General features: G+C 38.7%; 6 protein-coding genes across 11 annotated transcripts; 3 read left to right on the forward strand and 3 right to left on the reverse strand.

Moving 5' to 3' along the window:
• Positions 1-13,087: 13,087 nt before the first annotated feature.
• On the reverse strand, positions 13,088-38,555 carry LOC131575552 (ATPase family AAA domain-containing protein 2-like). Its single transcript, XM_058831144.1, has 18 exons — positions 37,884-38,555; positions 31,421-31,469; positions 30,988-31,086; positions 29,860-29,935; positions 28,971-29,133; positions 28,649-28,764; positions 27,244-27,418; positions 26,553-26,641; positions 26,064-26,223; positions 24,811-24,901; positions 24,055-24,363; positions 22,177-22,267; positions 20,611-20,794; positions 18,881-19,066; positions 17,653-17,788; positions 17,299-17,417; positions 14,897-15,025; positions 13,088-13,636 (listed from the first exon to the last, which is right to left on the reverse strand). The coding sequence occupies exons 1-18, from the start codon at positions 37,905-37,907 to the stop codon at positions 13,598-13,600; spliced, it is 2,235 nt and encodes a 744-aa protein (XP_058687127.1). The 5' UTR covers positions 37,908-38,555; the 3' UTR covers positions 13,088-13,597.
• A 174-nt stretch (positions 38,556-38,729) lies between these two features.
• Positions 38,730-45,776, reverse strand: SLC7A13 (solute carrier family 7 member 13). Its single transcript, XM_058833386.1, has 4 exons — positions 44,979-45,776; positions 42,409-42,540; positions 40,377-40,741; positions 38,730-39,638 (listed from the first exon to the last, which is right to left on the reverse strand). The coding sequence occupies exons 1-4, from the start codon at positions 45,700-45,702 to the stop codon at positions 39,393-39,395; spliced, it is 1,467 nt and encodes a 488-aa protein (XP_058689369.1). The 5' UTR covers positions 45,703-45,776; the 3' UTR covers positions 38,730-39,392.
• Positions 45,777-47,954: 2,178 nt separating this feature from the next.
• Positions 47,955-66,392, forward strand: LRRCC1 (leucine rich repeat and coiled-coil centrosomal protein 1). 2 transcript variants are annotated; one of them, XM_058833384.1, is made up of 19 exons: positions 47,955-48,251; positions 48,331-48,536; positions 48,900-48,965; positions 49,715-49,882; positions 51,715-51,884; positions 51,977-52,186; positions 52,955-53,157; positions 53,863-54,022; positions 54,379-54,527; positions 55,555-55,759; positions 58,069-58,208; positions 58,970-59,171; positions 60,285-60,470; positions 61,651-61,825; positions 62,540-62,703; positions 63,532-63,740; positions 63,926-64,063; positions 65,398-65,533; positions 66,141-66,392. In XM_058833384.1, the coding sequence occupies exons 1-19, from the start codon at positions 48,202-48,204 to the stop codon at positions 66,270-66,272; spliced, it is 3,069 nt and encodes a 1,022-aa protein (XP_058689367.1). In that variant the 5' UTR covers positions 47,955-48,201; the 3' UTR covers positions 66,273-66,392. The 2 variants fall into 2 exon arrangements, with proteins under 2 accessions (XP_058689367.1, XP_058689368.1); XM_058833385.1 differs by lacking the exon at positions 63,926-64,063.
• A 3,038-nt stretch (positions 66,393-69,430) lies between these two features.
• On the forward strand, positions 69,431-84,194 carry E2F5 (E2F transcription factor 5). 2 transcript variants are annotated; one of them, XM_058831968.1, is made up of 9 exons: positions 69,431-69,887; positions 75,580-75,689; positions 76,382-76,543; positions 77,721-77,764; positions 79,563-79,627; positions 80,544-80,808; positions 81,519-81,719; positions 82,133-82,177; positions 83,463-84,194. In XM_058831968.1, exons 1-9 carry the CDS (start codon positions 69,762-69,764, stop codon positions 83,570-83,572), a joined length of 1,128 nt encoding a protein of 375 aa, XP_058687951.1. In that variant the 5' UTR covers positions 69,431-69,761; the 3' UTR covers positions 83,573-84,194. The 2 variants fall into 2 exon arrangements, 1 of the variants encoding a protein (XP_058687951.1); XR_009276881.1 differs by lacking the exon at positions 83,463-84,194 and having other exon boundaries at positions 69,645-69,887; positions 80,544-80,839.
• On the reverse strand, positions 84,152-89,400 carry RBIS (ribosomal biogenesis factor). The gene is made up of 3 exons (XM_058831969.1): positions 89,258-89,400; positions 85,764-85,880; positions 84,152-84,319 (listed from the first exon to the last, which is right to left on the reverse strand). The coding sequence occupies exons 1-3, from the start codon at positions 89,375-89,377 to the stop codon at positions 84,251-84,253; spliced, it is 306 nt and encodes a 101-aa protein (XP_058687952.1). The 5' UTR covers positions 89,378-89,400; the 3' UTR covers positions 84,152-84,250.
• Positions 89,401-90,109: 709 nt separating this feature from the next.
• Positions 90,110-111,105, forward strand: LOC131576236 (carbonic anhydrase 13-like). 4 transcript variants are annotated; one of them, XM_058832702.1, is made up of 8 exons: positions 90,110-90,298; positions 97,276-97,473; positions 99,186-99,221; positions 101,168-101,286; positions 104,578-104,673; positions 105,830-105,892; positions 106,729-106,884; positions 109,007-111,105. In XM_058832702.1, the coding sequence occupies exons 1-8, from the start codon at positions 90,268-90,270 to the stop codon at positions 109,118-109,120; spliced, it is 813 nt and encodes a 270-aa protein (XP_058688685.1). In that variant the 5' UTR covers positions 90,110-90,267; the 3' UTR covers positions 109,121-111,105. The 4 variants fall into 4 exon arrangements, with proteins under 4 accessions (XP_058688685.1, XP_058688687.1, XP_058688686.1 ...); XM_058832703.1 differs by lacking the exon at positions 99,186-99,221 and having other exon boundaries at positions 90,160-90,298; XM_058832704.1 differs by lacking the exons at positions 97,276-97,473; positions 99,186-99,221.
• Positions 111,106-143,631: the final 32,526 nt, after the last annotated feature.

Raw genomic sequence — 143,631 nt, forward strand, 5'->3', positions numbered from 1 at the left:
TATGGACCAAAACTTCTTTGACTTACAAACATGAAATATGTGGAGTCCAAGAGTCAGTGTCACCAAAAGTGAAATAAGAATCTAACCAAACTCTTGAAAATAAAATCAAATAATCCCTTGCTTATATCATATTCACATTTTCACAGGATTCCACCCCAAACCCTCAGTCTTTTTAACAGGTTGCTGAATCCAGTCTTTTGCTTTGCATAATGATACTGTAGATGAAACCAAGAAACGCATTGCAATTACAGTTATTCTTGTAAAAAAATATTAGAACCACTCAGGTATGAAATAGAGAATTTGAGAGTAGAAAATCTATAATTGCAAAAGAAGTAGATGAGTCGGTGGCTTCTGAGGGCATTCAAAAACCTGAGGACAGAAGGGTCACTGCTGCTCAAACAACCTGGGCTACTCCTCACCCTGGGGGCAGTGGGCAGTTTGGGAGAGGAAGGAGAGCAGCTTCCAGTGCTGTCCTCACCTCCAGCAGGGAGAATGACCTGCATGCTGGGCTGGAAGAACACACCTGCTCAGCAGAGAAGGTACCACAAATGAGTGAGGGGAGACGCACGGACCTGCCTCCACCCCAGAGCTCTGTGACTCCAGCTCATCTCCATGCTCTGCCACTTTATGGCTGTAACATACTGTCCCCTAAAACCTCCCCTTACCATCCTGTCTTCTTTCATGTGATCCCGCCTGGGACCCAGCCTCTGCTCCCCATCCTGAATGGTGCATTTTGTAGTGGTGAAGGACAAGGCCACCAACACCATCACATTGGAGCAGAACTTTCATTTTGTCTCTGTCACTACAGGACAATGGGTTGGCTCTGGGGAGAATGCCTGCTTTGAAGTTGAAATCCTGCTGAGCACCCTGGTCCATGGTCTTTAATGGCCTATGTTGGCCAGCTTACCCTCTTCTTTAAATTTGGATGAATCCTGCTTAAAATGTACTGACATGAGTGATTAATCAAATTTAATGAATCCGTATTTGAAGATGTTTCTGAAGTGGTTTCACAGGGTATGATTAGCTCAATTACTGAAGAGCACAGTGCTAGAAACGCCAAGGTGGTGGGTTTGATCCTGTATGGGCCATTCACTTAAGAGCTGAACTTGACGATCTTTCTGGGTCCCTTCCAACTCAGAATATTTTGTGATCATGTGGCAAATCTGTTTTACTCATGAGTCCTTGTGTTAAGTAAAGAATACCAAATGGTATCCAATGCAAGCCTCAGACTTGGGAATTCACTACCAATAGAGAAAATAAAGGAGGAAAAGCAATTTTAGCAGTAAAATGATAAAAAAAATCAAGGCATGTGTCCATTATTTACCTTGAATTACTGAAACTCTGAATTTTGAACATGGACCACAGCAATGTGGAATTAGACTACAAAATATACCAAAGCTCAAAGTTACCATTTGCATGGGGGAAAAAAGAAAGGCATTACCAATTATACAAATATAGTTATTATTTCCTTCTTTGTCACCACTGGCACTGTGCCACACAGTTTATCAATGAACATGGGTGGAGCTGACATACTAACAGTTTTTGTGCTTGCTTTAAACTCAGGGCTCTGCACTGAGTATGAATTTACCATTCCTCAGGTCCTTTAATGTATGGCCAGGTTTAGAAACTTTTTTCTCTTCCATTTCTTATTTGAAGGAGGCATCCTAGACAGAAGTAAGGTAGGATCACCACAAATCTGCCATCTGTATGGTACAGAAATATTTTTTCTTCTTAGAAATCAGTAATCGGTAGAGAAATGCACAGGACTCCAAATATATTAATTCTACATCCTACTAATTTATCTCTGAAAACACTCAAAGCATTTGTCTCTAGTGCCTTGTATTAGAAATTCTTTGTCTCTCTGAGAATTCTGCTTTTCTTCAGATACTCCTATCAAGAGTCACCAGGTTCTCTAAAATGTTTATGTACGCACAGTTTTACAACAGGAGAAATTGCTTTTGTTTGTTCTGTCTCCTTATTAAGGTCAGAGATTATATAGGAGATTACATATTTGTCCCCGAAGAAAAAGTGATTTATAGCCTTTGCCAGAGAGGTGTAAAAAGCTGGAATTTATTTTCTTTCTTCCTTCCAATCCAAAGTATTAAAGGAAAGCTTTAAAAAGTGATATTGAATGTGCAGACATGAACAATATTTAAGCACTGACAGAAATGTATACTATACTAATAATATATAGTACTATTACTACACTACAGACCTTCTATATGACAGGTTCTGCTTTGCTTTTCATTGGGTTTTTTTTTCTTTTTAAGTGATAGTTATAAGAGCCCGGGATTGCACTTTTAAACACAAATGTCTATGCCTGAAGTAGTTATGAATAGGTTGTTACCTCTTACTTCCTTTAAATTCTATCCCCGTTCCAAAGCCTGTGTTACGGTAGCAGCACTGAGCAGGCACAGGAGCTGGCATGGTCAGTGGGGAGGGAATAACCTGGACTTCTTGCAGATGGGGAAGCAAAAGCCATACAAAGATAACAGAACCCACCTGCACAAACAACCCTTGGAGACCTGAGATGGTTGTAAGTACAGCCCATCAGGGTAGGGACAGAAGCAAAAGCATGGCCACTCTCTCTGGTCAGACATCCCCATGCAGCAGCACCTCAGCTGTGATGTGATGCTCTGTGCCAGCACCAGAGTTGTGGCAGCCTGGATCTCACCCCATGACCTGGCAGCCCAGGATCTCAGCCATGATGCCCAACACAGGCTGTCCCAGGCATTTCAGCTGCTGCATTTGGGTGGGTCTGCCCAGCCAGGGAAGACAGCAGCTCTTGGTAGTTCCTGCCTGCACTGGAAGCAAAGTACGTGAAATGAAGATGCTCACAATAGCAAAAAGGTTAAACCGTCTGCAAGACAACCATGCCCATGGAAGTACAAGAGCCCTGAACACTGCCACACACTAACTGAAACTGCAAAATTGGCTAAAAGTCCATATCAGAGCTTCTACAGAGATTAACCACATCCCATGATTAGTTTGGATACAAAGCCCTTTGATGTCAAATAGAAAGTTCCTCAAGAACTCCAGTGGCTTTTGATCCTGACTGCAGAGAGGAAAAAGCAGTAGGACTCTCTAGATACTGATTCAGCTTTTGTTTAGTATGTTCTAAGAGTATGGCTTCATATGCTGAAATTAATTTAAATCACAGTGTTTACAAAACATCTTCAAGTGGCTTTTTTAAATTGGCTCTGCTACTTTTATTTAGGTTTCACTGAAAAGCAAGGAGGAAAATGTCTGTTTTATTGATAGCACAAAAGAAATCACTCCCATACTCTTGAAGAGGACTGTAGCAGATGTGAAAAACTGATGTAGTAACCTTAGGAAGAACATTTTAATTTTCAGTATTAGAAACAGTGTCCCCAAAAAATCTTTTTCAGACCTAGAAAAAGCTGTCACCAGATATTTCAAAGCCTTGCCTCTAACTTAATAAAGTTCATAAGCTAGATATCTATACATGGAAGAGGAAAGGCTTGTTAATTGGGAACAAAACACATAAAATAACAAAAAGACTAGAGAGATTTTTTATTATTTTACTTCCCTGCAGGAGAGGTGTCAGGGGGATTAAGATACAACAAATTTTGACAGGGTAGTGAATTCTCTTTCCAAATTGCCTGTTTCTCAGTTGCCATATTCCCTCTGGACTTAATAAAGTCAGCTCATATCTTTCCATTCACACTACTGGACTTAGGAGGTGGACTGGCATTAACAGGACAGAAGTGTTCTTTCTGTGGAGGATTTAGATCTATGTATCATGGTCTTTTTATTTAAATTCAGGAGAAAAAAAATAATATTATAAACATTATTTTCAGAACAACAGATACATATCAAGTAGCTGCATGGAATTACCAAGCAATATTCTAGTTCCCAGTGTCCTACCTCCAACACTGGCCAGTGGAAAATGCTTAATAAAAAGATAGATAGACTTTCTCAACCTCTAGCAATCTGTAGCACTAGCACTTACCAAGGTAGAGATATGACTTCTAATAATCTGCAATGCATTTTTCTTTATTTGTCCAGGTTCTGGTTTTGATTCGTGGTAGAATTCCAGCATTCAAAATATTCAGTGGTAAGAAAGAATTCCAGATTAACTACTTATTTTCTTAAAAATGCTTTCAGTTTTGCTTTTGCTGCCAATTTTTAATGTGATATATACTAGTAATTGTCTTGAAAAATCCTCTTTCATCCATGCCATTCACAATTTTACAAACCTCTTTTTGCCTTCACTCAGTTGATTGATCATCAGGCTGATGAATTCTGTATTATTGTATCTATGACTAGTAAAGAATCAGTCTTTGCTTATGTTTGCAGCCCTTTTATCTTTTCTGCTTTTACTAAGTCCTTCTGAAACAGGATTAAAACTGTACAAACTAGTTTTTACTTGCAAAAGGGCATGGTGCTGTGCTCTGTTGTTCTCTGCTCCTTTTTTGATCATTCCTCTGGTATGGTATTTGCTTCCCTACATTACTGCTACTGGTATCAGAGATGGTAATTTCAACAGGACTTGCTTTAGCCCCAAGGTCATTTTCTGAAGCCTACTCGTATCCCATCATTTCCCAACATTTAAAATAAGGATAATTTTTTTTTCCATTTTATTATTCTTCTCATATGTAAAGCAAACTACATTCTGGACTACAGTCTGTGGCCAGTGCACCCAGGCAAGTTGCTGTGCTCTAGTTTGGGTCTGCTTTGGGACTCCCCAGTGTAAGAGTGCCAAGAAAGCAGAGAGGCAGGGGAGAACTCCAAGGGGCTGAGAGCACCATGAGAGTAGCTGGGTCAAAAGGAGAGACTGCAAGAGTAACCAGCAGTTGCTTGAAGAGTGGTTGCAAAGGTGACAAAGCTCACAGGTCCTCAGCACTGGCAAATAATACAAGGGACCACACACTAGCAAATGGGACTGAGGTCAGACATTAGAAAAAATTTTCACTGGGGATATAGTGCATCTTTCAAAAAAACCCTGTGAAATCTGCATACTTGGAAGCTTTTGAGATTTATGCCTAGACATCAACACAGCTGACTTGGTCTAATGTTGGTGATGGTCCCACTCTGAACAGCAGATGGGACTTGATGATTGCCTGAAGCTCTTCTGGCCAACAAGCCTGTGAGTCTGTGAATGAATGACTTCATTTTTACTCTGATTATGATACTTGCTGATCTGTTTCTTTAGTCAACAGTGTAAAAAAGCTATCTGACTACCTTAATGAGTATTCAGCTTAATTAGATGTCTGTGATGTTTTGATACAGGATTTAAAAAGATAAATCCCTGATCTATGGACATAGAGCTTGCATAGGTGCAGTAATTTTATTTTTTTTTTAATTTACACTGATTCATCCCTAAGATTTTACATATTTTAAAAATATTCATCTAACATAATTTTTTTTTCTTTGCATCTTCAAAAAGGAAAAAGTGTTTCTCTAGCACTTAACCACTGGGATTGATGAGGATAGCTCATTCAATGTGATTCCTGCAAGCAGCCAGGCAGCTAAAGGGATCCCGATCCCCTTCATTGGCTGATTCAGTGTGCTACAAGCACATGAGATGCTGAAAACCTTCAGAGAGAGATGAAACAGGAGTAAGTAGGTCTCAAATTCTCAAATACTCAAATATTTTCCCATCAACTCTTTCCCAAGAGTTTATATTGCATTTAATAAGGTCCATGAATTCATGATTTAAAAAGAACTCTTTCCTTTCAGAACTAAAGAAGAGAGAGTAATATATCAGATTTATTTCCAGTAATCAGACTTTGCAATTGGTTTTCTTTTGTCTTACTCACAGTATAAAATTTATTTTTCTGTCTTTTCCTTACTGTTTTTATTCTAACTCCCAATGTGGTAAAAAAATTACTAGAAAAGCATTTCTAGCATAAATTCAAGTGTGAATGCAAACAATCTGAGTTATGGTTTATATTAGAGAAAAACAACTGCTCTAAATATTGGTATGAAGAAATAAAATTTTACAGAAAATAGTGCAAAGTATATGATTGAAAATTATTGCATTTAAGTTTGTGAGACATTTAATATGCAATGAAAAATGTTTCCTAAGTATAAAACTCTTCATATTATGTTAGGGGAAAAATATTATTGTACTAGTGCACAATACAGCACAGTATATTATATTGCCCAGGACAGGTAAATATTTTCCAAGAAAAATAATCACAACATAGGTCGTGTTCCTATTTGCATTGAATAGCATTTCACTGCTAGGACCATAACTCATTGTCAATAATGCATTAAATAAGTTTTGCTTTCTTACTGTCTGAATATTTTCTCCTCCTTTCTTGGTTTCTTTTTCCACACTAATTTCAAAAGTTTTATGAAACCTTGGACTTTAAGTTGCTCTTCAGAAAGAGAAAAAAACAAGTCCTATTAAGGCTTTTGACTGACCACAGTATATTACATTACCTAACTTGATTATGATAACCTTAAAATTAGGTTTGTGGTGTCACCTGAAGTAGTAGAAAATTCAAAATTCATTTAATAAATCAATTTCTTAGACAGTACAACCTTTGTTTAAAATTAGTTGTTTACTACACAGTTCACTTGCCAGATATACATGGAAAAGGCAAATCCAGTGCAGATAGAAACAAGACAAAAAATTACTTACATAAAAATGAAAACAGATTATGCAATTCCTTTGTAACCTTGAATTCACGGACTTCTTTTAGATAAAAGTAAATACCTCAGCAATACAAAGTAAATGGCACTGGCAAAAATAAAAACTTTACTGACCTGTTGCACTTTTATATTTCTGAAAAATGGAGGAAAGCTATCTCAAACTGATTCATCTCAATGACAAATTCTAGCATTTCTCAGGTAATAGGGGCTGAAATGGCCCTGTGGAAGACCAGATGTAAGCACTTGAGCTTGTTTTCTCTCAGACACTCTCACTGTTGCGACAGGAAGTGGTGACTGGAAGAGTCCTGAGATGGAGCAGTGGTATTCTGAGCCAACCTCCTTTTCTGCCTTGAGACCCATGCCCTGTGGGCCTGCAGCAACCTCCCCCCTCCCCCAGTCATCTGCTGTAGGACTCAAAAGGACTGGCTGCATGGGGCAAATGGCATGGAAAATCTGTCTTACATAAGTGGTGTGCACTAGATGAATGGTAAAATGAAATGGATCAGTTCCCCTTGCTCTCTTTTTCTCTCTCTCCTTGTCAACCCCAAATCCAGAGTGCCCTCAGCAGGAGGTTCAATGCAGGATCTAAGAGTTGGTTCTTTTTCCTCTTACCTTTGTGTCTTCCTCCTTTATTTATCTTCTCTCTTGTTTTATCCTGGAAAATGCAGCAATTGTATTCTACCACTTACTCCACACCTGAAGCTTGCTGTGGGAGTTAGGAGCTTATTAAAGTCAGTTGTGAAAGTTGTTATCTTGTTAGCCAACACTTCTGAGACTAAATAGTGGGCTAGCTGGCAGAGTTAAGATGATTAAAAAATAAAGTGTAAGAGTTCAGTGACACCAGCGTGAACTGATGTCTGCTCTCCACAAAAAGGAAACCTCAAGATGTGGCATTAAACCCAGCCCTAAACAAATTCAAGTGAATGATGTTTTTGGAAATTCACGGTGAATTTGGGAATTCAAGGTGAAGTACTGGCCTCCAGGAGCTCCAAGGAGAAAGTTCCCCTGCAGAAATACTTATCAGGGAATATAGCTATGACTATTTTTGGTTTTGACTTACTAAAGGGGAAGGCATGGACTGAGTTGAGGGGAAGGAGATGGGGGTTTGGACTTGTCCCTGCTGCAGTCTGACTACTACAAGCAGCACCATTCTTGCCACCCTCTAGATAACAAATGTGAAACCTCATATCTTACCCTCAGAAGCAAAGGAGAGGATTAACCTTGTCATTACTGACTTGGGGGACCAGGTGATAATTAGCCCTAGTCAGACTCCTCTTTTGCCAGTGTGTGTAAACCGAACAGGAAGTGGCAGCTGACCACTGTCTACCAGAAGTGCAAACACAGGCCCTTTAGCTGCTGCAGTTCCTAATGTGGATGATTTTGACTATCCAGGAACAAGATCACCCTGTTTCTGGCAACTATCGACATGAAATAGGTATTTTTTTATCGTGCTCCTGCAAGAATCAGTCAAGGAACAGTTTACATCAACATGCTAGGAAATAAGAAGGAATTGCAGCATGCCCTACAACTGTTACTATTTTGGAGAAAACACACTCCTGAATTTTTATAATTCATGGAATCATTCCCTATATGATCTGACAAAGAAAAGGGCTGTTTGAGGTTGGACACAAGTCTGTGAGGAAGCTTTGAAACTGCCTATATTTGAATCTTTACTGATAGCTCCTCCAAAAGAGAAGGCAAGAAATGGAAATACTGAGCAGTTTCTCTGCATGTTGACTCCAGGGATAGGATTACCACAGAGGGTAAGGAACTACCCAGGTAGGCATATCTATAGCAGTGTGTTGTTCTATAAAGAATGAAGCTGAAAACATTGACACCCCCCACCACCACCACTATGTCCATATTGATTTATATGCAGCATTTAAAAGATGCACAGAATGCCTCCCTTTCTGGGAGCAAAATGAATGGGAAGTGAATTGACTTCTAACATGGCAAAAATAAATGACAGGAAATCTTGCAGACTGCTTGAAAAGAGACCATATATGTGGGGTGGGTTGCTGCATATCAAAATCTGGATGACCCAGTCTACTCCTCAATAATCAAATTGACTCTCTTACTTGTCTTGCAGTGGAAATTACCCCAGACAAGGACAGTAAGGATAGTCTCCCCTTGCCAACAGAGCCAGGAGATAAGTGGGAGACACTACTGGAGTGTTTCCATAGGAAGCAAGGCACTCTGGAAGAAAAGATTTTTTCAGGGAAGCCCACAGCAGGGGTTGGCCAACAAGCCGAGAGCTCTGTAACTACAACCATTTCAGAGTGCAGTCAATGCCACTTGCACCATCCCTTGCACCATCCACCCCTTAACCTGAGGAACAAGGGAGGGTTTTGGGAAATATGTTAAATTCATTATACTAGTCATTTTAACAAATCTGGAGGTAAAAAATATATTTTAGTAGGAGTGGAGTTGTATCTGGACTAATCCAAGCAGAAGGCCTTAGTTGAGCCACAGGCAATCCTTCTGAAAGCAAGTAAAAAACAGGCAAAAACACTTCTGAGACTAAATAGTGGGCTAGGTGCCAGAATTAAGACAGTTATAAGGCATATGAGTGTCTTTGTTCAGCTGACAAGAATTTATCATGAACATCACTGCTGCTTCTGGGTTGTGACATGCCCTCAACATAATTTTCAGTAGTTTAAGCTTTACACTATCTGCAGTATCTCAGACAGCAGTGAGATGATGTGAAAGCCCATGCCAGCATATGTTGGTGGCCAGTGATACAATTAAGGGGGGGGAATTGCTATTGCTAAACACATTGGAAGAGAAGAGTGACTCTCTTCTTTGCCTCTTGTCAAGTGGGAAGGCCAAAACTGTATAAATTTAACAGACCAGCCACCTCACACAGTGTCTTGGAGAAGTCCTTTCTCCACTTACTCCACTCCCTTAAAAAAATAAGTCCTGTTGGAGGCATCATTACCAGCAATACAAAGTCAAGCCTGGACCCTTTTACAGGATAGCATGGTGACAGTGATGGAGATTAGAACAAAGGCTAGGAACCAGCCTTTGCAAATGTTTCTGGAGAAAAGCAGGTGGAGTATAAAGGCTGAGCCACTGTAAAGGGAGATGCACACCCAGGGCAGATGCCTTAGAACTGAGCTACAAGCATGTATAAGGTTACCACACCAAAGCTTCCTGTTCCACTCTCTTCTCCAAAATACCTTCTCTGCAGACACAGGGAGTGGATGATGCAAAACTAGTGCATTCACCTTTTTTACCAGAGGCAGTGCCCTGTATGGCAGACGTATCAGCTCCCTTAGCAGCAGACTTCCATCTGCTTTACAGCAATGAAGGGCGATGCACCTGCAATGGACACTTAAGGGACTGAAAGGACATGAAATTCTGGGAGAAAGGAAAACTCAGATAAAGCTGTTCCTCCAATTCCAACTAAGGCTGCTGACACAGTAAGAGAGGCCATGGGAGAAAAAAAAAAGATTCATTCCCATTTCCTAGCTGTATTGATTGGTGTGTTTTATCACAGACTTTCAGTTCCTCCTGAGACTCCTATGCTGTTGCACAGTCACCTTGTTTTGGGAACACATGCAGGATGCTTGAAAACTCACATTATTTATCCAGAAGAGCAGATTGCTGCAGCTACAGATAGCATGAAGATGTGCAAGAACAGTGGCAGAGTGCTAAATACTGCAGCAGTTACTGAGGGTTTTCAGTGCACAAAGAGACTGAAGAGATGTTATATGCAAGCAGAGTAAGAGGAAAAAAGCTGAAAAGTCTCAAAAAAATACACTAAGGAAAATTTTCCAGGGATCAGTTTTGGTGTCAAAAAGACAACAGCAATAGATTAATTTTAAACTATGTCATTTGGATCAATACAGTGTAAAGGGACAAGTGCTTCTTTTTAACATGTGATAATGTTCTAGGAGATGCATTTTAATAAATTTAATAAGAATGTTTGGGAAACTTAAGAAAAACATCCTCCAAGGATCTTCAAAGAGTTAAAATGTAGGCGGACGTTCTTAAGAGCATTAACATTTATGTGAAATGAAAGTTCAAAAAGACCCTTCAATCTTATATATGATTCAAGCCAATAGAGAAATAAAACCCTGCTATGTTAATGGAGCCATTGGTTTCACTGGGATTGCAGCAAGCCTCATTATAGTCCTACTTTAATTTAAAGTTGGATTTGCAAACTCAAATTAGTACTTTTTATTTGAGGAAGATTTTTTTAAGCTGTATTGAAATTCAGCAGACAAAGATGAATGCTGCTTTCCTGCCCATCTCCCACTTTCTCAATTTTCATGTGCTTCAGGTAATCTCACAGACAGCTATTCACCGATCAGCATCACTGTGCAGATACCTGCAGGTTTATTTCTGCCTGCTCCTCTGCCAGATCACTGATCTCTGTTTTGTGCTGCTAGTATACAGTTCATAATTCAGTATATAATTCACTATATACAGCATATAATTCACCTTACTTCAGCTTGGGTCTGTAGCATAAAAGCCTTCTGGCTCTGAAGGAATTAACCTTTCATATGTCAGTGTGTTAGAGCACCTCAGCTGATGTTATAGCACAAAAAGGAAAATTACATTTCTTCTAATAAATGCACAGGGTATGGGATCAGCCACAGTGATGGTAGTGATTTACCTGGGGCTGCTGGTTCCTGACCCTTTCTGGTGCCAGGAAAACCCCTCTCAGAGGGCTCCACTACCAGCTTGATGCAGATGAATACTGCCTGGCCCTCAAAGTCACTGATAAGGAAGATGCAAGTACCAGTACCCATGAGATTTCAGCTGAAGTGCTCGGAAAGGTATGGGGAGGCCAGTGGAAGATGGCTAAATGGCCCCATTGACCATGCAGACACCTTTACGTGATGCTGAGGTGCCTTTCCAAAAACTCACTCTCATGTCTGCATTACATGATCAGTATTTTTAGAAGAAATACTGTGCATGATCAATGGCTTGATGCACTTCAGGGAGGTTCCAGTTAAAGTTGTGAACCTGATACCAGATGCTACAAGGCATATTGAATAATCTGGACTCAAACAATGAAATATGAAATTTTGTATCACCCATCCAAAACAATAAATGCAAGTTGTGTCTCCAGGACTTAGAAGTCTTCTAGGAATTACTGCTTTGGAACAGGTGCTAGAAGTCTTGGCAAACAAGTGGCTAACTCCTTTGAGTGACACTGTGGCCTAACTTGGAATATAACTTATGTGATTTGAATAAAAATTCCCCTTTTCTTCATACAAGAAATCTGCATTACTTCTTTTGTGTCATTGAATTTCAGATACTAAGTCCAGTTTTAATGTTGTCAGAGAATGCTGACAGAGGTCACTTAAGAGCAAATGAAGAAAGAATCACATTAAATACACTTTAAAACCCCTTAATTTTAGTGAAGATTTTTCTTTGTGACTAGGGAAAGTTTTGAAATATCTTGGTCAGTCTAATAAAATACATATGGTGAATAGAAATTCAATAACAGAAAATAAAGAAAAAGGCAGGATCAATCCAGAAAGTAAAGGGAGACAAATTCAGAGAGGAAATACTTTTAGAAATGCATTTTTAGACATCAGAACACATACTAAGGCTTGTCTATTAGTGGAACAACAAACTTCATCAAGGAGCAAGTATAAGATAAGCAAGATAATGAAAACTCAGAGGAGATACCATTTCTGATAGAAAATTTGTGAAATTCTTTGCTGAGACAAAGCTGAAGACCATAATTCAATGTCCTGAATGTTTTCACATTTGGGTGACTTTTTGATATTATGCATATACTTCCTTCATCAATTCTGCTGGACCAGCCCAACCACTGACTGCAACAAGGATAAACTACAGATAAGGAAAAAACTAAAATGATAAAACTCACATTTTGGCAGATATTGTGTTTTTCTCTCAGCAGCTTCTGAAAGTCAATTAAAAACAATGCCATAATATTTATAATTTTTTTGCTTAGAATGAGCTCAAAAACACAAATTGAAATTATTAGACAATTCAGGGAAAAAAAAATTGGAGCTGTCAAAGCATGCTGCAAAACAGAAAGGTCTAAACATCAACAGAAATGGCTTCAATAGAAATTTCTGTTGGAAAGTATGCCAAAGTCTGCAACTTACTTGTTGCAAAAAGGCACTAAGGAGAAATGGAGAAATAAGTTATTTTCCTGTTTTCTGAATATATTTTTTCCAGTAGTTTTTGTGATTTGATTCCCAGGTGGGAATGATGCCCTGTGTCCTACTCCTGGCCTCTCAGCTTCTCTTCACAAGAAATAAACATGAAGAAGAAAAATATAAGCAGTTCCAGTGTCTCCCAGCGATAAAAAAAATGTTTAGAAGGTTTGAGACAACAGCAGGAATCAGAATCAATACACTTTATAATAATTCCATGCTGTTCTCTTGAAAAGAAAACTCTGTTATCCCAAAACGTGTTCTTTCACCCAGTATACCAAAGGCGATCCAATCAACACAAAGTAGAGGTATTTGATTTATTTGCAGTTCTGTGCAGAAAAGGGTGGTAGGCGGTAAATCCACAAAGCCAGCATACTGACTATCAAAACTTCGCAGACACTAATGCTGATTGGCTCCCAACTACATAGTCTTCCTATTAAATAATATTAAATCTTCTTTTGGTTGAATGATTCTCTTGCTTCATATGCTAATTAGCCCACATTCTCAATCTTCTTGCAAGCTGGTGCCCACTTTTCTTCAGCTGCTGCCTTTCCTTCTTCAGACAGATCCTTTCTTGATCCTTGGGCATGATCTACTACTGGAATTACCTAAATTAATAAGTTTGCCTTGTTTTGTGCCTCTTTATATTGGTCATTTCACCAAGTGTCGCTGGTTCAGCACTCTGTTATGTCTGCTTACAGTTACATTCTTAACTTCTTTCTTCTAATCTATTCTTCAATAGCTGCTACAATTAGTGAGAAATGCTAAATATAACTTATCTATTGCGGAGCCATACACAGACATTAGAGTATGTCAAGTATACTGAAGTATCACAGCCAACTGAGGGCTGCAATTTCTTTCTTCATTTCCTAATAAGAAAAAAAAAAAAAAAAATTAGGAGCCAGTGTGAATACAAGCCTGAGAACCCTGATAGCTTCTTAATCAAAAGAATCAAGAATCGTTACATACATACAAGTGTTAGTAATATTTAGCCAATATATGTGCTGCCACCATCATGTCTTTCCAGCCCCACTAGCTTCAAACACATTCTTAGGCACCCAAAACAGAGAGTAGGCCAGAGAAACTGCAGAGAGCTATCTCAAGGAGCAATGGATCTCTGCCAAAATACTTTCAACAATAAAAAAGAAGACAGCTCCTGAAGAGCCACTACTGAAAGCTGGAACTAAAGCTAAAAGGAGACATAGAAAATGAACAAAAATTCAAGTCCGGTCACAAGAGCCCACAAGCCCTGATATAACATAAACAAATCCTTCCTCATGCTAAAACACATTATTTTGCTAGATGAGAAAAGGGTGCATTTTTCAGGAATGGCCTCCTTGGCTAAAGTGATGAGGCTTCCTCTTTTTTTTTTTTTTAAGGCAGACTTAGAAGCATTAAGAATTTTATGTAATTCATGCACAAACATCTGAAAGACAAATGGATTCAAGGATCTTGAAGCTGAAGACTGCATATCCAATCTATCTAAAATAACTCAATACTGAGAATGCCTGCCTGGGACTATGGGTGCCTGTGGAAGATTTCTGCTGAGTTCTAGCAACTCAGAAATCCTCTCTTAGAGGAAGAGATTAGAGAGTTGTACTCATTAGCATCAAGCCATCATAGACAGAAAGCTCCCCACGTGTCATATTAAAGACGCTTGAGCCATGCCAAGTTATAAAGAAAGTCTAGTGAGCCTACAAAAAAGCTAAAAATTCTTGTAATGTTTCATATTTAATTTCTTTTCAGGAATGGAATTAGTGCTATCCGAGAGTTACCAAGTGTGCCTGCCTGCAAGGGGAGAAAGGAAGTGGCAGATTGAGAAAAGCACTCCCCTTTCACAGCCCCCCATGCTGGAAAAGTTCTGGAGAAGGACTAGTGACAGATAGATTAACTGGTTTGAGAGGCCTCTGTAGGTGCCATTTTCTGCTGAAATTGACAACAATTATGCCAAATTCAACAATGGGTTTGCAATATGAGTAGATGTCTTCTAGCCTGAAATTCAAGTTTTGTAACGCAAGCAACTAAGCAGTAAAGAGTGATAAATAATTGTGAGCACGTACATATACATAACGTACACACACACACATAATACCACATGACAGAAAGTGCTATAAGACAAAAAAATTTACCTCCACTAATTCGGTTTTGTCTGGATTTTCCCGCTGTTGGTAAATGCACATGCTGAGAACGGAATATAGTTTGGCCATGCTCGATACACTGACATTCTCAGTTGCTGTGACGACAGCATCCAACACTTTCTGAAGAAAAAATAGTGGAAACTACCATTCAGACTAGGACATGGTATGTCCCACTTTTGTATATTGTTAAATAAAAGTGACACTTCAGAGAGTTTATTAAATATCTCACAAGATTTAACTGGAGAAAGCAAGTTAATTTCTGACACTTCTGAAAAAAGTGAGGTTTAAAGTTCAGACAATATTTTCTTATTCATCAATCTATGACATCAACAATCATAACTGCCAACCAACTGCCTCCAGAACAGTGGGGAATGACATAATCCATTTCATTATAGAATAGCTGCCACCGAAAAACCACAGTTGTATTTCATTAGAAATGCAATACAGAGCCTTGGAAAATATGTCTTTCTAAGCCAGGCTACAGGTCTTCCAGATACAGCTGTGCCAGCTGGAAACAGAAGCTCCTTAGGTGGTCACCTCCACGCATTAGCTGGATGTGTACTGTGCCAAACACCAGTTAGCTCCTACCTTTCAACTCAGGAGTGGATGAACAAGCAGAAAGACCGCCTGTAGAAAATTACCAGTCTGTCACACAGTCCCTTCTGCTGTGGAGATGTGAATGTGATAATCTGTGGAAACGCAACACTAACGAGCTAGTCGCACCACTGCTGTTCAGTAACTCTGTGTTGTGTGAGGCTGTGAAGATACAGCTTACAAAAGCAGCTACACTGAATGAAAATATTACTGCCTCACAGCTGCTTGCCATTAACTCAGCCCTGCTCAGAGCAGTTAGCACAAGATTGGAGTGTTCCCCTGAACTCCTTCTATCCAAAGTGCAGGTAAGAGGCACAAAGCCCACACAGCGTCCTTTCAGCTGCTGCAAACACAACACGTGGCACATGACAGACATTCATGGTGAACATCCCCAGTGAAACTACTCCTAATTGCTGCCACATAGGTGACTGCATGCTTTTCTATTCTTTCGTTAAGTTCTATGTCTATTACCAAGCAAATAAACGAACAGAAACTTCCACCAATCAAACCAATTTAACAAACCTAAACAAATAATAAAAACAGCCTATCCCATATGAAACCAAGCAGATATATTTTGGAGGCTCATCCAGCTAATTGACTTCAGGAAAGTTCCAAAGTTCTCTGGTGCAAGTGTCAAGTTACAGTGACACTCACATTAAGGAAACAAGTTTTCTAAAAAGACATGTTTCATGACTGTAGCTTTCTCCTCACAGCTGAAATATATATATAAGCTGAAATATCTATAAGGGGTCTACCATGCAATTTCTCCAGCTGGAAATAACTTTGGAGCACATGCTATTAGCACTCTGACTCTAGAAAAACCTATGTGGTTTCTCTCCATATTCAGGCAGATGTGAACAACAAAACCCCTTAAAATTTTCTTCCTTATGACACCAGCCTTAGAAAGCTAGTTTCACTTCTACAAGTTATGTCACAGCTTAAAATTATGATAGAAATGGTGTGGACTAGCCCTTTCATCAGAGAGGATTCCACTCTGGTCATATTCTCCCCATACAGAGGAAACATGCAAATAATACTCCCTTTCTCAGACAGATAAACAGTAGCCGCTTCTTCTTTGACCAAACTCCAGGACTTCAGCTGGCAATTTCCTGAATTTTTGTCCAAGCAATATTCCTTGAAAGTCAGGTCCTTCTTTTATACTCTCTCCAGTTCAGGCAAAGGAACCTCTTTTACCTCCTGCAGCTAGGGGTACCCACTTTTAACCCTTTCCCCAGGCATAGCCTAGGATAACAACAACTCTCCTACAGGGAAGTAGGGGACCTCATAACACTGTAACTGTGTGAATGTAAAATTCTAACAGTGAGTTTTGAAAGAATTTTGGAAAAGCAGGGATCAGTATTTTACGTATGATGTGCTTTAAGTCAACCTGTTAATTTCAGATTTAAAGCCGTAACTGCTAAAAATCAAAGTCCTTTTCTGGTTCCTAATAAATGAAAACATTGAAACAGAAAAACGAAATAATCCTGCCCCAATCCAGCATAAAAAATGCATTAATAACTAACAGTGCTAGAAGATTGTCATTGTTCTATTTTAAAAATTAGCAATCCCCTTACATTAAAAAATTAGGAAGAGAACCCCATCTTCTAAAATACAGAAAGATCAGTAGTTTACACCAGCTGCAGAAACAACTGTCATAGTCCCTTACAGGCTGAATTATTTCACAAGCTATGTATCTCTCTCATAAACTGTTTGAATTTGCATTGGTTAACAACTGACTTAATTTACCATCATAAAGAAAATGTTCTACTTTATTATAACAAAATTTAAATTAGACTTACTCTGAGCTCAGAGTAATCCACAAACACTCCTCGTTTTTTAATTTTGATTGCTTTCTTGTCCCATACTTTTGGTTGCCCATCCACCTCAGAACATCTTCCAGGATGGTGTATCTGTGAATCTGGAATGACACAAATTTAAGTCAGGATTTCTCTTAATGTGGAATAGAGTATTCATGAAGTAGCCCATACCTGAAATAAGGTACCTCTCTGCAATAACAGAGAAAAATTTTATTCAATTCATGATACTCAAATGCAACTTCATGAAAAATGAATGACAGAGAATTATCACTGAAGCAAATACTGTATTAGTTCTTAACTTACAGTAACAAAGTTTTAGATGTAGAATATCCTTACTTGCATTGTTTTTTGATGCAGGAGGTTCAGCAGCTTGATTCATAATCAAGTTCTCATAAAACCCTTTTCTTTCAGCACAGGTAGGCCGAGGGATTTTGAAAACTTCTTCACGATTAGTATTAAACAATGTTTTTATCTAGACCATGAGAAGAAAAGAGACTTCAGATATAAGGCCACTTTTTTTTTTTTATTTTCTATTCCAAACAAGTGCATTTTCAAATTATGCTGAATATTCATCTAGATAAAACAAGCTATTAAAAATTAACTTATTGGCCATAAAAGGCTAGATTTTCGTAGCACTGCAGACTAAAATACGTTCTCCAATCTACCTTCTAGAGCTTAAGATCCATGAAAAAAAGTACGATAAAAGAATCAGAGAGGGGCAACATTCACCACACCAAATACTGCTTATTGTACATTTACCTAGCTTAATGTCCTTTAGTTTGATTATTTATGACAACAATAGAGGGAAGAGGCAGGGCTTAGCAGACAAGAGCCAACTTTTTGGTAATGTGGGTTGTTTTTGTTATTTTTTTTTATTTTAGAAGTCACTTGCTAATTTTATAAAAAACTTCCGTTACTTAGACAAAATAATCAGAGAGGCACATGAATATTTTAAACACCTTCCTTTAATGAACACTCTCAGACTCTAGAAAGCACAGCATGTGTTCTTCATTAATTTTGTTAAAAAATACAACTAAAAATTGATTTCCAAGTTGCTTCAAAAGAAGTTAGTCCTTAGCTTTTTAATTTGTCAAGTTTCCACCTAGATGAAGAAAAAAATTGACTTTTTGTGAAATAATTTAAAACAAAAATTACATTCAATCACTAACAGTGTGGCCACAGTACTTTTTCAGTAAAAATATTTTCAGAAAATCTTTTCCAAGCTATTTTTCAAGCACTGTGTATCCTTCACTAAGTATACACCAAGCCATGTTGAAGCTACTGAACTGGTTGTCTGAAGTGTATCTATATATCTGTCTTGCAAGCCTAAGTGTGTGAGAAGGGAGAAAAAGTTGGGTCAAAGTCAATCTCTTAACTCAGAAAACACTTCACACAAATGCTTTCAGCATTGTTTTGTCAAAGCAAATTTTAAGAGACAGGATTCTGATGCCTGAGTAATATTAGCATAAATTTCTTAAGAGCAGCACAGTACTCCGATGTTTCAAAGAGTTATAAATTAACAAGAAACTGAGTAAAGAAGAAAGAAAAGTATTGCCAGAAATACCTCTTCAGGGAGATCTTCATGTGGCACATCGGATGTTGCAAGGAGCAAAACTGGAGCAAAGTATGGAATGTTATTCAGCAGTCCTATAAAAGCAATTTTCAGTGTAGGTCCAAGAGCCTCCCACCACGATGGGATTTGTGGGATATAAATGATACTTGGTGCTGTTCTTTGAGCTTCTCGTATCAACTGGTAAAATGAAAGCTTGGGTAAGAAAACTACATCATGTAGAATAGGCCACTAAGTACATATCAGTCAGACTATCTTGGGAAATAAGAGTACAAAAAGCCAAGACATAAAGATAAGCCAGTAAATGAACCATACCCTAACAATAAGGTAACATTTTCACTTTGACACAGATGTAGACATTGCTATACAAGCAGAAACAGAACCGAATTGGATTCCAAAACTACTTAGGGGTAACGTAACTCCTAAAGAGCCTCAAAACTCAGATGATGTGATGACATGCCTGAAAAATCAAGACTAACCCCTCAGCAAGATGTGTTAGCCTGGAGAAATCGCTACACAACTGTGACTGCACTATTTCCAGTTCAGTGTGGGCCCATACCAATGTTAGACTGGAGCACAAACTGAACAAATACCTATGTGGAAAGATGAGGGCTAACACAGTAAAAGAAGCCTTGGTCACAAATCATAATTTCAAACACATTTTACAAGAGGTGACCAGTCCTTAGCTTGCCTGAAGAGCTGAATCGCTCAGAACCTGTCATTCCTCTCATTATCAAAGTGTCCATCAGAGCAGATGATGTGCTTTGGAAGACCACAAACCACTGCCTACAGATGGCATTTCAATCACAGAAGAGGACGTGAATCTACTGCATGAGGGAAGTGGCAACAGTCCTTTCACATGGCAAATTTCTCCATGCACCATTTCAGAGTACAATATGCAGGGAATTCCTGTCACAAGACAGGAAACCTGTGGTATATTAATGCAGTAGACAGGGTATTTATACAGCCATAGGTGCAAACATGACATATCAAAATAAGAATTGTTCCTCCTGCTTGGCAAATAAGTATCCAGTCACATGATGTGTCTTTTACAGCTCTAAAATGCTGCTAATAAAGATCAAAATATTTTAATACAGAAATACCAAGTAATGAAATTTATTTTCTGCCTAAAGGTAGAAATTCAAAACAGCAGTAATCTGCTTATATTTGCTTTGCTAGTTAAGGAACACACATCAGTTTACACAATTAAGCATTCCATGCATTGCAGCACTTCCATTGCATTTCACTGGAGCAGAACAGACTGTATATGTATATTCAAAAAACTTATTTTCACAAAAACTTTGTCTGCCCTACAAATATATTAAAAAAGAGAGTTTAAAAAGTACATGACACCATCAGGCTGATGCAAAGCCAGCTACTGGGAGCACAGAGATTTAAGAAGCAACAAAAACAACTTTCTGGATCCCATCAAGACCAGCAGAATTACTTGCCACAAAGAGGGGCTTATTAGCAGCACTTCCCATCTTCCCAACTGCTAGCAACATCCTCCCTCTTTTGTTTCAAATAGAAATGAAACATGGCTATGTACAAATGTCCTTATTCAGTATCATTCCATCTACAAGAAAAATTAATTTTCAGACAAAACACATAACAGCAAATTCAAACCCGGCCAACTCCATTTACAATGAGTTTTGCTTATTTCACTAGTTTATATACCGTTCAAGAATCCTACAAGATCAACTGAAAAAAAAAAAAAAAGATACCTGTGAACATGTTTCTTCCTGTGATGTGGTGCTAACAAACAAGGTTGGTAGATCTAGTGTATAAGCTGGAAACTTTTCCAGGGCATGTAATACAGCAGGTGCCAAGTCAAAAGCCTGCCCACATCCTGACTCTTCAACTAATAAGAACCGTGGTCTGAAAGATGTTGGCTGGTAAGAAGGATTTCTACAACAATAAGAAGAATACCAGTTTAAAAAAGAGTGATGAAGAGACACACAGATGTTAAATATTTTTCCCATACTTTTTTTCTTTTTGTAAATATGCTCCATGTTCTACCAAATAATAAGCTGGCTGGTGGTTCTGTGATCAAGACCACTCTATTTATCAGTCTATTTTCTCAGAAATTGGTATCACTACTCTGCTAACAAATCCTGCCAGTCCCCAGCATGTCTGCTATTCCTTTGGCTGGGTTATGTAACAGCTCTCAGATCCCACAGGGCAAATGTTGAGGCAAATACACACAAAACAGCTGGTCAGTAACCTGATACAGAGCAAAATAACAACTCTCATGGCACAAACCGGTCTGGGTCTCTTCACTGTCCATACACAACCATTTTCAGCTTGTCTTGGCTTTAAGTGATATCTCTACACTTGTCAAATTCAGCTAAAATTTGACCACAGTTCCTGGAGATGGTGGGAAGAAAGGGGCAAAACTATGTTTCTAGGGAAAAAAAAGTAATGTGGGTACTGAAACACATTAGTAGTATCTGAAGAAGAACACGACTGGATTGCTTAAATTACAGCACTACACTAAATATGTATAAGATTTGTATTTATTTTATTCAGTCATTCTGGGGGTTTCATCTTTGACTTGTGTATTAATTTCCTAGTCAGCTTGCTTTACACAAATGAAATACATTTGTGAAGAGGTTTGTGCATTTTCCCATCACATTACTATTGTACCTTTACTTGCTTAAGTCAAAGATCCTGGAGACCTAACCAAGCTCAGCAAGTCATATTTTCTAGACAGCACAGCCATAGAAAGGGAGAAGAATATAATGACAATAATCTATTTTTAAAACTATTGGACTACATGATTTCCACAATAAAAATGTCAAAAGATAACAAAAAAAAAAGTAGAGTAAATGTAAAAAATGCAAACATTTAAATTTTCCTCACAGGGATTTAACAGGCCACTTCTTGATTTTGTTTCTGATACATAATTTCCTTCTGGTTCAACTGTCTTGGAAGGTAGAAGGATAAAAGATGGCTACATAAATCCATGTAAAAACTCCAGAGGGTTTTTAAGTTAAAAGGACAGAATGAGCATTTTTTTGGGTCTTGAGTCTTTGAAGGAATGCTATGGATTAAACCAACATATTTTAATAATCTCTGAACCAGTCTGACTTAGAAAAGAAGGCTGGGCTGATCAGTTTGATGAGCTAGGGCAGTGCAGTCAGAACAGTTAGATCTAGTACCCATTTGGATCTTTGTGCAGGTATTGATCACCCCCACATGTACCCATCTAGCAGCCCTCACATATTTACATAACATTTTACAGATGCAGCCATCTCAAAAATATCACCATAAGGAGGACAAACATGTACCTGCTAAAAGTGCGGAATCCTGCCCTTTTGCTGTGAGGCTTCTTTTCAGAGATTGATGGCAAGTCATCATCACTGTCAATCCCATCATCCCCTAAAATAGGATTTAAAGACAAGAGAAATTTGTTATCTTTACTGAATAGTTCATATCTCTCTCTTGCTTTAATACACTTTGAAATTACTGCTGGAAACCATTTCTCTTGCATTTTGTTATTTGAATGCTATTATCTGAAGAGTACACCCTACCGCAGATCTAAGGAGATTGCACACGTCCATACAAAGCTGCTCTATGTCCTATGATTTCCATCAGGTATTAACTCTCTATTGAAAAACACCTGGGAGGCTTTTTCCTTAGAATAAAAATGGTCAGGAACAACTTCTGTAGTTCCTAGATACCAGAAAAACCCTTCTCCCCTCATTTAAGAATTTATTTACTATATTAATAATAATTACAGACTACATCAGTGGACAAAGGAGGGGTTACAGACATAATTTATCTGGACTTGCGTAAAGTTTTTGACATGGTCCCCCAAGTACCCTTCTCTTTAATCTGGAGACACATGGATCTGATGAATGGACTGTTAGATGGATAAGAAAGTGGCTAACTGCTCAGAGTTCCAGTTGACATCAATGACAGGTGATTTCCTTCAGTGGTCCTTAATGGGACTAGTGTTATTTAGTATCTTCATTAATGACATAGATGAAGGAATTGAGTGTAACCTCAGAAAATTTGCTGATGACACCAAGCTGAGCAGTCCAGTTGACACACCTGAAGGATGGGATGACGTCCAGAGGGTGAGCTGGACAAGCTCAAGAATTGAGACAATGGGAATCTCACGAGGTTCAACAGGTCCAAGTGCAAGGTGCTGCATCTGGGTCAGGGCAACCCCCAGTATCAACTCAAGATGGGGATGGACAGATGAAGAGCAGCCCTGCCAAGAATGACTTAGGGGTGCTGGTGGCTGAGAGGCTGAACATGACCCAGCAATGTGCTCTTGTATCCCAGAAAGACAAATGTGACCATGGCTCCACCCAAAGCAGCATGGGCAGCAGGGCCAGGGAGGGGATTCTTCCCCTCTGCTTTGCTCTGCTCTGCTCTTCTGAGACCCCACCTGCAGCACTGCATCAGCTGTGGGGCCCCAGCACAGAAAGGACATTGACCTGTTGGAGCAAGTCCATAGGAGGATCACCAAGATGATGAGAGGGGTGGAACACCTCTCCTATAAGGAAAGGCTGGGAAAATTTGGTTTGTTTAGCCTGGAAAAGATGAGGCTTCAGGGTGACCTACTTAAGGTTTTCCAGTATTTGAAGAAAACCTACAGGAAATATGGGGAGTGACTCCTTACAAGAGCATGCAGTGGGAGGACAAGGGGAAATGGGTTCAAACTGAGAGAGAGAAAGCTTAGACTGGATATTAGGAAAAAAGTCTTTACTGTGAGAGTGGTGAGACACGGAAACAGGTCGCCCAGAGAAGCTGGAGATGTCCAGTTCTTGGAAGTGCTCAAAGCCAGGCTGGATGAAGCTCTGAGCAATCTGTCTAGTGGAAGATGCTCCTATCAAAGACAGTGGGTTTGGAACTAGATCACCTTTATGGTCCCTTCCAATGCAAATCATTCCATGAATCTAGAGTTTGGAAAGAAATGCCTCATATGTGAAACCTTAGATCTATCTCTGAAATGGTTAATGGGATGTGAGCTACTGTCAGTAACAGGGGGGTCCAGTAGAGAACCCATAGTTCTCCACTGCATGTTGTGCCACTTTGCACATGAAAAGTATAAAATTGCACTGTCATTATGGCTGAGAAGTTTGTATATGTTGGTTGCACAAATCAGAAGTTTCTGCTTTGGCAGGATTTTAAACAATTAGATGCTATTGTAATACCTTGGTTTGTTTTCAGTGCAAGTTTTGCATGGGGAAATGCTCTCTGCAAGGCTAGTAAAATTCTTTCCAGGGTATTTTCCAATAGTGGCTTTGAAATAGGTGGTAGTGCTCTCCCAGGTGAAACCCCAGATCTCTGTGATGCTGGAACAATCTTCTGCATGGCCGTGGCAAAATCCTTTGCTGTTACTTTAATTGATCTGGCATCTATCTTCAGTCTTTTATCGCTCTTATGTATCTGTGGATAGCGGCGGCGCAAAGCACAGAGCCCAGCTTCAACACATAAGGCTTTAATATCAGCTCCACAGAATCCTGACAAACAAAACAAAAACCAAAGGTTACATCAACATATATATGTGTTATATAGGTTAAAAGCTGTCTGGATGGCCGGGCCAAGAGTGTTAGTAAATGATGCTGCATCCAGTTGGCAGAGGGAGCACTAGTGGGGTTCCCCAAAGCTCAGTACTGAGTCGAGTCCTTTTTAACATCTTTATCAATGACATGGATGAGGAGATTGAGTACACCCTCAGTAAGATTGTGGACAACACTACGTTGGGTGGGAGTGTTGATCTGCTGAGAGCAGGAAGGCTCTGCAGGGGGATCTGGACAGGCTGGATCAATGGGTATGAGGTTCAACAAAGCTCAACAAAGGTGCTGGCTCCTTCACTTCAGTCACAGACCCATGCAGCGCTGCAGACTGGGGGCAGAGTTGTTGAACACTGCCAAGGAGAAAAGGACCCAAACTATTTTCAAACTCACCAACACATTTCTCAGCCAGGTCTTCAAGTAAGTTGTCTGATGGCTTCAGGGTCCAGTCTCGTGTGTGAATTTTTAAAATTTCTAATCTTGCCTAGAAACATGGTTGCATTTTAGTTGCCTGAAGTTTTTTCTTAAGAAAACAACCACAACACAGAACCCCCAAACCTTTCACACTAGTTCAGATATTTTTCTTGTCTGCTTAACTTCTAAGTAGTTTAGTAGTCAGTTATTAATACATTCACTGCTTCTTCAAGCAGGAAATTTAATCATTCTTAAATTCTGACATCAAACTTTTGGGAGGGATGCAGTGAAATAAAAGGCAGGTGTTATCTTCCATAAAAAGTAAGTTTTAAGAGCATGACCTAATGCTTTTGAAGAACAAATTGTAGTAAAAGCCTCATCTGCAAATGAACATTTTGCATCAAAGAAAATTCTCTCATATTTAGCAAAATTTACAGTGACGGTTTCAGTAGTTCATCAAATTTGCTTTTCTGCCAGTTCATTCAAAGAAAACAGTCCTAGTCCATTTAAAAATGCTATAGTTGCTACCAAGAATAAAAACTATGACTCAAACTACTGTCACTCACCCAGAAAATGTCAAACATCACCCATTTTCATCTCTGATCCTAGCAGGAATTTCAGTGAAATATCTCCTGGTATATAGATTAATTATGGCACACTTCTAGAATTCTTCCATATCAGGAAATTGTATATTAGATCTGTTTCATGGCACCTTGTCTCTTATTTCTGAGAGCAGATAAGTACTGGATACAAGTGTTTGTGATAAATGCACTGTTTCATGCACTTTTACTAGACTTCAATCCAATAAGCCTTTTATCTTTGCTCCAAAAAGTGCCAGGAAATATCAGTGATAGCCAGAGAAAAAACACAAAAGCAGGGTTACAGTTTTGCATACTATCTCTCTCCCAACTGTCCTGCTATAAAACAAATTTCTTCATTTCTTAGCTGCCATTTCATCAGCTTGCCATTGAACTTGAAGTGCTGCACCTGTGCAGTGTACTTCATATCTTTGCCCAAGAGAGAATCAACTACTTGTTGACATCATCTTATTCCTAAATATATTCAGTATCAGGTTTGCTCTTCTCAGTACAATGGAATGTCTCCAGATATCCCTCTTGTGTCCAAGCTGTACACTACAGATGGAGACTTGCACTGCTCTGTGATGCTGCCTTGTTACAGGGGTTTGTTATAGAGATGGGCTTTGCCACATAAGGTTGATTGGAAGTTCTGACCTCTTTGTTTGGCAAGCTGAAGCGGAATTCTCTTTCAAAGCGTCCAGGTCTCCGTAAAGCAGGATCTATAGAATCCAGTCTGTTGGTGGCTCCTATTACCACAACCTCTCCTCGGCTGGCTAAGCCATCCATCAGTGTCAGAAGTGTCCCCACAACAGAGCTAACAGAAAAATATAATTTTCATTCACTGGTTTAGCAAATTTTCTTCTCCACTGATCCTTCAAAAAGGACAAGTTTTTATTGACAAGATACTGATCAACGAAATAATTATTTTAAGAAACAACAAAATACAGAAAAGGTAACAGACCTTGAACTGATATCAAGCTTAATGAATTGTTTCCAATTACTGTTTGAAAATAATCTGAAATTCACTAGCACTGAATTACCAGTTTTCAGGTTAAATGAAGGTGTCGCATCAAGATAAATAGGTTGCGGTCTTCTCTTCACAAAGATCAAACACCTGCTAAGTAGATACAAAACATGTCCTACCTATGAACCTGGTCTTGTTTGTTGGACCGTACAGGAGCAAGGGCATCAATCTCATCAAAGAAAATAATTGAAGGTCGCATCTGGTAGGCCTACAGAGAAAACACAGGAACACTGACATCAGGAAAACAGTACTACTTGAAAGAGAAAATGTATGAAAGACATTATGGTTGGAAAGGCATTTGAACTAGATTTTTCAGACTAGCATCAGTGATCTCTGCTCATTAACCTAATGTGAAACAGCAGCCTGTCAACAGAAAACAGCAGCCTGTCAACCCACTGACACTGGGTGACTGGAAACAAATCATACCAGTAGTTTTTACTGCTATTTGGCAACCATGAAAACAGACAGGACTCAAAGTTTCTGGAAGCAACCTTCCATTGCTAATTTGAATGAACATGTTTTTACCCTGCATCTGTTTCCCTCTCACCTAAAGCTACCATCTCCTGCTTCTTGAGACCTTTTTTGTGACTGAGCTGTGTGTGTGGTAGAGGGTCTTTTGAGAGTGGTGATTTTCTTGTTTGCTTCCCTGATCATTTCAAGACATCTCAAGAGACTCCATTGAAAAATGGAACACTAATAATCCCATTTCAGTGGAAGGAGGTTACAAAGCAAGAACGAGAGTGAGTTCTTCTTGACCACAAAAAATTAATTTATTGGTCCAACAGAACACATGGCATGTTTCAACCTTACCTGCTCAAATACTAAACGAAGCTGTCGTTCAGATTCTCCTACCCATTTACTCATGCAGTCAGCTGCACTTCTCATAAAAAAGGTTACCTTCCTGTCACCAATGCTACATTCATTAGCAAGTGCACGAGCAACCAGGGTCTTTCCAGTCCCAGGTGGACCATAGAATAAACAGCCTCTACAATTTAAAAGAAAAAAATTTTTAAAAAAATCACATAAGAAAAAGCGTAATGGAAAAGTATCTATTACAACCCCCATCCCTAAAACACACAACTCTGATCTCCTAAGCTGAACACTTCATGGATAACATAGTGACAACTGAAGTGTGAGAAAAGTCAAAAGTGTTCCTACACAATTCTGCAAGGCAGCAAACAAAATTAATAAAGAGAATAATGCAGATGTACAAAATCTTGAGAAAAGATAGTAGCATCCCACATCTGACAAGCCAACAGAGATGGTTACAGTAGAGTAGAGTGGAGCAAAACAATAGCAAACTTCCAATGCAGAATCTGAGACTGGGCTAACTTAGGAATCATCAGTTCATTTCTCAGCGATAAACTGCATATTAATTCCTGTTTTCACAAAAGTCAATATTTTAGAGTAAAGCATTTAATTCTCCCTTAAAAAGCTTTAAGTTACTGGATTTGGTCTCCCTTTGCTGGTGAATAAGGAAGAGGAAGTAGTCTAAAAAGGGGACAGTATTCTGCATTTCTGTATTTCCATCAACTATAAGAGCCAATGCACTGCTGCTTCAAAAATAATTTCAATGAATAAAGAAGCAAAACACAGATTTTCTTTTCAATGTTTGTAATACTTTTAAATTCAGTGGAAGCAATTAATTTAAAGTCCTATTTCAATATACCATGACCAAGGATATATAAAGCTAATGAATTTCTAATAATCTCATCATAACACAGAACTCGCTTAGCTGCGTAAGAAGGGACAGATTCCTATTTTTGCAGGGACAAAAAGCCCTGCAAAGTTCTAGTTGCAAGTCCCATCAATTGTAAAACTAATACCTGAAAATACTTGGGGAAAAAAAAGGGTTGGTGTAAGACAGAACTGGACTTCCACAGAACAAACCACAGTTAACTTGCAGCAGATATTTCCTTCCTGCTCACAAACTAACCAAGTCCACTTGCATGCAGAACTACAAAGAAAAAAATCTCCAACCCCACCTTTTAAAGGCAAGACACTTTTAAAGAATAGTCTTGCCATACAGTAAATCTCTGAACATACATATATGCTGTATTCTATAATTTTTTTTTAATTGCTTTTTATTAGTGCTAAAAAGAGCCATGGACACTGCTGAAAATTTTGAAGCATTGAAACACGTTGATACATCAGTTAAATATTCTCCTGAAAGTATCTGAGTAAAGAACTTACAGTTTTTAATGGCGTCTCTTACCTTGGAGGTTTAAATTTCAGTATCTCAAAGACATCAGGATAAAGCAACGGCAAAATGACCATCTCTTTTAAAGCTGAAATGTGGTCAGACAGACCACCCACACCATGAAATTGTGCCTAAAGATGAAGTCAATAGAACACATATTAAAGAAAGCTGCAACCTCTATAAGGTTCCATCACAAATTAGATGTCAGAACAAAGAAAATGTTAGTGGCAATTTGCAAACTGCTTGAGAGAAAACTGTAAGTCAAGGGAGCTTGTAGATGCAAGCTTTCATAAATACTGCAAATGTCTCAGTGACATGAAGAAGCAAAAATACTTACTGAACCATCTATTTGCATTTGCTCCACACCAGCCAGACATGCTCCAGTTTTCATGGTCTCCTTATGAACTTCATTTAAGTTGCCTTTCCGAGTTGCTTCAGTTTTCATGTGATCATTTGGAACTCCCTTTGTATTATCTTTCTGAGAGTTGGCCGCAGGAGACCTAATTTGAATTAAGGAGAAAGAAAGAGTGCTTTCTAATTTATGATGCAGTTAGATGATTTTTGATTTTCTAATGATAGCAAGTGAATCCTAAAGACCTTATAAATGAGCATAAGCTTCCTAAATAGCTATTCGTTCCAACTGTTTTACATTTAATGGCCATGAGTAAATAAAGAACTTTAAACTGAATTAATTACTTTAACAACTCTTAGCAATTACAAATATGACTATTGCAATTTATAATTTAGAATTTCATTTGGCATTTTTCTTGTTTAAGGATAGTTTTATAAAGAAACATGAACTCTCTTGAGCGATTGAATAAAAAAATCCATTGAAACTTCCATACAGGCTCTCCCTGTAAGTTGACTTCAGTTTTAATAAATTGTACCCTTCAAGATTAAATCTTAATTTGTACACCCTTCAAGTCTAAGATTTTCAGAGGGACATTACGGCTTCCATTCCAGAAAAATGAATTTCAGTTACACAATCTCAGCCACAACCCTCATCATCACCTAATCAGTGATCAAAAATACAGCACTTTTAAATAAAATCTAATGGCTAGTAAAAAGGATGGCCTCCCCTGCAGTGTTTGTTTTCCTTATACACTCAGACTACCACAGTAATAATTTGCAATTATATTAATCTCTAATTACCACCAGTCAAAAAAAACAGCCATAAGAACAACAGCACTCTTATAAAGGAGAATTATCATAAACCATACACCAACCTTTTAGGTTTTTTGCCTGATTTTCTCTTTTTGACAGGTGAAGTACTTTTGGATGTTAGCTTACGCTTCCTTAGATCTGTTGAAAACAAAGAATTTAGAATTTGGTACAAACAAGTTTGAGACAAACCAGTCAAGGGCAGAAAATAGGACAGGTATTATCCATCTCTAAGTTCAGGGAAAGTTTCAAGGAGGGGATGTTGGGTGGTTTAATCAGTGCATAATAAAAGTAAAAAGACACACACCTAATTTTTAAGAAAAAAATGAAAACCACAAGAGTAAGATTATTAATTCTCTTTAATTGCTATTCTGTTAAGGTTATGTAGATTATTTTTAAATGAAAAGCAACAATAAGGATGCCAAATGGAAAGAAAAAAAAAATAGAATGTGCATAGGATACAGGCATTCAACAAAATTTAATGGCCAAATGAAGTAAAAAATAGAAAGAGAAGTTGTTTACATGTATTTTCATTTAAAAAAACCCTACACCAACAACCCCCCCCCACTTCCATGAAAGAAATTAGCTCTCAAGAGAAACTGTATAGTATATAGTATTGTCTAACATACTGTATTTGTTCTGGCTGGGACAGAGTTAATTTTCCCAGAGCAGCCCTCAAGGATGTGCTTTTCATCGGTGGCTGGAAAGGTGTTGATAACACACCAGTGCTTTGGCTATCGCTGAGCAGTGCTGGCACAGCATCAGCGCTGTCTCCCCAACATTCCACTCTCCATCAGTGGGCTGGGAAGAGCCCGGGAGGGGACACAGCTGACTCAAATTAACCAAAGGGGTTTTCCATACCGTATGACATCAGCTTAGAAAAGTTAAGAAAAGTAGGAGGGAGGTGGAACATTTGTTATTTAAAATGCTTGCATTCTGGAGCAATCACTACACATGCTGAAGCCCTGCTTCCTGTGAAGCGGCCAGACATCACTTGCTGATGGGAAGTAGAAAACAAAACCTTTTTTTTTTAATTTTTTTGTGCATAACCTTTTTCTCTTGCTTTAGTAAACTGCATTAACCTACAAGCTATCTTCCGTCTTATTTTCTCTCCCCAGTTCAGCTGAGAAGCAGGAGTGATAGAGCACTTGGTGAGCACAGGTGTCCAGCCAAGGTCAGCCCAGCACACCTACTTTCCAGGGGAGATTCATAGCGCTCAACAGCTTTCCTCTGCCGGAGGGAGCGACGTGGACCATTGACTTCTTTTCTTTCATTTCCTTCTGGTGTAGACACTGCACATCGACACAATGTTAAGTTGTGTAAGTAACGTTGCAAATGTGATGTATTCAAAACACGCTAGATGACATATTCCCACCTGTCCACAACTTCCTGTCTTGTTAGCATTTTGGAAAAACATGGATTTTTTTTTTTTTTTCCTCTGAGTACCTATTCTGAGCTCACTGCAGTACAGCCCTAGAGCTTACAGCTTGTAATGGCAATAGCAACATAAATTCTTTAATAGATAAAAAACAACAAGTCATTCAGCCCATCTCAACTGTTAAAGACAAGGCTTTTGGCTAGAGTGTAGTCAAGAAAATTTAAAGCAGAAATAGCCTACGATGCTACCTGGATCATCAGGATTCTTATTGTTATTTCTTCCCATATTGAGGCTTTCCTAATTAAGAGAAACAAGAAAGATGAGTCAGAAACATGCAAAAACCTGTGGGCATATTTGGTACTTATATATTAACATCATCAAGGCACTCCAAAAATTTTATGATTAAATTAGGCACAGCAGAAGAGAATGGAAGCATCTCTCGAGTACCCAGGATTGATAACAAACATCTCTAAGATAGGATTTAGTACATGTAATAGTTAAACACTTCACCAGATGCAAAAAAGAGTCCATCAATTAATCCCAGGTAAATAATCCAAGAGTGTAGCAGAACCCAGGACAAAGCAACTCCTAGCAGACAACAAAATCATCCTGGCATTTGGGAGAAGATAAACAAAGTACTATGGAAAATTCTGGTTTCATTAAAAAAAAAAAAAAAATACAAAAAACCAAAGAAAACATAAAGGAATTCAAATCTAAACAAAAAAACCCAAAAAAACAAAAAAACAAACTATCAAAGCAGGCTATGAAGATGTTCAAAAATCAAAGCACCTGTCATTTCAAATGGACAGCAGACTAACTTAATAAAGGAAAACTAAGAGGGAATATGGCTTCTGAATATCATTTTAACATGAGTTCCTCAAAACAGAGGACTACTTGAGCTCACAGGTGAGGCTGGCAAAAAAAAAGAACACAGATAAAGCAAGCATCAGTTTTTAGTAATATTTGAAGTGAAAACTCAAGCTCTGAAACAGCTGTTCATAAGTAGAGTCCATTCAAAAGTCATAAGGAAATTCAGAAAGCATAGTTTACAGCATGTATTGCAGAATTTCACTGCTATTTTTGTTTCTTCTGAAGCAGATATTTCCTCCACCCTTAAAGTGTAGATGTGATATGACTGTGAGCTATTAAACTATAATTGAAGAGGAAAAATAAACAGTTCTCTAGACTAAACTGTGCTTTGGAAGAAGTTTGTTGAGCTAAATTAAAAATACAACTCAATAATTCCTCTATGTGAAATACCCTACTAATCTCCCCATCATCCATTATTTTGCAGGACTACTTCTGAAGTACTAAGATACAAAGTTGATACGTATGAGCAAAGATAGACAGGTACAAAAAAACCTCAGTGAAACCAGCACACATAACCAGTATGCCATTTCAATATAGTGTGCACAAAGAATGTCATTGACCTCTAGAAAAGTTTTCCAACACTACTTAAAAATTAGGTCCAAAAGTTTACTTTCTTACAGAGAGATTTAGGAACAAGTAGTTAAGCATTCGCAAACATACACCATTTTCAGGTTGATTTTCCCCTCTTGCTAAACACAATAAAAAAATCTAATTTACCAATTAAAAAAAAAAAGAATTATGAAGATCATATTAAGATAACAGAAAGAAATTATGGAAGTTTGTCATCACACTTAGGTTTTTCTGCATGATAGCATTAAGCCATTTTTTAGTTCACAGCCTTCCTCAGACAACAGACTCACAGAGTGTGTTGGAAGGAAGTGACAAGGACCATCAGCTTCAACTCTTAAGATTTCTTCTTGTAACTTTTACGCTGATTTTCTATGACTATATATGGTAGAAAAAACATCTCATTGCTGTTACACTTCAAACCTTTCAGAAAACATGTCAGTGTGGGCTTCACAAAGAGAATGAAGTTACAGACACACACACACTTCGCTTTGTATCCAACTTTCCACTGTGTCTTAACTTGACCTGGCATTAGAAAATTAACTTTAAGCATGAAAGAAAAGTTAATTAAACATGAAGGTGCTTCTAATATCAAGAAAATGGACTTAGAAGCAACTTTCAATCTTCTGAAAGTCGCAACATATAATGATTGTTTTGGAGCACAAGAACCTGCCCACACATAACAGAGGCTCAGGTGTGATGATCTCTCTGCAATAGGCAATCCAAAAATGAGGACACCAGTAGGCAATTTACACATTAGTTGTGCCCAAATTCTTTCCACATGAAACACCTGCCAAATACACCCTTCTGGACATACTCTGACCTGGAAGTCTTAAACAACCACAAGAACCTGCTGCCAAAAAAACCCCTCACATTCAAGAGCTTGGCTGCAAAGTATAAAGGCCCACATTTTATCTAAGTTAGCACTTTAACATTAATGACAGGACATACCCATGCAGGCAGAGTTAAAGTGAGGGACCCTATGTGCCAACTGTAGTGGAATGTTTGGAGAAAGGTTGTGAGGTTGCTCAGCAACAGCCCCTCTTCAAAGTTCCAAGCTTGGCCATGCCTAGCTCTGGTGGGACTCTGCTATAGAAAGTCCCACTTGCAGCCTAGAACTTCACAATTATAGAATCATGGAATGGTTTGGTCAGTGGGAATCTTTAAAGATCGCTTAATTTCAGACCCACTGCCATGAGCAGGGACACTTTTCACTAGATCAAGTGGCCCATCCAAGCTGGCCTACAATGGAGCATCCAGTTTCTCTGGGCAGCCTGTTCCAGTGCTTCACCACTCTCACACCAAAGACCCATTGCATATGTAGCAGCACATAGGGTATTCTCAGCCTAAACACATTTATCTCTTACTGCCAGGAAAAATATCTTTTTCTGTTGTCAAAAGAAGGACAAAATCCCTAGCCAATTATTATGCACAAAAGCTTGCTAATAGGTCTCATTTAAGTAGCTTTGCAACATGATGAAAAACCCTTTTAAATTTGCCAAACAAAAGAGATTGATTTGTAGTGGTGTAACTACTTTGTCAAGTCTGCAGCTTTAGTGGACCTCAAAATCACCATTCCTTCAGCTTTTATTCCAACCTACATTACAGAATGTATAAAGTGAAACTGGTTTGATAGGATTATTTTCCATAAATAGAAATTAACTCGCATTAATTCTGCTACTCGCTTTTAATTTGTTGTTAATTCAGTTTTGTGTTATCTGTTCCATTACTTTTTCCAAGGAATTATGTGACACTGACAAGTCTATAATTTCCTGGCTCATTTCTTTTATTCTGTTTAAATATTGGCGTGTTAACTTTCCTTTGCACTCCTGAAATTTCCCCCATGTAGCAGGAATTACTGAAAATCAACATTGACAGTCCAACCCCTCAACAGTGCCTTTAAACCTGTAGGATATATTTTATCCAAGCCTGCTAATTTAAAAATGTTTCATTTCCTATTCCAAAGCAAAAATAGAAACAGCCTCAAAGTTCCTGAAGGAGATAACAGCTCTTATCCCTTCAAATCAAGCCAGTAAGAACTGGGAATGCCGAGGACCCTCCGTCACTTGGAGTAAGTCGCAGAGGACAATGACAAGAATAACTTTTAACTGTGATACAAAAGGGAAGGCCACAAGTGAATACCCTTCAACCTGTTAGTTGTTAAAATACAATTGTTTCTGGTTTGGCATATGTGGAATCTGAGATGTAGGAAGCCTTAGCAATACCCACAGTGCATTGTATCAAACATAAGAGCAGAAGTCAGGAGGTTTGAACCGCTCATGGCCTAACAGCTACAGGCAGCTCCTCACACATACCCTCTAGGTAACCCAGAAATTCCAACCTAGTATCATCACATCATAGAACAAAAAAACATGTACAGCTGCTCATTATTAGCTGGTTATCTTTTTATTGGAATCACAGTTAACCCTAGCTATGAAAAAGGAAGTAAAACAAATAATTTCTGGGTTTTTTTTTCTTTCTGGGGTTTGCTATTCTATACAAATTCTGGGGATTGCCTCAAAGCAAATTTTTTTGTAAAACAGTCAACACACATGGAACTAGCATAATGTATAATTGCAAGTAATTTTTAAAGTAAGACTGATAGTAATTTTGTGTTTTACATTGTCTTTTTAAGGAGATAAAGAACAAAAATAAAAGGTAATGCAGGCATACATACAAACATTGTGTTAGAAACCGAGAAAAACAGATAGGGAGATTACATGTCAAAATGGACTAGTCAGTACTAGTATCGAGAAAAGATTATCCACATTCTATCTTTACTTGTTGTAAGGTTGAAGTTCTGAAACATGCAAGTATGTTGCATAAAAGAATTATGAAGCCAAAGATAAAAAAAATAAAAAATTAAATAAATGTCTGATATAGTCCAGTAATAAAACAGTCACACTCCTGTATAGCATTTTCTGAGATATATTCAAGTAAGAAAGTAGCTGAGACCAACTGAAACAAGCCGTAATGTTAAAATATTGAATTGCTCTTGGCCAGAGTAGCTAACATGAGTTATGAATTTGAATTCTATTCCTTTATGCTCACTGCTTGGAGATGTGGAATGAGCCAGAAACAATAAAAAATCTATAAACTTAATAGTGTATTTGCTTCTTTGTGATATAGGATTCTAAAACACTCAGGCAAAAGAAAGTCTGCATTAAGAGAACATCAGTGACTCATATTCAGGGGATGGGCAATACCATATCTGGGATTACTTCTATAATGCTAATTTAGCTCCTCTGTGTGAGTCCCTTTTCAGTGGGAGTCATTTAATGACAGCATTCTTTTTCATAAAATCCAGTCTCTCTCAGATCTTGGAATAAGTCAACATTTGTCATGAAGATGCTAAATATGAGGCAGCCAATCCCTCATTTGCTGTAGAAGAGGAATTTGATATAGTGAATGATGTAGCACTTGCAGAGCAGTTGCTGGATTTAGGAATTTGAGTATTGCCCAGAAGAAAACATATTGCTCTTTTTCTATAAAATTCCATGGCCATATTAGAATAATTTCAATAATAATTTTTCAAACTTGCAATTAATTCTGTTTTGCTCATTTTCTATAACAAATTTTAAATCCTCCCATTTGATTTGTGGAATTTTAAGATCTCACAGTTGTAATTTAACATTTAGTAGACTGCAGGTTTTAAAGGAATTGTAGCTACCCACAGTTAGTCAGAAGCTGAGTTAAAGGATACCAGCTACTCATCTAAACCAAAGTGACTGGGATAATTTGTCCTACTTTCCTTTTTGTAGTATTCTTGGAATTTACTTCCAGGGGATTATAGGCAATCTGAACTTACTAATTACTATGAAAAATCAGCTCCATGGTACCCCATCTTAAGTATCCAAAGTTAGTGAGCATTTTTGGCCATAGATCTGTTGTTTCTACCTAAAAGCTGAGATGAATGGAGATGGAAATCTGTATACAGTGTCTGAATTGCCATACAAGATGTATGTTCACCAATTTCTTGGCTCTTTGCCCTGCTCCTATCCTTTCAGATAAAGAAACATACATACTTGGACTTGAATCTCTATCAATGGTTCTCCATACAGGTATTTGATGCAAATTGAATATCACAAAACAGATTTCTTGTGCAACCTGAACATCAGCTTAATTTAGTTTCAGCTAGCAAAGATGATACCAATGACACAGCTCAAGAGAGTCAAGAGAAATTAGTGGTTGTTTGTGAAGTGCTTAAGTGCTGCCATGAGGAACACCATAGAAAAGTCTGTAAACTATCAACAGTGTCTATCAAGCATTTGAGCAGAGAGAGATAAAAAAAATATAAGCTCACTCACATGTTGAAATGGGGAGAAAATAATAGTGAATTATTTGGCACCATCCATTCATTCCAATAAATGAGGTAAGGGTATATAGAAAGAACAGTTTATGACCTGATAATGCAAGGCTATTGAAAGGTGCCTTTGCAGAGGGGCTTAAGCTTGCATGGACATTTTTAATTCTGACCTATTCTAAATCTTCTCATCTTGTACGTTTATGTGCCATTTCCTAAATTTTTGTTAAAATATAAACTATCTAGTTCACATTCCAGAAAGATACATAAATGAAATTTATTTCATATTACATTTCATTGGGACTTTTGAGTTCCCTGATTGGTTGGAACTGCTAAGCTTCTATGTTTGGAGTTTATATCATTAACAAATACATGCTCCAACTACCCATACATACACTGACATATGGTACCAGTAGGTACCCAACTCATTATGAATTAAATAGATAGCTGATACATTGACAAGAAATTACATGGAAATAACACACACAATTGAGCAATTTCCCTGATGCTTGCTTTTCCTAATCATCTGATCTACAACACGGTATTATTGTTACATAAACTTTTTCCTTATAATTTCCACTTTTTTATATATTAAAATATAGATTTAAATAAATTTCTTGAAAGTTCAGTTGAAAATCTGTGGCACTGCCACACCTGCATTTACAAATCACCAATGGATGATTTGGTCACAGTAAAATCATTTCTTACTTTTACAATTCAGTTCTTAAAATATATCTCCTCTACAATGTTGATGAGACTCATGATTTTTTTAATTGAAATAGCAAGAGAAATGTTTTTCCAATAGCACTATTATGTGAAATTAAAGATTGATTCCTTTCTTGTGTTCACCAGGATGCAGCCTCCAGCTCAGCTGCATACACTTCAGTCCTCACTTGTATGAACTTTTCTTCATACACCATTTTAAAAGGTATAATTTTTTCCTCAAATTTTCTTTCTGTGTGCATAATCACCTTGAGAAAAGCCACTTGCTTCATGTATTTGTTTTCCTTTGGGGGCTCATTCCAGTGCAAAGTCAAATCCTCTTAAACCTTCGGTTGATTCCTGGTTTTATTGATGGCCATCCTAGACTTTAGGCAGCTATGAAGAATTCTTTATCTATCATCCCGATCTCTAAAATGTTTATACATCAGTGAATCGAGCATTGTAGCAAGATTTTTTTCATTCTACTGTGTTATAATGCAATGCCCTATAAGACAGTTTCTCCAATACAACATCCATCAAACCAGAGATCATGGTGTAAGAGTGATGTTCAGCTGGGGACATCTACTGGTTGTGTTGTTGATCTTTCACTGCCGGATTTGGAACATCACTTTATATTTGTAATTCTATCGTAATTATAAAAATAGAAGCATATATTTTTAATCACGTTGATACATGCTGTTTTTATGTACTTTATATTTGTTTTTAAGATTAAATATTCCGTGAACTTTATATGGCCCAATTATCAGAAAAAAAAAAGAATTAATTTATCTTGCTTTCATAAACAAAATAATAATGGATGTCAGGAGGCCTAAAAAAGTTCTTACTTCTCAATAACACCAAAAAAAGCAAGGAATAAAGTAATATTAATGCCAAGATGTAAATTATTTAGTAAAGGAATCTACGTGTCTTTAGCTTTTATTTTTGTTATGAAAGGGATAAATAATTCTTATTGTCTTACTTGATGCACTGTAAGATTTCACCTTGAATTTGTATGTGTTGTTCTAAAATAGCTAAGATGCACCATGTCCAGTTTTCTTGGGATTTAAAAAGATCTCAGTCAACTTTATGATATTCTTCAAAGGCTTTTATTAAAAATAAATTAATGCCAAAAAAGGTAGCAGATGAAAAGAAATATAAAGTCTTTAAAAACAGAAGTTCTAATCAATGAGCTAAACTGCAAACTAAGAATAATCCAGACAATTTAGTTCAAAGTATGAAAATGTATTTTTATAATGATGCCATTAGGTATTTATTCAATTACTGTATAATATTGATAATTACTTTTGCTGTGATTGAGTCTTATTTCTATTATTGCATGACTTTACACAACTTTTAACTGTGTTTTCAGGATCAAGAGACAGCATTTTAAAGATTTTGCAAGTTTATGAGAGATCCTTTGCACCTATTAAATTATTATAAGTATACAATTATGTATTTATACAAACAAAAACAAACATATATACATATTAACTTATTATGCCAATGCTATAGTTTAGTTGATGAGGAGGTGCTAGGTCATAGGTTGGACTTGATGGTCTCTAAGGTCTTTTCCAACCTAGTTCATTCTGTGCTTCTGTGATTCTGTGCCTATACATACATATATGTGCATGTTTGCAATATATGTGTATACATCTATATCTGTATATGCATACATGCACACCTATATATCACACCAACATCTGAATTGTACTGTTACAGTCTCAGTTAAACAAAATCCTCTGCTGGCTCTTATTTGTGCTGAGATTAAATATCTGCCATTATTCACATTTGCCCTCAGCAGATCCATCAGCAGGACAGACCTCTAACAGGAGCTGCAAGTGGCAAGTAATTTTATCAAGAAATGCAAAACGCAATTTAAAATGTATAAAAGGCAGATAAACAATAAGACTTCCAAGCATAAACAGGAAACCATAAACATATTGCAGGTTTGGAGACCAGACTATGGGAGCTAGAACTAGGAAGAAAGACATTGCCACCATCATAAATGGAATTGGTAAAAACACCTGTAAGAGAAAGAAAAAAAGTGGTTTAGGAAATAAATGAATCAACTGTGATTTTATGGCTCATTCATAAGAGTAACAATGTGTTCTTTGCCACAGTAGAGTACCATTTCTCATGCTGTTATAAATTCACCCAGGACAAGAGTCATCTGACTCAAATTGCCTATAAGAGAGGCAATTAATATTATTTTCAAAAATACTTTTTTAGGCTCCTTCTATTGTCAAGGGGCAGAGACAGGCAGTACTGGAAATGAATATGATATTGTGGGTTCCTATGAGTCTCTCAGGGCTGAGTGCCTAGAAGCCTTCACAATAAGCATACATTTCTAATCCAGCTTTATGACTGCTGGAGTAAGAGGAAATTCAACCTATCCTTAAGGCCTGTGATTGTGTCAGGGAAGATGAGAGCAGATCAAAGCTGAATTAACTGTGAATGGCAATGGGTCCTATCTATAGTGTTCTTGTTACTGCTTCACACTGGTATGGCTCCACATTGTTTGCACATATCCCCCATTCTGCAAAGAACCATCTCCTGTTTTCAAGTGCAAGTTCTCTGGGGCAGAGACCAGTTTCTGTTCTTTTTACAGTGAAGCAAAATTCTCAAGACTCTAAGCATTGTGATTATTATTTGTATTTTTGTGACTATCCACTTTTGATTTGCACTTGTTCTGTAACTTTTCCATGCTACCCGTGACTCAAAAAAAAATCTATAAAAATATTTTGTAACTTAGACCCATTTACTTTGTATGGTCGATGTAGATGAGGTTCCCGGTATCGAAGTACAATCAGGCTTGCACAAGTCAATCCAGTCATAAGCCAGGCAGAAAATCCAAAGTAATTTGTTAACATAATAAGGTCAGAGGGGATGATAAAAATGGATGCAATGATGGTTGAAAAAATCATGGCTGGTGCTGGAGTACAGGAGTGGACATTAAGCATGGATATTAAAAGAGGTAAATGTCCTGCCTGACTTCCAGCATAGCTTAATCGACCGAGTGTGAACATGCTGCTGTTGAGGGCACCAAATATTGAGACAGCAACAGAGAGAGGAATGATCCAGGCAATAGAGGGGATCACTCGATCAGCCCAAGTGACTGCCACAGCAACTGCAAGAAAGCAAAGAATTAGTGTAGTTCAAATACCATGTTCTGAATAGGTGACAGACTCAACAGGAGCAAAACTTAAAATACAAGCACCTATTATTTACCAGCAATGCCTACTTTTTCATTGCAGTAGTCAAACACTAATCCAGTCCTAAGGGTTTTTCATTCAGGAGCTAAACACTTCCGGGGAGGATGACAGCAAGGAGTGGTGCCTGCCAGAGCAAGCCAGGGAAACCTGCTGGGGCCAATACTACAGTCATAGACTGCCCAGCAGGAGTGAGCAGCATCTCACATCCTGCATCACAAACACACACACCTGGGAAAGGAAAGAAAATTAACTCCTTGGTCCCTGGCATCACCACGGTGATGACACAATCTGCTGCTACAGGAAACTGCCAACGGGAACACATTTACTTTCAGAGATGGGACAACAAATGTGCTATTAAAGATATTTTGCTTTGGGTGGAAATGGGAAATGTGAAAGTTTGTTTCTAAACAATAGATATTCAGTATTGCTTGGAAATTAGCTATAGCTGATATTATAGTGAGGACAATATTTAGTGGGTCTATAACCAAATGCCATGAGGAACATAGGTCTTACAGTGTCCTGTGCAGCACAGGAAGTTATTAGAGATGGGGAAAACAGTGCCTCCCACCTCAAAAAAAAAAAACCCAAAAAAAAACCCCACACAAAAAAAAAAAAAAACAAAAAAAAAAAAAAACAACAAAAAACACATGTAGTGAAGGAACAAGAACAAGCAATGTTTGAAAAAGTGCTATAATTTTAAGGTTATCTTCTCAGCTGGCATAGATAAACACAGATGCCCCAGTATGCATGAAGCTAGTCATGCCAGCTGGCAGCTGCTATTCATGGATAGTCTGGTATTTACTGCCTTCTTCATTGTAGCATGCAAATGATCCATCTCTCCCAGCAGACAGCCTGACACTGGCTGAGTGATAATATGGGGTTACTGAGTGACAGGTACAATATTCTCATTTATATTAGTGAGCTTTTTTCATAGGAAAAAAATTATTGATTCATCCAAATCAGGTATGGCTTTTTTCAGGCCTGTAGGCAAGGTCTCATTACAGTGGGATTTAAAATGTGCTGCTTGGACAATCGAGAAGAAATACAGTTCCCTTTGGAGCTTTTCATGGCCCGCTTATTGGTACAGGTTCTGAGACAGGCATTACATACACTGGAATTCTGTATAGGCTCTTCTAAGAAATCACAATATTTATCATGAATAATACACACCCCAAATGGCTACATTTTTGTGTACATAGTCCTTTCTATTCTCCTGAACATGATAGATTTGTCCATCTCCTAAAGAATAATAGCTTTAGTCTGAAAGCCATTTAGGGAAAGAAGGAGGAGATAGGATTAAAACTGCTGGAAAACAAAGATAATCTCTATACTTGGGGCCTGACTTTCACCTTATTTTCCAGGTTTTAATACACTTCTGATTTCTTTTTTGACAGTGTAGGGAAAAGCCAACAATTTCAACAATCTGCCTGCATTCATCCAACAAGTAAAATTCAAGAATTTTCTGTTAAAAGAAAATTAACCCAAATTTCTGGACTGTGAAGTTAGGTGAGCAGTAGGCATTGATGTCAGATGAATATGTCAATGGGTCAGTCTTTTTCATTAAAAAATATTAAATACATACCTGAGGAGACAATTTCCTTAGGTGTGAGGACAGTCAGATATGAGATGTTCACTAGTAAATAAAAAACAATTACTGCAGGAACAGCTGTCATCACAGTTAATGGGATATTTCTGCTGGGGTTTTTCATCTCCTCTGAAAAATACAATTTAAAGCAACAAATGAAGCAAGCAGTGTAGCTTCTGCAAGTGTTTTTCAGTGGTGAAGCTGTTCAGAATTTGACAAGACTGATATCAAAGTCCTGCCCCAATCCCTAATCATGGCTGCTAAATTCTCTGCTTATGAAGTCCTACAGTGGTTCTCAAACAGGTAAATATCAAAGATTCCTAAACAATTTCTTTTTATTTAGCTATTTTTTAACTATTTTGGAAGGAGGGCTGGATGAGGGCTGATTGATTAAAAAAATTACAAAAGGAGTGATAATTTCCCTTTTAATTGATTAATTATATACTTGACTTACATTAGAAAAGTAATTTGGCAGGAAATTTTCAAGTAGCCTTACTTGACAATCACTAGCTTAAACATGAAACCCTGAAGTCACATTATTTATTCTTACATCACCTCACAAATCCTGATCTGAAACTTACTGAGCCTATTTGCCTATTACTACTCAAAATCTTTCTCTTTGCTCTTATATCAAGAAATATAGAAGTAACAGAAAAGACTGAAAGTATAGACATAAGAGAAATAATGCAGTGGCTTTAAAAGGGGGCCATTTCCAGATGGATTCTGATGATTATTATCTTTTCCAGGCCAAAGATGGTGGAGAAAAACTGTTTAGTGCTAAGCCTGATAGCTTAGAACTACTCTTACCAAACAAAAAACAAAAAAAACCCCAAAAATTTTGCAGATAAATAACTTGGGCACTAGCACACATTCCTGGGCATGTCATAGTCCCAGCAAAAGATGGAGCAGGTTTCCGGAAGCTTAAACCAAATCACCCTCATCTCAATCAAAAAGGCTCTTTTCCATCTTTTTCACTCCTTCCTCTTGTTCCCTCTCAACTTCCCACTTCCCTCAGCATTTACAATTTCCTGAGTTTTACCAGCAAATAACTGATAATGGGAAAGAAGTGAAAAGTCAAATGTGGAGCTTATTTAAATTCTTTTTAGGAGACAGAAATCTGTTTCCTCCTTCACATTTGACTTCTATCTTCTGCTCAGGACACCAGCCTTGAGCCATGATTCTACTATCAGAGAATTTGGGATTTATTTCAGATGTAAGAAATACACTTAGTAATTCTGAGCTCAGAAGAGGATAATCACCAAAATTGCCAATTTAAATTTATCTTTCCATTCGTTTTGTTGCCTGTTCCAGTCTTGCCAGCCAGCTGGCACCTGGTCCATCAGCCGAAGCTCACAGAAATTAAATTATTGTTGAAGAATAGGAAACTCAGTTCAGTTCAGAATTATTGCATAGGTTACATCTGTCTAAACAGCAGTGCTGCCCAAAAGCGTATGGCCTTTATCAGTACTCCTAACTGACCAGAATAAATCAGTATTTTACCATAAATCTTGTATTTTCTCAGGCTTACAAAGCCAAGTGCTTGCGTTTAAGGAATCCCTAAGGTTTCAAAACCATACTTTCCTGATTTATATGATTTTTTTTTTGTTTAACTTGCAGCCTATTTTTAAAGCTGGAGGACCTGGATTATAAAGACAGCAGACAGGTTTTTAAACATTAACCAAATTTTCACATTATCCTCACCACTGAACTTTGTGGTATGTATTTAACACATTCAGTTTATTTAATATTTTACATGATAGAGGTTAATGGATACAAACGGTTAAAGATATGACAGCAATATCCACTTGCTTACAACGTAATTCCATGAATCTGATGATACTATAAACCTATATTGATTTAACTTGTGATGTGAGTAACTATCATTATGAACATAATCTCTGTAACTTTCATGAAATTCTCATTTATTACTGCCACATGTCAGCAGATACAGAAAAGGGAAGTAAATAGATATTCAAAAACCTTTTGAATGTTAAAATTGAGTTCTGTGAAAAAATGTATACCACATTCCATAGACCTCTCTTTACCTTCTATTAGTCTTTAAAAGTCTATTTTCATATGAAAATATATCCCATAAAATTACTACATTCTAACAAAACTCAAAATTAATTTGTCCATGTTCAAACTAGCTGCACAACCTCAGATGAGGCATAGATATTTAAATATAAATTATCTATGGACACACAGATTGGCATGGATAACTTAATACTTTCCTAAAAATACACTGACATGGACATTGAGAAAGACAAAATGCAAATTTTTAAGGTATGAAAAATTCTGTTTATGCATGAGATTTAAAATTAACTATTATGATTTCTATTGTACTTCCCTGGAAATGTCAGCTTCATTTCGCACAAAAATTTAAAAAATTAAAAAATAGGAATTTTCCCTAGAGAGGAACAACACCTCTTCTACCAGCCCCAACAAACACTCATGTAAAATGTGAAGGACCCTGTGGTCTTGAAGCAAAGACAAGTTCTCCCAAAACAAGCTGAGGAACACAAGAAGGAGAACTGCAGAACCAAATCTGAAGAAGAGGAGCAGAATACCTGCCATGTAGTTGAGGGACCACCAGCCGCCGTACGCGTACAGCCCTTGGAAGAAGGCTTCAGCAACCTGTGAGGCGTTGGGGATCTCTGAGCTGAACATGTCCTCAAACCTGGCTAGAGTCTCCTTTTGCCTGGCAACAAGCAGAACTATGCCACCGACAGCAATCACAGACAAGGCCATCATCTTCAGCAGAGTGAAAACTGCCTGCACCCACGCAGCCATTTTGACGCTGAGACCATTCAAAATCCCCAGGGACCAAAGAACGGCCAAGGCCAAGCATTTCTTCAACAAGTCTGGTGTAGGACAAATGCCATAGAAAGGCTGCGTGGCATATTCAGCGAACAGCAAGGCTCGAGCAGCATTTGATGCTGGCTTGGTAAATGTTGATGTCCAGATAAACACAAATGCAGGTACGGATCCAAGGCCTCTTTTAATATGGCTGTATTCTCCTCCAGAGAAGGGCAGAGCAGCTCCCAGCTCCGCATAGCAGAGAGCACCCATCAGAGAAACAAGCCCAGATGCAGTCCAGATCGTTAGTGCAACACCAACATTGAGTAAGGAATGTTTTAACACCCCTGTGGGAGACACAAAGATCCCTGCTCCAACAATTGATCCTATAATAAAACTTACCCCATCAAAATAACCTATATTTCTTTTGAGTTGCATCTTGGCTTTTTCTTTTCTTTGCACATCTTTGGGGTCATTGTTTTTTCCTTTTCCCATTTTTTCCTGTTTTTTCTCACAGCAGATTTCACTTTGTTGTTAGCAGTCTGTCATAGTCTTACTTGCTAGTGAAATGTTATGGGAAACTTGGCTTAATCATTCAGAAAAGAGAGCATACTTTGGGTTTTGATGCCTCCTATGTGAAGATAATTAACCAAATACTTCAAGAAACACTGGCAAATCATGTACATGTTGGTTTAATATGTACTTCAGAAATTATTAAGGTCTTCAGGTATTTTAAAAGAAAACAGCATTAAAAAAATGCATGACAAGTCCTCATTTCTCAGATGATTTTCAACAGATTTCACTTTGTTTTATGGACATCTTCAGAGACAGCCACAGTTGTAAGTGTGACTTCTACATCAACCCCAGGGAAAGAGGAAGAATATGGCAGCAAGAGGAAAGAAATCAATCTTCTGTATATTATTGACAGTGACAACTGACATTAGGTTAACAGCCTGGCACTATTTTTCCACCATCCATATAGAAAATGGACAGTGATAACCTGTGATCACCAGTATGTTTTGCCAAAATCTCATCAGTCACTGGTATATTGGAGCTTGTTTATACTTCATTCATTAAACACTACCCTAAAAAGAAAATGATCACCTTTATTCACAGTTTTTTCCTGAGCACTCATTGTTAGACCAGTACTCACACACGTCCTAAGATAGCATTAATCTTCAGATACTGCTGTGAGGGAAAGACGCTGTATCATAATTTTCAGTTCTGCACATGGGCTATGGAACAGAAAGAGGAAGGATGAAAGTTCCCACTGCTGATTTTTCTACATATTTATCAATCTGTGGTGTATTTTGTGTTAGGAGCTTCTCTTCAATCAGATGTGGATATATCATAAACCAATGAATTTTGTACAAAAAAAATGCAACTATTCTTTTTAAAAGATGTAGGGAAAATTGGGCAGAAAGAAGAAAACTAACTGAAAAGAAGCCTAGCATGGACCCTAAGGGTTATGTTAGTGCCCAAACTCCTAACTGTGAAGTTCTTACTTTCTGTCAGTCAAGTTGCAGAACCAGTTTCATCCTGCAGGTCAAAGCTCAGCAGTGCAGTGAACAAAACTGATGTCTTTATAGGGGCCAACTTGAAAGAAACAGGCCTGAACAGCAGGATTTTCACACAAATACAAAGTAAATGCATCTGAAAAGTTAGTTTATATAATATGACATCATGTAAAAGAAACCTATGGATAAAACAGGCATGTGCACAGACTGTTTTATTAATTATTTCAATGACTTAAAGTGGGTTTTCCTTCACCGCACAGAAGCTTTGCAGCATGGTCGGTGACAGAATCTACAGCTCCAGAGTAACTTATAACAATAAGAAAATTCTCCCATTTTCTCCAAATCCCTGCAGTACTCACTAAATACTTTCACCTTGCAGAAATTTTGGTTCTACAAGAAGCACACCTCTACTAACTAAAACTTGCAAACATGTTAAATTGCATTGATTAATTTAATGAATTGTAGTATGTATTTACCATGCATTCTTAATAATTAATAATAATTGAAATATTAATTCTCTGGTATTCATGATCAGGAAATTCATAATTACATATGTTTCAAAAGGTTAAAAAACGTAATTTCTTGTTTTATTTCAGTGGTTTTTTTCTGAATCTCCTTGACTGTGAATGCACACATATTTCTTGATATGCAGCGATCTTCCAATTCTCTTTGTATTCTGTCATGTACAGCTGAATTTGGATCACTATCTTAAAAAAAAGCAATGTTACACTAAATAGCATCTTGAAGTACAGATGCAACTTTTTTTACTGATCATCCTAGCGTACGATTTCTAGTACAACAAAGGCATTTACAGAATCTCCCAAACAGCAGATTAATACGATTTTTTTTACTCTTAACAAAGCTGCCTGATCTCAGAAAGCCTCACTGAGATTATCCCTTGGTGGTTGGGCACGGGAACAGGCTCCCCAGGGAAGCGGTCACAGCTCTCTCAGACACATGGTGTGACTCTTGGGGATGGCCATCGATGATCCCTGGGTGTTCCTTCCATCTCAGGATATTCTGGGATTCTGTGAAAGTCTCTAACACCAGGTGAGCTCTAATAAACACCAAAGCACTCCCCCCGCACCCCGCCCCACGTTCCCCCGGGAAGAATTCAAAGCAGTCCGGTCTATAAACCCGGCCCCTTCCTGGGCCCATGGCAGGAGTCGGCAGGAAAGCGGCAAGAAGGAGACGGCAGGAAAGCGGCAGGAAGCGAAAGAAAAGCGGCAGGAGGCGGCAGGAAGCGCAAGGAAAGCGGCAGGAAGCGCAAGGAAAGCGGCAGGGAGCCCAGTGGAGGCACGGGGCCCGTCCCCCGCTGCCGCTTCCCACGGGCGCGCCTGCCCGCGGCGGGAGCGGGGAGCGGCGGGGCCGTGAGGCGGGGCCGTGAGGCCGTTGCGTCCCGGCCTAAGGCGGGGAGCGGTGCCGTGGGGACGAGGGAGGTTTGAACCGAGGTCCGGTCAGACCGGGGCCCGGCGGGATGGCGGGGATCCCCGGCGAGCTCAGCCTCATAGATAAGGGCGTTAAGAGGTGAGTGCGGGCCGGGGTGAGGGGAGGCCGCGGCGCGGGGCCGAGCTGGCCGGCTGACGGTGGGCGCCTCTCTCCGCAGCTTGCGGGATGTATCCCTGAACTCGGACCTGCACACGCTCAACGCCCACTGTAACCTCATCGCCAGGATCCAGGGGCTCGACCACCTCCGGAACCTGCAGCACTTGGATCTGTCATCAAACCAGATCCGTCGCATCGAGGGGCTCAGTTCCTTGGCTAAGCTGCGCACCCTGAGCTTGTCCTGTAACCTGCTGACCAAAGTGGAGGGTCTGCAATGTTTATTTCTGTCCATTTAGCAAGTTAAAAAGGTTTTCTAAGTTTAAAGTCTTAAAGTTTACTTCTGGAATGTTTGCGTATAAGTAAGGTTGTACCAAGTTAGTATGGGTTAGTATGCTAACTGTTGTATAAAGTAAAATTTAAGAGGAGTATATGTAGTCTTTGTAGGCCTTAGCATAGCAAAATACATTAATTTAGAAGGAAAACCAGATTTTTATATTATGATTATAGTTTAAAGTCATAATTCATAGTTATGGTCTTTAAAGGTTCACTTTGCAAGCTTTGAATTTGATGAAAGCAGAGAATTCTTTTGAAAATTCTACTGTTTCTGTTTTTTCCCCACATTTTGTTTAGGACTGGAAAACCTCTTTAATTTAACTATGCTGAACTTGTCATATAATCACATACATGATCTCTCTGGTAAGTGATATTGCCATGTGCTGTGCAATACAAAACATTTGTCTCTAATTTTGAAAAACTTGAAATACAGTCAAGTGTATTTTCAGAAGTTTCTAGCGCTTCAAGTACCAATTCACTGAATAATTCTAATAAAGGTGGAAATTGCCGTTCTTCTCAGCTTTAAAGCTTTTAAAACTAAAGATTGTTCTGAACTGGAATTTACTCTTCTGTGTTTGGTGAAGCCAAGCTTGTTCAGAAAGTAGTATAGTAAACGTTTTAGACTTACCTACAAAATATTCATATCTTTCATTTTTATAGAACAAAAATGCAACTTTATATAAGATAGAATTCCTTTTCTATATCTCTTTGTTGAAATAGTCAGTTGTTGCAATTTCTTGCTACAAAATCAAGAGAAGTTGTAATGGAAAATAAAAAAAGCATTGGTAACAGTTTTGTTAATGACCTTGTGTTATAAAATGAAACTTCAAAGAAAAAGTTTATTTTTACATGCTTTTTAACAGTCAGAGATTAATCTGTTTCTTTAAAGTTAGGTCACATAACTAGTACACTTAAGTGTTGTACTTGTGGTAGAGTAGCATAGGTAATTGACATGTAGACAAGGATATGGAACAAGTGTTGTTCTCTCATTTCTAGTTATGATCTCTTATTTACTGAATATTTTTTAACAATATGTTCTAAACCCCATAGTCTAGGACTGTAGCAGACAACATTACTTTGTGTTTATTTGGTTTTTTCCCTGAAATTTCCAGGATTTCAATCCCTTCATGGAACGAGACATAAGATTAGCCACATTGACCTTCACAGCAACTGTGTAAACAATATTAATCACTTACTTCAGTGCACAAAGGGGCTGCACAGTTTGGCATACCTCACACTGGAAAAAAATGGAAAAGCCAATCCAGTTTGTCACACAGCAGGTATGGATCTGATCTTGCATAGATAATTTGTGATCATTAGATCAGTGATTTCCTTTCAGCTATGAGCTGTTTTCTGAAGCTTGCAAATTCATTCATAATCTGATCAGCCTGTAGAAATCTACATTCTGTCAAAATTAATTAATTTCCCATTAAAAAAAATCCGTTTTTTCCCCCGCAACATATTCTCAAAATTGTAACTTGTATGCTCTGATAAGGCTCAACACTTTCACTAGTGAGTGCAGAAGAGGGCCACCAACATGATTAGAGGGATGGAGCATCTCTTCTGTGAGGAAGGGCTGAGAGAAATGGGATTGTTCAGCCTGTGTCTTTGCTACACCTGAGAGGAGTCTACAAAAGGAGGAGAGATACTCTTTCCAAGGGCATGTAGTGACAGGACTACAGGTCACTACTCCATGATGAGGAGGAATATCTTCAAACTGGAGTAGGTTTAGATTAGATACTAGGAAAAAAATCTCTACTGTGGAGGGTGGTGAGGCACTGGAACAGGTTGCTCAGAGTGGTTGTGGATGTCCCATCCCTGGAAGTGTTCAAGGACAGGTTGGATGGAGCTCTGAGCCACGTGGTGTAGTGGAAGGACAGGAGTATTAATATAAGCTGGATAGGTGGAGAACTCCAATAATGTACTTAAAGATACTGAACTGTGCAGACAGAGAGCAGGCACAGGATGTGGACAGTCTGCTACTGATAAGGACCACGAGAGAAATGTCAGTGACAGCTTTTCCTTCTTTTCCCTCTGCTTTGGTCAGCAGTGACAGACCTTAGGATCCTCTGCAGTAATTAGCATTTTCATCCAAATAGGTGACAGGTGTTTCACTAGGCAGCATGGAGACAAGTTGGAGAATGCATATGGATACATCACTTTTAGTTGTGTTAGAGCTTCTGGTTTGAGGGTCCATTATTCAGGCCATTAAAATGTTACACTCTAAGTTCAAACAAGTTAAATTTTAACATTCTCTATTGGAGCAGGTTTTTTATTTATAAGAGAGTAAAATCTCTTACAGGAAGGTAGAAGAGGAGGACTGATGCTTTTGCAAGAGTTCAAAGATAATTTCATTACAAGGAGTAGGACAGTAGGAATTAAAACAATACAAAATAGTAACCATATCATGAGCATACAGTTGATACGGGTGTAATGTACGTACAGTTCAAAAGAAACATCAGAAGTTATTGAGGAAAGCCAAATAAGGTTTTAAGTAATGTTTTTAAAGGTCCTCATCATGTTTTACAAATACATTCAGGCACTACAGAAACAGGACTACTAACATTATCTGATTAACTTAGAAAATGCCACTAGTTTTCTTCTGCAAGAGTTTATGTACTTCTTCATATCTATGTCTTTGGTGGCAGCTTCAAAACTGCTGTGTTCAGCAGCCCAAATTCTAATAAATTAAAAATGCTAAATTAATTGGTTTACAGTTTCATAACACCTTATTTCATTCACTGACAAAGGATGAAGTTGCCTAAGCCCTTTCAGAACTTGCTTTTCCATTACATTTGTCTGCCCTTCCACTCGGTACAATAGTTTGTATGCAGTAGGCTGCTATTGAGTGGTTGTCTGTGCAATTACAGTGTGCTGATGGTGGCTGGGAAATCTCTGTGTAGATCAGGACTAGGCAGGCAGCTTCCCAGTTGATTTAATTTGTAATGTTGTCTGTTGAAAGCCTTGAGTGGGGAAAGGTGAGACAATTATAGATTACTCACTACTTTTTTTCTTACATTAAAAATGCAGTGAATCATTTAAGATTATGAGGTACCTAAAATACACCCCCTTGGAAAGTTGATTTCAATTTAACTGTGGTCTTTTTCTCGAGGTTATAGAGAAACTGTTCTTCAGTCATTGCCCCAGCTAACAGCTCTAGATGGAAGAAATATTTCTGGTGAATCAGTGGACCTGGCAGAAGAAAACTGTTCAGATTTGCAGTGTTCAGAAGACGTTTTGGACTCTTTGATTTCACCTGGGTGCCCTTCTTCCCAAGATCAGGTTTGTGTGTACTGGTTTTAAAACTGACATGTTCTATTTTTATATTGCATGCAACATATTAATGCTACAGGGGTTGTCTTTTGTTCTGATAGAACAATGTTCCCTTACTGCTGGCAACACCACACATCGACCAGGCGCTGGCTCAGTTTCGGCAGCGTACGAGGATACCAGTGCAAGGTGCTACCAGCTCCTCCACAGAGCTTGTCTCATCTTCTGAACCTGAGAAGACCGAGCTTGATAAAATATATAGTGAGATGAGGATTAAAAAAATAGAAGATCAGATTTTACAGATTCTGCAAAAGGTGATTTTTTTTCTGTGATGGCGCAGCAAGTTTTGTTTGTAAGGTGCACCTTTCTGATAATGAAAAATTTGCTGAAACAAATTTTACTTTTATACCAGCATTTCTACTGGTATGTATGGGCTGACTGTGCTAATGTGTTCTTAATCATTTTGAGAAGCTGGTAATAGAATAAAAACAAGTCTTTAAAACTGAGGGTTGCACTTTGTATAATGAATCATTCCATACAGTATAAAAACCATAGTGAATAAAAATCACAGTCCTGAAACCATCGCTATGCTAACTGAACCAAAGTAAAACATGAAATGCACCAAAGTGCCTGGATTATACCGTTGGTGAAAATTAATTTCACCAATAGGTCAACTTGGTCTGATATGTTTGTCATGTAATACAGTTTGTGTTGTTAAATAACGTAAGTTTGCCAGGTTTGTTTGGTAGGTGATGTTTGCAAGGCTTTTTTGGTTTTTAAGTACTGTGTTTGTTTTACTTTTTTCACCAGCTGCCTAAGGATTTTACGAAGGTTTGGGTATTTCAAAAGGAAACAACTATGTTCTCAAGCATTCTGGGTTTATTTTAGCTTTAAAACAACAAAATATTTCAGCAAGTAGGGAATGGAAAGTAAATGGAAAAGTAAAGAACTGGAAGCAATTGTTTAGTTTTTGTCAAAATTATTTTGTGTGAACTTTTTTTAAAATAGCACATGAATAAGTGTTGGAAATTAGCCAATCAGAAATTGTAAAATTTATATCTAAAACTTTGATTTCTTCTTAGGTATCTGATAATTCAAGACAGGAAGCTGCTCCAAGTGTTCTCAAAGCTAAGAGAGACACAGATCCAACTTCTGAGAGTGAAAATGAGAGTGGAAAAGAGAACAACAGAATGGTCATGAAAGGAAGCAAGATCCCCACTTACCGTAAAACTGCCTTATCTGCAAAAGGTCATGCAAGTCATCTAAAGAAGAAAATAACTGACAGGTATCCCAGTGTTTACTATATGAAGCCAAAATTAATTAAACTGAATATTTCCAGCATTAAGATAGTTTTAATTTGAAACATGTCACTGAAAGTGGTAGGTTGAGTAAATCAGGTCAGTTAATAGTGCTCTGAAAATGAGTGGCTACTGAGGCTTCATTCAGTTGTTTCCCCATATTTGCTGTTTCTTTCTTCAGATGAGAAGGAAATTGAAGATTCCAAAACAACACTTCCAAAATCCTAACAGCTTATATTTCTATTTTTATTTTAAATTGTGGTGACAAAAGAATTCTCCACAGATGGAACTGAAAAAATAAAAGATTCATGGTGTCAGAACAGTGGTCAAGAATATATATCTTTGATGAAGCTGAGGATGCCATCGTGATTTGTTTGATTTATATAGTAAATGTCAGAAGTGATGAGTAGAACACAATACAAATTGGAATATATTTGTTCAGTCACCTGCTGCAGCTCTACAACTACTCTACTCTCATAAAATTATTTCATGTGTATGTGGTCTTGAGATGGTTTTAGGTAGCATCTACTAGTTGTAAGTACCTTTTTAGAGCTGAATATTTGAATTTAGCTGTTACTATGGTCTGATTGCAAATTATTTTCAAATTGGTTTTGAACTCTCTACTATTCAGCTGCTGCACAGAAATGTAATTTCTTTTCATTTAAAAGTTACTGTTTAAACTCTGCTTATAGAGGAGAGAAGAAGAGTTCCTCTAAGTGTCCATGCTCCAGTCAGAAAGACTGTCATTTTAAAGTAGTGGGAAGAAAGACTGAAATACTAACTGGAAGACAGAGCAATATGGAAAAAGTAGAAGAATGTAAATCAAATCCCATAGAGGAATCAACATACCAAGTAGGTTTTGCATCACTTCAAGTTAAATATGAGTATATCTTCATCCAAAGCCAAACATATGTCTCCTGGTCAAACAAATACTGCAGGTGACAGAAATAATTCCATGTAGATATTATCAAAAGTAGTGGAGTTCTTATAGTGTCAACTGGGAGAGGATGTTTGTTTTTTTTTTCAGTTTAATGGGATTTTTTGGCCTGGTTGCTTGCACTTTGTTCCATCATCCATGAATTCCAGAAAGACAAAAAAGTATTGTTCTTGCCAATTTCTTTTCTTGTTCAGTTATAAATACTGTTTGTCATTTTTGGCTACGCTTGAATGTTTCTCAGTAAGTTCATGCTTATCACATTCTTGCTAAGGTACTGATTCAAGAGCTGGATCAGGAGAAAGAAAGGAGGTGGAAAGCAGAGCAAGCAGAGAAGAAATTATTAGAGTATATCAGTGAGCTACAGAAGCATTCAAAAGAAGAAAAGAATATTCAGAGTATGGCTGTTTACACTAGAGACAGGTAGGGAAACAGTGCTGTAGTCTAAGAGTTTGTTTTGGTGGGTTTTTTTAGTTTCCAATAATTCCTTTTGTAGGCTTAAGAAACAAGGACAGCTTTAAACAATATACTTGGAAAATAAGGCATCAAGAAACTGCTAGAATTTGTCTCAGTATTACCTAGTGAAATTCCCTTCTGCAGCTTTCTTCCTGTTCTTGTAGAATAATATCAGTATGCCACTTTCCTCCATTTCTAGACATTACTTTCCAAGCAATCTGTATCATAACTGTACCTTCACTTCAAGCTCTAGTAGCTGTCCCATATCGTAACTTCTGCCTTCTTCTTCTGTCCCAGTCTTCCTTTCCACATATACCTAGAGTGGTCTTTGCTTTTATCTGCACAGCACATTAGAACAAAAATGTTTCTGGCAGGCAAGAGTTGGCCCGTAGGGCAGGACAGGACTAGCACATCTTCAGAGAGATGGTTGTCACCATGCTTGTGTGTTCTGAGCAGCAGCCTTTTTTACAAAAAAATTCATTTTTGGAGATGTCTGCTCCATTTGTCTTTTTCATAACTGCATTGTATTTAACAAAGCCACATCTTCTTTCTTTTAGGAAAAACCAAGCTACATGCTTCCTGAGTTACCATCGATGACTGACTGTGAATATTTCCCCTTTTCCCTATTTGTTTTAGGTTCACTTCCTACCTTTATTTTATACCCATCTACATTTATACCATCTTCTGTTGGACGCTTATTATGTTCCTTGTAAAGCAAAGTAATACTGGAATCATTTCCTAAAGGTTGTATCTATGAGGTTGTCTCCATCTCAGGTTTTTTAAAATGAATTTTCATATAGTAATGCTACACATGACTTAAGTAATAGTTTACGTGTCTTTAGACAGTTTTATGTGGCAATGCTGTAAATAGTAAAACTCAGTGGTAAACAAGATATGTCACTACAACAGCTACTAATGCCTTTTTCTCAATGTATTTGGCATCAAACTTCTAAGTAAAATGTTTGTAATGCAACTTTATTGTGTTTATTCTCAGGTTAAAGGAATTGATATTGAAAGAGAGAGATGCCAAAGCAAGACTGCAAGCAGATGTCCAGCAGTTGAAAGGTGAAACTGAAAGACTTACTAATGAGTTAAATCAGGCAAGAAATAAAGAGGCAGCATACCAGAAGTCCATGCAAGCTTTAGAAGAGACACTATCCAAGATGGAGACACAGAGATTGCAGCAGCGAGCAGTAGAGGTCAGTATTTTTCATGAGTAAATAATGCAATGGCAACAGGGTGGCTATCATAGTCCTGAATACAAAGAAATACTAGATTTTACCAGCACTGAGTCTGAGTTGTCCACAATAAAACCTGGGGCTTTTTTTCTGCATAGTAGTATTTAACAACAGGTATCCATTTTAATTGTCAATTAATGTATTTTATAAATGGTGGTCTTAAGATAAAGGAGAAAAGTCCTATGTATTTAACACTGAGAGTTGATATTTTCTGAAAATACAGAGTGACAAAGACAAGTTTTTAAAGTTGCTAAAATCAATAGACATCTTACTACTGGAGTGGAAATCTAGTGGTTCTGTTTTGCTGATCTAAAGAATTAGATGTTTTTAATTACAACCAGAACAAACCAGTAATTGCTGAGAACGTTATAGTTTGTGTGATGTTTTGTGTGTGTTTGTTTGTTTGGGATTTTTTGGTTTTGTTTTTACAGCTGGAGAAGATAATGATAATTTAGTAGTCAGAGGATCTTTGTTGTGTATACAAATATATAAGATCAAGATGTTGGACCAGATACTGCCACTATTTCTTTCTGAAAAATTAATTGCTGAATTTTAAGTGTCCTCCAATATTTATTTATTTTGTTTGTTTATATTACCATGTTAGTCCATTCCTGTGTCACTGAACTTAGAGAAAATTAATCTGAACACATCCATCCTGAAAAGTCTTTGAACTGATAGTATGGTGCTCTAGGAAGTGTTGTTGTTCAGGTTCCCTGAAAGTAATGAGAATCATAGAGTGTGCTGATAGACAAACTGCAAAGTACCATCCAAAACACCCTCTACTTTAGGCTTCTGTTTGGGCACTTGAGTGGCTCTTTCATTTCTTCCTTACCCTGGAAGTTGTCATGGAATCTAGAAGTGACCTTCTGTTTAGATCAGTTATCTACCTGTCAGTTTGAAAAGTACTAGATTTAGTGATTTGGAGAACAGGAGAGTGGGATTTGTAAATATGTGTGTGGTTTTTTCTGTCCTAAAAGAATGGAAACACCTTATTGATGTATGAGGTTTTTATTTTTCCTTCAATGACTTTGTAGAAATAAGTAATCTCCCATTATTAAGGGACGGTCTTTGTTCTTGTCTTTAAGATCCTGTAGCAAATACTCCTTAATAATTTCAAAGAATAATCATGATGGTCTCAAAACTAAATCCTCTTTCTGAATGTTCAGATTTAATATACCTCTGGCCTATTTTATCAATTCCAAGATTAAGAAATTCTAGAATATTTTATAGGGCTTTCTCACTGTACCTCCTGGCAATTACTTTCAGAGGTAAATTATGGTTACTCCACATAGCCACCAGTTTCTAAGGCCTTCAGGCAGCATTACTAGATGACTTTTTGGAGGGATTCAAGATGAGTAAGTTTACTGTGCATCTACATGCATACCCTATTCCCTTGTTCTTCCTTGGCATTTTTGTCAAAATGTGTTCTTGCTTGACATTTTTAAGTGCTTCAATTTAGGAGAGAATTGCTTCACTTCTTCCACAAAACTAAAGAATACAGTGTGGTATATCTAAAAGTTACTCATTAAACTATTCATGAAAAGGCTTTAACACGTAGAACATAAGAACTCAGCCTTCTGAAGTGTCCTGATTTTGAATTACCATTTAATGAGTAATCAAAACCTTTTTTGTAACATTTTTCATATCTTTTTTCTTCATGTTGAATCAGAAAAGAGTTTTGTATTTAAAAGGATTAAGTCTATAAAATGGAATTATTCAAAAAAGCTTGCATTGAAAAATGCAAGTGGAAAAAGTGGAGTATGCCATCTGGTGTTTATACTGATTCTACATTTTTTGCAAAATCATTATAGAAGCAGCTCTGTTCAGCAACTCTAAACTATACAAATCAGAAAAATTGAGATTTTTTTCAAAAGTGGAGTGGTAAAAAAATGAAGTTAATGTTGAATACATCTAAAAATGTTTGAAACTAATAAAGTATTACAATAAATGAGTTTCTAATTGAGGAAATCGTTCTGCCAGTGCACTTCTTCAACTTCTGCAGGACACCTTGAAGTTCTTTACAAATTAAGTAAATGCCCTTGGTTTTTTATTAAGGTTGCTTTTTGAGTTGTAGGAAGTTAAGACTTTATTTTAAACATCTTGTCTTAAATTTATTCAAGTGTTACAGTATATTAAGAGAAAAACAAAACCAAACAAAAAACCCCAAATAAAAAACTCTTAGAAAACACTTGTTCCTTTGTGTTCTAGTATAAAACATGAAGATTAGATTATAGTTTTAAGAAAATCTTGCTCTTGTCTGAATGACATAGATGAAACAGGTTCAAGAAGCAGAGCTTAAAGCATCAGCAAATGAAAGAGAGGTACAGTTACTTCGAATATCTGTCCGACAGCAGAAGGAGAAGGTAAAACAACTACATGAACTTCTTGTATTAAGAGAGCAAGAGCAAAGGTACGGGGTCAATATTTTCTTTTCACAAGTTAATAGAGATGCTTGTGTTGCCGGCATGTTTTGTTTAAATGTGTTCTTAAGTATGGATGTGTTTTTGTATGGGTTTGGTTTGTTTTGGGTATTTTTGATTAGTGGAAGAGATGGTCTTTGTAAAAATGTAGATGTCTTCCCATGCATTTTCCTGCTCATTTAAGAGTATCTTGTAGATTCCTGACTCATAAGTTCATGTAGGCAACTTCTGGCCTTTCATGTGAAAGATTCTTGTCTTATAATATGGCTGAATTCTTTATTTTAAATACTTGATCTGTAATCCAGGAATAATCAGATAAAAATAAAATTGTATTTGAATTACTGTCTGAGGAGCTGCATATGCTACAGTGACACAAAGTGTTCCAAAAAATCAGTCAGCCTCTGCAGTATCTTGCTTGTTGAGTGGAGGGTGAGTTATGTGCCTGGCTGTTTTCCTCTTTGAAAATTTCCCTTTTTTAGGGAATACTTGAGGGTAAGCACAATTGAATAATTTCTACAAATGTTTGAATTAAAAATTAAATTCCTTAGGGTATTTTTAACAGCAGTCAACAGAATTTTCCTCATGCCAGGACCATTGTCAGAGAAGACTGAAGCCTGGCTGTGAGATGAAGGAATTTATCCTATTTATCACGTAATTCGTTATCCTTGTTCAGTAAGACCAAGTAAATGAATTAAAACAGCATTGTGAGATCCTGCAGTTCATGTCTCAAGTGTATGCTTGGTAATTTCAGGAAAGAACTTGGAACCCGAGTTGCTTTATATGGACCTGAATTTCAAGATGCTTTGTCAAAAGAAGTGGCTAAACAGCAGCAGAGGGATGAACAACATGTTAGAGAATTGCAGGAGAAAATTAACATGTCAAACCAGAAGTATAGAGAGTTAGAAGATGAATTTCGTTTAGCTTTAACCATCGAATCAAAAAGGTTTAAAGAGGTAGGAGAACATTTCATCTCACACTAGGTGGGGTTGCAGTTCTCTTAAACGTGTTGGGCTTGGGTGGATATTCTGGGTGTGTTTTTTTGGTGTTTTGTTAGGTTGTTTTTTTATCCCTATGATCTTTGCTCCAAGGATTCATGCAGAAATACTGGTAGAAGGGTTTGAATGTCAGTGATTAGAATAATGACAGCAAATGCCAAGTTAGCACTCAAAAACACCAGCATTTTTGTTCATATGTAGAACTTAATCAAAAGAAATTTTCAACCTGCTCCCTATCTGATGTTATTAATTTCTTTTAAAATATGTTTGCCTTCAATTAAAATATATTCAATTACAGTAAATTTTTGGTTTGTGTATTGATAAGGTTATTGTTAAATATATATACACAAGTGCATTTAATAATACCATTCCTTATTGTGTAAATTTTCAAAATTGAATTTTGGATATACATTTTGTAACTCAAATTCAAAATTTGCTTGCTAAATTCCTTAGAAAATTTATTTCTGTGGCAAGTATTTGCATTTTTTTATATGCTAAATAAAATATTAAATACTTGCCCTTAAATTTGGTTTTCTTTGCTTTGAGTAAGTTTTAAATAGATGGGAGAAGAGGAGAAAGAAAAGACAGGGGTTTTACCCTTTAGGTCTTTCTGTTGCAAGAAAAAAAGGCTTGAATTAACTTTGTCTTTCATTTGAGATTTTAGTGTCAATTTTAACAATGAGATTAAATCAAGGCCTTGCTTTAAGTTCCCAAGTATGTTTTTTCTGCTCTGCTTCCCATCCACCCATGATGTTTTTTTGCTCTGTGTGTGAGGTTTGTTGTTTTGGTTTTGGTTTTTTGTTTGTTTTATTGGGTTTTTTTGTAAATTTTTTTTATGTTTTGTTGGGTTTGGGGGTTTATTTACAAATATGTAGCTGGGTAGAACCAGTTTTTCAAGTTGAAGTTTCACGAACAAACCAGGAGAAAACTGGTTTCAGATATTCACTAATTCCATATACAGTAGATGAATTTCTGTGTTTTCACGTGAAATTCAGATGTCACCTGTGTTTATATATACACTGTTTTTTCCAAAAGTTAGCATTTTTCAAGTCTTGTATTATAAAATTTTAGGTAAAACAGGGTTTTGAAAAAGCTTCTGCTGATCTAGTTGAACATAAACAAGCCCTCTTTGAGTTGGAACGAAGGGAAAAAGACATGGCAAGTCTGATCCAAGACCTGACAAATTTAGTGGAAGAACAGAAAGCAAAAACTGCAGAATTAACAAAATCAAACGAGGAAGTTACAGCAAATCTAAAGGTACTTGTTTCTAAACATTTCAACTACATAGATTATTTTTTGTAATGTTTCATTTATAAAAGTTAATGATTCTACACAAGCTTGGTTAATTAAAAGACACAGGTTTCCTATTGCACTAAAACCTAGTAGTGCACATCAGCCTTTATTCTTGCATCTTGCACTTCGATTTCTCATAAATACTGCTCCCCGTATAGAAAAATGTAGACTCATTCATGTTTTGCAAAGTGCACTCCTTGCGCTGTGAGCAGTAGTAGTTGGTCAATCAAAACTACATTAATAGCCCTGACCCCTTGTAAATTCAAAGAAATGGAACATGCTTCTGCACTGGTCACTGTATATGAAGTAAAAATGTAATTGAACAAATAATGCAGTGTAGTTATTAGCAGCTCAGTATCTCCTAGTTGTATAACATTAGAAGTATGATTCATTATCTACTAATAGTCAAATTTTAATCTTAAATACTGTGGGCACAGTTGCTTTGTGGCAACATATTCTAGTACTATTCTATTATCCATAAATAATTTTTATAAATCTTAAAGATATAACTTTTGAATGGTTGTGTGATCCAGTTCAGCTTTGTGCTAATAGTTGGGTGCAGCACAACCCCTGCACAGCTGTTTCTAATCTCCCTTCTACATTTTGTTGTTTTTGTTAGGGTGCCCAAACATTTTTTTGTTGTACAGAATAAGATTCTGCCAGTCAGTGATGCTTTTAAGAACAAAATTGAAAAATACCTATATTAAATAGCTGTAATCTATAAAACAAAAAGTAGCTTAGATAATAGAAGATAAATGTATGTCATTGGAAGTGAAAGTACATCCCAACTTCTGTCTTCTTCTGATTCAGTTTCTGATGTCTTTACTTTCTCTTTTGCTTTTCTTGACTTGTGCATTTATAATTCTGAGCAGGTTTTTATGATGACATTGATATTTTAGAGTGGGTATTTAGAAGTCAGCTTTATAGTTTCCTGGGATTGAAGTATGTCTATTTGAAGCAAACATTTGTGTTTCACAACTGGAATGAGATGCAGATAGAACCCTGAATGCAAGCACCATATTTTTCAGTTACCTTAATTTGGTGTATATAAGGATTACTTTCCTAACCCCTTAGTATTGATTTGAAATTTTGACTGTTGTTTTAAATTATCTTTTCTGTCTTTTCCCAATGTTTGTTCACACAGTGTCGAACTGGAGAGCTTGAAACTGTGATTGAGGAGAACAAACAAAAGGCTGTTGAAGTTGAACTTCTAAAAAAAGAAAATGGAAAACTTATTTCCCAGCTTACAGCCCAGGAATCTGTGATTGATGGATTAAAAATGGAAAGAAAAATATGGGGGCAGGAGTTGGCAGAACAGGGTAAAATAGTGGGGTTTTTTCTTTTGCAGAAAAAATTTTGTTGTTCAATATCTTACATTTCAAATAAACACTCCAGTATAGTTTTAATCATGACAGGGTCCTTGGGTGCCTTCCTGATCTTACCCAGTTGTAAAGATGATGTGCAAAAATAAATGTTCTGTGGCACATGGGCTAGTACAGGATCTATAACAGCAATTGTGGGAGACAACTGTGAATACAGTTATCTGTTTCCTGAAAATGTGAAAATACCATAAAGTTGTACAAAGAACTTTTAAACATGAAGCTCAAAAAGCAAGGATCTGTAAATAATGTTATGTAATGCTTCTTGTCTAGCAGGGAAGTCTAATATGGAAATTTCAGTACGTATCTTAAAAGAATGTTAAATGCTGGGAGAAAAAAAAAGTTTGGGCATTTTTCTCTATTCCTGTGACTCAGCACCACCTTGTGGTCTTTCGGGGTCTGTAAGAATTATTGTCAACTATTTTTCAGAGAAGTTTTCAAAAAGGATAAAACACAGACTTTCAGTTCTGCATTTCCTCTTAAGAGTTACCTACCTACAGATTAAATCCCTACAGTGTTTCCAGTGGGGAGAACAGTCAATACTTTGGTTTGTAAAGTTCTCACCTTCACCAGCCCAATCTCCCAACATTCCACATCTTGAAATCATGTATAAAATGAGTTTCTGTTGTAATGTGAATATCTTCTTTTGTCCAGGAGCTCATCTTGCACAAGATCGGGGGAAACTGGAGGCAAAAATTGAAGTTTTAACAAATGAGATTGACACTTTAAAAAAGCAAAAGGAACAGGACAGTGATACCATAAAAATTAAAAACAAAATTGTGGATGATCAGACAGAAACAATTAGGAGATTAAAAGAAGTAAGTGCCATATCTGACAATTTGTGTACTTAACTTTCACTGTAAGTCTTAATTTTAGCTATCACAAAGCCTGTGATAAAAGCTGGGTCTGCACTCACAAATCACAATCAGGCTGTCAGTGGCAATTCATTTCACTGAGAGCAGAAGAGAGCTCTTTATTAAATTGATGCACAGTGATGCTGCTTCGAATCTCTCATTGAACCATATTTATGTACAGATTTTATTCTCTTTGCCTTGCTTCAGTTTAGTCTCGATAATGATTTTGAGAGAGGTGAAACTAGGATAGCATAATTCTTCCTGAGTGTTTAAAAGAAAAGGAAAAACAATTTTTAAGTTTGCTTCACATTTATTTTACAACATAAATATTTTTTCTTTATTTGTTCTTGCAAAACACTATTTTGGCAGCAGAGGTAATATGTTTTGTCCCAGTAATTCCATTTGCCTCATTTAAGGAATTAAAACTTTAGCTAATTAGTCAAAATTCTATAGCATGTTACGTCAGATGCATTACTAATTGATACAGATTGTGAACTCAGTGACTTACATATAAGTTGTTTATTCAAATTTTATGTAGAATAAGAATTTAAAATAACTTTTTTATTATCTTGCTTTCAACTTCAGATTTATGTTTTGATGACTTTTTTTTAATTCAGAATTCTTTTAGAGGAAGATTAAGTAACTGAGTATTACTTTACTAAGTGTTCTTCATACATTCAGAAGAGTAAACTTTAATGTTCTCTGCTTTATTCCATCGTAGACTAAACACATTGTTACACAGGGGTAACAGTAAAGGGAGTTTATGTGTTCTAAAATATTTATCTTCTAAAGGGCTTACTAGAAAAAGATAAGCAAATCAAGAAACACCATGAAGAAAATTGGGAAGCTCAGAAATTGCTTCGAGTACAGTTGGATGAAAAAGCTGCTGAATGTGAAAAACTAATAGAAAAAATAGAAAGGCAAAATGAAAGAAAAGAGGAATTAAAGCAACTGCTAGAAGAAAAAGAAGTAGAACTTGATGACATTAAGAATGCACACAGGTGATACATGCAAATCACAATAATTCTTTGGTATCATTGTATACAACACTGCTTTGTTCTGTAGTCAGAGAGTACTCGCTATTAAAACTCACAGAAATGAGGAAAAATAGAAGCATGAAAAGCTTTTCTGCCTTCCTAAGAAGTGGTATTTACATTCATTGTAAATACGTACATTTTATTTTCAGTGCACTGAAAAAGAGGTGGCAAGGTAAAGGAGAGCTATTAAGCCAGCTGGAGGTGCAGGTTAAACAAATGAAGGAGAACTTTGATTTCAAAGAGAAGAAGCTGATTGAAGAGAGAAATAAAAGCCTTCAAACTCAAAGGTGAACACTTTAATAGTTTATTTTGTGAGTACTCAGTTATTATAGAGTAGCATTATTAATAACTCTGCAAAAATGCTTGATTTAAGTGGTAAAAGAATGTGTAATACCTTTTTAACTACTTGGTGAGCCCAATTACAAACTTGGCCTAGAAGGAATTCTTGCTGTTGAGGTAACTTACTTCATAGAACTGGCATTCAGTTCCAGCATTTGGCATCTGAACTTCTTAACTTCCATTTTCTTTGAAAATAACCTCATACAATTGGCCTTGTCCATCAACCCAACCAGCCCCCATCCCTTCTGTAGAGCCTTCCTGCCCTCCAGCAGATCAATACTCCTGCCCAACTTGGTGTCTGTTAATCACTGTTTCAGTCTGTGGCTGTTTCTGAATTACCTGTCATTCTTTTCCCATTCAAATAGCAAGATTTTTAATTTATTTTCTTGTTCCTCTTTTACTGCCAAGTTATTTGATCAATTAATAGTTAAATATGAGATCATACAGAAACAAATATTCACCCAGAAAATTATTTCATATGCTTATGGAATGATGGAGAAGTTTGTTAGACCAATGCCTGTGATAAGTTTAGATTCTTACTGTCATTTTTACTTTATTCTTTGGCCCCCTTCTCATGTTTCTTCCTTCCTTCCAGCTATTCTTGAGAAAATACCAGCTAGTTAATAAGACTGCATAGAAAGAAAAAAAAACAGAACCACAAAAAAATCAACAACAACAAAGCCAAACAAAACAAACCACCTCAAATAGTCAGTAGTATTGGGGTTTGGAATTGTTAGAAGATCAGTAGTGAAACCGATATTTTTGTTCTTAATAATTCTGGTTTGTTTCAGAATTTTGTTGTAAATCGATTGTATAAATTTGCCTTGTTTTTTGTTCCTACATATTTAAGAATTATCTCCTAAAAGCAGAATTTACTTGGAGTTAAAGAAATGCTTCTTTCCAGTGAAGGAGACACTGTTCTGTTTCTGTGAGAGACAGGCTCACAGGCCATTCACAGGATCACACAGTTCATTCGCTTCTTGGGAACCAAGAGTGTAAGATGTGTGAAAACAGGTGGAGTTCTTATCCATGTTGACAGTAGCAAGCCCTAATCTTTATATCCTTTGCTAGTGATGAAATGACTCTCCTTAGAGAATGCTAAAGGTCCTGACACGGTGCATAAAGCTAGAACTTGTACTTGAGAAAACAGGACATTTCTAATGCCAAGATATAATTGTCTTCATGCCTAAGTTATAAAAAACCTTATCAAAGGCAGAATTTGACAAAGCAAAGCAGTTATTTCCAGGACTATGATTTTTTTTTTCAATCTTTTTTTTTTTAGGATTGCTGTCGAAAAGCTTCATAAAATGGATAATGCTTTCAGAAAACAACTTGAGTCAGTGTTGGCAGCACATCAGGAAGAGCTCTTGCACCTGAAAAATGAAAAGGAAAAACAAATTGAAGCAGCAAATGAAAAAGTAATTTTAATACTCAATTTATATGTTTATTGTATTTGCATTTTTATTCTACAGCTGCTGCAAGAGTGGTGCCTGGGAGTCTCCTGTTTGAATTTCAGGCTGACTCTGGATGGAAACAGTCCTGGTTTAGTACTCAATCTTAGCGCAGCAAGAAAATCTCTAGACTTGTGCATTGTAATGTTCTATATTCAAGCAAAGCTCCATACTATGCGGCTGTTATGAATCAATAGCTAAACATTCCCTTATCTATACAGGCAAGAGTAATGATGACTATGCCAGATAGATCTATTTAACTCATCCATGCCAACCTTAACTGTTACTGCTTCTGTCATCTACTGCATTCTTCCTTAACATGACAACTGGTGCTTTTTTCCATAATAAGTTTTCTGGATTGATACAGTACTTTCTACCACCCAGGAGACTAATACATTTTTTTAAAGAAAAAAATCTGCTACTGCATCCAGTATCAAAAGTAATACATTGCATATTCAAAGATATAAGCATGTAACTCTTGCATTACTTAGCAGTTTTAAAAATTGCCAAGACTATATGGGTTTAGGTGTATTAAGAAAAGCAAGAATCCTACTTCATCTCCGTGCTTTTTCAGGTCTACTCTGTTGAAGAAGAAATGAGGGAGCTTCTGCAAGAAATGGCAAACAATAAAAAAGTCATGGAAAATAAAATAAGACGACTTACACATGCACTGAATGATATTCAACAAGACTTCAAAGATTATTAATATTTATACTAAAAATGTATATTACACAAGCAGTTTCATCCACTACAATGCACTTTTCCTTGTTTTCTAGAGAATTAAGTTTTTGTTGTATATTTTGATAGTTCAGGGAGCAGGAAAATGTTTCTATACTGTTTTCATAATAAATAGTTATTTCTAACCTTTGGCTATTTTTAACTGCTGTCAAAATGGGTCAAAACATGTATAGATGAAAAGCATCATGAAATTTTAGGAATTGGCATGTTTAATAAGGGAAAAGGAAGTTGGAAATGTCTAAGCCAAGAGCCTGAAGCTTTGCTTCAGTGAGGTAAAGATTCTTGTAATGAGAGAACCAAGAATGTTGAATCACAGAAGGGCTTGGTTTGAAGGGGACCTTAAAGATCATGCTGTTCCAACACACCTGCCATGGGCAGGGACACCTTCAACTCTAGACCAGGTTGGTCAGAGCCCCATCCTACCTGGGCTTGAACACTTCCAGAGATGGGGCATTCACAACCTTTTCTGGACAACATGTTCCAGTGCCTCACCACCTCCCTCACAGTAAGGAGTTTTTTTCCTATTGGCTAATCTAAACTTACTGTCTTTCAGTTTAAAATCATACCCCCTTGTCCTGTCACAACATGCCCATGTTTCTTGGACCTGAAAACATGCTTAATCTGCCACTTGGAGAATGTGCAACTACTGAAACTTAGAGTGGCTTTTTTGGCAGCATAGTTTGGTTTTCTCCACAGCAGTAGGCTTCCTACAGGCTTTTGAAATAGAGAAGATAATAACTTAAGAGCTTCTTGTAGAAGCAAAACATAAGCCTTATGTTAATATAATGTTACAGTTATTTCATGGTGGAGGCTTTACCATCTCCACTGTACTCAGGCATTTATTTCATTTGCTTGTTCTCAGAAGCCCCAAAACTGTTCCTGAACTACCCCATCCTCTGAAGCATTTTCATGCTGCTCTAGTAAAGAGAGCCGTGAGCAGTAAAATCACGGGGACCGCTGGGTCACCAGGTGGAGCTATTTCCTCCTTGCCCTTGTGCCTCGCAGTGGCTGAAGCACAGTCCAGTTGCTCCGGTGACCAGAGCAGCCCCTAAGCCGATTCACCATCACTTGTTCAGAACCCAGGCTTCAGCACATTGGCACAGTGTAACTGACGGGCATTTTGGTGCCCAGCAGCCCTGTAAAAGTACTTAGTGCTAGTAAAAAGCCCTGGCCTTTGGGCAACTGTGTGAGGCCTGCTAGGTTTGTTATCAATTTGTTAATTAAAGCTTGTGTGAACCAGAGCTTGATACCAGCTGCTTCTTGATATGAGGTGCAGCTTAAGCGTGGGATGAAAAAGGCCTTGAAAACATGGGCACAAGTTGAAGGCAGAGGCCGTGGCAGCACAAACAACATCCTGATCATCAGTGACTAGTCTTTGACAAAGCACAACCTTGAAATCTGGGAAGACTCTTTGCTTTAAGAATGGAATTAACAGTTGCAAAGCAAAATAAAAAAAAGGCAGCCCAACAACTGAATGAGGCATCTGCAACAGGCTGGGGAAACAGCCCCACTCTGCTTCACACAGGGGGAGGTGTGTAGGGCTGAGAATTATCTAGAGATTGCACGGTCTTATAAAAAGGTAAAATTCCAAATTTGTGGAGGGGACAGAAAGCAGGCACCTGCTTCATCTCTGACTCCCTGCATTGAGTTCCCATACCTGAGCCATGGAAACACCAGGAGTGAGCCATCAGCACTAATGGGGAGATGTCTGTGCTGTGGTACTCTCAGCTAAGGTAGGAGGGAGCTGTTAAGGACTGTTTGCTTGGAATCTGTGCCTTTGGTCCATAACGTGTAAAAATTAATAAATAGTGGTAATAGTGAGCAGGGTGTAAGAACTCCATCAGTTCTCTACAGGCAGAAATATTATTTTTTACTCTTGTGCTCTATATACTCCATCCACAGTATGTGAGGGAGATGTTCACCTGGAAAGTTGTTCAATAGTGTTTTCACTGATATCATTGGTGCAGAAAACTTGCACTACTTCAGAGTCCTTTTCTGTCATGTTTATCAAGTGTTTCCAGGGGCACTTCTTTTTTCTTTGCTTATTGTTTGACCAAGCTACACTTTGGGTGAAGTAATTGAATACCTGGAATGCACCAGGAAGTTACAAGAACTTATTCTTACCTTGATTCAATTTCTTAATATCTCCTCTGAGTTTTAACTCCAAAATCGTTGTTCTGAAACTTATTTTCTGATTTCATCATAGGGAGTTGTTAACATTTTTAACATGAATTCTTTCTAGCCCTTGCTCTTCACTCAGGAATTTCACATTACAGTACTTGGGAACATGCACATCTTAGTAGGGCTTGGAACATTTGTTTTTCTTGCAGATGACTCTGTCTTTGGCATTGTTTATGCTCTTTATGATTACATGGCTTCCTTAAAGCTTTTTAATAAATGTTTACATTATTTTTACCCTCAAAATGGTAAAATAATAAAGACAGGGTGCAGGTGAAAGCTATACTGAATTTACCTTTTCACAAGGATAAATTTCAACACAGCATGATTGAAAGATATAACTTGATAAAATAAATAAATTTAAATGAATAAAAATATAAACAAAATGTGAACACCAACCTTGTCAGATACAAGGCACGCTCTTGTGCATTAATAATAACAATTTAAAATTACTTCCATTATTGGACTTTGTTTTCATTTCCCAGCTAAAGAATCATCTGTTTCAATCAACACTGAGTATGGAATCAAGAAATTCTCGTGTTAGTTGAGAGCAGGAGGACTGTGATTTCAGGTCCAGAGACAGTGTTAGCACGCACATGTTGCCCTGAAGCACACATTGCATGTGCAGGTAGAGCTCCAGTGTGGCACACCAGGGTACCGTGCTCCAGTGCCGCGTGTACCTGAGGGTCTGCTCTTCTTCAAGTGCATCCCCAGAATTCTTATACCCCAGGGACTCTAAACCTTCTCTGCTTTTATTCGATGGTAACTGAAAGAGGTGTACCTGAATTATGGCCAAGGATATTTGGACACCAGTGGAAAAGACTGGGTAAGCATACAAAATTCCGTGTCCCTGGCCAGTTCGAGTGTCCCGTGCCTGGCCTGGGGAGACGCGACAAACATCGTTTACAATTAACCTAAATGTTTTTATATCAAATGCAGACGGTGAAATGAGCAACAAGGAGCTATCGCGGCGGGGATAGGCAGACTCGCGGACATATCTGGCAGACTCCGGGCCTGCGCTACCCGTTCTGGGGGCCCTGAGCGAAAGCCGGGAGCTGCCCGCGCCTGCCAAGCGAAACCCCCGCGTCTCAGGCCGCGGGGCCGGGCCCGTCCCTCGCCGCGGCCGCAGCCCCGCGGGGCGAGCCGGACCGCGCCGGTGTCCAGGCAACGGCGGCGGCGTCACTTCCTGCGGGCCGCCCCTCCCGCCGCCGCCTGGGCCGGGGGCCGCGCTCCCGCTCGGGCCGTTGCGGCGGTCGCGACACGTGGCCCCGCCGGCGGCATGGCCGCGGCGGCCGAGGCGGCGGGCGGCGGCAGCAGCCGCCACGAGAAGAGCCTGGGGCTGCTGACCACCAAGTTCGTGTCGCTGCTGCAGGAGGCCAAGGACGGCGTGCTGGACCTCAAAGCGGTGCGAGGGCGGGGGGGCAGCGCCGAGCCCGGCCGGGCACAGGGCCCGCCGCGCTGCAAACTGGGTGGTGCAGCGCGGGGGCCGGGCAGGGCCGCCCGCTCCCTCCTGCCTTCTTGCCTTCCCTCCTTCCTGCCTTCCCTCCTTCCTGCCTTCCCTCCTTCCTGCCTTCCCTCCCTACCGCCTGGCGCGGCGGGGCCTCTCCCGGCCGCTGACGGGCTGCGGGTGCCCCGTGATGGGTGACAGCCGCCGCGGTCGGCTAAAATACGCGTTTCGGCTCATTATAAAGGGGTTAAGGGGTACCGTGCGTTAGGTGTAACTTGCTGAGAGTGATCTTATTTACTGTGCCCTGTTCTGGGCTTCTCAGAAGAAGAAGAGCTACTGGAGAGGGTCCAGCGGAGGGCTGCAGAGATGGTGCGGAGGCTGGAGCATCTCTTAGGAGAGACTGCGGGAGCTGGCCCTGTTTAGTCTGGAAAACACTGAGAGCAGGTCTAGTCAGTGCATATATATCTTATAGATGCCAGACTCTTTGGTGGTGCCCACTGACAGGACGAGGAGCAGTGGCCATAAAATAAAGCACAATAGTTTCACCTCAACATGAGGAAGAACTTCTCTACGTTAAGGGTGGCAGAGCCCTGGAACAGGCTGCTCCTTCTCTGGAGACATTCAAAACCCACACGGACGAGTTCCTGTGCACCTGCTCCAGGAGACTCCACCTTGGTGGGGGTTGGACTAAATAATTTCCGGAGGTCCCTTCCTGCCCTAATAATTATGTGATTTTTTTTTTTTTTACTGCCCTATGTTGCTCCCTGCACTGACTCAGTGTATGGGCTGCTGTTTAAACCTTTTTCTTGCCCTCCCCCCTCCTTTTAGTAAGAGAAAATTATGCTGAAAACCAGACCATTGCCACCTCATACTTTGTATTATGTGTGAATGAAAGAAGCTGAATTGGCATATGAGCGACAAATCACTGTCACCCAGCTCTGCAGCCAGCCCGCTGCCTCCAAGGCACCAGGATGCTGGGCTGCAGGGGCTGGAGTGTCTCCAGTGATGCTCTGGGACCAGCCCACCTTGGCGAGGTCCTGGTGCCAGGAGGTCCCTGTGTTGCAGGAAGGATCCTTGGGACTGTGTCCTGCCAGTTCCCTGGAGTGTGCTGCCCTCTGGCCCAGGAGCTCGGGCCCTCTGGGCTGTCGGGTGTGCAGTGCATTGAGGCAGAGGTGTGTTAACCTAACTGGGTAAGGTCATCCGTGAACAGCTGAGATGTTCAGCAAAATGCAGCAAGAGACTGGCTTGGTGCTCTGCTTAAGGTCCTTTCTGGAAAAGTGACCTATTTTTTGATTACTCTTAATAGGCCCCAGGAGGTGAATGGTGTTCTTGGAGATTATTTGTGCATCCCTGTTCAGAGTGGATGCACTTTGGTGATGTTACTGTGGCTAATGAAACTTCAGGGTGAATAGGGAAGGACACTAATAGTTTTTATATTCCTCATTCAGTTGTGCTGTGGTCTGGACAAGTTGATGAGCTGCTTAGTGTTAGTTGCCTCTTTATCTAGCAAAACAGAATGAAGATATCCAAATCTTTGGGATTGTTGTACAGCTTCCTTTATTGTCTGTCATGTCCTGAGAGATGTTCCAGGTCAATCTGAGAAGCAAAACATACTCAGTTTGTAAGACATCAGGCCCAAAAGCTTGGCTTAAAGTGCCAAAGAAGATTGACTTCAGCAGTAAAGTTGGGCTGTGTAGTGGGATGGAACAATGCTTCTTGTTCTCTTTAGTGGGTAAGGTGCCTTCTCAGAGGGAATGAAAGGGTTGATAGCCACAGAGAAGTTAAGTGGGCATTGAACCAATCACAGACATTTCTGCTCAAGACTTATCTGAGACTGGTTTCTGAATTACAGATTACAGTTTGTTGAAAGTAAATACTAACTGCAGTGCATAAATTGTTGGTACTTTCATAAGCAGTGAGTCAGAACATACATTTCTGTAACTGGTTTTCTCCTAAATAAGCCATATATCTAAGGAAAAATGAAGACCATTTTGTGTATTCCTGTTATGTCAGTGTGCTCAGAAAACTGAAGAACAGGACAGTCTTGAAATGGAACAGAGCATTCCAAGAAATAATTCATGCAGTGAACACCTTTAAGTGGCTCCCTGCTGGCTAGTATTGACTGTCTCATGTTGTGCTGCTGCTTGGTATTTCTGTAGCAAAACCAGAACTAGAAAGAAAATAATATTTGAAAACAGATGGACTTCCAGCTTTGTGATGTAGCAGTTGAGAAGGAAAATCTGTCCTATGTGATGTTTTCTGGTGATCTTTAATACCTCTATAATTATAGTTCAGCAGGCTGTAAGAGGAAGCTGTGAAAATGTTATAGTGCAAGACATTTCTCTGGTAATATCTCAAAAGTTGTGGAAGGGATAATTTTCTTTACTAGAGATTTGGATTTTGCATTTACTTTAAAATCAAACAGTTATTGTAAAATAATGACATACTTGTCACAGAATAGCCCTGTATAAAGAAATCTAATTATGGAATTAAGTTTGAAACGCTAAGGGATAATATAGAAGGGAAAGAAAACTAAATTTCTATCTGCAGCAGCCCATGAATTACAGGGAAGAGAGAAAAAGAGCAGGATAAGTGAATAAGGGATAAACCACCTGAATGGATGTTGTTCATGGTGTGCAATACTTCTGCCCTAATTTCTTAAGTGGGCTTTGTTACCAGCAGAATACAGTCCCTGCTCTAATGATGGTTAACTAGTGTTTCTGATCATCAGTGCAAAACATGAGATATTCTAAAATCTACTTTTTTTAGAAGTGTACTTTTCAGGGGCATATAACTGCCTTACACTTGCTGTACTCCACAGAAGAAGAAAGAGCCTGTCTATTCGATTTTACAGATTTTATGGGCATGTGTGCCTGCCTGCAGCTGAACCTGTGCTGAACTGTATTTTCTGCATTCCAGGAGCTGCACAATTGGAAGGTACACAGAACCATAGCTCTGTGCTTAGGTACTTTATTCCAGCTCTGAACCTGTCTATGAGACACTCATGAGTGGCTTGAATATGTACTTAATCACAGTATGATGAGATACTAGGAATAACGACACAATTCAGCAGTTTAACATTAGAAAGATTTTATGAAAGAACTCTGAATGTGGAAGCTACGTCCACCCATGTTAGCAGGGCCATCATTGCAGATGTCCCTTCCTAGACACAGGCTGAGAAGTGATGAGTTTTAACAGTGTTTTTGACAACAGATTTGTCTAGGGAAACTCTTTTAATTATTCAAATTATTAGTGAATCGTTTATGTAGAGGACTGAACTTAATTTCTGTTCCATGTTCCTTGCAGAAGGTATCCCACTGATAACTGCTAGAATGTCAGGGAGGAACTTCTCAATTGCTTTTTAAAATATCTGTGAAATTTTAAAAAGATAATTAGATTACAAGGTCAGAAAGCTAGTGAATGTCTGGATTAAACTTCTCAGCTTGGAAACTGGCCCCAGCTTGTGTTGGAACTCTTGTTTTAAGTAGTTGAACTTCATAGCAGTGATTGAATTGTATATAGGGCTAGTCAAGCCAAATACATATGTAACTGTGCTGTTCATTTTCCTATGAAATGAGCCCCTGTCCTGGGGATCTGGAGCTGGTAGTGGTGTATCTGCTGCTGCATGGGAGCTGTGCTTTGGTCATACAAAATGCAATAGCATTTAGAGTGGAACAGTTACTTCAACTTTGAAACATTTGAAATTCAGAATTTCAAATTGAAATTCAAATTGAAATTCAGAATTTCAAAATCAGAAAAAGTGACTTTTTTTTTTTTTTTTTTTTTAAATCTTAAGCTTTGGTTTCACAGCTCCAAATTTATGTACATTGGTATCTTTTGCTACCAGTACAGTTTGAAAATACATTAAGATTAGTAAAGCATTTATATTTTGCAGACAGGCCTTTGGGAAAATCTCAAGAGGTAATGAAATCTGTCTCCAGAGCAGTTTCTTCATTGTTCAAGCCATAAGTGGTAGACTAAGTCCTAGGTCAATATGTGGAGCAGTGGGGAAAAAAGCAGAAAGTTGAATAGCATCTGAGGGTATGCTGTCTGTTCCTTACACTGAATAATGTAAACAGCTTGTAGAATAACTGAAGACTGTGAGATGTATGGGGTGCTGATTCAGCATGGTGCAAATGACATCAACTCTGTCACTTGTTAGATTTTTAAGGTTCTCTAGCAGTCCTTGGAAGCAGTGTGTATGTATGCAGCAAAAATAGCAGATTAAGATAGCAGGTGCATACCTAGTGAAACAAGGGATCAAAGAGCCAGTTTCCTTGGAGAGAACTAAACTGTGCTTTATATGTATTTGCATGCATCTTGTTTTGTTAGTTAAGAAAATATTTTAAAATACTCATACTGAAGACCATACAAAGGATAAATGCTGCTAATGGTGTCAGTGAAAACAGTGTTGACATCACTGTCAAGGAGAAAGAACAGTGTTTAGACTTCATGGGTATAAGGGTATTTTTTTTAATCTCTGTTCTTTCTTTTTGTCCTTTCAGCTTTATTTCAGTAGCAAAAGGTAATGGTACTATTAAGCAAAGAAATTTGGTTTTCTTTCCAGGTTATGGTTGTCTCGAGCTGTACCTTTCTTTCATATAGGCTGCTTACAAAAAGCATATATTTAATAGATTTTGGAACAAACTGAAATAAATCATTATGTTCCTCTAGTAGAAATTTGCCTTTATGCATTAGTTCAAATTCAGAAGTCTTTACCTACCCTTCTCTTTACTTTTCTTCTTTTATTTGTTTAATACATACAATCCCATGTAATCATTATATTTAAGTGTCCCGAGTAACTACAGAGTTAGACTCCTCTCTGCTTTTCCTTCTTTTAGTGAATATTCTTTGAATTTGAGTTCCTTTGAAGGAGGCTTTCATGTGGAGGGCATGACTAGCCCTTTTGCTTATTTTATCTTAACTCTTTGCATCAGTTACACAGAAGTCACCATGGAGAGAAAGAAGTAAGGCACAAAGTGGTTGCCTCTGCCTGACGCTGCTTTGCTCGGAGGGGCGAGGTGTGACAGTCCTCAGACGCACTGCACAGCTGGCTGTGTGTCAGCAGCAACATCGCTGGCAGAGCTGCTGGGGTGCTGGTGCTTAGTGTGACAGATGGAGTGAGCCCTTGTGCCCTGCGAGGGGCATCTGTGCAAGGACAATGCTGGCCTGAAATACTGCAGCTCTCCTGCAGACACTCTGTGCAATTACAGCCCTGTTGTTTCGTATCCTGGCACCACTGAATCCAAACAAAGGCTGTAATAGCTTGAGTGTCAGTGGAAGGAATAATAAACTTAATATGGTCTTGCCTTCAGAGGCTTGCCCCACTTCAGGGTGTCACTGCCTGCCTTCCATACCTTTTCCTGCCCTCCAGAAAGAGCATGGCAAGCTCTTCCATGTAACTGAAAATCCTCCAGATACTGACCAGGGTCTTTGCAACCCCAGTGAGCTCCTCTCTTCAGCCAGGGGACTGCTCCCTGTGCTTTCTAGCACTGCCTGCAGGTGCTGAACTTCAAATTCATGATGGTGTGTGGCTCTTGGAGGGTGGAAACTTCCCCCTTCTAAGTTACATTAGATGGCATTTTTCCAAAGAAGTGGCTTAACTTCTTTCCCTCAGCATGTAAGGTGCTGATACTTGTTCTCTCCACAGGCTGCTGATACGCTTGCTGTGAGGCAGAAGAGAAGGATCTATGATATCACCAACGTTCTGGAGGGGATTGATCTCATTGAGAAGAAGTCAAAAAACAGCATTCAATGGAAGTAAGTTACGTCAGTTCTGCAAATTTTCACATGCTGAAGAGCAACAAAAACTGCCTCTTTCTACTTCTGCCTAGATCTAACACCATAAAATTAATGGCAAAACTAATTGTGCTAATCAATGACCAATATGATGTTGTAGAAGTATAATAAATATAATAAAAATAACAATATAAAATTGCAAACAAGCTGTATTTGTTTTCCGTTTAACTTGCGTCTGTGATACATAAAATCAAGTTTAAAGCAGACAGAAGAGAAACTCAAAAAACTTGTAGTGCTACTTTATATGTAGCACTTGTAGTTGCAAAATTCATCCCGGAATGAATCTGGGAGGGGTGTCAGGACACATTGTCTCCACCTACCTGCCCTCCCACAGTCCCTGCCTATTTTCTCGTAGGTCTCTGAAGGTAAAAGCTCAGAATAAGAATTATAGGGGAAGGACATAGGCCCTGCCAAACAGAAAAAAACTGCATTCCAAAAGAAGATCAATTTTTGTAGAGGGAAATTCTAAATGTGATCTGAAATTAAGCATTTTCATTTTCATGTCAAAACACTACTGGGAGGTTAAATGCTCATTTCTTCATATTGAATATTAGTAGATTTTTCAAACGTTGAAAATAGTCTTAAGAAATTGTCATTCTATGTTTGCATTAGATTTTCACTTGTGATTTCATTAATCCTTATACCTTTTTAAGAGGGGTAGGTGCTGGCTGCAATACAAAAGAAGTCATAGACAGGCTGAGGTACCTGGAAGCTGAAATTGAAGATTTAGAGCTGAAAGAAAAAGAATTGGATCAGCAGAAACTGTGGCTTCAGCAAAGTATCAAGAATGTCATGGATGATTCTACAAACCACCAATATCCTTTTAAACTAATTGTGTGCATTTCGGAACTAGAATTAAATCAACAGTTAAAGTGTAGGTAATGATAAAGCATAATGTTATTCATTTAGCAAGGTAATGCAAGTATTTTTTCAGGTTTTGCTTCAACAAAAGAAGATATAAATCTCATTTACGTGATTTTTTTAACTTCCATGACTGTGATTGGTAACACGAAAATAATTTAGTGCATATATATAGTAACTATTAACTCAATAGTATAATCCTAGAGTCTTACTTGAAATTAATGATGTTGCTTTCCGGAACTTGAATTTTTATTTTGTTACCAGTGCTTTACATGAATCTTTTTCGTTACTTCATTCTTTTGAAAAGATTAAGCTATCACCCAAAGATAAATGGAGTTGAGAAAGTCCTGAAGCACGTTTGGTTTCAAACTGGAAAAAAAATCCTGTATATAATATACCGGAGAGTTCCAGCTGCATTGCTTGTCAGCATGTGTTGTAAAACAGACATCTGAGAATGGGAGCAGGAAAGTGCCCTTCTTATCTATAATACTATTGAAAAGTACTTAAAATTACCGGAGTTTCTGTTCAGAAACTTGTTTCTGTAAAATGAATTTTTTAGCAAAGGAGATTGAAGTTAAATGTTAGGACAAACTTTTGGGAGAGCTAGCACGGGAATTGATCCCCCAGGGAGGTGGTGGAATGTCTGTCACTGGAAGTTTTGCCTAAGAGGAAAGACATCTGTCTGGAATGTCTGAACAGTGGATTGATCCTACCTTGAGGCAGAGGAATGGGATGGCAGATGAATTACAACATTCCCCCTAGCAGTATTTTTGTGTGATTCTGGAAAATGCTGATACATACTTGAATTCTGTATTTTCAAATTAGAAAGGTAAATTGTATTCTTCAAAACAAGATTTTTACATGTTCTTCTTTTTTAAAAGAATCTTCTCATTCAAGCTACTATTCACAACTATTTTTCCTTTTGTATTTTCTTTTCTGATACAGGTATTTTCTTTAAAACACAAAACTTATTATTTGCAACGAGCCATTCTGAAAGTCAAAAATAATGTCTTGATTACACCTCTAACAATAATAACATTATAGTTTAGACTCAGTTTGGACAAACTTCTGAAGGGCAGCAAATACCAGTTTTATACTGTATTAAGAAAAACGTTCCTTGACATAAATTACATTTTCTTATGTCACCCACGAAGATATCTGCAATTGCTTCAATGGTAAGTTGTTGCTAGACTGTATTTCTAAAATGAAGGATTTATTGAAAAATAACTTGCTATCTAACCTGCTTTTTTTCCTGCAAATATTTTGAATTGAGAAGTACTCAGCAGTGATCAATACTAAGTAGAGGTCTTATAATGTTCATGGCTACCAAATTCTGGCATTTTCTAGTTGTAGTCACAGATTGTATAGAATGGAAGCTCAGCTGGAGTCCTGGTTTTGGATGTCTTTTTTGGTATTCATACTTTTCAGCAGCTTGCCACGGGCCAGTAATGGAACCAGAGACAGGACATGTTGGTCCAACCCTCAAAAAACAACAGGAAGATCCAAATTTCATATAATTTTCTGGTGGCAACTGTGGCCAGACAGAGCTTGTGATGCAGTATCAATGTAGCCAGCTGAAGGTCAATGATGGGGCATTGCTACTAAATCTAAAGGATTCCTGTACAGGTGGTTTGAAGAAATTGCCAGGAAATCCTGGCAGAGGTTACTTCCCTTGACATCATCTCTTGGTCCTGGGGGACCCAAGGGAAGATTGTTGTTCAGCCTCCAGCTAGGCTCAAAACCATCTTTTCTTTGCCACAAAGAAGATTTTTTTTTTTTAAATAAAAACACAAGATTAGAAAACTACTGCAGAATTTAACAAAAATGAGTGGTTATTGAAAAGACTTAGTCATTACAAGACATGGAGGCACCTGGCGTGGTGCTCACATAATACTTCACCTAAGTGTTTTTTAGGAGGCAGAGAAAGAATAGTGTTATCCCAGATTAGTCATGGACAAAGAAGAAACTGTGTGCAGGTAGACAAGTGATCTGCAGTATTGTGCCAGTGCTGTGCATGTAACTGTGGTCCCCTGACTTTAACCAATGCATTTTAATGCACATAGTAAGCCAGAGATGAGTGTGACAGCTGTTACATCCCATTTGTATGTGGTGTAGAAGCCATGAGCTCAGATACTTGGAAGTGCTGGCACTGAAGATGAACATTAATACCTCTTCTTCCTTCTGTTAAATCTCTGTAGTACTATTCATCAAAGTCATAAGGTGAGCTAGACCAGAGAGCTAGTTTAGCTGAAGTTATAAGGGGAGTGGCTGGGGAGCTGGGGTTGTTTAGCCTGGAGGAAAGGAGGTTCAAGGGAGACCTTATCACTGTCTACAAGTACCTGAAAGGAGGCTGTAGCAGGTGATGTAGCTGTACCTCTTCTACCAGGCAACCAGTGACAGGACAAGAGGACATGGCCTCAAGCTGCACTGGGTTCAGGTTGGACATCAGGAAAAATTTCTTCAGGAAAGGGTGGTTAAGCATAGGATCGGGCTGCCCAGGAAGGTGGTGGAGTCAATATCTATGGAGGTATTCAAGAAACAACTAGACATGACACTTAGTGCTATGGTCTAGTTGACAAGGTGGTGATCAGTCAAAGGTTGGACTCGATGATCTTTGAGGCCTTTTCCAACTTAAATGATTCTTTGATTCTGTGAAAAAAGGAATTAGTTAAACATTTTCACCTTATGTTATATATACAACTAGAAGACAAATGGGTAAAGAACATGGCGGATCTTGTACTGTTGTGAGAAAAGGTTTTTGCAACTATGATCTAAGTGTTGGAATTCTGTGATTTATACCATGCAGTATACTTGGATCTTAGAGGGACTATACATGTCCTACCACAAGTTAATATATGCTAAATTATGCAGTACTTTAAGTGGCCTTAGAGAATTTCCATAATCTCATTTGAGTGGATACAAGACTTAAGAAAAATGCTCTTAACACTTTCTTAAAAATTGCTGTTTAACCAGGAGATACACTTCTAGCAATTCAAGCACCTTGTGGTACACAGTTAGAAGTACCTAGACCTGAAATGGTATGTACTGCTTTCTTGTTTACCTAAGTGTTCTAGAGCAATAGTGGCAAAGAAGAGCTGTTATAGAGCAGAGGAATTGTCTCTATCCATGTGCAAGAGGAGGGGAGAAAGGATTAGGAATTTTTTCAGTTGAGAAGAGCGAGGCCAGACATTAATAAGTGGGGTTTGTACACTAAGATAGAATAATGGTAACACTGCCTTCTTTTAAAACCAAAATACACAAGTAGGTTTCTTCTCTCTTGCTTTTGCAGCTTTCAAAATAATGCATAGTTGTCATGAATTCTCTTGAGAACTCAGTGACTTTTGTGTGTCAAGTTTCTCTGCTATATTGTTAAAATGGATCTCTTATGAAAAAGCCTTTTAGATTTAGTTTTGATGTAATTTAGATTTAGTCTCACAGTACTAGACTGGATAGAGAAACAGACTGCAGTCTCATTTTAGCCAAAAGGATTAAATTGGCAAGATTAAAGTAGGAGGCCAAATTATTTACTTCTGTCCATCTTTAACTTTTTGTTGTTGTTGTTGTTGTTGCAGTGCTTGGTTTTAAATAGTGTTTACATAGTTGGGAGAGAGCATTGTATGAAGCGTGATAGCCATGTGCTTGTAGAAGGCGGAAATTCACCTGAGAAGCTATTTCACAAGTTATTTTTAGTGAGGCTAAGCACAGTCTAATATCGGTAAAAGCATCCAAGTCTAGAGCCGTGAAGCTGATCAATGGTACTGTCTTTGTCCGTCTGCTGAAATTGGTTCAGGCAATGGTAAGGTTCTCTGCAGGAGCTGTTAGCAGCTGTGATGTTGGATTTTGTTTTTATTTTCTTTTTGTTGAGGACTAAAACAGCTGATCTTAGTCTTCAGCAACTTGTACAGTTCCAGATTCTCAAGGAACAGTAACTTTCATAATACATCATCTTTACAGGGCCAGAACAGACAGAAGAAATACCAGATCAATCTTAAAAGTAGTTCAGGACCTATCCATGTGCTGCTTATAAATAAAGAATCGAGCTCCTCCAAGCCCATGGTGTTTCCAGTTCCTCCACCCGATGACCTTGCACAGCCCTCATCTCAGCCTGCAACTCCAGCGACTCCAATTAAACCGGCTGCAGCTCCTCCAAATCCCCCACAACATGACCCCAACCAAGGACAGGAGTTACTGAAAACAGCAGTTGGGGACACACCATCAGGTGGATCCAGGGGTTTTCCTACCTCTGATGGGTGAGGGAGGAAGGCAGCTGGAGGGAAAAAAGAAACTGTTAAGAAAGGTGGCAGACAAAGGAAAGATCAAGAATTTGCACAGGGTAGCAGCTGTCCATTTAAAAACTACTCCAGGGGCTTAGTAACAGTTCTCAGGTTACAGACACCTCTTCCTCTTGTCTGGTGAAACAGATGCTTCCCTCACATTTTACCATCTTACACTAAACAGGTTTTGGATGTAATCCTGTTAATTATTCTGAGGTGCTTCTCCAGAATGCATTATGGAGCAAAATTGCAAACCTCTTGACGGAGGATATGATTTGAACGTGTCTTTTAATGAGACTGATAATACAGGCACCAGTGCCAGCTATTGTACCACAAGGTTGTTTACCTTCTTCCACATAGTCACAGTAAGACGCTGCCTGAATATCAGGTATTTTTTTCACAGTAATAGTAAATTAATAGGTAATAGGAAAATAATTAAGAAAATGCTGTATTACAGCTGCATTCCTGAGGGGTCCTGATTACCTTCATTTATTAACCTTTAATTAATTGACAGTTAATTAAATTGTGACTGTGGAAGGGGAAGACTCCTCTCACCTGATGCCAGACATTGGCCATGTTCTCCTCAAAAGGGGGCAGGTGCTGTGTGTTCTGTTTCATTGTAACAGACTTGTAACATGCCTTTCTGTCTGTATAGATGGCAGTGTCCAGCGGGACAGCACAGCCCCCACAGCCCCTTACTCCAGCCTTCCGGAGCCAGAGCTCTACCCCAGCCTGTCTGGAGACAGTGCCCAAGCCTCAGCCAGCTCCAGTGACTACCAGAGCTTGCTGCCTCTGGATGTCAACTGTATTCTCAAGCCAAACTCATTTGACATTGCAAAGATGGAGGAGCCTGCAGGTAGGGTTCCTGTTTAAATATTTCACTGGTTCCCTAAGCCCTTCTCTTTGTGACCAAATGACCAATGAGTTACACAGAGATAAAAACAAGTCTCTCTCTATCTTCCAATGAAGCCACTGAGTCAGTTCTGGGGAGCATACCAATTTTGAGCAAATCTTTGCCACCAAATAAGCTTCATGTTGTATATGACTCTTGGGTTTTAAGAGATAAGTGGGAAAAATGTACAGGGGGAGGGAAACTGAGAGATATAAAGATACTTTACACATACATGGCATACTATCTCTGCAGCTCCTACACTGCACAAGCCATAGTGTACTCGGCTTCAGTGTTCTAATGCAAAGAATGTGTTGACTGCTATAAACACATATTAAAAAACCCTGCATACATAAAGCATGTGCTCCCGTCTTTCACAGGAAGTATCAGTGGAGATATTATTGATGAACTCATGTCTTCTGATGGTAAGTATTTAGCATCCTTTCTAATAATCACAAGTAGCAGCATGGTTTTTGTGTATACAGCACTTAGAATGCATCTGCTAAATCTGATGCCAAGAGTCAGTATGAAACTACTTTCCCGTGTTGCCTCCTCTGTCACTCCTGTCTTTGCTCCCCTTTCTATTCCCTGCAACAGTTTTATTTAACAATCAAAATATGAAAACTTTAATCCAACAAGCACTTACATGCATGAATAACCCACCAGTATTTAATTTAGGGACAAAGAAAGAACAAGCTGATGCCTAGTGTGCTGCCTTAAAAAAAAATAAATCTGGTTTAATTCTGTTCTGCCTAAAGCTTTGTGCAGGTGTTTGGAGTACGTATTTCAGAACATAGTTCTGGATGCAGACTGATACATGTCCAGCTGTGGTACACTAACAGAACAAATGTCACCCATTTCTGTTCTTGCACTTCTTTGGCCACAAGAGCGTAGCACTGAAACACAGCTACTATAGAATTCATGTCCTCGCTACCTCTCTGCCACTCTCTCTGAGGTGCCAGACAAGGAGGTGAACTCAACTTGCTTTGTTCCTTTTGCCCTCTGTTCTGTAAGGCCTGTAATATCTGCCCCTCAAGCAGACCACCTCAGGGCTCATCCAGAAAGAGACGTGGTTGTAAGATCCAAGGGGCAAGATGAGATTCTGTGAACATGCCAGTATGTGGTTAACATGGAAACAGCCTCCACTTCTGGAATAGGGGTGGTATGCCCAGCTCATGTACACTGTGTTAAGAGCTCCTACAGTGCAGAGTGAGGGCTGAGGCTTTTCTACTTGCATTTCTCCCACAAAGAGAGTTTTGAGTCCATCCTTGAAATGCAGTGCACAGACAAACTGCTAGCTTCCATTTCCCTTCTGTAAAAATAGAGATAATGCTAAATTCCTTACTTATTTGAAGGCTGATACATGCAATATTGTACCAAGACAAAGGAATATAAATTATGGCCTTCTGGTTAAAGTTTTCAAAAGCTCCTCAGGAACTCCATTGCTGTAGAAGAAATTAAACCTCTATTCCACAACTATGACTCCTCTTCAGTAGACTTAAAATACCAAGGAAAAAATGATAGATAAAACACTTACTGCCTTAGTTTGAATGCAGTACAGGTTTTCACCATGTTTCCCAATGAGCTTGTCAGATTATCAAGACTATTTTAATTATTAAGACTAACCCTGATGACAAACATACTGAATTATGATAGGGCTGATTTTTCCAAAAGTGTTTTAATTTAAACTAAACTATTCCTGCTTTACAGTTTTTCCTCTCTTACGACTCTCTCCTACTCCCGGAGATGACTACAACTTTAACCTGGATGATAATGAAGGAGTCTGTGATCTCTTTGATGTGCAGATACTAAATTATTAGATATTGTGTCAAGCAGACTACTTATCTACCTCTAACTGTAACATTCTAGACTTCTTCATAACCTAAGTATTTGAATAATGAATGTATAACTTCTTAGTTCACTGACTCTGGGAGTATATTTCCTTTTGCTTCCTTTACTTCACAAAACAAATTCAAGAACAAGAAAAAGAGGGCTCTTATGAAAAATTCTGGCACTTTTTCACTCGAGTGTTTTCCTGTCTAAGCCAATTGTTTGGAGCTTTCTTCAGTAAGAAAAGCGAAAATACTTTATAGCCTTTTGATAATTTTTTAAAAAATGATTAGGCTTCTTGCTCACAGTTAACAGCATTTTCTTTGAAGCTTTACTGCCAAGAAGCTTTCAATATTCTTTTTTAACTTTTCAAACAATTTTGAAGCTTTCACTGCCAAGTTGAAAAGTGAAGGGTACCAGTTTGAGTTATGTAAGTTGTTTCAGTGAACCAATTTTGTGAAGTGCCTTCTGTTTTAGCACTTTAAGTTTCTCACACTGACTTCTGACATTCCACTTTCCTAGATGATAGGAAAGGTCTGTTTGTAGTTTGTATTAAAGTGTGCCAATACTTGTATATTAACAAGATTTTTTTAATAAAATTGTGCAAACAAAGACAACGGTATTTATGGTCTTTCATTTCTTGCAACCCCTTTGTTGACCATTTTGCATTACAACTGAGATAATAGGCTTGTGGCAGCATCCACATTTGCTGGTTCCTCTTCCAGATTTGTGGAAACCTGGAAAAAAAAAGGAGTTTCAGTTTAAAGCAGAAAATAATTTCTTTTTACTATGCTTAAAAAAAAAATAAAATACCCAGACTAATAAATACCCATTGTCCAGAAAATTTATCTTTTATATATTTAATTTAGGCTAATTTTGCAGTCATACTTCAATAATTTGGGGGGATTGCAGGATACACTGAAGCTGAGACGCTGAAAATGCTTTGGGCTTTGCGAGTGTCACACCAGTAACGTAACACACACAGCCCAACTGAGACAAGCTCAGCTTTTAGTTCACAACTGCTCTGAACAACATTTTTGCAACTTTGGAGAAAACACTATTCCAGCCTGAGTGATTAAATTCAGCAGTCATGTAGAGCACTGCTAGCACAGGAGCAGTAGTATAGTCTGAATTCTTGGGGAATAAATGACAAGCCAGCAGTGATGAGACCACTGGCTCCAACTGCCTTGAAATCCTGGTTTGGCTTCATCCTGTGCTGGCACCACTGTCACTTATGTTTCGCTTTTCCCTCAGCCTCTCCTTAAGGTATTTGACACTTGTTTAGTTGCTCCCAGCTGTACAGAAACTTGGTCATGTCAGGCACACTGACAACTCATGTCCACCTCTCCAAATTCCATCTTTCCCAAAGAGCCAGGATGGATTCATCTGCATCTCATCCTGAAGCACTGCTCTCTCTCCCTGAAACTGTGCCTAGAGCATCAGTCAGCAGAAAGAGTTTGTATGGAGGAGCTTGTCAGAAATTAAACTTTATGAATTAATTCTTGTGCAAGACTCCAAGTAGGCCTGTATAAAAAAATAGAAAAAGGCAAGAGAAACACTGTTTTGAATCCTAAATGCTGCAGGCAAAACCTCTACTACAGAAATTGATGTTTCACGTGTTGGTCCTGATGAAGTAATATGAAGGCTTAGGAATTGGGAACAAAGAGAGGCAGAACTGTTTGTTTCAAAGCACTGTCAGGTGCTTCAGGTAGGGAACAGCCAGGTTCATCCTCTCTGTGTCTATGTGGACATGAGTTTCAAATCAAGAGGATGGAGCTGGGACTAACTTAAAAAAAAAAATTAGAAATCAGCTAGAACCTAATTTTAAAATATGCTTTTGAAGTGTGCTTCAGCATGGCTGCCCACCATCTTCTGTCTCCACTGTAGTAGTTATATAGAACTAGAACATGGTAACCAGGTTTCAGCAGTATCACACAAATGAAATTCATAAAACTGGGACTCTAAAGCAATTGCATGAATTCACAGAATATTCTGAGGTAGAAGGGACCCACAAGGATCATCAACTCTTAAGGAAATGGCCCTTAGGGGGTTGAACTCAGCACCTTGACGTTACCAGCACCACATTCTGACCAACTGACTGCTTGCAGTCCTGGAGACACGTTATAATGCTTTAAACATACACATTATTTTAATTCTCAGATTTTGACAAAGGGAAATTACCTGCTGAGTCTTCTGAGGTTCTGCTGTGGTACATTTTGATAGCTGTTGGATTTCTTTCTGAACTTCAGCAAATGCTTTATTTATTGTGCTAACCTTTTCAGCATTTTTAATGTTTATCTGGGAGAGAAAAAAACACACACATTGGTATATTTAACAAAAATTCCACTGATGTGAAATTGCCCCGTTTTTTGCAATTGTTATGGATCCATTGTTACATGTTACAATATGTTTCGTCTGTTACTTCATTAGGTTATCTGTGTATTGTGTACTATGTGCTGTGTACTAATAAAATCAAAATTAAAGAGTTAAACTTGCTCTATTGGAATGGGAGCCCATAGTGATCCAGAAAAAACACAGAAAACAAAAGTCAGGCTTCCCAGGCCCTGCTACACCACCTTCAGCTCTCAGCTGGAGTTAAGTCTCAGGAAGGGTTCCTTCCTTCATCTCTGTGGTGGACGGACCCTGGCTGGATACCAGGTGCCCACCAAAGCTGCTCCACCACTGCCTTCCTCAGCTGGACAAGAAATATAATGAAAGGTTCATGGGTACAGATAAAGGGAGAGATCACTCACCAGTTGCCATCATGGGCAGAACAGACATATCTCAGAACAACAACAGAACAATCTCAGCTCTGACACCTGGAACATTTCCTCCTCCCTCCTTCGACACTGACCTTGGTGTCTGCAGGGCAGTTTCTTTGAAAAATTCTCACTCTGTTCTGACTACTGCTGGTGCGTTTCTTAACTACATCATCCCAAAGGCACTGCGAGTGCCTGATGGGCTCTGCCTTTGCCAGCAGCATATCCATTCTGAAGTCAGCTGGCACTGGCACTTTCAGACATGAGGGAAGCTTCTAGCAGCTTTTTAGAGAAGCTATGCCTGTAGCCCCTCAAACCAAATACAATTTGTAAATGATTTTACTATTTTGAATTTCTTCCAGTAGCTTACCTTTCATCATCACACTTTGCATCCTAATTGTTTCATATTACAGGTCTGGCCAACAGCATCTACCAGGTTTTGCCACAGTGTTTAAAAAAATTCTGCAACTGTAGCAGAGTAGAATGTGTATCTCTGGGCACCTCAGCCTCTCTTTTAGCCTAAGTCTGCCTTCGTAAGTTACTTCATCAAAAATCTTGGTTTCAAAGAGGAAGCACTAGAATATGGACATGTGTTGAACTCTGGGGACACCTGTCTGTGGTACAGGAGCAGGATGGATGCAAGAGGGCATAAACTCTCACCGCTGCAGCAAAGTAAGGTTCAGTTGATCTCAGCCCTAGCACCTGCTGCTTCCAAAGTCTGGAATGGGAGCATAGCCAGGTAATTACATTGCAAACATTCTAGAAGCACACATAAAAGTCTTCAAGCACCCCCAAATTTCAGGATACCTACTGCTATTTCAAAGGCTACTCCTGTAATTCACCTCTTAGCAATTTAAACAGGCAGAAGCAAACTGTGAATGGTTACACTTATTCACTTCCATAATTTCAGAGCATGTATACAGTAACAGTAATTCTGAAAGCAGTGGCAATGAGGCTGATAAAACAAGTCTACTCAGATGAACACTAACTGGGACAGTGACTGGAGAAATACAGCCCCAGCTTCCAGCTCTGATCAGAGTGGACGAACTGTTGGAACATGATGTACTAAGACCATGTGTTCAATCAGGGCTTGTCACCATCTTCCAGCTTCACAGGGGTTTTAGAAGGTTACGTTTTAATACGTGATATCCTCAGGTACTCAGGTAGGACTCCTCCACAGAAAGAGGCTCTATAGCTACCACGGGTATCTACATCAAAAGTTGTCTGAACAATTACAAAGGGCTTTTAGCTATTAACGAGTTAATGTATTTTAGCAATTTTTCTTTCTGAGCGTCTTCCTATATTGCTTAATGGTAAGTAAATCACATTAAGCCCAAAGGCTTAATGCTTTAAAGAATACAGCTTCAAACACAGAGAATAAAATTTTACTTCTAATAAGCTACTGAATTTTCATGAATATGATTTTAAACCTGTTTCTCCCTTTATTACAAAGAACTGTCTAGACTACGAGGACATGCGACGCCAGCAACATGAAATGTTTTTTTCTAAAGTTTGTTACATTCCTGTCTGTCCACCAGATTAATTTGTCAAGTGGCTCTGGCTTGCAGGAGAAAATCTGAAACACCCTTTTTATATGAGCCATTTACTTATGTCTGTCCAGCAGACTGCAACTGCATCAAGTGGAAAAAACAAGCCACAATCTGCCTCTATTGTTTTTATGAACAGAGGCTTTTCTATAGGGACAGCTGAACTCTTGCAGAACACACAGCTCAGGCTGGAGGCAGGGTTTGAGAAGATACCATATTCCATATACCATACTCGCTGCTCACAACTGGAAATCTCTTGCTTAGATCACCTCCATGCCTCTTCCCCTGCACTGCTCCCTGCTCCATGACCCCTCTGCCCCTCCTCTGAGCTGTGCTCCTCTAAAGACACAAAAATACCAACATTATTTCTGCGTCTTTGTTTTTCCATTGCTTTAGTATGTTCTATTGCTCACAGAAGCATCTATAGAGCATCACAGCCCATGTAAGGTGCAAAAAAGGGGCAGAGAGGAATTAAGAGCAAAACATCCAGCAGTGCACACTCCTAGGGTCTGTTCACTGTATCTCACTGACAGTTTTACTTGACAGCTGAGGCAAATAAAGCTAATGAATCAGAAAAGGCTCCATCCTTTCTGGTTCTTCCCCACCAAAATGATTCTCTTTGCATTCATTCATTCATAATTAAGTTTGTTCAACTCACCAACCCAGCACATAAAAATGCAAAATGTATTTTTAATGGCTTTTGCCGCTGATTTAGCAAGTTGAGTCACCTAGTGGGCAGAGTTCCTGAGCCAGCATCACGGAGAGCTGTGGGAATATAGCCCAGAGCCTGGCAAAGGGTTCCTTCCTGGGACGAGGAACGTGATGGAAAGGAGCAGGACTTCCCCTTGTTAGTCGTGGTAACTACGCCCGGTTTGGACCAAGGCGTTTTGCTAATCTGTACCCTGAATTACACCCTCAAGCGACGCTGTGAGTGCAGTCCAGTGAACGCCAGCTCGCTGAACTGCTGCTGACGCGCCCCTCAGCATCGCGTTCCCGAGGACAAGGCGAGATATTACCAGATACTTCCGCGACACCCCTCAAGCGCAGCCGGATGCCTTCTGTGGCATATGCCTGCAGATTAGCCAAATTAATTTCTTGTGCTTCTCTTTCTGCAGATGATACATTCACATACAAACCTAATTTTCGGGTGAAAATCGCGCGCTTTGCCGTTTTGTGCCCGGACGCACATTGGCCCTAAAACAGCTCGATTTACTTAGTCCCGAGGCTTGCTCCACCACGCAGCGAGGTCGAAGCGGAGGAAACCCGCCGGGCCGAGGCCTCCCGCGGGCGCCGCAGCAGGGCCGGGGTGCTGCCCGTGGTGGGGCGCTGCCGCAGCCCGGCCAGCGCCTCCTCCCGCCGCGGCACTCACCTGCTTCAGCCCGGAGGTGACGGGCCGCGCCTTGCCCTTGGCCTTGGCCCTGAGGACACCGCTGCGGGCGATGCGGAACACGCTGCCGCCCTTGCCGGCCGCGCCGCGGCTCTTGCCCATGGCGGCGGCTGCGTGACGTCACACGGGGCTGTGACGCGGTGGCCGCCAATGGCCCGCAGCGCTGTCACACGGAGACCGCGGCGCCGCCAGGGGGCGCGCGCCGCCTCGGCTGAGCGCTGTGGAGCTGCGCTGGGGAACGGCCCTGTCCCTGTCCCTGTCCCCGTCCCTGTCCCTGTCCCCGTCCCTGTCCCTGTCCCTGTCCCTGCTTGCCTCTCCCGGCTTTTGCAGCACGGGAAGGCTGAGGGCTCCTTGGCGCGTGCCCGCAGCCAAAATCCGAGTCCGAAGCCCCGCGTTGCCACGAGCACGTGCCCACGGGCAGCTCCCGCCACACACGGTGCTTGGGTAAATTCCCAGTGGGTTGTGGGAGACCCTCCTGCCTCCCGACCCCGCTTGGGAAAATGTGAAGTCTGCCTGAGTCCTATTGCAAAGGGAATTGGGTTTACACCCCTGGGAGAAAAACGGGAGGGGACGCAGCGGAGTGCACATGGCTTAACTTTCGGGAGGGGCGGGGGTGACCCCAGGAATGGACACTGCCCTCTTTCCCTGCCGCACAACTCGTGCTCTGGCGGGACGGGGGCTGGTGAAGCCACCTTCCCTCTATTGGAGCGGGCCCTTGAGAGATGGCACTGCCTGCCCCGGGCCACCCCGACGGTGCTGGGGGGAGGCTGTGGAGAGCCTGTCTGACGAAGGGCTTGAGGCGACAACAGGCACGGACGGGCCGGGCGGCCGGAGCGCTGCAGGTCTCCTTATCAGCGCCCGAGGATCGGGGCGTCGCCGCCCGCCGCCTTCAAATCGGGCACAGCCGCCTCTCCCGCCCCAGCCCGTCCCATCCCGTGCTGTCCCGTCCCATCCCGTGCTGTCCCGTCCCGTGGCGGCAGGAGAGCAGAGCCATGCTGCACTGGGGATACGACGAGCACAACGGTAGGGAACGGCGGCCAGCGGGCTCCCGCGGGCAGCGCTGCCCTTCGCCGGGCTCGGCAGCTCCCGCGCCCTCGGGAGGGCTGGATGAGCTGAAACGCTTTTGCAGCGTGAGAGCGAGCGGGTTTTTGTCTCGGCATTCTGCAAGGCAGGCGGCTGAGAGGTGTCCGTGGGTGCAGGCATCGCCTGCAGGGTCGCGTCGGGCTCCGGGTCGGGTCTGAGCGTTCCCGGTTGGGATTTCGTTCTCTCCTTTAGCTGAACAGTTGTGTGCGCTGATCGAGTACGTGGCTGACAGCTGCACTGATCGGAACTGCTGTACCAGCAGTGCTTTTCTGATTCCAGCTGTGTTCTGCTTCTGCTACACGGTGGGAATTCCTAGTTACTTAACTGGGCTATTTAAATGTATAACTATGCATCTAAGAGGAGATGCCTTTGGATTTCAGTTGTTCCGTGGTTTCCTTCATCTTGTCAGTCTTTGAAGTCCCAAGATGGGCTCATCAGCAAGCTTAAAGACTTTGCTCTGTTTTGCATCTTCAGTCATGCAAACGCTGCTCCAGTGTGCAGACGGTCTCACAAGTCATGCAAGTAGGAATGAAAGTGGTTTTTGTAAATTGTAGGCTCAACTGTGATAAAATGCATGAAATATCTTACATTGTCTGTACACAGAGAAATTAAACGCCGTGACAGTAAAGGAGACAGCTATATATTTGCATATACATTTTATAGGCATTCTTTAATGCCTATAAGAACATGCTTTGTGTATATTATTACTTAGACTTTGGAATACTGTTTGTGCAAGTACTACCTTTCCTTCCTGGCCCTCTTGTTCCTTCTTTTCTGGATGTATGTACTTTTCCTGAAAAACAGGGTGGTGGTGGATCACAGAGATGTTGCAATGATTGGGTGTGTTATCTGCTGTTGTGCAGTCTACCCTACCCCTCCCCTGAAGACGTAAATGGGTCTTGTTTTTCTAAATTTTTTCTCCATACATTTCTATGCTTTGAGCTTCACCTGCACTGTCCAGATAAGAAGCCCACTTTCCCTCCCTTATCCTATCTCTTCTTGTTTGCTATTCTCAACTTCTAGAGAGGGGAGGCCACCAGAATTTCTACTGGGGTGGCCCTGGACCTTGCTTGAGGCCCCATCTCTCCTATATAACTCTTAATTATTGCCTGCCTGGTAACATATCTGAGATAGAGCTTGTCTTTCACCCCTTTCTTGGAGCCCCACAGCAGCTATGGGGTGGATAGTTCCTCATCAGTCCATCCCCTACACCACACCTTTCACAGGAGATTTGAGGAGGGAGGCATGGAAATCAAACACTTCTGTGCTCTTTTTTGGCATCAGTTTTATTTCTCAGCTTTTTCTTTTACTGTATTTATTGTACTTATTTTGCTTCTTTTTATTGTTTGATTGTGTAGTGGGTGAAGGGAATTGCTCTGATTCTTGAAAAATTTTGTTGGCCTTCATGGCCCTGAAAACAGTTTCTTTGAAACTAAGATTACCTTTTACAATTGAGACAGAAATAAAGTGAAATTAATTAAATCTGATGCAGTTATATTGTATGGTTGACTGCCTGAAGAGTTGAAAAGGCATCTGTGTTCACTCTGAGTTCTGCATTTGTTACTTGCAACAGACACATCATCATGTGCTTAAAGTAAACTAGCAAATATTAAAGCATACATGTCTGCATTTACGGAATATCCATGTTTAAGGACACAGGCTCATTGTTAGGTACAGAATTTAAAGTTTTGGGGATTGACCCTGACTGGACACCAGGTGCCCACCAAAGCCACTTGTATCACTCCCCTCCTCAGCTAGACAGGGGAAAGAAAATAGACTGAAAAGCTTAGGGGTTAAGATAAAGACAGGGAGAGAGATCACTCATGAGTTACTTTCACAAACAAAAACCAACTCGGGGAAGTTAGTTTTATTTGTTGCTTATCAAATCAGAGTAAGGTAACAATAAAATAAAATCTTTAAAACACCTTCCCTCCAACTATCCCTTTATCCCAGGCCCAATTTTGCTCCTGATTTTCTCTATTTCCTCTCCTGCAGCATCTGCGGTCCGTTCATCACGTGTTATCTCTGTCTCTCCTTTCTCTTCAGTGGGAGGATTTCTCACACTCTGCCCTTGCTCTAGCCTGGGGTCCCTCCCATGGAGACAGCCCTCCATGAATTTCTCCAGTGTGAGTGCTTCCCACAGGCTGCAGTTTTTCACAGACTGCTCCAGCATGGATTCCCGAAGGGTACCAAGTCCTGCCAGCAAACCTGCTCTAGCTTGGGCTTTCCTTGGGGTCCTGCCAGCAGCCTGTTCCAGTGTAGGCTGTCCATGAGGTCACAGCTTCCTTCAAGAACATCCACCTTCTCCAGTTGTGACCCTCCATGGGCTGCAGGTCGATCTCTGCTTCACTGTGAACCTCCATGCAGGGCACACCTGCCTCACCATGGTCTTCACTATGGTGCAGAGAATCTCTCCTCTGGCTCCTGGAGCATGTCCTCCCCTTCCTCTTGGTGTCTGCAGAGCTGTTTCTCTCACGTATTCTCACTCCTCTCTTTTGGCTGCTGTTACACAGGAACTTTTTCCCTGTCTTAAATCTGTTATCCCAGAGGTGCTAGCACTGTCCCTGGTGGTCCCAGCCTTGTCCAGCAGTGGATCCATCCTGGAGCCAGCTGGCACTGGCCCTACTGGACATGGGGAAAGCTTCAGCAGCTTCTCACAGAAGCCACACCTGCAGCCTCCCTGCTACCAGTCTCTTGTCACACAAACCTAGTGCAGAAGTTCTCAGTTACTTTGATGCACATATTTCTGAAATGCATGAAGGAATTATTTTATTTCTGTGAAAACCCTGGCCTTTGCTTTCTTGCCGCTTTTCTTATGTCACAGTTTTGATGTTGCTTATCTGTAGAGGCATAATACTGAAATCTTGAAAACTTGCTTCAGTGTGGCATCATGCATGCTTTTCACTGCTGCTTAAGGTTCCTGTCAGGACAGGAATGTTCTCACCCCTTGAATCGTTTTTCATTTAAAAGGGAATTGCTTTAGTTAAAAGGCAAATCACAGAATTAGTAAGGTTGGAAGGGACCTCAGTGGGAAATCAATTGCCTTCAGTTTACTATTTGTTTAATGAAATATGTGGTAATTATTTACATGTATTGTTTTTTACTGCAAAAATTTCTCTTGATCTAGTTACTACTGTAATGCTGAGACATTTTATAAATAAAAGGGATATTAATTCATAGAATAATTTACATTGAAAAGGATCTTTAAGATACTTCAGTTGAGCCATAACTCCTTATACATTTTTTCTTTCTGAGAATAACTACATCATTTCAATATCTGCTTTAAAAAAGGTGCTTAATTTTATCCATCATGAATTTTTAATTTATTTTGTTTGAGCTCATCTTACTGTAGCCTAATATGCAATCAAATTACTTGCAAATCTGTGTTTATAAATTTAAGCTCTGTGTGTTTGATAAACTAGGCAATAGATTATTTTAAGAAATTAAGAATGTGATCCTGTCAAGGTTGGATGATATTAAAATAATGAATTTTCTGTATATAATAACAAACTGTGGAAAAAAACCCAAAAACAACCCAAATCCTTTTTCACCTGTACATGCTCCATTTATGCATGCATAGAGACTCACTGGAACCCAACTGTATCCTGTAGTGTCTTGTTTGTCTCAGGTTAACCTGTTGATGAAATTGGTGATCTTTAGCTTCAGCTGGATCAAGATGCAACACTGTGAGGTGCTATAGTGAGTTCTGTTTCCTGCTAAATTCCTAACTGCCTTCATTCTGAGATTTGTTTCATGAAATGGCTGTGTGCAATGCTGGTGAGTGGTATGTGCAGCAATAGTCTGACCTAAAAGTGTCAGGCAATTCATTGCCTGTGATAATGCTGTGTGCAAAATAAAGGCATGAAATCTTCAGAGCAGATGGTTCATTTTTTTGTCATAAATCTCAGTCACAATAGCTTTGATTGTTAAGAGCTACTAGAAAATTGCCTCTAGCAAGAGAACATTTTCCCAACAGCAGGAGAGGATTTCATAAGTTCAAAAATAGGTATATTAATCACTTTCATTCAGTAAAGGAAAAAATGAAGGTAGGTGAATTAATGAGTTATACTCCCTGGATATGTCTTAAAGTGCATATTTAGAAAACTGAAGTGTACATTATTTTAATATGGAAGCATCTAATTCAGATCTGAATTCAGAAGAAATTTTCACCTTGGAAATCCCACTGACTTAAATCTGATCGTATGACATGCATTTGAGCATCTCTTTCAACAATGACTTTTTTTACAACAGTCATATACAGGTTTGCACTGGGCTAGAGTCTGTAGAAATTAATCGAGTCACATTAATTGTCACATTAATTTGCTGGAGTGGCAAATGCATGATAATTGTACTAGATTGCTGGTAGATTACCTAGTAAGGAATACTTCTTGATATAACCTATTGGTACAAAATGAGCTGAAGTTTCTTGATATTTTGTTATATATTTTGGAAGGTCAGATGTCTGGTAGTTTCTTTACCAGTACGTGTTTAGTCACCATAGCAAAACAGTATTTTGGTCATCTGAGCCAAGAACAAATGCCAAACCAGTAGTAATAATGTCTTTTTACAACTGAATATTACTGTTAAACAATTAGACAGTGACAGAATCACAGCCTTGGGTCCTCTTTTTGACAACTTTGTATTATTTCTGAATGCAAGTCATCCATATTATATAAATCAAATAACTATGGTTATTTCTGAGTCAGAGCAATAGGAGACCAAGTAGTTAAGCGCATAAATGTATTTTTGCCTTTTATCAGTTAAGGAGTATTAGAAATATTAAAATTAGGCAATAATTAATTATTAAAATAAGCAATAAGCTTATTCTAAGCATTCCAAATCATGGTAGTGAGGTATAAATTATGGAGTGATGCTCCTTACAAATAAAATCTTGTGTTGCATCCCTAACTACAGGGTAGTAGGATCTAAACACAATTAAAATTATATTCTAAACTGTATGTAATTAGAATATTGAATAGCTTTGTGACTGTTCATGAACTGAGAAGAATTAAGTTTAAACAGTTTTATGTTTGAAACCAGTAGGATTTTTATCTTCTGCCTTAGAATCCATTTCTTTATTGAGTTTAGTTAATGGAGTAATTAATTTTTAACAAATCAAGACTGAAGGCTTTTGTCTTTGTTCTGGGGCTTAAGTCTTAGGTCATTCTTTACAAGCTTTTCCCACTTCTGTTCTTCAGTGCTGCTCAGAGGAGAATCATTCTCTGCCCAGGTGCTGTGCAAGCTGCAGCACCCTGGCACTGTGGGCGCTTCCTCCCTGATTTACTGCAGGGCTGCATGGGTGCTTTTAGCACCTGTGAGTTTCTGAGCTCTGTCCACTTCTATTGAAGTCAAGGAAAAAAAAATATCTCTAACAGCTTCTGATGTTAGGCTATTAACCACTGCATCATATGTTTTCATCCTTTTTTGTTGTCATTTTTATATAAGTGCTAAGCCATCCAGAAAGACCCAAACCAAATTTTTACACTGAGGTCAGTTATCTTCAGTATAGGGAGTTAGTTATGAGGATTTCCGGTGATGCAGATTTTATTGGACCAGGTTCTGATGCTCATATTAAGTTTTTCTTATATCCAGTCTCTCAATTGATTTATTATGCTTCTTACTCATTATAAGCCTGGAGGAAAAACAAGTGCTGTGCTCTTCTTAATACTGAAAGATCCTTTGCCCTGCAGATTTTCACCTTTTACCCTTGTCTTTTTCCTTTCTTCTTTCCCCTTGTTTTCCCCTCCTTTCCATCCTAAACCTTGTTTTCTGTCTTTATAGAATATATTCCTCAGGCAACTTATTGTTCATATTTTTCTTTACCCTCTTATCCAAATATGATTAAACAATGGCACATATATTCTTATTGTAAATTATAGGGAACTCTCTGATGTTTAGTAGGTAACAACAGATAACTCACACATCTTAACAATGAAGATTTTCTTACTACTTTAGGATGTCATTTTCTATTTTCTCATATCCATATTATTGATTTATTAGCTTTTCAGGTGACGTTTGGCTTAGTCTGTTTGGAGAGAGGACGGTTGAGATGACTAGTGTTGATTAGCTTCTTTAGTCCTATAATTTCCACCAAAATCTGGTGAATGGTGCTGCATCTCATCTCTACTCTCATCAGTTGAAGGCAGTAGAAGTCCAAACCTCACGCAGGCATCATCATGAGTGTTCCTCTTTGATTTTTTCAGTGCTACACTAGTGTGTGTGTAGGTGTGCCTGTGTGTATGGACACTTCATGATTAGAGGGTGACAGTCTCTCCTTCTTGTGACAGCTGGTGTGCACAGCTGGTGGGCTGGGAGGAGGTGATCAGAGCTGCATCAGTGTTTAGATTCCAGACACTGCCATCAGGCTCCAGGAGCCACTCAGCATTTTCTGACATCATCAATTGCCTTTTTTTAACATCTCCCCATCCCATTCAGAGTGATCAGTGGAAGATGTGTTCTCAGGTCTTTTGCAGCAACTGACTAAGGCATAAAAAATATTTTAATGCAGGGATTTGCATGGAAAAGAGGTAATCCTTAAAAGACACAATGAGCCATGACATTAGGCAAAAATGGTATGCCAAAAATTTATTGGGACATAGTGCCTGTTGGATACAGGATGCCTGATTTGAATGAGCATTTGTTGTAGGTGTCTTGTGCATAGCTGTGTCATACCTGAGAATAATTAAGTACATGCTGCATGTGGCCTTGTTTAAAGGTGCATGCAAGGTACATGAAGGGGTCCTGAGAAATGCTATTGCAATGTGATGCAGCAAAAGTAGCTGGATATTTTAATCTGTGTTTTTCCTGATGCATCCTTTTTGAATTTAAAAGATGCAGATGATGACAATTCAAGCAGAGTTTTCTTTCATAAGAATGAGGATGCTGTCAGAAATTTAGACTTCTCCAATCCATTGTAGGGCCTGCCCACTGGAAGGAGGTTTTTCCTGTTGCTAATGGAGACCGTCAGTCACCCATCGACATCAAAACTGAGGAAACCAAGTATGATCCCTCCCTCCGTCCTCTAAATCCCAGTTATGATCCAGCTTCTGCTAAAATCATCCTTAACAACGGGCACTCCACCAGTGTGGAGTTTGATGACACCGTCAACAAATCAGGTTTGTTCCTTTACTCTTGCACTGTAACTTCCTCCACCAATTCCTAAATAGAATGCCTGCAGCCTGGGCACATCTCATTGCTGGGTATGAACTCCTTATAAACAGTAAGGCTTTGCTGTTCTGGATGAGAGATTCCTTTTTCCCTCTCTTTCTGCATGATACAGTGTGGGAACATATTTGGACACAAATTCAAGGTTGTGTTTCTCAGAAAGTGCTGGGATTCCCTACTCACAGGAGTGGTTTGATCCACCCCCAACAGCTGGAGAGTGCCAGCCCCTTGTCTGAACAGTGTTGTGTACAATTTTTCAAATGCTGCTGTCTCTCTCTCTCACTGCAGATGAATCCTTTATGTCTCATTACAGGTTCATTCCAACCGATCGCTCAAATCTCTAACCTGAATTTAGCTGCAGGTTTGGTTATATGTTTTTCCCCTTTTGGCAACCTCAGACTCCTTATGTCAAGTAAGAGCCAATATGGAACAAGTGAAATAGATCCCAAGTAATCCCTTTTCTTCTCTGAAAAGTATTATTGCCCCAGTCTTTTCCACGGGTATGTAGCTTCCCTTTTTGCAAACAATAATTCTTATTTAGAAGTTCTCTGGTTTATCATAATCTTTGTAATGTTAGTGCCTTCATCTGTGAAACCTTCTCTTGGATTTTGGGCAAGCCAGCATGCCTCCCCTTGAAGCTGTAGGAGTGCAGAATCTTCAAGCAATAAAATCATTTTGTGGCTGTGTGAGGCTTAGCTGAGGATCCAAGACCATATGATGCTTTCACAAGCATCAAAGCCTGAGCAACACTAATTTTTGATGACCCATTAGTCCTGAGAACTTACTAGTGGCAATAGGGAGAGACATAGATGGAGACACCGTCATGTTTTTGTTTCCTGAACAGTCTTAGTTTTAAACTTTCTGTCAATATTGGATGTTGCATGAAAGCCACCAGCTGACCATCAATGATCGGTCTGACCTTGTGTCAGATGCCATGGAACTTCCCAGAATTAATTCCTGCTTCGAGCCTAGTAGATGCTGGTGAACTAAAGCACATCTCTTAGAAAAATATACACTTGATTTCAAATTTTCCAGCGATGGTGAACCTACCACAACCTTTGGTAAGTTGTTCTAATTGTTAATTACCCTCACAGTTTAAAAGAAAAACAGGTAATGAATGTGAATACACTGAGAACCTCTTCCACTCTCTTAAATCCATCCATGAAGTGACAGGGCCTGAACACAGTGTTTCTCTAGGCTTCCCCTGGTACTAAAGCAACAGTAACGTGATCCTCCTCTTACTGCTTTCCTCAGGCCATATCTCCAAGGATATAGTTCATATCATGGCAAAGCACTGACAGATTTTGATCAGATAATTAATAGATGGAATCCCCAGTGTCCTTCAGTAGACTCCATGTCTTCTGTGCATGGACCAGATTCTTCAGTCTGCAACCATGAACTGAGTAATTCACTATTTTCCGTGATATTTGTCACTGACAAACTTTATCAGTGTTGTTTTTGTTTTCTTTCAGGTCATTGTTCAAAAAATACTGAATTTTCTAGGGCCCAAATTTGGCTTCTGGGGCACCTCTGTGAAGTAAGAACTCCTGCCATGTGTTGGTTTCATGAAAAAAAAATCAAATTAATTGGTACTAAATACATTAGCATCTTCTAATGCACTATTAACTGACTCCCATATGAACTATTTCCTCACTTTGGTCAGCATTGGAACTGGGCTGTCAAGTCTGTAACTGTTTGTGTAAGTTTGTTTATGCTTTTCGGTACCACATTAACTCCATTCTTTGAAATTATTCTATTGATCTTCCAGCATTTTGCAAAATTCGAGATAACTGATATTTGCCTTAAAAACTTTTGACTACCCTCTTCCTTAATTATTGATTAAGGTTATGAATGAAAGGGTTTTACCATCACTGTGTGATGGTAAATAAATAAATAAATCAACAGGCCATTTCCCACATTTTTCAGTATAAGAATTTCATGCTGGTGCATTTCTACATAATACTTTTTTCTCAGCCAGTTTGAACACCGATCCTTACACTTTTCTAGGATCATTTACATCCAAGTTTACAGTCCTTAAAAGAAGGAATATAAAAGTGCCAGTGCCCCATCTCCTCTGTTTGCTAAGTTTATAGGCTGTGTAAATGCATGTTCTTGAGTTGAAGCTTTAAGGAAGTTAAATATTTTTTCCCAGAATAAACAGTCTCAGTTTCTTTTCATAATCCAAGCTACTTGTGTTAGGAAATAGGCAACTTAAAAATTCTTCTTTCATCTTTATTTGGTGTATTTTGTTCCTAAGAAAGTTTAGGTTTTGGACTAAACCTAGAAGAGAGAAAAAAATACTATTGTCATCCCTACTGCTCTTAATTTTAAAAATGTCTGGTTAAATCTCCCCTTATTTCCCCTTAAAATTTCTATAATGAGACAGTAAACTATTCCAGACTGATTCCCAAACACTCAGAGGACATATGGAGCTGGGCGAGTGGAGTGATTTGTTTTGCTGTGAATAAGGAATCTTTCTGAGTGTAATTCATATTCAAAGAGATATTTTGATTCCAAGTCTGACAAGAAAATTACCAGCACTTGCTAAGGCAAAATAATGAAAAGCCCACCCATATGCACGCTATTTTGAACAGAATTAGAACAGAAGAGAATATAAATAAAAAGAATAGAATAGAGTAGACTCTTTCAGTTGGAAGGGACCTGCAGCGATCATCTTGTCCAACTGCCTGAGCAGTTCAGGGCTAGCCAAAAGTTAAAGCATATTGTTAAGGGCATTGTCCAAATGCTTCCTAAACTCTGATAAGCCTGAGGCTTTGGCAACCTCTCTAGGAAGCTTGTCCCAATGTTTGACCACCATCATGGTAAAGAAATGCTTCCTAGAATCCAATTTACATCTTCCCTGGGACAGCTTTAAGCCTTATCCCTGAGTCCTGTCACTGGATACTTGAGAGAAGAGACCAGAAGCTCCCTCTCTGCTTCCCCTCCTCTGAAGTAGAGAGCAGTGAAGACACCCCTCAGCCTCCTTTTCTCCAAACTAGACAAACCCAAAGTACGTAGCTGCTCCTCATAGGGCATGCTTTCCAGCCCTGGCTAATTGTCAGTAATAGTGCAGTTGTACAATGCATATGTAGCATTGGCTTAATTTTATTTATGTTAATATAAGCTCCTTTCCCTCAGACTTCAATCTGATATAACTGGATCTAGTTTCAAATAAAGGAAAGAGCCCTGAAAATTTAAGCTCTGACTATTTTCCCCCAGATTTCAAAGAGGAAAATAAATACTCCTGACACCATATTTTTATGATCCTGTTCCTTATTTATAAAACGTCTATTTTGAGCTTAATTTCTTAGTGATTCTTTTGAATATAATCAAGAGCGGAAACCCTAGAGTGTTGTAAAATAGAAGTATTTTCCCATTTTCTGAGAAATATCCAACATTGACAATAACAGCATATCATATAGTGGTCCATAACCCACTAACCTGCCCCTAAATGCAATTTTCATAGTCATATCCTCAACAGGTGAGGGTTTCTGTAGTACTTCCAAGAAATGGGAAACCGTCTGAGACAACTTATGAGCAGGAGCAGAGGAGTGTCCAAAGACTGAAGTCTGGTGTGAGGTTAGAGGATGCGGGTAGAGTCTCCTGTTCTCTCAGTGAAGTCTTTTCCTCTGCTTGGGTTTCCAGTGCTGACTGGGGGGCCGCTCAGTGGGACCTACAGGCTGCGCCAGATTCACTTCCACTGGGGATCCAATGATGAGGCTGGCTCTGAGCACACGGTGGATGGGATGAAGTATGCAGCAGAGGTAAGGCTTTACATGGAGTCATCTGTACCTATAAGTTTGTGGCTAGTTTTCCATTGCAAGAATGATGTTGCCCTTCCTCTTCCTGCTTTTCATCTTCCCCTCATTTTATCAAAAGACAAGCGGTCTTCCTGAAGTGTTGCATGTTTGGTCCTTTCTCAAAGGAGAACCTCTTTGAAAGCTTTGGAGAGGATTAAAAAAGGACTACAGAAGACAAGAGCTTGATAAGAGCAAGACTTAATGTTCAAGAGTTATTTTAAACTTTTTCTTTCATTGTTTCTTCCCTGGAGAACATTTTCAAAGTCATCTTCAATGACAAACCACAGAATTAGTGGATTTGGGGCCTATATAGTGTAAAGTTTTTGTAAAGACATAGTAGTGTTACATTTTGTGGTGCACTTAACAAAGTGGTGGTTATGACTTTGAGAACCATGCTTTAATATCTGTGGGATGCCTGCTGTCTGTGGGGTGGCTGCTGTCTGTGGGGTACTGCGCTTCAGTGGAGGTGGTGTGTCACAGGGAGAAGTGCACCATCTACTCTGGCATGGAGCATTCACTCCTGCTCTGTCTCCTTTGGATTCGAGTAATCTGCAGGAGAAAGCTCTCAGTATGAGATTCTTCTTTGCAAATGGAGTAACATGGAATATTTTCAGGAGATTGAGATCTTTAAAAACATATGATTCAGACAGTTCAGAGTTCTCTGGGGTTAAAAAAGTAAAAAGTGTAAAAATAAATGGACAAATAAAGGGCATAATACTACAGAAGGAAAATATGTAATGTATGCACTGTGGTGTGATCAAATTTTACTGGAAATGCTATAAGAGATACTGGTCAGGAAAAAAAAATCGGTTTTCTAACACTTATGGGGAAAAGTGACATTTGCAGTGTTTAAAGGCTTATGTTTTCCACAGGAACCAGGTGAGATGGAATATAAAGAATTAATAGAGGTGCTTTAAAACCATTAAGTACCAAACCCAAATTTCTAGCTGAGAAAATAATGTTTCCCATCTAAGAAACCAAATGGAAGGAGAAAATATCTCTGAATTTCTAGCCAGTCTAAAAGCCTTTCTGTTACCTGTTGGTTGGGTAACCCTCCACAAGAAGCTCTCTAGATGTCACTTTGGCTTTGGGATAAGAAACTCAGAATTTAAATCAAGGCTTCTGAATAATGTTCACACAAAAGAAAATACCTCAGAAGGAGACATGAAGATGGTTTCAGTGCTCGCCTTTGAAAGGAAGATGTGCAAGGTTTCAAGAAAAAGCATCAACTGAATTGCAGAAAGAATTAATGTACAGGTAAAGAAGACTGCAAGGTTTGGCTCTTAAGCCTACCAGGAAGCAGAAGGGATCCATGGCTCCATTCTCTGTGACAACATACTGTCTGATCAAGGTCTCTTCACAAGCTGCAGTGACACAGTGGTGGTAAGACAGGATATATTCCTTAGAGAGAAGTCACAAGCCATTGAGAACGGGTCTGTACCCAAAAGTGTTTCACACTCTGTTTGGGGGTTTTGGTTTTGGGAGGGTTACCTTATTGGGTTTTTTTTGGCAAAGCTATGAGGGAGTGGGAATGAGCTTTTAGTAGCTGTGGGAATTTTCCTTTTTGTTCTTTGTTGGGTTGTTTTTGGTGTTTTGTTTTTTTTTTAAATCCACAATAAAATTAATTTCTGACTGAGGGTATCTGTTTCCTTTTTGTGTATGTAAAAATGTTATAGTTTAAAAGTTGTTCAACATAGGTTCTGTGAATTTATAATAGGGAGCAGTGCAGACACTATGAGCCCCAGGATATTAATGCACTTGAGAAAGGTTTAGTGGACTATATTCTCCTCCTCGTTTAACGTATAATACTCTTAGCAACTTTCCTTCAAGGATTTCTAAAGCTGTGAGCCAGCATGCATGTCATCATGGTTGTGCCTGAATTATTATTGACAACAGTGGGATTCCTTACTTGCAAGTAATGTGTCAGCACTTCAGAGCCCAAATGCTTAACAAACATTGATATCAAGTAAGACCAAGGAAGAGTTCTATTTTGTAGATATAGAAAATTGAAAGAGGTTAAGCAGGGAATGATATTTAGAATAAAAATCTTCATACTTCTAGAACCCTATTTCAACCATGCAGCTATGTTGCTTCACACAGAAATCCTTAAAAGCAGGTTTCAGCTTTCCCAAATTATTCTTACTTGTCTTATAGGTGCTGTATTCCAAAAGGAAGCCTTATTTTTCATGGGTTCATCCCAGTTAAGTCATTCAATGAGTTGCTTTTCAGCATTCTTGAAGTTCAACATCTGAAAAGATGGTCACCGATTTTAGAAAAGCCAATCTCGCACCCTACTTCTGAGCACCTTTAACTAAAAACTGTGTAATAAGATTTACTAATCCATTGAGGATTTCTGAAAGTAATTAATGTTTGTGAAGTACTTAAAGTTCTGTTAGAGGATGCTCTCTCCAGTTTGGTAGTCAGACCATTGCTCAAGGCTGGAACAACCTGGCACTTCCTGGGAACCAGGAGCTCCTATCATGAATTGTGGTCAGAAATTAGGAAACCTGATTTAACAGGAGGTACTTAAGTGGCATGGAAATAGACATCACAGGCTTTTCCTCTTCCCTCCTGGCTGGGTAGTGTCTTTAAACTTCTTAAGCAAATATGACAGGACACTTCCAGAATAATGCATGCTGGAAATGCAAGTGTTCAAAATTGAGATAATCAAGCTGCTTGGAAGGGCATCATTACTGGTAGTCATAGAAAATAACATTTGAAAAGTGTCAAAAATGAAATGCTGATGTTCCCCTAAGCTAAACAAGGGAAAAGGGGTCAGTGAAAGTTTAGTGTGTATTTGCCTGTTTTCTAGCTATTTATGTGGATGATTAATGTTGCTGAAAGCTTGATTAAAGAAAAAGAGGAGTAAAATATGAATGACATCCTCATGAATTTCAATCACTTTTTAAAATTAGCTGTACTAAAAATGGATTTAAAACCTCTAGTTATATAACCATTGGATTTTTTTGTCTTAACTTCTCAGTTCAAAATCTGGGGACCCAACAGCAATTGGACAGGCACTGTGGTGCACTGATTTCTGGTAAATTTTTAATAATCTCAGACACTGAGAATGCTTTTGTCATTTGTGTGAACTACATATTTACTGATTTCATGAAATATCTGCATTTAGAACACTGAATGATTCTTCATACAAAAGAATGAAATAAATTTTCAAACCCAGTAAAGTTGTAATATTCATTTGCCACTACTTGAGTTCAGCAAGAGTTGATGCTGTCTGTGTCTCTTGCTTTTCAGCTTCATGTGGTCCATTGGAATGCAGAGAAGTATTCCAGTTTTGTTGAGGCAGCTTCTCAGTCAGATGGACTAGCAGTCATGGCTGTATTTCTGAAGGTAAGATGAGAATGGTTCAGCCCTCATAATAAATCTGCATTATAAGACTAAAGAGATAATGGTGATGGTTGGTGTAATTATTGCTAAAGATATTCTTATTTTAAAACTATTTACTTCTTAGTATTTAGTTGCCCATATAAAAAGCTGTGCTTCCTTTTAGAATAAAAATATCAGCTTAACAGATTTTCAAGACAGTCAAACTCTTCAGTTTGCCTAATCTGCAAGCCCATACAGCATTAGATGTGGAACTTAATTCAGTTGCCTCTGTTTGGATCCCAGTAACTTGTACTTGACTAGCATGTTCCTTTAGGGGGACAGCTTGATTTAAAGGTTTCTGTAATGGTTCTTCTGTAAAGCTTCTGTAAAGCTTCTTTCTCAACTGGCAATTTCTTCTGGAAAATAACAATTATTTTAAAATACAAAAACAGAAACTGGAGAATTTCTTAATAATTATTTTAGACCTTTTTGCCTTCTGTACCTGTTCTAAGATTAAATTCATGCAACAGCTTCACTGACTTCTGTATGAAGAAGATGGGGAATTCATACAGTCTATGGCAAAAGATAGGTCTTTGGTCAATTCTGTGGTTTCTGGCGGCTGACAAAGCTTCCAGAGAACAGCTAGTAGTGGTGCTGGCACAGTCAGAGAGCCATTCCATGCAGTAAAGAACTGCTTCAGCAATTCAGTAATTCTGTCTTTCCAGTTTGCATTACAATGACTCAAGGAAAATGGGATTTCAAGGAAAACTGGATTTCTTAGCACACAAATTCTGTTTGGAATGTTCTTACATAAGAACGATGTTTTCAATGTTATAAGCAGCTTAAATTTTGGATGTTAGTCTGTAACTTCTAATATCCCACATATTAAAACATGAAAGATAAATGGTTTCTATTCCCCTGTAGTGAAAAGTTTGTAATTCTTTTGTAGCTGAAATAATTACAATTAGTATCCAGAATTCGATCAGCAAGGGAGTGAATCTTCTTTATTACCAATATTATTTCTAAGCACCTGCTAGTCACAGGCTTGTACTCAAAAAGTGCATCAGATCTTACAGTCACTTCAGTTTTATAAAGCAGTTTCATTATGCATTTGCTTATCATTAATTTTTGTTGCTTTTCTCTGGAGCTCCAGTGTTTCTTTTTTCTTTGGTGTTAATAGATTGGCGAATGCAACCCTCAGCTGAACAAGATTACTGACCGCTTGGACACCATCAGAATTAAGGTGAACAATTGCTTCTGAAAGAATACTAGCCAATATTGGTGCTGGCTTGTGTCAGGGTTTTTTATTTTTTGAAATCTGGCTGCTACTCCCTGCACCTACATGTTTCCTTATCCCTAGCGATGGATACCTGATTTGAGAGAGTTTATGTGCATTCTGTTTAATTTGAAAACTAGACAAAAAATAATTTTTACACGGTAGAAGATCAGAGGAGAAAGCTCATTCCTCACAGAACCCAGTCTCTGATAAATCTGTTGCTATGGGGCTAGTAGCAGGGGAAAAACATACTTTATGGAACGGTGTAAAAAAGATGAGGGAAAGACTTCCTTCCCTGTTTTGCTGAGATACAGGGTGAGAAATAACCTTTCTGAGAGAAATCAGCCAGACTCAACATAATTTTTCAGACACACATCTCTGACTTGTCAGCCAGTACAGGGGGAACACGAAGTAACTCCTGGGAGGAGTGAGTGGGGAGGGAAGCAAGTGGCAGTAACCTATGGGCTAACTCTGCCAGCGCCACAGAGACCGTGTTGCAAGTCTAACATCTTCTGTCTTCTCCCCACAACTTCCATGTCATGGTCATCTGTAACTTTGGGGAGCCTGTGCTAACATGACACCTCTCATGGTGTCCTGCTGGCATTGAGGAAAGTCACAGCAAAGCTGTTACTGAGGTAAGACCTCATCTGAAGGGCAGTGATGAGGACCTCCTGTTATCACCCAGATGCTGCCAGCCCACCTGCTAGGAGAACAAGCTCTACCTCCTTTGGCATGATTTACCTTGGCCTCTTGCTTTTAAATAATATTGCCCTGGTATTTTATTTTCTTTTATTTATATCTAGGGAAAAAAAGCACTATTCACAAATTTTGATCCCAGCTGTCTGCTTCCCAAGTCCCTGGACTACTGGACGTACTTTGGCTCTCTCACTGTTCCACCTCTTCTTGAGAGCGTCATCTGGATTGTTCTGAGAGAACCCATAAGTGTTTGCTCTGAACAGGTATATTTGAATTTTTCACTGCTATAGAAATGTTGCTTTTGTAAGAATTGGAATTGCAAATGCCACCCAAAATTATGTTTTCTTGCAGACTTTTGCACTGCAGACCTTACAAGATTTTCAAAAGCCAAAATTTGTATATCAAATTTATTCTGATTAGTTGCCTTTCTTGCTGTAACAGCCATTTATTATTCATTTTTTTAAAAGAATCTGCATACTCTAAAAATTAATAAACAAAAATAATCCATAGGGAACTTAAAGGAAAAAAGAGTTCTGGTGATGCTTAGAAATTCTGGAATTCCAGTTGATTTAATTAGTTGTATATCCTGCTCAAACCTCATCTTTGGCATTTTTATCTGGCAGACAAGTAGTAGATTTCTTCTTGCATTCTAAATACATAAAACTTGATGAATTTACTATAATTTTGAAAAAGGAATACTATTGTAGTAAGTTGGTGTTGTGCTAGGCTGTTTTAAAAAAGCCGTGATTCAACATAAAAGAGTTTATTTACATTTCATGTTAGAGTTTCATCCTGTATCTTAACTTGGCAACAGTGACACCCAGCGGGCTGATCCTCTTGGGTGTAAAGTATTTCTGAGTAGAGACCACAAAATCAGCAGAAATGGTGACTTCAGTATTTCCTAAAAATGTTAAGACAGTTCCCTGAGTGTCTTTGTAAGGAAACCTCAAATTTGTTTGTAACTGATTTGAAGTCATTTAATTTGCTAAGTGTGTGTATTTTTCTCGTCTGTATCTCTTCCTCAATCTGGCTTTGTAAGACTCGCTGCAATGTGTATGGATCTAGGATGGAAAATTTGTGTTAAGGTATCAGCTTTCCAAAATCAAGCCATTTTTCAGGTTAAAAGCTTCTTATTTGGGCAAATCTATAATTAATACATTGTAAAATGTGAAGTGCTGTATATAAACAGCCACATGTAACAGGCTCAGAGAACATGGTGTGGGGAAGTGTCAAGTATATAGTGATCCTTAATTAGTCATTTTTTATAAACTTTTGCTACATCTTATGTATTAAAGTAGAAATTGCTATATTCTTATCAATAGAAACATTCACAAAGCAAAAGTGTTTCCAGTAATGTCCACATTGTGATTGATCAGTCAGCACTGTGACAGATATTGTTCTACCACTTAATTTTATTCCTTGAGTTTGTATTTCTTTAGGGCTTTAGAGTTTACTACTGAGTTTTTGTTGCAGTTTTCAGGACCAAAGAAATTAAAAATAACTTTCAAGTGTTTAGAAACTTACAGGACCCTGAATTACAAACATTAGCTTTGGAATGGGGTGAAGCAAGATAGCACTGACCTTTTCTTCTCTTAATGTCATTACAGTGCAGTTGCCATACAGCTAAATGCTCTATTATAATGGAGTGGTTTTTGTGCTGTCCTACCTTTGGTAACCTAGGAGGGAATTAAGGTGATATATAGAAGTAGTAACTATTGGAAATATTAGAAATTAAACAAAAAATTCTAAAACTTAGGTCAGAAATCAGCCTGAGATTTCCCAAGGCTTAGATATGGAGCTGTGATGGGATTTCTGCTGAGATCAGCATATGCTGAATTATTAATAAGTGCTTGTCCTGTGTCTTCACAAGGGAAGAATTTGTAATATCCCATGGTTGGAGTAAGTGCTAGTTGCAGAAGCGTTCTGTAGCACCACACCTGCAATTCCAGGTTAATTGTGAATAAACCCTTTGAAGAAGGAAACATATACAGAATGTTTGTATGATAAGAAACAAAATCTTATATTTTGGTGAAAAGCATTTCAGAATCTCCAAAATATGAAATCCAACTAAAAAAATATAACACACCCCCACCCACCCCCCAGTTTAGATCATGTTATAGAAGACAAAGTGTGAACAAAGGAAACAAGTAATCCTTACACACAGCTTCATGTTGACATGTATTTTGGGATATTTTCTCAGTAGTCATCCTTTTTCATTTACAAGGATAGAAATGGTGAAATTGCCATTCCCCTCATAACTTAATAAAATAGAGGTCTTTTCTTTCAGGTGGAAAAGAGGTGAAAAGTGGCTTTAATATTTACATGCTTTTTCATTAGTATTGATATGAGGGTTTATCTGCTGAACTATGTCTCTTTTGGTTACAGCTGGCCAAATTCCGCAGCCTCCTGAGCACTGCTGAGGATGAGGCTGCCTGCTGCTTGCTGAGAAACTTCCGGCCTCCCCAGCCTCTAAGGGGACGAGAAGTCAGAAGGAATTAAAGGAGTAAATCCAAAGTAGCCTCCCTCTGAAACCAAAGGCTGAATTCATTTTAATAGTTAATATACTTTGTGATTTTATTTTTTTTCTTTTCTTTTCTTTTTTTTAGGGTTTTTTTTTGTGAGTTGTTTTAACAAATAGCTGTTGTTTTATTAGTAGTTTACCATGCAGTCATTTCTCACAGGCAGGTATGTCCGGAGATGTCACAGGTTCATTGATGTTAACAGGTCTGACTGGGTTTGAGTGCATTGGCTTGGAAGCAGTGAGCCATCAGCATTGCCTGCACACAGGTCACTGCTAATCATAAGGGTCAAACGTGGTGAAGGAGTTGCCCAGATTTTGCCACCAAATTACTGAACAGGATCCCTGGTATTATTGACAGTACAGGATATTCTGGGCTTATTCTTCTGATCTCTAACATAATATTTAGCTTCTGTATCCACCTCACAATGCAGTTCTCAAGGAAAAAGTATTTCAAGGATGATGTAATTTCATTGCTGACTTTTGCAATACCATGCTTACTATCCTTCAGAAAGCAGCAATGACTAGCAACATTTAAGTAAAACAGATATTTACATGATCCTGTTATTCTGGCTGCTTCATAGCAGTAATCATCTACTGATTGATTTTTATTTTTTTTTAAAGCAAATAGTAAGGATTTTGTATATTGCAAGATCATGTCAGGTAGAATAGGTATTCCTAAATTTCACAATGTGACAAGATGAAATTGTCCTGAAACCTGAAAACTGCAAGGTGAAAGGGCATAGAGGAAGCTGTTTGTTCCTAAATCCAGTTTGTTGCATTGGCTGAAAAATAAGGGATTATTACACTATACCCATGTAGTGTCAGACTTCGTGACTTAAAATCAAGAGGCAGGGGTAGCTGTTGTTCCAGACTGTTGGACACTGCAGTGTGAACCATGTGCTGCTTGCCTCTCATGTCGCTGTGGAGCACAGTACTACCCAGGTCTAGAATGTCTCAAGGTGCTGGCTGATGTTCTGTTCTCATAGCTGAACTTCAGTGATTACACTTATATTCCAAGACCAAAGAGAATAGTCAGAGAGCCAAAGATATCGGAATCAAGTCAACATCTAATAAAAAGCTGAGCCCTCAATAGCAATATATTGAAATGTCTGGCTTTGAGTTGACTTGAGCCTGCGTTTCTCTCAGGAGCTTTTTTAATCTGAATATAATTGGGGTTTTTACACCAAATATTTTTATTACTGAACATTCCATAGGATGTAGCTTAGGATAGAATTAGATTTACTCTCAGCTAAGCTCTGAGAACTACATATTGAAACCCACTGATACCTGAAAGAGGCAGCTAGAGGTTTTACTGGCAGCAACTAACAGCAATCACTGTAGTGCTTTGGACAAATTCATCTTCCATGACTGCTCTCCTTGAATTCATTTTTAAGTAGGTTTTATATGCTCTGCCTTTTACCTCAATAGGTCATTTGAACTTAGATGAACAAACCTGAGGGAAGTCACAATCAGGATTGACTTTATATGCTGTTTTAGAACAATAAATTAGACACAGAGGTATATTTTATCTTAGTTTAAGATATGTGGACTTTTTTGTTTCCTCCTCCCCAGAATATAGCTATTATATCCTGCAAGGCCTACCAATGCCTTTTGAGTATTTTTTGAAGAAAAGATCACAAACAGACCATTGGAGAAATAAAAGGCATTTAGCGGCACTAAAAAGAAAAATGGGTGTGTTTTCACTCTTTTGAAAACTTAGGATTTGATCTCATATGTTTCCCTGTTATGTGAGTAGCTACAGAATGTGGAAAAAAATGTTTACAAGTTGCAAGAAGGATACAAACGATATGTTTGTCTCAGAAGAGAAAGGAATAAGGCTACTGCTTCATATCGTAAACAGAAGTTTTACATATTTCTTACATATTGTAAACTGTGGAGTTGATTCAACGCTTTTATATTTATAAGGATTTTATCAAAATAAAATATGGATTTTATGAACGTGTCTTGTATTTTCTATTGAAGAGCCTATAGAGAAGGCTGTACTTTTATAATTAATACCTGCAGCTTTCAGTTTGGAAAAATTGTCACCCATCATTTAAAGTCTGTCTTTGGGTAGTGTAGTATTAGGTATGCCTTTATGTTCCAAATAAAATATTTTTTGGCAGTGGTAAGACATGCAATCAATTCTGCAGTTTCTGATGGTGAATTTTTTAACTATTGACTATTTTCATAGTTATGCTAATAAGTGTTAGAAGTCATCGTTCAAATAATTCCCCTTTTGTGGAGACACCATGTTCTGTTAGATTGGCCTAGCTAAAGTGGTGTCCTCTGAAAAAGACTAGAAAAGCTCAGTTGCCTGAAATCCTTTGGAAGCAGCTTCTCAGGTTATCCATCCCCTACAACTGTAAAGTGAGAATTTAGACACAGTCTCAGCTCTGAGCACTTGGTTGCACCCTCAGTCACTAATTTCCTCTGTGCCTGAGCTACACTGACTCTCAGACTGTGTGCTCCCAGAGTCTCATCTCAAGTGTGAGCTCCACGTTGTCCTCTACAGCAACTGAGGCTGAAATATGTCACCACCCCCCCAGCCCCCTGCAGCTGCACGTCCCTTTGATCAACTCTTATCTCTGACACACTTGGAGCCTTTATATTAAGAAGAATGAAATGCTCAGTGACCAAAAAACCATAGAGTCTATTTGCTGGAAATAGTAGCTGTCAAGAATTGTGGACTGTTGGAAGGTTGATCACCCATAAACTTATTCTCAGAATTAAATAAACCAGAGCAGAGCCCTGGGGTCAGCTCTGCTGTTTTTGGCACAGGAGGTTAGCAGTCTGCTCTGCTATGCATATAGCATTTGCCATCATTCTCATGATGTTTTTAATGTTGCACATGTTTAACATCAGCTAGGAATATCCTTTATGTCAAATAAAAAGCCTGAGAAGTAGCAGTCTTCCCTTCTGGAGTACAGTGGGTTGAAGATACACCAGACATGTGTTTGATACCATACACCCATTTGCTATATACCTATGGTTTTTTTCTGGTTTAGAGATTTGTCTTTCAGTTGCTTCCAGACATGAACTAGGACCTAAAGGAATTCTAAGAATTAATTTGAAGGAAAAAAAAAAAAAAAACAAGTAGTCAATTAATAAATCTCAACTTCACAGAAAAAAAGTAGTGGAATATGGCATATGAATAAAATAACATAGATCAACATGTTATAGATTTTCTATAAACTTCATGGAAAAAAAAAAAATCTGGACTTAGATTCTTGTAGCTTTAAATAGGCAAGGGGCAGATTACAAGATAAATCTTCAGATGTTAAAACCTGCAAATAATTGAGAAACTTGGAGCACCTTCAGGTTGTAAGCTCAGCATGAATGTATGAATACCAGAGGAATCTTGCTCAAGAGATGCAGCTTCTTTCTTTTATTATCTATTAATTAGTCTAAAAAAGCATGGTGAAAATCTCCCTTATCACTCTGCTGCTAGATGGACTGCAACTAACTTTTGATCTAGCTGTTAGATTTTTTGTTCCCCCACCCAATCTGATCTTGCTTTCTAGTTATAGATGTGAAATGCAAAGATTTGGTCTGTGATTTAATTTCTTAGATACTGTTATTTCTGTATCTCTTATTTGTGAAGAGATGGACTCAGTGACAGAGGACCTTCTCTGTGTATCTGCTGTTTTTGTTAGACAGGAGAAAGTACTGAAATGCTGAAACAAAAATGTTTCTAAATTAATATTTTATTTCCTATTTCTGTCAACCTGTCCATCATCTATGCCAAGTTTCACTGTGGTGAAATATTTGCCTGTGTAATCTGTGTCTCTCCTCCTGTGCAGCAGAATTTGAGGACAGGGAATGTCTCTGACAGAATACTGGACTGTCATATGAAAACAAAAATCTGTGCCTGTGATTAACAGAACTGTTGTGCTGCACTGTCAGTTCCAGTGTCTGTTTCTATTTTATCAAATTTCACCCACATACTTGGGTAAATAAATTTGAATTATTTGTAGATACTACTGACAGTTTCATTTTTCAGATGAAAATCATTTAAGTTACATGCAACAGGTAGAATAAATATGTCTTTTTCTGAAGATCTGATTTAATTATTTTTTCTGTCTCTGGTTTGTAAATATTTTAATGAAATATCAGCTGTTTAAATGCCAATACTTTGCTTCTAGTTATTTTCCTTTCTACGGTCTTATGAATAACAGACAGAGATGTGGCCTCAAGATTTCTTCTTTTTTAGCAGCACTTTGGTCATTTTGAGGAAAAAAGTGAACCCAGTCATTCTTGGTGTATTTCAGAGAGGTTTGTCTTGATTTCTGTATTTTTGTCCTGTTGAAACTTCAATTTATTTTATAGTTTATGTTTTTATTAATAAACTGGAAAATGGTGTTGATGATTGATATAAAATCTTCCCCTGACAGAAACAGATGAATGATTGACTGAGAATAGGGATATTGGGTTAGAAAAGATGATAAAAGACTAAGCTATATTAAGTAATCTAAAATTCTGAACTGACTGGGAATTACTGAGTGGTCAGATGTGGCAAAGATAAAGAAAAATGCTAAAGATAGAAGAGGCACTCTAGTAGAAAAAGAGGCCTTTGCATATTGCTTTTGCCAATAGATGTCACTGTGAATAAGGCAATGGTCACCTGCCCACTGACATGACATCCTGACTAAGACGCACAGCATCCTGAAGGCTCAGCCTGTGAAAGAAGAGTATGCAATATAACTCACGTATTAAGGATGTGCTGTTGATAGTGATTTACTCCCTTTCTTGAAAGTGAAACAAGATTCTGGAAAAAAAAAAAATACTTTCTGACTTTTATCTAACAAAAGATACTCAGCTTTAAAAGGTCATATTTAGGTGAATATGTGAATTTAAATGCTCCGCTGTTTTCCAATGAGCAATTGCTGTTATATAGTTTCACACATGCCTAAAGCCACATGCCAGGAACAACCACTGTAGGAGCAAGGTGAATTTTTCTGTGTTTTCTTCTGTCTGGAAGTTTCCTCAAGCATAAGAAAAACATATCAAAGTCATTTGTGTGCTGGGAGCCTGGACAGTGCATGGTCAAGTCAGCACTACCAACCAGGCTCTGTAGGTCTGGCACATTCTGGCTTAGCTGATATCCCTGAGCCCATGGAATGCCACTGGGCAAACCATGGGCAGCAGGGCAGATTATGCCAGTACCTTCAATTCTGACTGCAAGCTCTGGGCAAGGACAAATTCACACATACAGTAAATACAGCTGAGCATAGGTAATGATCATTAACCAGTTGTAGGTTTTTTTTTAAAGTGAAGAGTTCTTAGAAAATCTCACCAGATATTTAAACCAGTTTCTGCTTCAGTGTTTTGAATCAGATGAATGGTGGTGCTCATTTCAGCCATGGTGTCACTGTCGCCTCACTCTCTGTGTGAGGTTCCAGAAAGAGCTTGTCTACCTGTCTCTCTCAGTTACGAAATATTTAAATATCACTGTAAGGACTCAAGGCAGGCTCCTTGGTTCACACAAACACGCTGTAAATGTAAATGTAAATGTGTGTTAAAAGAGCTTTGTGGTATTTCAAAAGTCACATCAGTCAGGTGAAGTCCCTGGTGTCTGGAAAAAAGGTTGCAAAAATACCCATTTTTAAAAAGGATAGAAAGGAGCACCCTAGGAACTGTGGTTCACCTCTGTTGTGGGAAGATCATGGAAGAGATCCTCTTAGAAGCTATGCTAAGGCATAAGGAGGACAGGGAGGCAATTTGAGATGCCCAACATGGCTTCACCGAGGGCAAGTCCTGCCTCACTCAACTAGTGGTCTTCTAGGTTGAAGTGACTACATCAGTGGACTAGGGAGGAGCCATGAATGTCATCTACCTGGGCTTCTGTAAGAACTTGGACACAGTCCCCCACAACACCCTTCACTCTAAATTGGACAGGGATTGATGGGATAGGTGGATTGTTCAGTAGATGAAAAATAGTCCACGTATCATGCAGGGGTTATTGGTAAATGGCTCAATATCCTGATGGGCATCAGTGACAAGTGGTGTCCCTCATTTGTCTAAACTGGGACCTGTACTGTTTAGTGTCCTCATCAATGACACAGACAGTGGCATCAAGTGCACCCTCAGTAAGTTTGAAAATGACACCAAGCTGAATGGTGCAGCTGACACAGCTGTAGGATAGGATGCTACCCAGAGAGACCTGAAGAAGCTGGAGAAATGGGCCCGCAGGGATTTCACAAGGCTCAATAAGATCAAGCACAAGGTGCTGTGCCTGTATCAGGGCAGCCCTTGGTATCAACATAAGCTGGGGATGAACAGACCAAGAGCAGCCTGGCCAAGAATGATTTAGGGGTCCTGGTGGATGAGAGGCTGAACATGAGTTGGCAATGTGTATCCACAGCCCAGAAAGCCAATTGTGTCCTGGGCTTTGTGTAATTTATTTGCATACCTGTCATTTTTGCTGCTCTGGATTTCCTCCTTCGTGTCAGCATACACAGGGTGTACACAGCCTACCTCTGGGTTATGGCAATCAGGATGTAATCTAGTAATCTACTCCTGCAGTACAGCCATAGCTGAGTGGGAACTCCCAGGATATCAGAGCTGAACAGCACTTGAGTAAACATGCTGCTTAGGTGTGATATTGCATAAATAATACAGAAGTCTCATGATTGTGCATCACTTTTCCCTAGTGACTGATGCATTGCATCCTGATGCATTCAGAGGTGCTTGTAGCAACATTCACGCTAATTTCCTGCTAAACTGGGTTGAAATAAAAGAAAAAGATTCAACTAAGGACCTTCTCTTGCATCTTGCATCCAGTAATTCATGCAGGAAGAAACCACTGACTGAACGGCTTTATAATGAAATAATTATTTGCAGCCCAACAGAGAAAGCTCATTTAGTCTTCTGGAACTTCTTAGTATTCCTGTTTAGTTGTGCTTTACATGCTGTTATTTATAGGTCTGTAGTGGACTTATTTTCTATTATGGCTTAAGGCTCTTTAAAATCAGTAGCCATCCCAGCCTGGGCAGTGGGGCAGCTCTACAGCCTGCACATCTTCGAGTGCTAAGATGTGCTTCACTTCTTGTACCCAGCACTCTCACTGTGGTAGGCATTGAACATACATGAACTAATGCTTCTTACTGGCACTAAGTGTTACTTTTCTCATTTGACAGCAGAAAAGCTCTCTAACCAAAGAATAAAACACTAACCAAAAGAGAGGCTAGATGGCTAAAAAGAACTGTATTTAGTTGCATATTCTTGTTTGCCGACACTGTTTTCTGAATTTACAGCAAGGCATGAAATCACACTCATCATGTAAGTGCTATCAAGTTACATCAGTGAAGAATTCATGATAAAAAACAGTGTAGCTGGTTCAAAGGCTGCCCATCAAGGCACTTGCAGAGGCAACAGGGATGCCTCAGGCTGAGAAGGGAAGAGCCACCTACTTCTTGAATTAATGCGCTAGCTACCAACACCCCCTGCTTTTCCAGAGGGGAATCAAGCATGTCTGCTGTGCCTTGCACTGAACTTATTATCTGTGCCTCTTGGGTAAATAAAACAAGCCAGGACTCACTTTTTAGTCCAGGAATAAGGGCCATAACATGTCCTGAGTTTGTACAGCTGAACTTCCTGCATATTTTATTTCATGCAGTCTATTGGAAACCATCATCTCACTTGATTTAGTGAATTTAGGCTCTCTTGCAGAGAATTCTAGCTGACATTTGCCAAAACCACACTGGGGAGCTTCCACTTGACCATGGCCAAAAACTTCCTTCACCTGCTGTTAATATGAGCACAACTAACACTTCTGGCATGTGCTTAGGGTGCCACATACAACAGTGGGACACGGGCTTCACCACCACCTCTCTTCTTTCTGAATCTCCCTGGAGTGGCTGTGGGACACCTTAACCTCAGTCTGTCTGGACACTTAGGTCTCCACTACATACGGCATTTCTGCACAACAGCAGTATTTAGATGTCTCATAAATGAGAGAAGCAATCTGGTTTCTATTTTCTGGAATTCTTTACTGAATTTAGCCACTGGAATTCATCCTAAGTTTCATTGCAGGTGCCAAAATGCATCTTCTGGAACCTGTTTGTACGTTTTCTTGTGCCTTTCCTTATTTGCAAAATGGTGCAATTAATGCTTGTTCCATTCACTGTTGTCTTGCATGTGGTGATTCATGTTGTCTTGCAGCAGTAATTTTTGTGACTTTTGTGTCACAGAAGTCAGCACTTACATGAATGCTGTTTAACTACTGTCTTTGTAGGCTATGCAGTGCAACTAGAACCAACCGGTCCTGTGCTCTAAGCCAAGAGCATGAGGGTGAGACCAACGATTAGAAATGGAGTCCCCTCTTCTTTCTCTTTGGGCAAGGGTTTGCAGCCTGAAAAACTGGATATGTAGAGGGAATTGACTACATGCCAGGACAGATCACATATCTGTTTTAGAGAGAGCACTGAAAGGTGTTTTTAGAATGCTGTGTTTTAATGGTAGTCTGGACTGAGCCACGTCTAAGATGGGAGCCTTCTGTAGAAATTCATTTCTGTTCCTGACTTTGCACCACTTTTCTTTGTGGCTTTGCAGGAGTCACATTATGTCAGTATTTTCAAACAGATACTTTACTCCTTGTTTAGCCATTTAAAAAGAGGCTTTTAATTTCCTTGAAGTACTGAATACCTAAAAGATCTCCTTGTTAACCGAAGTTCCAGCCTCATGGATCACTTCTGTTATGGTGTTTAGAGATTTCAAAGCATAACCTTTAGGAACAAGAGCTCAGGAGTAGCTGCTGAGTCTTACTATTAGTCTAACCATCTCACTGGAATAACTACATCCCTGTATGTTTGCAGATATACAAAAGAACATGAGTAAGATCACAATATATGTCACAGCCTTTAATATAATTAAGTTTTAATATATAGTCCTCTATAATTATTATATTGTTCTGTTGAATAATTTATTTGAATTCCAGGTATGTTCCTTTCACAACTGACACAACTTGCTGTAGTTTCACAGAAATGAGACCTCAGAACTATATCTAGAGCTTGGTCTCCTGCACATAAAGGTCTGGTCTTGCAACTGCTTGAGCCAAATATCTGTTCTCCACCTCCCTCTCATCAATCAGATATTCTCGAATGAGTTAAAATGTCAGTTGAGGAAAGAAATATGTCTACAGCAAATGCTTGGAAGCAGAACTAAAGGATCACAGGATAGGACAGCAATGTTCATGCCAGGGGAACCTAGGAGGTGAAGCAGGGTACCGTGAGTGAAATAGGAAACAATTCTGTAGGTCTTGGCAGAGCTTTCCTTTACAACAGTTATCTAAAGCTGTCTGGAGGCTTTCCCTGGAGACTTTCTCTCTCTTGACCCAATAACAAAAGAATTCATGTTACAAACTTTGATGTAGGATATGTAAAAACATGCAAACCACTAGATTGTTTGCTGACAGCCTTGGGAAATCCTGCCTTAACCTTAATCCTACAGGACTTGTTCAAGGGCTAAGAACACTCAGAATAGCTGGACTGTGGCTGTTTCAGGCATTTCTCTTAAATATGTGCATTTTTGCAGACAGAAGACACAATGGATACATGGGACCATAGCTCCAAAATATGTAGCAAAACAACTTGTATGATTCCATGAAGATAATTAAGAATGAAAGGTCTTGAGAGGCTATTAGACCACACTTCACAATGGTGCTGATCAATGCAAGAACACACAGTTTGGAGAGGGACAGAGGGGATGTGCAGATCTGGCCCCCCCTGAGGAGTGCAGGGAAGCCCAATCACACACACAGAAGGAGCTCTTCCTCATGGGGAACCTCCTGATAAGACAGGGGTGGGTCTGTTGCATCAGCTGCTGACAGCTTTTTGCGCCACTACTACCAAATCTGTCCTACCACATTTTTAAAGAGTAAATCTAAACATTTCCTGATGTCACGTTGCAGGGGTGCCAAGGGTTAGTATCTCCTTATCATGAGGAAGCAGTTTGGTTTCAAGGGACAGCCCAGATGACCAGATTGCCTCAGGCCTCAGCTGTCTCCTGGTTAACACCCTCCAGCTGACGGATCGAGCTTACAGCAGGGCAGGAGAGGGTATGCTCTGAGGTACCATTTCTAAAAGTATTGGCAATGCATGTCTTGCACGACAGAATCATTTAGGTTGGAAAAGTCTTCTAATACCATCAAGTCCAACCATTAGGGATTCAGATTACTGCATTTCTCTGGATGCTGAATGTCCCAAATTCAGCTCAGACTTAACTGCATTAGTCATGCCACACTAACTATTGCAGTCTTTTGGCCCCATTCACTTCTTTATCCTGTTCAGCTGCAGTTAATGAGCAGTTTGCTAAAGACTCCAGTGCAATAAGAACAGGCCAGATCACCACCACACATCAAATCTGTGGCCTCAGAAAAGCACGTGCTTGTGCCACAAGGTTTTCTCCAGGTTTTCTGTGAAGAGCTGATGCTTTTGCGACCAGAGGGTCAAAAATGGTGCTTAGGAAGCTGTCTCACCTGGTGCTGACAGCCAGCACTGGTGCCCACAGGGTGGGCCCGGCAGGCTCAGCTGCAGCTGAATTCAGCAGTGTGGGCCCGGCCTGTGTCACCATGGCTGCGTGGCAGAGTTTTGGCAGATACATGCTGCTCCCCTGCCCCACTGTCTCTAGTCTGGGGCTTTTCCCAGCTCAGTCTTAGATTTCCACAATGGTGTGTGTGTGTATGTATATATTTAGGAGAAAATTAAGCAGAAGTTACATGTTGCCCAACACAATGAATATCAGAGACATAATGGATGTCCTTGGAAGTGTTCAAGGGGAGGTTTGGATGGGGCTCTGAGCAACCTGGTCTAGTGGAAGGTGTCCCTGTCCATGGCAGTTTGGAAATAGATGATCTTTAAGATCCCTTCCAACCCAAGCCATTCTAAGATTCTATGATTCTAAGACATTCCAGCTTCTAGATTTTTCAAATGGGAGCAGTAGCTCTCCAAAGGAAAAATGGGAGGTGAAGGCAATAGATTGGTGGTGAGGGAAGTGCTCATTTCAGGCTGCAGTTTTTACAGTGTAATCTCTTGGTTACTTCAGAGCATTGCAAAAGACTTAATGACTTAAATGGTGTTCAGAAGTATTTGATTGCATGGATCATATGTACCTATCCTTAGAATCCACTTTGAAAAAATTTTACTGGTATCTTTTAATCAATGTGAATGATGAGTGATTACATTTTAGGAGCATATAATATTGTATAACACTGTGTTATAATGGTTCCTTAATATAAAAAGTTCTGTAATAATAAGGAATTCTTTTTCCTGCCCCGGTTGGTTTTGAAAGTCTGAGTATGTCATGCATGGATTCAAGATTTCTTGGAGTTCTGGTCTAGAATTTTCTGATTGATAAGACAGAAGTGCCACACATGGCTCTAACTGAGAAAGTCTGCATTGTTGTAATTGAAGTGGAAAACAAACACAAAAAGTGTGAACATTCCGTGTTACAAAGGTAAATGAGACAACACAAACTCACTAGCACCCATCTTTTAAAACACAGCTCTTCTTGATGGGTTTGTGGTTTAAATGAACCAGTGAAACATCCATCTAGAAGCATGGGCAAAGGTGGAAATATTTGCTATGTCAGGATGAAGCAATCGTCTCCACCTACTTAACACAAAGGCATATTTTTTCTAGTCCTCATCACTGCAGCTTTGATAAGGAAAGGGAAGAGAAGGATACATGTTTTTAGTATGTCAGTAATCAACTTCCAGAAAAAACAGTGACAATTGCCAAGCTATCCGGCTTGTTGAAAGCCTCAGCTGTATTCAAATTCTTGTCTGCCTTCCAGTGAATGAGATAAAGCTAAAAACCAAATAACAGGATCAATTTTGCTGGTTCTATTACAAGGGAATGCCACAATTAGTGAGAAATAGAAAAGCCACTCTGCACTTTTAGGGTCTGAGGAAACTGAGAACGTGCTTGTGAATGCTTGCAGATTTATGGTGGTCAGCTGAGTTGCCCTGGCATAGTCAGGACTCTACCTTGGCTAGGCAGAACCGAAGGGATTCCTGAAAACAATTTAGGGGTAAGTACACAGAGATGTGGACAAGCACAGATCACAAAAGACATACATTTTTCTAACTCTGACGCTAACAGTTTACAGTGCATGCCTTTAAAAATGTTGTACATTAAATAGCATTTGAGGAGTGTAACCACTTTGTTACACATGGTGCAATATTTACCCACAACAGTCCTATTTACTGCAAAACACTGATGGTGTGGCCATGAATGTCATAGAGTTTTAAGGAACTTTTGTTTAGTCTAGCATTGCATATTGTATCTTGAGGGTTTTTTTTTGTTAGTTTGTTTTTGGGTTTTGTTTTTTTGTTTTTGTTTTTATTCCTGTGGAATATAAACTTCCAGCTTGGAAATCATAAGGATTTCTTTAAATGCTGTCTCACCTATGAATATGCTTAGCAATTCTGTGGGAATTAAGTAACTCTATGGCAATAGAGTAGTCCTGGGTTACTTGTATAATGTTTCAGCAACATCACAAGGAAAATATAAAATCTTCTTAAAATACAAGGGGGAGATTCTAAAATACAGAAACAGAACATGGAAATTTTCATGTAATAGACATAATCTTAAAATTCTGATTTCAATCACTTTTTGTTACCAATTCCTTTTAATTTTAAATCTGAACTGCCGTATTTTCAACTTAATATCTTTAATTTTTCAACGTCTTTTAAACTACTGATTCAAAGCAAACTATTAAACACTTAATCATGTGCTGCTTAAACACAGCTGAAGTGCACTATCTCTTTACAACTGAAAGCAATTCTAAGGGGACACCCCTTTCTTATCTTGTCTGTATCAAGTGAGATAACTTCATCACTCTGACAAGTGAAAAGGAAGATAGTTCTGGCCGTGTGTTCCTAATGCCTGGATGAAAAATGTATAATCCACCTCCTTAGTTTGTCATGTTGGAATGTTCATAAAATCTAAAAAGCTGCCAAAGATAACATTACATGGAATGAACATGAAGAGTTTGTATGCTGATGACTATTAGCAGGACTTTAAGGCACTAAAAATCTGTTATTTTAGAGATCGTCTTAAATTTTTGTAAAACACACCTTGCTTCATTATCTGAATTTAATGTACTGGACAGCTGCTGGGGCCCTTACTAGATAACTTATTTTCCTCTTTGCTTCATTAATTTCTTCTGGGTTTCCTTCTTATTTGCTGTCCTTGAAAAGCCAGGAGGAATAAAACCAACAAACCACCTTGCAGTGATCAGCATGCTTTCAGCTTTGAGGAGCTCCAGCTACAATTATAGTGGGGCATCGGGTGATCAGGCTCTCTGAAAAGCAGATGATGTAGTATCAAACTCAATGTACTTGTACAGCTGACCTTTTAAACATTTACCAGAGACAAATTTACTTTTATACCTGTACCTTACAGCCCTATTTCATTATTTAAATATGGACTTAGATTATCTAAATTTAGCTTAATAAGCACAGTAAACATAACCCAATTTGCTTTGTGAGGTCAGCTTCACACATGCAGGGATGATATTGCTTTTGCAAAGTTAAATAACTACCAAAGCTATCTACGTATGCTTTTTTCTCACCCCTAGGAATTATATATGTGAACAGACCTTAAAAGCTTGACTTTGGCTTTTCTTTCATTGACTCTGCCTCCGAGGCTTATTTCCTTCCATCCACTGTGAGCCCTGAACCTTGCTCATTAGTTTGAAATGGAAATGAAACTCTCGCAACGTTTATGCTCCAGAGAGGGATCCTCCAGTCGGCCTTGCAAATGCATGAAGTATGGTAAAAACTTTATCAATCAGTGAAGTCCTCCTGACAGCCAAGTTATAGATTTCAAAGATTTTTATACTGTGCAAGCAGTTCTCTCCCTATTCACACCTTTTTACATGAGATTATTTTTAAGTATCTAGAGAAAAAAACTGATAGTTTTTTGTCGTTAAGCCAAAGTCATTGAAGGTTTTAATTCTAGGTATGTATATGAGTGCATTGGTCATAGTAAATCTATATGTCTCTTTGACACTGTTTCAAAATTCAGGTAAAATATATGTGAAATCATCTTCTACTCCAGAGAGTATGACAGTGTTTAAAAAAAGTTCTACTTCACAGAAGTAACAGTTATAGGTATTTGCTGTTTTCTGAATTTAGAGTATGAGCTGCCCCAGGTGTACTCAGGTGTTACCGACATTGCTTATTGGTCATTACCATTAATTCCTTGCTTACAAGCACATAAAAGTGTATTTATTTCCACTGTAGTGACAGGCGCCTGTAATTGTGCATGATGCTTAGAAATATGTATCTGTAGCTGCACTTGCAACATCACACATCCACAGAAAGAAATCTCCTTTGCCATCAAAGTAATTAGACTTTCCAAGGGGGTAAAAAACCCCTAGGCCAGAGTGTTTTCATATGGGCTAACAGTGTAACTTTTGTATATGAATAAACCTCCCACTGTAGAGTAAAAAAAAAAAGGCACAATTGAGTAACTGTGTTTAGAAAGTCTCCTCCTATGTTCCCCTCCCCAAATCAGTGAGTATCCTGGAGGTTTCCTACTGGGAAATTACCTTTTACCATTGACACAAGAACACTTGCCAACAAGTCCTAATTTTAAAGAACACAATTTGGATCTTCTTTGACATTTAAAAGGTGTTAACAACTAGTATGGCAGAATTAACAAACATATCCTAATCTATATAAGTATTCCTGAAAAGCAAATAGTCTTTCTATATAAATCTTTTTACAGGGAAGGAAAAAAGAAATGTCTCATATCCCCCTCTTCAGGCCCTTATTTTACAAACCTGAGGAGTTGTCTTTGTCCTTATCCTTAAATTTCATGTGGAATGAAAGTTCAACACCGATGATCTCTTTTCAACTGGAAGGTTTTCAGCTGACTCACAGAAGACCCACAAATGGAGCTTTTTAACATACTTAGTTTAAGTCTCTATAGAACACAGAAGGTCTCCACTGGCAATAGAGTATAACTTGTGCCAGTGGTCAGGTCCCAGGCAAAATAAATAATTCAAGTTTTCTGCTTCTAATTCTGTACCAGTACTAAATTGATGTCACTTTCCCATGGAATTGTATACATAACAAAGATATGTGATATATAATTCATGTAACTTATTATTGTTTTAATTAAAAGAAATAAATATATTTTAAAAAAAACTGGTATTCTGTTAAAGATTGCTTTTACTATTGCTGCCTTGATAACTGCAGCTCAAGCTTGCCTTTTTTTTTCTCCTTGCAAGGTGCTGTCTTCTTTTAAAAAATGCTACTGGTGCCAACAAAAGCTGTTAAGAAAAGATCTCTGATTTGAATTTCTTCTGAATTTCTAACTTGTGTATGGGCTTTTATATGCTTGCTTGAACAGTAAAGACATTAGCATTTTATAACCAACCTTTATTGATTCCATATGACTTCAGAATGGCACGAGAAACTATGATGAGAGAAAGGGTTATAATAAAGAAGCAGTGTGGTTTTCACAATCAAAAATGTTTACTTTTTGATTCAGTACATATATTAAAACAGATGTGAGTTGGATGTCAAATTAAAATAGAAATCATTCTAATGTTCAAATACTGATCAAAAACCTTTACTCTAAATAACCCAAAGGATAAATATGGTATAAAAATGAAGACTACAGAGAAAACACTGGATGCTCAGCCTTTTTTAAAATCCATGTCAGTGATTTAAGAAATTTATTTGCAGACTTTAGAACACCGATTTTGAAAAATCACTAAAAAATAGCCAATCTCCATAGCTATTAGTGGTGGTAAATAACAATCAGTGTTCAAAAAAATGGTCAATATATTATTAAATACTACATTAAAACAACCAGAAATGGCCTTAATAAGAAAGGAGGTCCAAAACCTACTAAGTTCCACCAACCTCAGATGTTTTGGGAATGATCTCAGGCCATTTTTGTACTGCAGGGAATCTTCAAGGCAATCTTTTAGGGATTGATACCTGTCTGTTTTAAAGCTAAGTTCTGCTAACACATATGGGATTTTGCCTGGCTAAACTCTGTCTCATGCATACTTAAAAGCAGGATTGCATTTTTAGGACTTTATGCTTGACAAGTACTGCAGCATAGCTAAATAGTTGTGGTATTATCTATATTTGTAAACATTTGAACTGAGTGTACAGAGTAATTATTTCTATATAAAATAAGGTTTATCACAGATTATGTAAATCTTGCCTTGTCATCCTGCGTTGCAAAACTGGAACCTGTTGACATTTTCCTGTTTTTCTTACAGGCTATTCTCAGTAATAGGAAACTACTGGTATCTGCCTGTGCAGATGTCCGCAGCTGACGTCAGGAATTTCAGACACCATTGTGCAAGTTGTGTTCTAACCTGTAAAACTTGTTGTAGTGATGATTATGGATGTGACAAATTTTATGTACATCTCAGTCATAGGTGGATTGCAATTTTTTTGTTAATTTTTTGGGGTTGTTCAGAAATTATGTTTTATCAGAATAAAAAATGTTCAAAGGAAAATTAACAAACACAAAATTCTGCTGAAAGACAACTTCACTTGCTTAGTCTCTGTTCCAAGACAGATTACTAAAATTATATCAGCCCTTTTTGAAACAGAATGTGCCTCTTGCAGAACAGAAATTTTGACTTTTGACCAGACCTGATATCAATTATCATTGTTCCTTTGGAATAATGCAGGAGATAAGTTCCTTCACTCCTATGAGAGCCAGAGCACCAAATCATCTGCAGTTGGTCACACTCATGGCAGTGTTAGAGAGACTCTTCAGTTTCTTGTCTGCCATCAGTTATCTGTAGACCGTGTTGGTTACTGTCAATTAGTTACATAAGTAATATCAAAGACCTTCTGCCTGCAGTCAAGAACTATCAGCTGAACCACTGAAAAAGAAAGTGACTAGTTAGATGGGACTAACCCAGAGAGATCTGAAAATGTATTTATAGTTTGTGTGAAGCAGATAGTGCATTACAGCATGATAGAGGGACAATATAATATCAAGAAATTCAGTGGCAAAAAATACAGAAGAGTGGAGCAAGGTAATTTTGAATTTTCTAAGAAAGGAATGAAGCTTTAGGAATAATACCAAAGGAAATTTAAATATTATCTTGTTATACAGATGCAAGGGCAATATAATTTGGAAATATTACCATAGTTTCTTTTGCTTGATCAGATAATCAGTGTCAATTTTATGACTATGAAAAATATTCTTTCTGCATGAGGTGAGCATGGCAGAGATTCAGTAAAATGATCTCTTGGAAGAAGAGCCAAGATTTTGGAACTGTGACCTTTTCACTGTCTCATCAGCCTGGCTATAAAGTAATTCTAGACTCTGGTTTAATGCAGCAGATTGTGTGTGACTGACACAACAACTGGTTTGCTTCTTGAAACCCAACACAACCGGCTTATAATTCCTGCCATTACTGTTTTCTGTTTCTACATCCCTAAGTGTACTTCAGCTTTTAGCTATGATCCTATCACTGTTGTTAAAATATTTAATTGCAAGTATTTCTTAATGAAAGTCTAACCTGCTAGTTCTTACAACTTTAAATAAAACCTGTCAACATTTTTTTTTTTCTTCAGCATGAATGCAGGGAGTAAGGTTAATATTATGAAGGAGCTCTTGACCTCATGCAAAATCCATGAGCCAGGATTCAAAGAAAAACAGTGCAGTCTTTTTGTGAATAGACTTCCCAATTTTTATAATTCTTGAAGTTACAGTGTGGCTACACAATCAGCCTTGCTCCAGATGGCAAAGAAATTAGATTTGACTTTCAAGAAATCCTAGGAAATGCAGCTTAGAAAGGGTGGCTGAAAGCTTGTTGCACAGCTCTTTCCATTAGGGCAACTTATTTCAGATCCCTTATCTTGCTGACCAAATGCATTTCAAGGCTTTTTTTACAACAACTTCATGCTTCATTCCTATAGGAGGAAATACTTGAATTCAGAGAGCACTGAAATATTTTTTTCCAAAATAAGAGGGTTCTGTAAATTGCCATAGGGATGGAAGTAAATTATTTATAAATTTAAGTTAAAACAATATGATTTAAAGCAGTTTATTTTTGTAGCACTTGTGCATTCCTCCACTGTTCTTGTAGTCCAGATGTTGTCATGTTTTTCTACTACATTAGAACTTATGGGACTAAATTGCTGAGACAGCAACCACAAAAAAATGTCCCAGCAGCACAGGGCATAGGAAAGCTGAGAATAATGGATGGTAATACACTTCTTAAAACACAACCCTGTATTCCATCAACCACTGATTACTGCCTACACATTTTAGGCTGCCCCACTATGCAGGGAAAATGTTAGCACCCTTCCAGGAAACCGGGATTAATGAAATGTGATAGCCTTGGCAAAACCTTCGCAGTATAAATAGAAGTGGATCCCTGGCTTTATGGATGAATGTGTGCAAAGTTTTTATGTCTAAATCTCTGAACCTACAAAATATCATAGATTTGTTTAACTTTATGCATAGCAGGACACCTACTGATGTTCTTTCAGAGTATGAAGTTAAAAATGAACATAGGACGAGAATGAATCAAAAATAGTCTTATTTTAAGGATGCTAGTCAGAAAAAAACCCAGAAAACTATTTTGAAAAACAGAATAGAATAGAATAATTGAAAAATATATTTTTTCATTTTGTAAGTTCCAAATACTACATATCTGAAGAGTGTATTGATTTGTAAAAAGAATCCTGCAAATATTCTTACTAAATATTTCACTAGCTCTCATAGTGCCCTTTTTAATTTAATATTTACAGAGAATCAAGATGCTGTTATTTGTAACAGGTCTGGTCAAAATTAAATATTGTGTCAGATAATCTTCCCATATAGCTATTGTAAGTAAACCAGTGGGGAGAAAGTTGCAAAGTCATGAAAGTTCTGGATGAAATAGGAAGGTGATTCCAAGCCACCAGTCAGTGCTTGATCTGAGGAAGCCCTGGACATCCTGGTGCAAAGTATTGCACAGGATGCAGGAGATAAGGATCACCTTAAAAATAAAATAAGTCATAGTAAACATTGGCCTATGGCATAAAGGTGTGAGATAGTAGGGCTCCGATGGTAATGAAAGAGTTGTTGTCTCATATTACCTAACACCTGCTTCATGCACTGGGCTTTGCTAATGTCAGACACACAGCTCAGCTTGTGTGTGCACAGCTGCTTATTGTGGATAGGATCAAACCTGGCTCCTCTACATGAGGAGAAATGTGTCTTCTTAACTGAGGAATTTTATCTGCTTTGGCCTATCGTTTTAGCCTTTTAATACTAACTGAGCATGTATTTTAAGCTGTGAAATACAGTACATCCATCTATATAAAAAGTATAGAACTGCCTGTCTTGTAACTCCCTGTCCCAATGAAAAGTTCAGCCAAAGTCTGAAGCAAGGAAAAAAACTTGTGTCCAAATAATGAAGTATTCATAATCTTGTCTTGTAAGTGGTTACTAGGAGTGTGTAGTCCATATTTTCTAGCAAATAACAATAAAACTTTATAGTTGTCATTGTGCACCTCATATTCAGGGAATATATTAAATTGCAACTAATATATATGTTTAGATAATAAAAGAGATTTGTAGGTGGACATGGAATGATAATAAAGCAAATTTTATGTTTTGCAGTTATACTGACACAACATTAAACAGTATTAGAAATGATGGGGTAGTTTTATGTTTTTGTCTTTTCCTTTAACTCTGTATATTAATATGAAAACAGCATATGTAGTGGCAACAGACTCACAGATTCATAGGTATAACATGCAAAAGAGACAGACAGACTGAAATGTTGGGACGTTTTACTTTCCCTACATTAAGGGAACACCAAGCAGGTTTGTTCATCTTGTTTGTCTTACACGTTTAAAAGAATTCACAGACCCCAGAGTTTTGGACCAGAGGTTGAAAATCATATTTGTGTGTAAGGAGATTACTGAAGATTGTAGATTGTTACTTGAATGATACATTTTCAGGATTTGCTTGCTTCAGCTGGAACAGCTGATGAGTTTGAATGTAGCTTTGCCAGGTTTATATATACATACATACATATATATATATATATATATACATATATATATATATGTCACTGCTATTGAAGAATTAATTTGAGCTGCATCTGTGGAGCTGCATGTATGGAGCAGATGCTTGTCCAAGGTAACCAAATTCAATTTTTGGATTTTTAGTTATTTTTTACAAGGGGGTGTGATGACAGGACAAAGGGAATGGCTGTAAACTAAGAGAGGGTAGGTTTAAATCTTATTTAGATAAGATATTAATTATTTATGTGATGGTGGTAAGGCACTGGAACAAGTTGTCCAAAAAGGTTGTGAATGTCTAGAAGTGTTCAAAGCCAAGTGTTGGATGTGGCCCTGAACAACCTGGTCTAGTGGAAGCTTCCCTGCCCATGCCCATGGAAGGGGAGTTGGAACTGGATGAGCTTTAAAGTTATTTCCAAACCATTCCATAATTCTGTGATACTCAATGATATGTGATAGCATTTATACTGGAAGTTGCATTAGGCATTAACTAAATCTCATGCTTTTGTGCAGAATTGACTGTTGAATAAATAGAAAAGAGAAATGCCTTCTTTCAGAGATGTCACTGACTGTTAAAACTGCATTGTTTTAATCAAAATGTTGCTCCTGATAGAAAATATTTTAAGCAGAATAAGGCAGTCACACAATCTTCAGCTTGGAGGTTTTCAGTGGGGAGCTGTGCCCTCTGCTGTTGGCTTGAGCACAGTGAAGGAATAAAAATAAAGCAGCAGCCTGAATACTTTTGACCAGAAACATGGCTAAAATGGGACAGTTCCAAAATGTCTTATAACTATTTTTATAGTGTAAGGTTTTGTCCCAAACCTATTTGTGATATGAGGAATTTTTAAAAATGCTACAGAATATTCAAGTTTCATTGTAAATTGCATCTGGTGGCTAAGAATATTTTTTTTATTTCTCATCACCTGAGAGACTCATCAGTGAAAACCAGGTGCAGCAGAACTTTTGAGATGGATTTCTTTTTTCTCACTGATGAAGCATTAAAATTCATGATTTCTTCTGAAACAAAAAGAAAAAAGTAGAAAAAGTACCAACTCTTCTATCAAGATGGAAGTACAAAACCAAAAATTATATGGTTACTGGAAAGGTTACTGTTCTTTTTATTATTGTTGAATTTTTTTTTTCATCAAATACTGCTTAAAACCCAATTCAAAGCTTATTTTTCTATATTACTGGCTGACTATTCTGCCTGTAATTTGCCATACCTTCTAATTTTACTGTCCGCATTGGTGATTGTCACAAAGAACAATTTCTATGAGCCAGTGAGGGATAAAGTTCTTCTTTCACAATTTCTCAACAGAGTTCTTAATAAAAAAGGGACGGGGGAAAAAAAATCCTAATTTCAGTTTCAACTATTTGCTGCTATTCTAGACTATTTTTCTCTTTGAGTTACTGAGCTGCTGAAAACATACCTACACAAGCAACATGTTAAAGTTTTGTTACAAATGTAAAATGCAGATATGTACATATGCAAAAAAGCATGTTTATATATCACAGTGGTGTTTTAGCTGATTTCTATTCTAATATTTTATTACACAGGCAGTGCTCTCTCTTGTTATGTTCCAGATCAAACGCATAGCATAGTGCAGGCTGGAGAAGTATCCAAACTGCAAGATGGGAAAGGGATTAAAATCCCCCTCATGGTTAGAGATCAGGTTTGTGACCACTTGAGGAACCTGAACATACAGCAGTCTATAGGATGTTGAAATAAATCCCAGAGTCCTGAGGGAATTGGCTGATGCAGTTGCCAAGCCACTCTCCATGACATTTTAAAAATCATAGCAACCAGGTGAAGACCTAGGTGACTGGAAAAAAGGAAAAATTGCACCCATTTTTCTAAAGGGCATAAAGGAGGATCCTGAACTACTGTCTTGTCAGCCCTACCACCTGGGAATACAACAGAATAGATCTTCATGGCAGCTATGCTGCATGGAGGACAGAGAGGTGAATCAGAACATCCAGCATGGCTTCCCCGAGGGCAAGTCCTGCCTGACAAACATAGTGGCCTTCTGTGATGGAGTTGACTGCATCAGTGGACAAGGGAAGAAACATGGATGTCATCTGTCTGGACTTCTGTAAGGCTTTGGGCACAGACCCCCACAGCATCCTACTCTCAGCTGGAGAGAGATGGACTTGATGGGTGTACTATTTGGTGAATGAGGAACTGGTTGGACCATGGTATAATGCAGAGGGCAGTGGTCAAGGGTTCAATGTCCTGATGTATGTCAGTACCAGGTGGTGTCCCTCAGGGGTCCGTATGGGGACAAGTACAATTCAATGTTTGTTATCACTGACATAGGCTAAGGGATCAAGTGCATCCTCAACAAGTTTGCAAATGACACCAAGCTGAGTGGTAGGGTTAACACACCTGAAGGATGGAATGCCATCCAGAGGGAACTGGACAAGCTTGAGAAGCCAGTCCATGAGAATCTCAAGAGGTTCAACAAGGCCATGTGCAAGGTCCTGTACCAGAGGCAGAGCAAACCCTAGTGTTATATAAATTGGGTATGAAGAGACTGAGAGCAGCCTTGCCATGAAAGGCTTCGGGCTGCTGGTGGATGAGAAGCTGGAACTGTCCCAACAATGTGTGCTCGCACCCCAGCAAACCAACCATACCCTGTGCTGCATCAGAAGACTGGCCAGCAGATCAAGGGAGGCCAGCAGGTTCTACCCCTCTGTTCCCATGAGATCCCACCTGGAGTACTGCAACCAGCTCTAAGACCACCATCACAGGGGGTCCCCATCCCCTGCTGTGGGAGCAAGTCAAACACAGGGGAGCCACAAAAATGAGTAGAGGACTGGAACACTTCCCTTGCAAAGAAAGAGTTGTGCTTTTTCAGCCTGCAGAAGAGATGGCTCCAGGGAAACCTCACTACTCAGTACTACTCAGTACTTTAAGGTGGCCTATAAGAAAGATGGGGATAAATTTTTTAGTAGGGCATGTAGCAATAAGACAAGGGGTAATGTTATAATTGACAGAGGGTAGATTCATATTAGATAAAAGAAGTTCTTTACAAAGAGTGCTGAAACACTAGCACGTATTTCCCAGAGAGGTGGTGGATGCCCCATCCCTGGAAATATTCAACTTAAGCTTGGACAGAGCTCTGAGAAATATGATCTAGATGAAAATACCCCTTCTCATTGCACAGGGGTTGGAACTAGATGGGGTTTAAGGTTCCCTTCCAACATTCTATGGTTTTATGATTCTATAATAAGTGTATCCACTTGCTTGATGGTGCATGGACAGCCTGGCACAGTGAGACTTGTTGGTACCTTTCCTTTTTCACCTGTGTTTGAAACCTACTGCATAGGCAACCTAAGTATCATATTTGTTAAGAACCAGAAACAGTTTCAGGAATGTCACAGAATTTACCCCAGAGACATTAGACCAACTCTGTCACCTACGGACACTCAATCTCTATTTGCACTCAAAACCCCCACCTTAGCCTTGAGTGGAGTTCTTATAGATGTGCAACTAACAAACATTGCAATTGGGAAATTCTAGTGTGTAACCTGAAGTATGAGAATGTGAGGAATGATCAGGATTTAATGAGAACTGTAGAGAAATTGAGCAAGGTTTTTGCAAGAAGTCATACATATTCCATAACCATCTTCAACAGTGGACATCCCACTGGGATGTGAACGAGCTTTGTGATGCCTCCTCCCCATCTTTGCAATTCCCCTTCCTAAAAAGGAGGGGGAATTAGTTGTTTTTAATAGATAAATTGATATTTTAATTGATAAATTGATATATTTTTTATTCTTAAATGAACATCTGCTTTTGCAAATTTCTGATAAAAGTACGATGTGCCTCAAAATGTCAAAAATATGGCATACTTTCCCTGTTTCTCTGAGTTTGTGCTGCAGTTTAGCACATTCCACGCTCCCTACTACCATGAAATCACACTTTGTACCTACTTTGTTATCCTACTCCTCTCACAGAGGTGCAACAAGATAAACTCTGGTATACTGCCAAAGCATGAGAGAGAATTGTGTGAGTCCCAGGCCAACAGACAAGGCTCCAGGTCTCCTTTCAGTTTAAAGTAAGATTTTTCATCTGTTTTCTTCCCAGAGATGGCCTTGAAAACCTGAAATGTGAACAGACTGAGATGGAGGCAAGGAGCCAAGGAGTTGATCTCAGCTTGAGAACAGGCAGAAAGCAAGTACTGCTGAATGGAGACAGGTGCATGATGGCACTCCTGCACATTCATGCTCCTAACCTATTCAGAAAAGAAGAAATCCTGAAAAAATCTTCCTATCCCTTACCATCTCCCTGGCCGTTATCCATCCCACTGCAGGCTGACAGAGCAGGAATATGGGAGACCATGAAGGACTCGCCCAGTTATTTCACTTCAGCTCTGAAGAACATCTTTACCTGACAGGACAGATAGTTAAAAAATCAGAATTGTTACTTTTGTGAAGAATTCATATTCTGTTTGTTTCTTTGCAGTTTACCCTAATTTCATGCTTCCCAGTAACAGTGTCTTGAAAAATGCCCACTCTTATTTGAAAGGACTATACCCTTGTTTTCTTTAGTGGAAGATTAAAACCACTCAGATGATCTCAATAACATCAGTCTTTGACAGCTTCTTGAAGTGACAAGAAAACAGATCTAAGTAAAGATATTTTGGCTTCTGTGTTTTAGAAACTGAACCAAAAAAATGTGAAGAGGAGGCTGGCAGATGGAAACAAGAAATGGAAAACCCACAGGAAAGTATCTAAGATGTGTAGAATAATATGGCACCAGACTGGATCTGAAGATGTGGGAAGATGGAAAGGAAATATATGTTAGGACAACCAAGTGAGATTAGAGTTCTAGCTTCTGGCTGTCTTACTTGCCCACCTGGAGTACCTCTAAGCCGTATACACTAAACAAGGTTATCTTAGCTTTGCTTGATGGCAGAAACGAAGCGTTTCTGTCCTTTACAATAATCATTCTGTACTTTGATGGGGATACTAATTTTCAGTGAAGGACAGCCCTTCTTTTCCTCATCTTTGTATTGCTCTCTGCCACATACAGCGACCATTGAATTTTGGTTCTTTATTTTTCTTATTACAGAAGTATTGCTCTCAATGTTTTTTTTAATTGGCCATGTGGTGCTATTGTTGTCTTTGCACTAAAACTGGCTGTCCTTGTAGGAAAGTTAATCTTGTCGAATGCAAGACTTTGGACTTCAGATATATTATTTTCTCTGTCTTATTTTACTCTTACTGAACATCAGCATATGGTGTACATTAATAGTTCATATAAATTAACCCTAGACATTTCTTTCTACATGGCCAACCACTTCAAAAGTGTATTTCATCCAGAGACTACTGAGAACACAAGTTCTTCTACTTCTTTCCCAAGTTGATATCAGTAAGTGAAATTAAATTCTAGCAAGCATTTTAAGAATGAATTATGAAAGCAGCTCTTAAGCTAAGTAAAATTAATATTAATTATTTTCTTGTATTTCCTGAAATATATGTGAGATATTTTGAGGTTGCTATTTCTGCAGGAGGTTGGACTAGATGATTTTCTCGGGTCCCTTCTAATCTGAGTCTTTTTATGATTCTGTGACTGGAATGTTATAAAATACTTCGCTATCACTATAAAAATATTGGAACACTAGATAAGAATATTGAGTTCCTGTTTTAGTCTATTTATTTTCTAGGAACAGATAAGGAATCATAGATTGTCCTGTACAGAGAATGTGTCCAGAATTAAAGACAGGAAGAATGAGTCAGAAATGTAGGCATCGCCTTGGGAATTTTGAACATGGATGTGCAATGATTTTTACAATTCATTACATTTGGATTAGGACATACATAGATAATGGCTGTTCTCTAAATTTTAATCTGTAGTGAAAACCAGCATGTGAATAAATTAAAACAGCCAACAGTCCAAAATTTATCACTTTTTAAAGATAAACTAATAAAATGGAGAGCTCAGATATGTGTATTTATAGAAAAAAAAAGAGTATCCAGTAAGCGATGGTGTGGGATATTGCAAGATGGAGATGATCTCAGCTATTACAAACAGGAGACTAGATCTAAATGAAGGGGATTATAAAACCTATAATTAGCTAATGCTTCCTAAAAGCCTAACCTAAACTGTTGAGGTTTTTCCATTCCAAAGCACAATACCATACAGAGATCACATATCATGTAGTAAGTACAGAAAGAAAAACAAATCTTATACAAAAAGTATTGTCTTCAATTATTTCAGAGCAATCTTTTAAACTTTTTGGAACAAATACTTTTCCTTTAATGATGCTGTGATTGCTGAAGGATTGTTTACTTATTATATTGGAATAAAACAAACACATTACAATTAAATGTCACCAAGTTATGTTGATTTTATTTACATGCTTAGAGATGATGTTTTAATCTCTAATTTGTGGCGTAAATTCTGAAGAAAGCAGATGGGTTGGTGAAGAAAATGGAATCCCTTGTCTTGTAAAAGCAAGCTTACTATTCTCAGGAGTGACCTCAGTGCTGTTTTACTTATTGTTTACAAATATTAACATGTTAACATAAAAACTCTAGAAAGGATGGCAGTGTCTGTTCTGCATGAATCTTATTCTCTGTCTGTAGAGGGTTTTCAAAGCGTGTAAATATACAAACCCTGACTGAGAATAAGTAAAGGGGCACAGGAGATCTTTCTTTTCACAGAGAGCCAGCATGTCTTGCCCTTTATTGTCAGCACATGGATAACAGAGGGAAGCACCAGAGAAGAAGGAGGACTATGAGCAATGCCAAGGCTTTTCAGAAGTGTGGTTAATGCTGTTTTACAAAGGACAGGCAGTTTACACCATCTGCTTGAGATATGAGAGAACTAAAAGTGCCTTGCTGAGACATACATAGACTAAACAGGGAAGCTCAGGCTTGATTCTCCCAAGTCCCCCCCAGCACACCCAAAGAATATCTGGTAAACTAATTCAGTAACAAGACCAAGTTACATTAATTTTTAAATAAATTAACAGTTTCTTTAAATGCAATTTTTTTTTTTTTTTACTTTAAAAACAGACAGCTTCTATTTAAAATAAACCTCCAATATTTGTAGTAACTAAAAATGGTATTTACTTGAACTGTGTCTACAAAGTGTACAAGTATGAGCACTGCAGCTAAAACAAAGGATCTGGTTATGATCTTTAAATTCTTCACATGCTTAAATTCTTGGTTAGGTTGGCCTTTTGTGCTGGATGACTTAGCTGTCCAGCAGCAGTGCTTTTTTCTAATTTTGGAAGCAGAGGAAGATCTTACAACCATTTTGCTCTACACAGCACAAATCTGTCACTGTGCAACAGTGCATCAGTGGCCCATTGAACTCCTCTCTTCTCCCCCATTGTACTAAATAAACAAAAGCTTCTGTTATGATGCCATAGAAGCAAATGACTCACTGAATATTTGACTGTCTAGTTACAGAAAATCTTAGTCTTTCTGAGTCAGTGCTAAGAGTTGTTTTCTGTTTGAATGATAGATAAATACAGCCTAAGGATCCATAAGGAGGTTTTCTCCACCGGGAAGATGTCTTGCCTTCACGGAGGCACTGAAGCTACAGTGGGGACTGTTGAATCAAACACATCAGTTTCTAATGTTTTGGGGTTTTTTTTATGAAAACCAGCAGAAGTCTCATTATACAAAATGGCTCATATTTATCTTCACTCTTGCACTTGGGTTCTGTATATAAGCACAAATGACTATTAAAATATAAACCTTTTGTGGAAAAGCACATTCTGAATGTCTGTTTTCCCATATTACAGGATGTTTAGTAGCAAATGTTATATGATGTTAGTCTGTGTACTACCACCCAGAAAAGTTGTAATATTGTCAAAAGCAAAAGACTGCTGTCAAAGCTGATAAATCCAGTAGGGTTTAATGAAGGTGTTGTCTGTCTATGATGAAACAAGGAGACTTAAGGTGCCTTTTTAAAAGTACTTTTGGGATCATATAATTGCTAGTCTGCATGAGATTGCTTAAGATTGCAAAATTTGTGTTAGGTAAGGATTGCTTGACTTCATGGACTATACATCCAGCTTCTGAAGTTAAATTCTTTGTGTTTCCTTGTGGTTTGGGTAGATTATTTGTTATTTTACCATAATAAATCATTTTTTACAAGATTACAATTTCTAATTTTATTATACTCAAAGTTTTTGTCAAACTCAGACCTTTAATAAACTCAGAGAAGTAGCAACACAATGCATTCAGCATCTCTGAATTTATAGCTAAACAAATGCTATTGGTCTTGGAATACACAGATGAAAATTGTTGGCCTGTTGCCCAATCATGTGTGTAAGACCTATAATTGAAACACTAAGTTCATTGCCTCTCTCAGAAAAGGTATAGTGATGCAAGGTTAGAAAAATATTTTCCGTGTCGAATGCCCTAAAATACTTTGCTATAATTTCTGTAGAGAACCTTTGCAAAAAGCACATGATTAAAGCTGGAATGCCCAGCTGGAATGGAAGAAGACTGAATAGTGAAACTAACTTTACAAACGCCAGTGTTTAGGGATACAAACTGAGAAGGATTAACATGAATTTCAGGTTGTTGTGGGTGTTTGATCTGCTGTTTGTTCCATCCAGCATGCTGCTTACTGACTACAACTCTGCAAGAAAATAATGAAATAGATTGGTGATGTTCTGCCGTGGGGACACCCAGAAGAGGCCAGATTTACCCCTTCAGTAAAGGTGTTCCTGTAGCAAGTGTTAGCCAGCACTTAGCATTTGTGTAGCCGTTTTGATGAGTAACAGAATTTGCAAGAATCATATTATTAATCCTTAACACAGTCCTGTGAGGTAGAGAATAGGGTGCTCTACTCTCTGCATGGCTACAGCAATGTGAACACTGGCCAGGGACTGACAACCACCGCTCCTCAGAGGAGATCACTGTTTGAGATTGGACTAAATTTAATGGCTTCTCATTTTTTGTCATATCCCTTTCATTACAGTTGTGATGTCCTGGAGGAATTTGTTTTTTTAATAGATGGGAAATCTTTCCTCTGTCATCTGTAGGATGTTTGAGAAATTGGCAGATGTTGATTGACTATACAAGCTGCCAGGACTGATGGGCTTGAGACTTCTTATAGGCATTTCTTGATCTGTGATCCTTCATTATCATATATTTAATCCTTATTTCTCCATTTCAGCTGAGAATATTTCTTAAAATTAACCAGTAAGATGTACTAACAAATAATGTCTGTTTCATATTATATCTTTGTTGTGCAGTAGTGAACTGGTGCATTATTCATGTCCTCAGAGAATGCACCTGAACACAAAGGTTACATTGATCTCAGTTCTGAGCAAACCACATTTTACAAGTCTATAATGGTTGACTATAGAGAGCTTTTTGGCATCACTAGAATCGAGAGAAAGACATCCACCCAGCACCAAGCAAATGTGAAGAACAAAAGAGAATTATTTATATTGTCAACTACTTTCCACAGTCAAAAGCATGTTCTCCAATGACAGTGACTAGGAGCTGTGCCTGTAACAATCTGGGGAGGATGCACAATCACCACTGCTGGGAGTGCCAAAGTCTGCAGATCCAGATGGCTACCAGCATGCTCTGGGTTCCAAGCTAGGATAATAAAAAATATTTCATTAGTCACTATTACTGAACTCTTAATGTGTTGGATTATAGGCCACGACCATTACTGCAGTGGCAAAAATAGCAAATATCAGAGGGCACCTCTCATGTCACTCCTTGGTATGATGAAGATAGTGCTTCCAAGAAAGTCTGAAATGCATCCCGGTGTCTTTCTTACAAGGATGAAGTGTAATTGCCTTATTTACCTCTAGTTTGTCATATCAAAGCCCTTACTAATCTTCTTTGCAGACAAGTTAGGAAGATCAGAGAATTCATGCTGGAAAATATTCTGTCCTTGCCTAGGAGAAGTTACACAATGACATAAAAGGTTTACTAACAAAACCCCTCAATCAGAATATTCAAACTGGCCTGTTACATTTGTCTGCTTTTATAGATACCCTGAAGCATTCTTAAGGTCAAGAGTAAAGAACTTAGTCCAGAAAAGGTCTGAATACTTTCTCCCCATACTTCAAACATATTTCTGTACCTCAGCACTACTGCGGGTATGTAAGTTCACTGAAATTACTTATGAGAATGGAAGTTTGATTGGATCACTTAAAATATGTCTGACATCAATCTTAAACCAGCCATGAAATCTTTGCATCCATCCAGGTGAATTTAAAAAAAGAGTAAGGTTGTATTTTTCTTTTCAAAATACATAATGTAAAGATGCATTAAGCAACCAATGCGTTTGTAGAGAATGGAGAGTAACACCATGGAAAAATTTTTAAAAAGATACTGAGGAACATGAAGACACAGAAAGGTAGGACTAAAGAAAGATAAACTAGAAAAACCTTTTTTTTTGCACTGACAAATCACTGTGCTGAGTCATGCTAAAGTGTGAGATGAACAGCATTTCTGTTGGCTGCACTGGAATCTTTAAAGTAGAGATGCATTTTAGAATCCATAGCCCAGGCCTGCATGTGGTCATATTAGAGAAAGCTGAATATTGCACTGGAGCCCATCAAGATGCATCAGTATAAATTCAGACAAATGAGACTTAGAATGCAGAAGATGGAATCTGAGGATTTTGTCCATCAGACTGTAATGTATCACCAACTGCAAAATGGGATACTGCTCTATTATTGTATCCCCAGACCAATTTTTAAATATTAGATCTTAGGATCAATGCATATCATTCTTTCAATCTGCTTCTTTAGGATTCACTTTAAACAGCCTCAATTTACGACAGACTGCTAATTTCTTAAACTGCTCTGAGAAGAACACTAACATTCCCACCAGTACTGTTTCTAGGTTGCTAAAGGCCTTTTTGTTAGGTTTTTTCCCCTCTCTTCTGGTAATACCTGCTGTTGTTCAATATGTGTGACAAGAATGGGCTTCCTATCACTGACTTTTTTATTACATACTACTTACACTTGCAATGCACATATAAATGCTTATACTTACACACACACAGTTACTTTTTTGTTATCAACAGATGATTCTTTCAAAGTTGCTTTGTGGTCTCAGAGTGAAATTTTGACTCCATTGAAGTGAAGCACAGATATTGATAGAAATGGGATGTTATTCTCTGACCTTTCAAAGTTCACAGATTTTATGGATTCAGAAGAAGTGACTGTCTGAAAACTTTGGGAAACACACACTCCCAGAATTTCTGGAAAATGTCTGTGTGATGAAAACTCTTCTGCCTGCAAAGATCATATTTCAAGGTCTGGAAACACATGATTTTCTTATAAAATTCTCTTTTAGGAGGATGCATCTCACTGGAAAATATGTGTGAAGTATTTCAGATTTGCTGCATTCATGGAGATGCCTCTTATAGAACTCTTATGAACTCCTCCAGCCATGTTAGCATTTCTGTGGCCTGATTACGACTGTTCCAGGCAAAGCTACTGCCAGAGTATCTTGCAAGATAAAGGTCATACATAAAACTCTACCTCAATATAGAAGAGTTGCCAATCTGCTGGAATTTCCAAACAGGCACATACGGACCTTATAAAAGCAAACAGTACGGGTCAAACCCTTGTACTTGGATTATTTCAAGTCAGACTGTGCCAGTGTATATAAAAGTAGACAGCCCAGCTCAGATTTGGATTTCAGTGAGTGCCATACAAGCAAAGCCCTATGGGATTCAAGAGGAGAGTCATATTCCTGAAGAGTTTATCTGTTTAGTTTTTCAGATCTGGAAGAGGTGTCTGAAATATACACTGTATTTTTGTTGTATCAGATTTATATGTGATAAATACTAAATTTACTTTTTTTTTTTTTTTTTTTTAAATACTATACTTGTCCTCCAATTTGTGCTCATTTTAGTAGACTGCTACAAGGAAAGCTTGTTCACTTTTTTGTTCCTTTTGCTAAATCTACAGTCTGACATTGTTTTCATGTTTATTGTATCTCACTGACTAAATATTAAGTTTTGCAAATGGTAATGTAAGTTCTAAAACACAACAGCAGGATGATGGGATTTTGTAAGCAAGGTCTTGAAGTCTAAACTGCAGACTGCTGAGTTACACACCTTCTAAACTGGAAAGATGTAGTAAAAGTCTGCTTAATATTTGTCTAGAGGTACTACACAAATAAAAATGTTAATATACCTAAAAAATGAACTGTTTATAAAAACAGCAAAATCAACCCAATATGTTTCTCATTTACCTTTGGCAGATCTTCCAATAAGATCTGGCTGTCAAGAGGGGTTTCCATTCATTCCTACAATGTTTTCCATAGCATGGCATCTCAGTGAGGCATATGACAATTTGGCTTTTTGGCTATGGCATGCCACCATGGCATCCCTCAATCAAAAGCACTGAGTGACATGCTTTTCCTGCACTGCCTGGCATGCAATGTGCAATATATCAAAAAACACTGCTGCCCCATCCATACTGTGCATTATCAGATTCCTTTTTGTTGTACTGTTTTCTTCCACATGCTATTAAATATAGTAGAACATATATTTAGATTGCTCGCAGGCACTGAGTAAATGCTTTTGCTCACTTAACAGTGTACTCAATATGGGCACACTCTGCGCTCCAGCAAAGCCCTTTGCATGATGTCACCCATGGGAAATGTCCCTGAGCATGGTGAAACTTGGAAAACCTTAGCTTTGAGCAGAGACACTCTTGAATTACATGCTGCTGACACATTTACCTCTGTGTCCCCTCACAGTCATTCCTAGCTGTCATGCTGGCTCCTGGAGTCAGCTGGAAACTGGCATACTGAGGTGAAGCAGTATTTTGGTTGTTCCAGTTATTTCAAGGTATTGGCCAAGACAGTCATGGCTGGCAGAGCTCAAAACTGCTGCCAGTTGCTTTTCCATGCATCATTCTCCTGTAAGTGTTTTGTGTGCTCTGGGTAAGGCCATGGCTCTGAGCCATTTTCCAGACTCCGTTCATTTGCTTTCCATTCTCAAAAAAGAAAATCTATGACTTCAGGTAAGGTATTTTTGTAAGTGAGACGAGCATGATTATGGTTTTTGCTTGTTTAGCAGAAGCAGATGCAGCATCTGAATTGCACATCCAACAGATGGTGTTCCACAGATATGTTATTTGTACTCTGGAGCCTCTGTTTCAATCTTTCCTTTAGGTGACAAATGTACACACCCCTTTTTTGGATGAAAAACATCTTATGTGTTAGGTATCCAACAGCACCACCATGCTTTATTTATTTTAATAATCTTTTGAATAAACTGTTATCAGGTGCCCAACTGTGATTCTGTAACTGGGTGCCAGTTTTGGGCAAGATGATGTCTGCAATTACCGAAATCCTGAACTTTTTCATGAATAGTATAGATTGATCTTGTTATGCTCTTGCTATTTCAGATGTCTGATGGCTTTTACAACATGTCCAAGGTTTACAAAATAGAAGGAAATCACTGAATAAAAGTGTGAATGCACTAGGTAACTACATGCCTCTTAAATGTTTGAAGCTGTGACCTTTTCTTAATTATAATGTCATTTCTGTGACAGAAGTGTTTATTTCCTAGAAAAAACAATTTTTTACAAGTTAGATAATGAATTTCTGAGACAATAGCAAAAGAAAAGAATAAATGTAGGTCCTAAGGAATGAAAAAAAAAAATGCTATTCTGATTATCTCTTAAGGCAAGTAATAATACATTTGCTTTTTGCTCCACCTTTGATGTGGAAAGCAATAGGAAAAGAAAGCAGCCAGTGAGACACTGTGGGATAACTCAGCGCCTGGGGCTGACTCCATGTACCTACATTTGTCACTTGTGTGTAAGTTACTGCCTGGAAGGCACGAGCAAAAAGATGCTCCTCTGGGTGCAACAGGACTAGCTCACTGGAAAGGTAAAATATGAAGACTTTCACTGTTGGCTGGGGCTCTTCAATAAAGATTGCAAAAAGTCTCACATAGAGCAATGAATTCAAATAGTAGGGGAAAAACTGACTTGCATCTTTTTCTGTGTAATACAAATATTCCTCACCTTCACAAAGGGCTCCAACAAGCATTCTTTGCGTGTATGAAGTTGATTAAAAGTCTCTCTGAGACTTCCATGAACAAGGCCACTAAAGCTGTCTGCTTATACAGACAAAACCCAAGCTGCTCCAATTAGAATTTCACAAGCTTACAAGTGTTTCTCTCTAGACAGATAAGGTAGAAACCAATTCAAAAGGATTAATGTCTAAGCTTTCTGATTTAAAATTGCAACAGGCATCAACTTTACATGCCTGCCCTTCCAACAGATGTGACATTATCCACTTGATTGATGACAGAGTAAAATAAAAAAGTTTATTCGTTTTCCCCAGAGTCTCTTTCGAAAGCAAAAAGATGTATTTTTCCATACCATTGTACCCAAGTCCCCTCCTAGTACTTTCTTAATTGAATTCTCCCCAAAGAAAGTATGAGGAACTACATGTTTTGAAGGATACTTTGATGATGAACACATCTCTGTTCCTCTAAAGATAATAAAG

Source organism: Poecile atricapillus, chromosome 2 (assembly GCF_030490865.1).
Source record: "Poecile atricapillus isolate bPoeAtr1 chromosome 2, bPoeAtr1.hap1, whole genome shotgun sequence".
NCBI lineage: Eukaryota > Metazoa > Chordata > Aves > Passeriformes > Paridae > Poecile > Poecile atricapillus.

Coding starts and splice junctions, on each gene's coding strand:
- LOC131575552 (XM_058831144.1), bottom strand. CDS start 37,907: ATGAAGCAAGTGGCTTTTCTCAAG. Junction 31,470..37,883: donor AGCAAGTGGCTTTTCTCAAG/GTGATTATGCAC, acceptor TCTCTTAATTAG/GAAAGCCTCAATATGGGAAG. Junction 19,067..20,610: donor AGGAAGAAACATGTTCACAG/GTATCTTTTTTT, acceptor TCATTTTACCAG/TTGATACGAGAAGCTCAAAG.
- SLC7A13 (XM_058833386.1), bottom strand. CDS start 45,702: ATGGGAAAAGGAAAAAACAATGACCCCAAAGATGTGCAAAGAAAAGAA. Junction 42,541..44,978: donor GTCCCTCAACTACATGGCAG/GTATTCTGCTCC, acceptor TGTATTTTTCAG/AGGAGATGAAAAACCCCAGC. Junction 39,639..40,376: donor ATCTACATCGACCATACAAA/GTAAATGGGTCT, acceptor TTTCTCTTACAG/GTGTTTTTACCAATTCCATT.
- LRRCC1 (XM_058833384.1), top strand. CDS start 48,202: ATGGCGGGGATCCCCGGCGAGCTCAGCCTCATAGATAAGGGCGTTAAG. Junction 53,158..53,862: donor AAGAAGAAAATAACTGACAG/GTATCCCAGTGT, acceptor CTCTGCTTATAG/AGGAGAGAAGAAGAGTTCCT. Junction 61,826..62,539: donor GCAGGAGTTGGCAGAACAGG/GTAAAATAGTGG, acceptor TCTTTTGTCCAG/GAGCTCATCTTGCACAAGAT.
- E2F5 (XM_058831968.1), top strand. CDS start 69,762: ATGGCCGCGGCGGCCGAGGCGGCGGGCGGCGGCAGCAGCCGCCACGAG. Junction 76,544..77,720: donor GATGATTCTACAAACCACCA/ATATCCTTTTAA, acceptor GACATAAATTAC/ATTTTCTTATGTCACCCACG. Junction 80,809..81,518: donor AGTTGGGGACACACCATCAG/GTGGATCCAGGG, acceptor CTGTCTGTATAG/ATGGCAGTGTCCAGCGGGAC.
- RBIS (XM_058831969.1), bottom strand. CDS start 89,377: ATGGGCAAGAGCCGCGGCGCGGCCGGCAAGGGCGGCAGCGTGTTCCGC. Junction 85,881..89,257: donor TCACCTCCGGGCTGAAGCAG/GTGAGTGCCGCG, acceptor TTTCTCTCCCAG/ATAAACATTAAAAATGCTGA. Junction 84,320..85,763: donor AACCTCAGAAGACTCAGCAG/GTAATTTCCCTT, acceptor TTTTTTTTCCAG/GTTTCCACAAATCTGGAAGA.
- LOC131576236 (XM_058832702.1), top strand. CDS start 90,268: ATGCTGCACTGGGGATACGACGAGCACAACG. Junction 97,474..99,185: donor TGACACCGTCAACAAATCAG/GTTTGTTCCTTT, acceptor CACTTTGGTCAG/CATTGGAACTGGGCTGTCAA. Junction 99,222..101,167: donor TCAAGTCTGTAACTGTTTGT/GTAAGTTTGTTT, acceptor TTGGGTTTCCAG/TGCTGACTGGGGGGCCGCTC.